Here is a 140,298-nt window from a genome sequence, read left to right as displayed (position 1 = left end):
ACTTCAAAAGAGCGGGGTCCTCCATGGCAGCAATCAGCCGAGAGGTTGAGACGTGCTGTCCACCCCCTGCGGGGCTCTATGATCACTCTGCACAGCAGCCCTTAAAGCACCATGGACCCGGATTTCCTGTAGCAGGAAGCTGAGAGCATACAGGCAGGAGCACACGCATGTGCTGGCCTGGAAGCCCTCTATGGACCTCAACCCGACCGCCCAGCACCAAGGCATCGAGCCAGCCCCCTGAGAGCCCCCAGGGCTCCCCCCCAAGGGGACCCAGGGACTCCCAGCAGCCAAATGGGGGCCCAAAAAGCAGCAGGGCCCTCCCAGTTGGAGGCCAAGCTCTGAGACCTGTTGGGGCTCTGGGGTGAGGAGGACGCACTCCATGTGATGGGGAGTAAGTAGCGGAATGCGGAAGCATTGACCTGACTGGCCAAGGGCCTGGCCACCCAGGGTCACCCTGCCTGTACTGTGGATCACGTCCACAGCAAGGTGAAGGAGTTGTGGCAGGGTTACACCCGGGACTGGGAGTTGGTCAGCTGGTCTGGGGCTGCCCCCACCACTTTGCCCTTATTACAGGGAGCTCAGGGATATCCTGGGCCCCCAGAACACCTCCTCCCCCCAGACCACATTGGACACAGCAGCTGAGGAGTCCCAGCAGGCCTTGGATCTGGAGTCCATCCCGGAGGCCAACCTTGCACCCCAGAGCCCACCCGAGCAGCCACCCCTTGGGATGGAAGAGGAGGGGTCCTGCAGCAAGGTGGGGGCTCCTCATAGACCTCCCCTCCCAAAGCACCAGCTGGGCATCCACCCACCAGGGTTCCCCCGACCATGCAGTGGAGGGTCAGGTACATACCCTACAGGGCAAAAACCTCCCTGACATGGGGTGGGGGCACCAGACATGACCGGGAGCCCCACACACCCCCAGGGGACCCCGAACCACAACTGCCCAGCCACAGCACGGTCCCAGGATGGCGGCATGGCCAACAGCACCCTGCTCAAATTTCCACACTTTATGGGTGCACATGGCCCAAGCTCAAAGACCCACCTGGCCCTGCGTGAGCCAGGGCTGCCCATTGCAACAGCCTGTCCCTGGAGCAAGGAGCTGGGACTTGGGGCATGTGCCTCAGTGCTGTGAGCTGCACCCCAGAAAGTCCCTTGCTGCATTGCAGAGCTTGTCTACATGAGCCGGTGGCATCAACTCAGTTCCATTCTTATTACAGCAGCCCAGAGGCTTTCCAATTCAGGCGGCCTGGATTCCCCCTCTGCCAGCTGCCAACTCCCCCAGGGAGCCACAGATCTGATCCCAGGGCAAGAGGCAAATCCCCTGGGACGATATCCCAGCCCCAGCTCCCTGCGTGGGGCAGACACAGCAGGGCTCACACTCAGCAGAAGAGCCGCCCTCGGCCCCAGCACACACTGTCTGTGCTGCCCAGGGAGTGAATTGCACTAAGGGAGCCTGTGAAGCGAGGGGGCCTCACCACAGACCTGCAGCCCTCGCCAGTGCAGACGTGTGGTGCCCCCCACTCCTGACCTACAGCCCCATCAGCCCTGGGAAGCCTCTTACTCATGACTTGCAGCACCCACTAGCCCAGCTCTGTGGTGCCCCTCACTTCCCACACGCTGTCCGGAGACGGGGCCTGAGGGCACCTCTGAGCTGGGCCCCCAGTGCCAGTCCTGTCTACACAGCTCCACACTCCCTGCAGGTGAGTGACTGTCGTGAAGAGGATCCAAAGGGCAGCTGGTCCCTGTGAGAGGAGTCTGGGCCAGGGCTGCCTGTGGGATCTCCTGGAAAAGCCAAGAGCCCCTGGGAGGCCATTGACTGGCTGCCAAGTCCCCGGCCCTGCTCAAAGGTTTCACACAGGGAAAGCTGTAAAGTCAGCCCCACCCCCAGGGCACAGGGATTTGCACTGGGCTGGTAATAGAGCAAAGGGGTTGTGTGGAGGGTCACAAGTGGGACTGAAGGGCAGAAGGAGACAGAAAGGCAAAATGTTCTTCTCGTTACGCTGCATCAAACACTCCCCCTGACGAGCTCCAGCTGGGGCAGCGCAGCCCATCCCCCCTCCGTGAGAGACAGGAGATAACTGTGCCCCACAGCTGGGCCCTCCTCGCCCCACCCCTGGGGTGTGAACAGGGAGAAAGGAGGGAGTGGGGAGCACAGAGTGAAAGTGAGGGGGGGACTCAGGCTGGGGGAGCAGAGGACGGGCAGGACTCCAGGCTCTGCTGGTGGGATCCTGGCACTGGGGCAGGTGGGGAGAGAGGAGGCTTCCCTCAGGCACAATGTCTGTGCTGGGGAATGGGAAGGGCTGGTTGTGGGCAGCTCATCACAGTGGTTCAGCCCCACAAAAGCACCTCACCTGATAAATTAGGTCAGTAACCTTTAAAGTGCTGCAGGGCTGGTTTCTGGTTGGACACAGACAAATACAGACACCTCTCTGTCAGGAGACACAACTTGCCAGAGGGGGGCACCAGGGCTTAGTTGGTTAAAGCACCTGCCTAATAAACAGGAGATCCTGGGTTCAATTCCCAGTGGTACCTTGTGGAAAGTCCTTAACAACATTTTCCTCCCTGTGTGTGGGGAACAGAAGAGCCCTCCCTTGGCAATCCCAGCCATTGCTGGGGAAGGTAAAGGCTGATGGGAGAGGGGCATTGGAAACTATCCAGTCACAGAGCAGAGCTCAGGCAAAGGGAGCTGGGACTGGTGTTGGGAAGGTGACTCCTCTGGCTGCAAGAGCAGAGTCTGATCCTCCCAGCGCTGGGGCTCTCTGGGGCTGTCTGTGCACACAGAAGGTGGCAGTGGGGCAGGGCAGGAGGGAGAGTTACTCTCCTCTCACATCCCTTTGTTTGTCACTGACAAAACCCAAACGAGTGAGGAGAAAAGTCCCAGAGAGGCTCTGTGGCTCCCCTGGCCATGGACCTCCCAGGTACATGGGGATGAGGAAAGCAGCACCCAGTGGTGCCTGGCCAAATATTTCTGGCTGCCTCTCACCTGCTTTGCAGCACCTCTGGGCTGTGCTGGAGAGTTCAGAGCTGAAGGAGGCATCTGCCGTCCTTCTGGAGGAAGAAGTAACAGACACTGACAGGTGGAGGGCTGAGGTGGCTGCAGAGGGGACCTGGGGAGCATGGGAGGAACCCCAAAGCCCTTTGTCTGTTACTAAGGCAGGGAGGTGACACCCTTGATTCTTGTTATTCACCACCAGGTCTGTGCAGCCCAGTGCTCAGCACTAAGTCCTGGGCCACTGAGCACGAGGGAATCCCGGTCACAGTGTGTGCTGCCTCCTGGCCCTCTCCAGACAGGTCAGTGCTAACCAGCTCCTGCAGCACATTTGTGACACAGACACAATTGCCTGAGCCGGCAGGAGCTACGTTCTGCCCTGTCTGCGGGAGCAGCTCCTGCCCCAGCCCTGCCACTGCAGAGACACCCCACGCTAGTGAGCGACAGGGAGAGTCTCACTCCCAGGTGCTCACACCCAGCTCTGCCCCCCCCCAGTGGTAATTCCCCCTCCCCCAGCTGCCCCCAGTGCTGAACTGATGCACCCGCACTGCCGGGGAGCAGCCTGGGACCCCTCCTGTGGCTTCCCTTTGCTTCCCCTCGAAATGTCCTTGTCCTGCTGGGAGCAAAACCCCTGCAGGGACATGAATGGTGCAGGTGGGAGCGGGGCAGGATCTCTCCAGGCAGGGGCTGCACCCACAGGCTGTCTCTGTTCTCACCCAGCCCCTGGGCAGGACCAAAGTTTTCAGCTGGTGACTGTGCAATGGAAAGGGAGGGGGAGGTCGGGTGCCAGTGGGGAGGGGTGGCAGGTGTGGGGGGAACCCAGCCAGGGGTTATGGCTGAGGGGACAAGGGGCTCAGGGCAGTGGGGAGGGGTGGGAGCAACAGGGTCTGAGGGACACACTGCAGGGCCCAGGACAGCTGGCAAGGGGCAGCCGGGGCTGAGGGGACCCCCCTAGCTGGGCTCAGAGCAGTGGGGGTGGGTGACAGAGGCTGAAAGGGGAGGCCAGGCTGGTGGGGGAGGGGAGAAAATCTCATTCAGGGGCCAGGGGCCCTGCAGCTGCCTGTTGCTCATTTCCAGAAGGCCCCTTGGGAGGCCCTTCTCTGCAGGCTGGAGAGCTCAGCTGGGCAGAGCCTGGTACTCAGAGCACCAAACTCGTGAGTCCCAGCCCCATGCCGGCCACTGAAGGGTGTTTCCTGTTGTCCTTCACCTGACCCCTCTGGGCAGGAGAGCAACAGAGCTGAGGGAAACAGGCTGAGTGGCTGGCAGGGAGCAGGCCAGAGTCACCACCCCCGGCTAAGGGAGGGGCTGCAGCTGGGGTGTGGGCCAGGAGAGGATTCCCCAGTTCTTCAACACGGCAACACCCACCTCACACAGGAAGAGACACCAGGAACCCAAGGCCAAGGGAACCAGCCGTCCCCAACAGCTGCTGCACAGGCTTTCTCTGCTCTCCATCACCTCCCCAGGCCTTCCAGCCTCACATCAGACTGTCAGGCAAAGCCTGAGAAAGGAAAGTGCTCCCTGCAGGCCTCCTGTAGCCGCCTGCGATCACACAGCAGTTTGCACTCTGCATTGTCAGTGCAGCAACCTTGGCCCAGTGTTTGGGTCGTGCTGCTTTTACGTCACCAGGAGGATGGTGAAATACTGCAGTGCTTCATCTAGACGGGTGGTGCAATCTTCATCCCTCGCATTTTTCAAGTCCTGGCTTGAGCAAACCCTGGCTGGGGTGATTTAGTTGGGGGTGGTCCTGCTTTAGGCAGGGGTCTGGACTGGATGACCTCCTGAGCTCCCGCCCAGCTCTAGGATTCTATGGTTCGAATCTCATCTCCACAGAAATGGGCCAGGACAGCTCAGTCTCTGACTGGAGGAAGTGCCGTGGGGCCACATGCTAAGGAAGCCCAGGGCGGAGAGAAGGGTCCTGGGAAAAAGAGCAGCTGCAGGGAAGCAATGAGGGCAGAGTGCTGCTGCCAGCTGAGGGTGAGAGGTGCCCAGCGTGCAATGCCAGCCTGTTCAAAAGTGTAAGGGGCATCTCCAGAGGGGTGAAGGTCACCATTCAGTGCTCTGCTTCCTGCAGTCATAGTTCAAGGTTAGAGGCTCCTACTAGCGTTGCCTTGGCAAGCTCTGTGTGCTGCTTCCCTCTCTCATCCCATGTGTGAGAGAGAGAGAGATTGGGGTCACTCATACCTGCTGGATCCAGGACTTTGGCTGAGCTGGCTGGGTGGGTTGGGGCAATTGGTTCTGGCTGTGAAACTTGGCAGTGTGTCCACAGACGACTGGAGTCCTGATTCTGGTGTAACCTGGTGAGCCTGGGGCCATCCTCCCTGGAAATGCTCGATGTTGTCCCTGCAAAAGGCACTGGCCACCTCTCAGGGCTTGATTTGATTCCAGTTCTCTGACTCCCAATCAGGAACTAGGTCTGGGACAGTGAGAATCAATTTAACCCCCCTGCTCACATACAAAAATGTTATTCTGACCCCACAGGCCACCCAACCCTTTCGTGTGTGAAACAAAAGGTTTATTCTGAAGAGAACACAACTGAACAGGATGGGAGCTGTAAAATGGCAGGTCACAGGCACACAAAGCCTCCCAAACCTTCCGATTCCAAGCAGTTCTGGGGAGTTTGCAGGACTGAAAGTCTCTCCGTGATCCAGCCACAGCTGGAGTGGGTCTTTCGGTGCTTTTCTCAGTGCTCCAGTTGGAGAACAATTACCCCAGAGAGAAGAAGGCGGAATGAAGACAAGCTGGGGAAGATGCAGCTCCTTCTTGTCTTCCTGTTGCCAGGTGGTTTGTAGTTCCTTTGTCCCAGGCGAAAGCTGTTCAGCATGTGGCCTGGAAGGCTCTGGGTTCTGTGCATGGGCATGGTCAGAGCTACTTGCGTAGCCTTCAGCTGTATTCCTGGCTTTCTCATTGGGCCAACTGGATAGGAGATGCTACAGGGTGGGCCATTGAGCAAGCTAGGCAGTGCGTTGCCCAACTGGCTTTGAGTGTGACCCAGAGACAGAGCAGAAGGTCTGAAACACAGACAGACCGACAGACAGACAGACCGACAGACAGACACAGCCATCCCCCAAAATACAAAGGCTGCACACATAGAAATGAGATTCTGATATGTGAATGATGCAAACATTTCCCCACCGTCCTTACCCCAGATATTTAGGGCACTTGCCTTCGAGCTGCCTCCTACACAAGCTGGTTGGGGCTTTCTGGAGTCCGGTAGCTCACATCCAGCCATGCCCGACGCTATGAACCACTCCCCTGGCTCAGCTGCAAAGGGTCAGTGCTTCTCAGTACCCTGAGGCTGACAGGGAGCCCCCTTGAACCCACTTCTGCCCACCCAGCTGTGCCGCAGTGGAGTGGTGGGTCTCGCCCTCTGGATGCAGCTTTGCCTCTTTTCCTTCCACTCCGACACCCACGTCTGCTCCTGGGCTGCCATGAGCCACCCCTCATATGCCATGAGACGGACACAGGAGTCTTCCTCCCCTCAGGCAGCCTCAGCTCCACAGGCTTTGGCAGAAGAAAGGCTGGTGCTCCATTTATGGGTCTAAAGCACTGAACTTCATTCCTGCCTTCCTCAGCTTGGCTTCCTTCTTCCCCTGCATTCCTGCCTCACTTCTTCCTTCAGCAACTCAAGCAACGGAGACCAGCAGGACGAGCCGGCCTCCACAGGAGAACCTCCAAGGGCAGGGAGGCCAAGCCAGAAGCCTCCTAAAAGTGACTGGTTTCACTCCTGCAGCTTCCCCACGCTGACAGCAAAGGGAATGCTCAGCTGAGGTCACCATCTTCTGTCACACAGGAGCTGGGCTTTCGACAGGGACAGGCTGGGGCAGAAGGAGATGAGCGAAAAGTGGAGGCAGAATAAGGAAAACTTTATTGCTTCTGAACCGGGGACCTTTCGCATGTTAGGCAAATGTGACAACCACCACACAACAGAAGCTCTCAGGGGAGTGTTTTTCCATCCCCGCAATTCCATTGACATTCCATCAGGCACCCAGGGCTGGAGAACCAGAGAGAAATTGTGGGGAGCCCTTCATAGGCTCAGCTGCATTCAGGAAGTATGACTTGGGCTTCGAGGGGAGTGTGATACACCACAGCTGGGAAGAGGAGCTGGTAACCCCCATCTCCCTCCTGTGTGTGTCAGTGTGATCTGAAATGGAAAGCGGCCCAGTGAGGAAGTGACTGTCTAGGAAGGAGAACTGCAGAAATGGATTAAGGGTTCATCGTTGGACCACAAGCTAAATATGAATCAACAGGGTGATGCTGTAGCACAAAAAGCAAATGTGATTCTGGGATTTATGAACAGGAGAGTTCTGAGCAAGACACGAGAAGGGGCACAGTACGTGGTGGACTGTGCAGGTACTTCTCTTCCCACAGCCCACACCTCCATGTGCTTCCCCACCATCCTGGCCATGTTCTGCCTCGGCTGGAGGTGTGAGTGGAGGGAGCAGGCAGGACCAGCAGGTACCAGTGCTCTGGGGCTGGGGCTGGGGCTGGGCTGGCTGCTGTTGGTGCCTGCAGGGTACCCCTGGTGCCAGTGCGTCAGACCCCTGGGCGCAGGGTGCAGTTCCTGGAGTCCTTTCCTGGCTGTGGCTGATCTGTGACGTGCTGGCTCCTGCCAGTGAGAGGGGCTGGGCTGTGGGGTGGAGGGAGGGTTCATGAGGCAGTTCACACTCTTGTGGGGTAGATCTGTGGTAGATACACAAGAGCAGAGCTCTTCTTGCATTTCAGGCACCACACTTGCTCTTAGGATACTTGTGTTGAATTCCCTGTCCTGACACAGATGGCCTGTGTGCCCTTGGGCAAGTCACTTAGACCTGTGTGCGGAACCTTCTTTGGACTGGGAGCCACTGGCCCACAGAAAAATCAGTCAGGAGCCAAATAAAAGTGAGAATAAAAAAGACCCCATGAAACCCTCGCTGCTGTGGCCCCTGACCGAGACACCTGACTGCACTCATGCCCCAGCACCCCGGCCTGGAGAGTAGAGAAGGGAACTGTGTGGCAGGAGGGGGCGCAGGAGCAGGGTGGGGGTGGGAGGGTCCGTGTGGAGGGAGGGGGATGGGAGTCAGGGGTCTGGGCACAAGGAGGGGATGGGAGCTCGCTGGGGGAGGAGACACGTCCACGCACACCCATGGCCACTGCCACCTCCTCTCCGGGCTGGGGAAATGGCCTCGACACAGAATAACCTCTCCAGGGAGATTTTTCTCCCCCACCGGCACCGCCTCCCCGGCTCTCCTGATTGGCCAGCCAAGGGCGGGAAGGAGGAGCAGTGCTCTTTCCTGCCCCCAGCAGAGCCGGTGACCAGAATTTGGACCGTGGCTTTCCAGATGGGGCCCATGAGGTCCAGGGCTTCCCACCTCACACCCACTGTGGGCCATATGCTGGGGAGTGGAGCCCCAAGCCCCAGGGTCTGGATCCAGCCAAGGGCCGTGGTCTGGGGCTTCTTCATCCCAGAGTTAGGCTGTTTGTGCCCCAGTCACACAGGACGGATCACTGGGCAGCCTGCCCCATGGTTAGGTGCAAGTGCAGGGCCCTGTTCCTGACACTGGGTTCGTCTCAGCAGAGCAGAGTGACACTCGCCTTCCCCCCACTGCTGTGCTGAGCAAAGCCCACTTCTCCCCATCTCTGCGCCTCTCCCTGGCCAGCCCTGCCGACCTCCCCACAGGGCTCCTCAGCACCAGCGCCTCTCCCCAGCCATTGTAGGGATTGTAGGGCCTCTTAGGCTCATTGCAGGGCATTTTTAGCTGCCACCTTCCAGACACTTCCCAAGCGGTGAAGAGGAGCTGCTGTGTGAAGGCGAGTCAGTGCTGCAAAATGCCATCCCCCCAGGAGCCGAGTTCTCAGACGAGGTTTGCAGAGTTCAGCCAGTGAAAGCCGACAGACACGGCCGTGACTCTGCGCTCGGCTCCAGCTCGAAAAGGAAAAGCCTCTTTCACCTGCAGAAGTGGGAACAACAACATCAGGCTCTTAATGTGAGACTGCTGAGCAGCTGGCTGTGAATTTCCCTTGTGCCCCAGGAGCTCGATGAGCCCTGGCACTGCCCTGAGCGACACAACAATTCCCAAGCCAGGAAACTCCCTTTCCTTGGTAAGACCTGAGGCAGACGGATGGAGGCTCCAGTCCCCAGGTACCCGACTGGTAAGTGCAGGCTCTGGCCTGGGGAAGCACTGCAGGGCCTGGTGCTGAGAAAGCCAAGGGAGACAGAGCAGCTGGAGAGCAGTGAAAAGGGCAGAGTGCAGCCCAACAGCTCAGGGTGAAAAGTGGCAGGCAAAGGCCAGCAGCTGGCCCCAGGGTGTAATGGTCAGAGCCCAGGACTCTGAGCCCTGCAAGCTGAGTGGGAATTGCAGTGGGACATACTGGTGCTGAATGGCCAGACCATGGGGTTCTATAGGGACTGTTCCCCCCTCTCCTTGCACGACTGACTTTCCCCCCTCCCTCTGCAGGGCAGACTCCCCCCACTGGCGCTGGGGCTGTGCTCTGGCTGGCTGGAGGGCAGGGCTGCAGTCGGTTGGGGCTCTGGAACTTGAGAGTCTGTCTAGAGGGCCCTGTAGTCCTCATGCCACCTTGCCTGGGCAGCCCTCCCTGACACTGCTGCTTCTCTCTGCCACTGCAGACGCTGGCGGTGGTGAGTGTGGGGTGTCCAGGTGCTCTCAGGGCACTCACACTGCAATGGAGACACATCTCTGCTGTTCCCCTGACTGGAACATGGCTGCCCTGGGGCATCTACCTGGGCTCATGGGGGCGAATGCCATGGAGCTAAACTCTGCAGTGGGACATTGGAGCTGTGGCTGGAGCCTGGGCTCACAGACCCTCCCCCCGCGGGGGTCTCAGAGGCTGGGCTCAAGCCAAATGTCTCCCCTGGCATTTTACAGCCCTGCAGCCCAGGCCAGAATCAGCTGCCCCAGCTCTGAGGCCGGTGCCTGGGTGTGCTAATGGCAGTGCAGCCCTAGTGTCACCACATGGCCACACTGCACCCAGACACCCTGACTGGGCTGTGCCGGCTGAATCAGGTGCCAGGGCTGGGGCTGGGACATGGCCGTGTGTCACTCAGGCCAGGCTCAGTACAGGGCACTAGAATCCAACATGGTGCAGGGGGAGTTTAGCTGCTGACAGTGCACCAGGCACCACTGGGAGCTGAGCCCAGGATCTCCTGTGTGCTAGGCAGGCGCTTTACCCAGCTGAGCCCTGGTGCCTGCCTCCCGGAGGCTTTTGCTGTCTGCCCCCACCTGACTCCTGCCAGCCCCGCCTGGGCCTGCCCAGCTCTGCTGGTGTTCGGACCCTGTCAGGCAGAGGAGCTGGAGACATTTACTCCCAAGCGGGGGTGACTCTTCGGCCAGGTCTGGCTAGAAAATGTGGTGGTGTCACTCCATGACTCGGGGTGTAAATATTATCCCCCCTCCTGAGCAGTGCAGTGATACTGACCCAGCCCCGTGCACAGGCAGCAAGAATCGGAGGCTGACAGCTGCTGGGCCCCAGCCCCCTGTCCCTGGCAGAGGCAGAAGTGCTGGAGACAAGAGCGCTGCGCAGAGCTCCCCTGGCGACAGCGCCTGCTGCGTGTGAGGCACGGTGGCCTTGTGCCCTGCGCTCTCCAGTCAGTGCTCTGGTGCAGGAAGGTTCGTTACTTTCCTCCTGACCCAACTCGAAAGCACCAGCCATTGGACCCCAACCCCGGCTCCTCCACACAGGCTGGCTGGCTGGCAGAGAGTGCCACGGCCGGGCACAAGGACTCGGCTCCCTGGGATGCACTGAGCAACGGAGCAGACTGGTGGGAGGGGCCCGATGCTGTCACAGCTGGAGGGCAGCTCACCCAGCCGTCCCCTGAGCTCAGCCCAGGCTGGAGGCAGCCAGACAGGCTGGCGTGAGCCGGAGCAGGGCAGGGGTCTGTGTGGCCGTGTGGGTGTGGGTGTCCAGCCATGTGTCAGTGGGTGTGACGAGCAGGTTCAGGGATCGGCGGGTGGGGAAGGAAGCTCAGGAGATCAATGCTACAGATTCCATCATGATCTCTTCTCATCCTCACCGGTGGCCATGTTACAAAGGCTGGGAGCAGCAAGCCCCTCCTGACCCAACCAGACACAGGCCTGCTCAGGCAGGGGAGGGGGCTGCTGCCCCACTTACATGCAAATGAGCCCAGCTTTGGATTTCTCAGGGCTTCATTGCCAGCGGCAGGGCTAAGGAATGACCACCTGGGGTTTGTCACGACACAGACAAGACACAAAGCTGTCACACCACCACCATCGCCTCACTTACACGTGAACCTTTCCTGCTCTGCTGTTTGAGCCAATTCCCCTGCCCATATATAGTTGTCCTGACCCGAATCTCATTGCAGGGGCCACAATGTCCCTGCAGCTGCCCAGGGCTCCTTTCCAAAGGGCCCCTTGGGAGTTTCACTCCAATTCAGTTGGGAAGGGTGGGGTGTTACTCATGCGAAGGTGGGTATTTCCCATCCCATGCTGGCCAACCGTCATCTGTGGCTTGTCGTCCCTCAGGTGACAACTGAGAGTCTGGAGGGGGAAAAAAAGGCTGAGTAGCTTGTAGGGAGCAGGTGAGAGGAGGACCCAGCATGTCCGGGCCCTGTGAACCTCTTCCTCCCATCTACGTCTCACATCCGGGTCTGAAAAGGACTTGGACCCAGCCTGGCAAGTCACCGTCCACAGTGCCTGGAGAAGAGGCTCAGGGCAGGGTTCTCTGCTTGACCCTTTTTCCCCAAGGGGTTGAGCTGATGCTTATCGTTCTCGCTGCCTCCACCGTCCACCCAAATGCTCCCTAAGAGGCCAGGCTCTCCAGCCCACGCTACAAAGGGAGACATAATTGTGTCCAGCTCAGGCTAAGGGAGAGGCAAAACAGGGGTCCTTCGCCATGTAATGTTGGGGCTTCCCTGGGCATTGGGCAGCCCCTGGAGTAGGGCAGGGAGAGCCATGAGCAGCAGGTGGGGAGGCCTGGGGGGATAGGGGAGAGAGCAGCAGATGGGTGGGCCGGTGGGAGGAGAGGTGGGAGCAGCAGGCAGACTGCAGTGGAAGAGGCAGAGCAGGGATGGGAGGAGGTGAACCGGGAGTGAGGGGAGAGCACAGGTGGGGCCTCAGAGGGAGGAGGCCGAGCGAGGAGTGTGGAGGGGACGGGGCCCAGTGGGCAAACCAGTGACCCCCCTGCACTCCTACAGAGCTCCAAGTGCTCAAATGAAGGTTCCACTTCTCGGGAGCTTCCAGCGCTGGCAGCAGCTGTTTGTGAAGAGGGGCTTTGGGAGCCGGGGGGCCCCAATCTGCGTGTGCAGCCTGCACGTCCAAAGCGGCACTTTCACAAACTGCATGTCCACCATTATGCTAATGAGGCTCTGCATATTCATGTCAGCACCTCATTAGCATCTGCCAAAATCCCTCATTGTCCCGCCCCTTCCAAAGGGAGGGAGTAGGGGAGATGTGCCCTGTTTGTGCCTCTGCTCAGGGCTGTGAAGGTGACCTCTGGCATGAAGGGTGTAGTCACTGGCAGAGCCTCATCTTGACAGAGCTGAGCCATCCAGTGGCAAGCAGCTGATCCATTGCACTGAGCAAAGGAAGAAGAAACAGGGGTGGGAAGATTTGGAGCACCAACTGGCTGGGTAAGTTGTCAGAAAAAGTCAGAAGAAGGGCTTGTTTGGGACTTGAACCCAGGCCCTCTCCCACCCAAAGGGAGAATCATACCCCTAGACCAACAAGCCAGCCTGCAGAGGTCTTCTCAAGAAACAGGTTTGAACACACAGCCAGTGCTCAGCTAAGTGCTGCTTCCAAATTCACCTTTCCAAGGTCTCTTCACAGTCCTGAAGCAAGAAACCAACTTCACACACTGGACGGTTCACAAACAAGACCGTGTGGGAGAAACACATGGGGACCTATCCAGGAATTATACAGGAAGATACCCCCAAGAGACCCTGCTCCAGGAGGTTACACAACGGAAGTTACAGCTGTTTGGGTGGATCTGCAGAATGAACGATGAACCAGCAATCACGCCCCTGGTATTTGCAGTATCGGACTGTTTCTGTAGGAGAGGCAGAGCCTACAGAGAGTGGGGAGATGACGCAGTAGATGAGTGCAGAGGTCGTTACACAAACTGAGCCACTCCACACTGAACAGGGAAAGATGGAAGGAAATCGTGAGGGAGGCGTCGGGCAGCAACGGGCGCTGAGCTCATGGCTGTTGTTGATGATGACGGGATCTGTGAATTAGCTGGTTAAAGCAGGTGGCTTGTAAAGAGGAGACCCTACGTTCCACTCCCAGTGCTGCCTGGGTGTTGGGTTTTGCTGCACTTGGCTTTGGCCACTATCAGGCCACTTGCCTTTCTGATCCTTTTCTGTGACCCCTAAGGGCTGTTCTGATGGTTTACATCAGGCAGGAGCAAACTTTCGACATCAGGACCCACTTTTTCTCCCTACAATCAGCTGGGACCCCCACCCTGGAAGGGATGAGCTGCGCTCCCTTGTTGAGCACATGGGGGCTGGCGGGGGAGGCGGAGGACACCTGCTGTGTGTGATTGCCTGGGTCAGTGTTTCCCAATTTTACTTGCCACAGAAACCTTTTAAACTTGAAAGAATTTCACAGAATCCCTAATAACCCCTTAACCCCTCTAAGCCGCAAATCTGCGCCCCATCCCCAGGCTTAGTCCCTGTCAGACCAAATCTGCCACCCTCATCCCCAGGCTTAACCCCTCTCAGACCAAATCTGCCCCCACATCTGCAGGCTTAGCCCCTCTCACCCCAAATCTGCCCCCCCATCCCCAGGCTTAACCCCTCTCAGACCAAATCTGCCACCCTCATCCCCAGGCTTCATCCCTCTCAGCCCCAAATCTGCCACCCTCATCCCCAGGCTTCATCCCTCTCAGCCAATATCTACCTCCTTATCCCCAGGCTTAACTCTCTCAGGTCCAAACCCCCCCCAAATACCTCACCCAATCTGAGGCTTGAATGTACCTCTGCTCCTCCAACTCTAGTCCGGAGGGCCCGATGTAGGACGATGCAGAACCCATCTGACTCCCCTTCCAGAAGTGGCAGAGGAGTCAGCAGTGGCAGCATCCAGACCTGCAAATGACTCCTTAAGCCCCGTGCAGCTCTGGAGCCACAGGTTGCTGACCCCGACCGGGGAACCCTGACTGTCACTTTGGGGAACACCGATTGGGGAACACTGGCCGTGTGAGAGGTGACAAATAAAGACACGTCAGTGACAAGACTGGAGCTGAACTGAGATCTTTGGGAAGTGGGTGGAAGACGTCTCTGGCGAACCCCAAGGTAGCCGTGCTGGGACTTGAAGCCTTTCATCGGAGCTGGTGTTTACTCCCTGGTGTGTGAGGGTTGCAACCTGGCACTTAGGGAACTGGCCTTGGGAGGGATAAAAGGGCTCAGTGTGCGGAAGCTGGTGTCACGCTGGAGAAGTGGTTCCATCTACGGGTGGGCAGTTTGGACTCCCCAGAGACGGAGGAGAGGGAAACTGGGACAATGTAGAAAGGGAACTCCAGAGAGTGACCACAGGGCCCTATGGCAAACACCAGACACCAGTCTCTGGGGATAGGGGAGCTGCTCTCCTGTGTCAGGGCTTTTCCGTGATGGGGGGCTGCTGCCACATGAAGATGCCCCAGAGATGGATGTGCCACAGCAAGATGAAGGGGAGCAGAGAATGGGGGATCCACAGCCTCTTTGTGGGGGGTGCGTGCTGAGAATAGGGGCCCTGAAACCTCCCAGGAGGGGGGCCAGGGAATGCAGCAACCACCCCATGGCAGGGGTCCCTGGAAGTGGACCTGTCATGTTGGGTAAAGGTGCAGCTGTCCCATGGAGGAGACTCCCCATAGCAGGAGCTGCCCCCTGAGTTGTGACATGCTGGTGAATGAGGCAGCTGCCCCATGGGGGGCGTTTCATGGCAGCAGAGTGACTGGCGGAAATGACAGCCTAAACAGGTGACAACTGTGGCAGCACCAGTGAGGGAGTGGACAGAGCTGAGGTCTCTGGGGAGTAGATCCCTGCTGTGTGAAGGACCTGCCCTTCCATCTTCCCCAGCACTCCCAACAGGCCATGCGCATTACAGTGACTCTGGTGGCATTTCAACCCACAGCCTTTGAATGACTGGCCTTAACTCCACACAACCATGGCAGCTTAGCAGTCCAACTTGTTTTCCATAGCACTACAGAGCCCTGTGTGCTGTACAGCACATCCTGTGCTCTGGCAGTCAGACTCCAGGGGCACCCAGCATATGGGGTCCCCTCCCTGACAGTCCTGGCTAAGACCCATCAAGGCACCTCTCCTCAAGGGACTTATCTCATTCTTTTATGCACCCAGCTGGGGTTGTGCCCTTCACAGCACAGTGACATACCTCTGAGACCCCAGAATTTCGGAAAACAATTCAAAAATTAGATTGATCCATGCAGGGCCTAAAATTTTCAACAGACAGACAGACAGATTATTTTTTATGGTCCTTTATTCTTCCAGAGTCTAAGGGTGTATGACTTCTTTGTTTCGGTCTTCACTGACAAGTCTGAGGAAGGATTGCCTAACACAGTGAATGCTAGAGGGAAAGGGGTAGGGTTAGAAGTTGAAATATAAAAAGAACAAGTTAAAAATCACTTCAAAAATGAGATGTCTGCAAGTCACCAGGGCCTGATGAAATGCATCCTAGAATACTCAAGGAGCTGATAGAGGAGGTATCTGAGCCTTTAGCTATCATCTTTGGAAAATCGTGGGAGACAGGAGAGATTCCAGAAGACTGGGAAAGGGCAAATATAGTGCCCATCTGAAAAAAGAGAATAAGAATAACCCAGGAAACTACAGGCCAGTCAGCTTAACTTCTGTACCAGGAAAGATAATAGAGCGGGTAATTAAATAAATCATCTGCAAGCACTTGGAAGGTGGTAATGTGATAGGAAACAGTCAGCATGGATTTGTAAACAACAAATCATGTCAAACCAATCTGATAGCTTTCTTTGATAGGATAATGAGCTTTGTGGGTAGGTGAGAAGTGGTAGATTTAGTGTACCTAGACTTTAGTAAAGCATTGATACGGTCTCACATGATATTCTTATAAAAAAACTAGGCAAATACGACTTCGATGAAGTTTCGATAAGGTGGGTGCATAACTGGCTGGATAACCATAGTCAGAGAGTAGTTCTTAATGGTTCTCAATCCTGCTGGAAAAATATAACAAGTGGGGTTCCGCAGGGGTCTGTTCTAAGACCGGTTCTGTTCAATATCTTCATCAATGATTTAGATATTGGCATAGAAAGTACGCTTATTATGTTTGCAGATGATACGGAGCTGGGAGGGGTTGCAGCTGCTTTGGAGGATAGGGTCATAATTCAAAATGATCTGGATAAACTGGAGAAATGGTCTGAGGTAAACAGGATGAAGTTTAATAAGGACAAATGCAAAGTGCTCCACTTGGGAAAGAACAATCAGTTTCACACACACAGAATGGGGGAGACTGTCTGGGAACGACTACAGCAGAAAGGGATCTCGGGTTCTAGTGGACCACAAGATAAATATGTGTCAACAGTGTGATGCTGTTGCAAAAAAAACCAGACATGATTCTGGGATGCGTTAACAGGTGTGTTGTGAACAAGACACGAGAAGTCATTCTTCTGCTCTGCTCTGCGCTGGTTAGGCCTCAGCTGGAGTATTGTGTCCAGTTCTGGGCACCGCAGTTCAAGAAATATGTGGAGAAATTGGAGAAGGACCAGAAAAGAGCAACAAGAATGAGCAAAGGTCTAGAGAACATGAGCTGTGAAGAAAGGCTGAAAGAATTGGGCTTGCTTAGTTTGGAAAAAAGAAGACTAAGGGGGGACATGATAGCGGTTTTCAGATATCGAAAAGGATGTTATAAGCAGGAGGGAGAAAACTTGTACTTGTTAACCTGTGAGGATAGAACAAGAGGCAGTGGGCTTAAACTGCAGCGAGGGAGGTTTTGGTTGGACATTAGGAAAAAGTTCCTAAGTGTCAGGGTGGTCAAACACTGGAAAAAATTGCCTTGGGAGGTTGCGTAATCCCCATCACTGGAGATATTTAAGAACAGGTTAGATGAGTGTCTGTCAGGGATGGTCTAGACTCTAGACAGTACTTGGTCCTGCCATGAGGGCAGGGGGCTGGACTCAATGACCTCTCAAGGTCCCTTCCTGTCCTAGCACTCTATGATTCCATGATCAGTAGATGCCAGTAAATATCCATTTCACTCCAGAAACTGATATTTCTTTTCCGATTTGGAATTACTGAAGGGCACAGACAGGGCCCAGAGGAATGAGGCAACGGGAGCCCTTGGCTGAGTTGGATTTCAGGCTGTGGAGTTCTGAGGGTTCCAGATGTGCTCTTGACAGTTTTGGTTTTAACGGTTACAAAGTTTGGAGTTTGGAATGGGTGTCTGCTGCCGTTCAGTAATTACTGTCTGAGCACCGTATTGTTTCACCTCCTACCATGCAGAGCTTCCCACGGCTCTGCCCATTGAAATGGATAAAACCTTTGCAGCTGGGAGCATGTCAGGAGATAAATGTAAAATACTATAAATATTAATTCTGTCTTAACTATGTATTAAATTCACTGAATTCTGCCTAGGGCTGAATATCACCCGTTAGACACACCCAGTTCTGGCAGCTTATCAGGAGTGGGGGATTCTGGTGTCCACATGCAGCCCCAGTGACCTGCCACAGCAGCACAAGTGGCAGATTGCAGGCTGGGTGCCCAAGTGTGGTCGGCTTTTCCCCAAAGCCCCCAGGGCTGCAATGACACCAGCTGGCTCTGCCCACTTCAGCCAAGAGCCGAGTCAGTTCCGGGAAGGGGAATGCCCAGTATTTGCTGCAGGCCGGGCCTAGTCTGAACTGAGGAAGCTGAAACTAGCCCTGTTCCCCAGCCCAGAGGGAGCCAGGGCTGCAGTGAGCCCTCTGAAAAGTCTCCGGGAGGAAGTGACGTGTCCCGTCTGTCTGGAGACCCACAAACCCTAATCTCCCTTCTCCCCCCACACTCAGAGCTTCTGTCTGATTCCCCCATTAACCCCTCCCTTGTGTTAACCCCTCCCTCTCTCCCTGCCTGCCTGCCCTGGGCTGAGGGACTCTTCTGCTGCCCCTGCTGCTGAGCAGGGCTATTTGGGGGGACGGGTTCACTCCTGCTCGTGTGTGGCCTGGTGCTGCCTGAGCTGGGACATTTCCAAGCAGCCAGGTGCAGGAGGGAGGCCCCAGAGCAAAGTGCAGCCCGGGGACAGCTGGGACACAGGGAGATTGAAGGTGTGTGGGGGGAGGGGAGCTCTGCCAATGGTCGCTGAGTTGGACCATCTGCCGGGGCTCCCAGAGTCCCTCGCCCCTCCCTTTGGGAGAGGTGGGGGCAGGGGGGCACGATCCTGAGCCCCGAGTCTGGCCCAGCCGATCCTTTCACCCTGTCCCTGACCCGTCCCTGCCTGTGAGTGACTCTCCCCAGCCCTGGGCTGAGATCCCAGAGCTGTCGGGCACAGCCTGGGGGAAGGAGATTCCCTGAGTCCCTCTCCAGCTGGGCCCGATTCTGCCACTGACCCGTCAAACCCTCCCGCAGGGCTGAGCTCTGCCCCTCACGCTCTGGTTCTCTCCCCTGCAGCGACTGTGACTCTGGATCCGCACACGGCTCATCCCCAACTCGTCCGGCCGGAGGGTGGGAAAAGTGTGAGATGGGCAGACGCACGGCAGCGACTGCCCGACAGCCCCGAGAGATGCGACACGTGGCCTGTGTGCTGGGCTGTGAGGGGTTCTCCTCGGGGAGACCCTGCTGGGAGGTGGAGGTGGGGGATGGACAGCTCTGGGCGGGGGGTGTGGACAGAGAGTCTGTGGGTAAGAAGGGACAGATCAGCCATAGCCCTGCGGTGGTGGGGGCGTGATCTGGGCTGTGCAGCGACGGGGGATCGGTTCCAGGCTCTCACCTCCCCTGACACCCCCCGCTCCTGAGCTGCCCCCCCATATGATCCAGGTGAGTCGACTGTGAGCAGGGGCAGGTGACATTTGTTGATGCTGAGGCCAAGATCTTCAATTTCGTGCTAGGCTCCATCCCTGGGGAGAGAATACGGCCCTGGTTCTGGGTGGGTGGGGATCCCGGCTCCAACTGTGTCCCTGAAACCAGCCTCTTGAGCCTCAGTCTCTATGACTTTGGAGGACTCCGATCTACCAACACCCTGGCTCAGATCTGAGCCCTGAAGCTCCTTCGGTGGAGAAAGAGGAGGTAAGGAGCTATTTAAAAAAGCTAAACATACATAAATCCATGGGCCTGGAACGAATTCATCCGAGGGCTCTGAAGGAGTTGTCATATCTCATTGACGAGCCCTTGGCCATTATCTTTGAAAAGTCGTGGAGATCAAGAGAGATCCCGGATGATTGGAAAAAGCCAAATGTAGCGCCCATCTTTAAAAAAGAAAGAAGGGTGATCCAGGGAACTATAGGACGGTCAGTCTTACATCAGTCCCTGGAAAAATCATGGAGGGGCTTCTCAAGGAAGTCACTTTGAGGCATTTTCAGGAGGGGAAAGTTATCAGGAATAGTCAGCATGGATTCATGAAGGGTAAGTCATGCCTGAACAATCTGATTAGCTTCTACGATGAGATAAATGGCTCTGTGCATAGGGGACAATCAATGGATGTGATTTAGCAAAGTTTTTGATTCGGTCTCCCACAATATTCTTGTCAGCAAGTTAAAGGAATGTGGATTGGATAAGTGGTAAGATGGATAGAAAGATGGCTACAAGGTCGGGCCCAATGGGTAGTGATCAACAGCTCGATGTCGGGTTGGATTGCACCGTCAGCAAGTTTGCGGATGCTACTGAGTTAGGGGGAGAGGTAGGTACGCTGGAGGGTAGGGTCAGAGTCCAGAGTGACTTAGACAAATTGGAAGACTGGGCTGCAAGAAATCTGATGAGGTTCAATAAGGACAAGTGCAGAGTCCTGCACTTGGGCCGGAAGAATCCCAAGCATTGTTACAGGCTGGGGTCTGACTGGCTCTGTTGTGGTTTCGCAGAAAAGGACCTGGGAGTTGTACTGGACGAGAAGCTGGACAAAATTCAACACTGTGCCGTTGTAGCCAAGAAAGCTAATGGCATATTAGGTTGCATCAAGAGGAGCGTTTCCAGTAGATCCAGAGAAGTGATTATTCCTCTTTATTCGGCTTTGGTGAGGCCGCATCTGGAGTACTGTGTCCAGTTCTGGGCCCCATTTATAGGAAGGATGTGGATACACTGGAGAGGGTCCAGTGGAGGGCAACCAAAATAGTTAGGAGGCTGGAGCATATGACGTATGAAGAAAGGTTGAGGGAATTGGGACTGTTTAGTCTGCAGAAGAGAAGACTGAAGCAGGACTTGATAAGAGCCTTCAACTTACTGAAGGGAGGCTGCACAGAGGCTGGAGAGAGGCTGTTCACAGTGGTCACGGATGGCAGAACACGGAACAATGGACTCAAGTTGTAGTTGGGAAGGTCCAGGTTGAACATGAGGAAAAACTTTTCCACTCGGAGGGTGGTGAAGCATTGGAACGGTCTCTCCAGGGAAGTCGTGGAGTCTCCATCCCTGGAGGTGTTTAAGTCTCACCTCGACAAAGCCCTGGCTGGGCTGATCTGATGGATTTGGTCCTGCTTAGAGCAGTGGGCTGGACTCAATGGCTTTTTTATGTCTCTTCCAGCTCTATTGTTCTATGATTCTGTGGCACCAGCCGGCTGTTCCTTTCTTCTCTTGCTCTTCCTCAGAAAGGGGAGGAAAAAGAAGACCCCCTTGTGCCACATATGAACCAGTCAACTGCAAAGAGCTTGCAGAGCACTCCCTAAAGTCCACTGCTCCAGCAGCGGAGCAATAGAAAGGCAGCAATTCGTCCCTCTCACCACCACTTTCTCCAGGGTGGCGCACACAGGTGGACGGCATTTCAGGAGAGGGGCAGAGGAACCCAGCAGAGTCTATGGCACCCTGGTTATCCCCAAAGTTTCCAAGCTGAAATCAGCAATAAACACGGCGTCTCATTTGTATCCTGGCCTGTGTTCCTGCTTTTATGGCTGGCCTGGGGCCTTGCAGTCCCTGCCCCTGTGAGTGCCAGCAAGCAGACAGCCTTTCAATGAGACCAGGGAACACTTTTGTAATAGGGAAACAAAAACATTCAACCAACAGCCTTGGCCAGGTAGCCTGTCCTCTCCTCACTGGCTGCTATGGGCAGAGGCCCAAAGAGGAAAAGGAAACAGGCTGAGTGACTGGCAGGGAGCAACCTAGAGCCCTGATGGGAGATGACTCCAGCATTCACAGGTGGTGGGGGTGGCCACCCTGTTTGGAAGGGGCTTTGGCCACCTCGTTCCCTCACCTCGCTTGGCTACTTCTTTCACCTTGGGACTGAGAAGGACTTGGACCTTGGAGAGAGCCTGGCCAGCCCTGCCCCATGGTAGGAGATGATGCTGATGGCAGTGTTCTCATCTTCTCCCCATTGCGGTCACCTGATGGCCCAAGTGCTTGCTGCCGAAACACACCCCATCAGAGGCAGGTTCTCCAGCCCATGCGGCAGAGGAGGGCTTAAGAATCACAACCTCAACTTGAGGTAGAGGCTTCGTAGTGGGCTGGGAAAGTGACCCTGTGTCTTCCTTGCACTCAGCCTCCCAAAGCACAGAGCCAGCCCTCTCCCCTAGCCCACGCTGAGCCATGCACCTCACACAGGGAGGAGCAGCAGGAGCGCTCTCTCACAGCAGCTCCTCTGGCTTTCTCTGCCTCCTGTTTCCTCTCGGGGTCTTCTGGCCTCACAGGCCCCCTCTAGCAATCAGGAAAGTCACAGAAGCAGGACTCTTGTACCCCCAGGCAAATGCTCACACCCACACTTGAGCAGAGGCTCTCGTGGCACCCTGGAAATCCCGTTCAGCCCCGTTCAAGTGCCGGTCGCTGTGTCTGTACTGCAAAATCTGGTCGACAACGCACAGGTCAGTTTTGTGGTGCCTGATTTAAAGGAGAGGGAGGCCCTCAGTGGAGGAAAGAGAGGCAGTTGCAGCCTCCCAATACTGACCTAGTGAGTCTGTCTGTCTGTCTGTCTGTCTGTCTGTCTGCGTTCCCTTCTCTTGAAAATTTTCTGCCCTGGAGAAATGTAGCTCATGATTTTTGAATTCTTTCCTTGAATTCTCCGGTCTCAGAGGTGTGTTCAGAGCGTCGTGAGGGGCACAATTCTCGCCAGGCACATAAAAGAATGAAAAGTTCCTGGAGGAGAGCTGTCTTGGTGGCTGTTAGCCTGAGCAGCCAGGGATGGAAACCTGCCCCCAACTATGGGTGTCTCTCGCCTCTGAGTGCCAGATGACACAACAACAGAGAACCCTCAGGGGCTGCAGTGACCCCATGGAAAATGTGTTGGATTTCTAAACTGTGTTGGTTACTGGGACCCAAGGCCAGTCAAATTCCCAAGGCCTTCAAGTTCCACCCCAGCCTTCTCAGCTGCAGCCAATGACCAGAGCACCTACTGCAGAAAAGCCAAACCACTAAATGTGGCCAAAAAGGCCCAGGACAGACACAGCTGGTCACCAGGAGCTGCAAGTCTCTGCACAACACAGAGGTCTGCTTGTACCTTCTGCCCCAGAGGAAGTGCAAATGGGGGAGGAGACAAGGAAAGTCAAGTTACCTTGTCCGTACAGAGCCCTGCTATAGCCCTCTTGTGGGGCTCCTTTCCAGAAGCCTTATGGTAAAATTCTTCTACCACTGTTCTTGGCTCTAAACCCCAGGTAACCCCCCGTAACTCCCAGGCAAAGGCTGGGTGGGGGCAGCTGCTGCTGGGCCCCCAAAACACAGGGCCTAGTGCAGCCACCCACATTTGTCCTATGGATGGAACAGGTCTGATAACAGACACACCCCAAGAGGAACCCCCCTCTTTTGCTTTCACTCACCCCAGCTCTGCCCTCCCCACATCCGCTGCTGCTGCTCCCTGGAGCCTCTTCCAGGAGCACACACCCAGCTGGCTGCAGCTCTGTCCCTGAGGCCAAGGGAGGAGGGTCGATCTCACATCACAGGAGCTCACAGGGGCTCCACTCCATGGAACGGGGCCCTTGGCTTTGCCTGCCCACCAGCCTTTCTCCTCCCTTGAAGCTCTGTGCATAGGCAGGGGGAGTAGGGGAGCCCCTGGGTATGTTACAGCTCATCTCTGACAACTCTGGGCCCCCTGTGCAGCTGGCTGGGTGGGAAAACCCAGGTAGGAGTTAGAGACGCTCACTGCCGGTGCATCCATGGCAGGACATTGGTGCTGTAGTTCTGGGGGGTGTTCAGAGAGATCCCTTGAGTTCTACAGGGCAGTGAGAGGAGACGGGCAGCTGGAGTCACCCAGCTCTGCCCTCCTGCCAGGCTGGTGTGTGTGGAAATGCCGCGTTTTCTTCTGCCCATGAGGGGAGGGTGGGAAAGAGCCTCTGAGAGATCCTGAACACGGACTTATCTCATGTGACAGGAGAGGCTGAAATGAGACTATTTCTTGTGGTGAAAGGTGGGTGTGTCAGGAGAGGGGTTTGAAGCTGTGTCTCCCCACCGAGACCAGAACACCCAATTGAGAGCAAGACAGAGCCTGCAGTCAGGCACTTGTGAACAATTTCACACACACATTTCACTTATGCACACTTGACTCCATCTGCTGGGTGCTGGGATAGGAGGTGCTTTGGTGCAGTGACTGCTCCCTCTGGGAAACAATGCAAAGGATTTTATCCCCAGTGTCAGGGGTTCACATCCCATGCAAAGCGGTTTCTTTCTTGCCTTGATATTGATTTTCTCAGCCAATACAGCAGGTCTCTCCCAGCTTGCACTGGTGTCTTGGCCTTTGGTAGCACACGGCTGTTCTTGTTCTCCGATTTGGTCGAAGCAAAGACAGTACAAATGGATAATTTCATCCTCTTTGGCGTGTGGCAGAGGATTTTCTTCTCTTCATTTCTATCCTCACCTGCCCAAGGAGGAGAGAAGAAAACTTTTCCCCAGCTGACTGTCCCCCTTCAGTGCTCTGCAGCTTCAGGGCTTTCTGCATTCGCTCCAGCTGTGCACTGGGCATGTACATGAGCTATGATTATCCAGGGGACGGTGAGAAATGTGGAGCTCGGTGCTCATCCGACTCACTTACACAAGGACAAGAGATGGAGAGTTCAAAAGTGTGATGGGAAAAGTGTCATTGAGAAGGGGAAGGTGATGGTTTGTGTTAAATAAACCTGGGGCTGCCGGAGGGGAGGTGGCAGCCTGGCTGGGGTGTCTGTGGCTGTCTGCAGGGCAGGCATGACGGTGACCCCCTGAACAGTATGGAACATACGTGCTATTGGGAGAAAGCTTTTGCACATGCTGGGGACAGGAGCGGAGCAGTCACTGAAGCAGGCAGCTTGTGCGCCATTACCTGTGCAGGGGCTCAGAGCTGGGTAGAGCAGTAAAGGTGGAACAAGCCTGCACTGCTGTGAGGAAGGGACACTGAGGCAGTCCTACTGAGGAGTTTAACTCAGATTGCAAGAGGCAGAGTCCCGAGCTCTGTGCTTTACACCAGAGGACCGGCTGCTTGTGTCTAACTGACTCTTCTCTCCCCCAGCTTACACGCTGCACTCTGCCTTTAGGGCTTGTTTGCATCTGCTCCCTCTCCTGGGCCTGGCAGGGCTGTGACTGTGCTGCTGGGCCTCCTGCACACTGGGGCTGGAGCCTGGGATCACCACGTCTGCCTCTCCTAAATGCTGTGCGTGCAACCAATGGGAAGACGAGAATCTATTGAGGGTCTTGCATTTTGCTATCCTGGTTTGTTGAAGGGGTCCCTGGGCGGTGGCAGGAAACATTGAGCAGATATGAACATCGTTGGTTGGAAGGTTTGTCTCTGTTTCTCCTCGTGAAAAAGGCAAATTGGAGAAGCTGTTGCACCACTGCTATTGATGAAGTTTTCAGAAGTTCTTCGTGCCCTTTGCTTGCCCGTTCTTCGAAGGGAAACTTGCTGATGCACTGGCTCCCGAGAACACTTCAGAAAAGCACCAAAATGTCAGTGTGTATTTTCTGCAGTGTCGTGGTTAGCACATGGGTCTAACTTGTAACTAGTCGCTTGTTCTAAGCCAGGTAGAAACAGTCCTGCTTCCTCTTTTGTGGGGCCAACTCATTTCTGGAAGAATCCTTAAGAGCTCTGCCTTCTTCCTCATTGGTTTTTTTTTCCTTTCATGAAACTTTAATATCTAAGGATGGGGGAGAAATGGAGCCAATAAGATCTCCCATCACTTGGGTGCTTGGTTACCACCTATTTAGCAAAGATGATGATAGAAGAATTCCAACCCTCAGGGTGGCAAACTGGCAGTTTCTCCTTCATCCATTTCTTTTCAGCTAATGTCAAAGCACATCCCAGCGTTAGGTCAGGGTGACTGTGTATAGAAACCTGCTGTGCTGGAGAACGGCTGTTTGGTGTTGAAAGAGTTGTGCTACCGTTGTGTACGGAAACTGTCTGCCTGACTCATAAAATATTAAAGAAAATTAGTGGCTCAGGAGCATTCTTTCCAGTAGTGTCGGGATGGCTGCGTGGTCTAAGGTGCCAGATGTAAGATACTGTCATTCCTTTTCCTGGATGTTCTGGCCTCCAGAAGGAAAGGTGGGTTCAAATCCCCTTCCTGAGGCGAGTGGCTTTTTCCACATGCTGAACTGGCCTTGATTCAATGCCTCACCGAACAGCGCACCAGCGGTTGCTTTGGATTTCTGTTACAGCAGGGGCAAGACTGAGGCAGAATTCAGATGTGAACCTCCCACTCTGGCAGTGTGACCACACAGTCAAGGGGCCAACACCCACCATCTGCACCAGGCTTCTCTTCTCTGCTCTGAGAACTGCATGAATACCAGCTCTGTAATGCAGCACAGGAGCTGTGTCACTAGCCCCACCAGGTAGCTGAGCCTTGGGTTAGTTGGCTTGTCTCAGCCTGTGGCCAGAATGATGCCACGGGAAGGGGAGGGAGACACACACCTGTCTGTGGTGCCTGCAACGCCCTGGGGGTGTGGAAGGGAAGGGAGAAAAGAAAACAGGCTGAGTCCCTCTCTGCTCACACAGGGGATGGGAACTGCTGTGGAGATTTCAATAGCATCAAGGGGCTCAGAAAGAGCCAAAGGCATTAACCTGATCCCATCAAACTCCCTTTTACACTTCCCTGTTTCCATCCCTCCCCTATTGCTCTGCCTGTGGCTTTTAAAGCTGCTCACCCAGCTCAGGCCTTCCCCCTCCTTAGCCACACAGGGGCAGGCTGAGCCTCAGGCTGATCAAAGGCAACCAAGGGAACAAGGGATCAAACCCTCCCAGACACACAATCCCACCTGACACCATCACAGAAATCAGCTGCAATCAGCATAAAACGGCAAACACCCAGCGAACTCACTTCACTGCCACCAAACCACAGTGCACTCACTGGCACCTCTCCAGCAGCGCCTTCTGCTGCTCCCCCTCTTACGCTCCCCTGTCTCAGGCCCCTGGCCAAGACTCCATGTTAAGTCACCTAAATTGTTCTGTCCCAAATCAGGCCTAGTTGGCAGACAAACGACTGGGGGGTCCCAGCCACCGTTCCCTTTTTGCTGCCTTACAAAAAGAGACTTGGGGAGAAAAATCACCTACTTGAGCAAGTTCCATCTTTGTGCTGCAGCCGCCGTCGGTGTTCCCTGTAACCGGTGGGCTCGTGCGAGTGCTCAGCAGAGTTTCTATATTACACCTCTAGGTTAACGTCAGCTGCCCTGCACTGACCTAGCTGTGGAAGTGACAACGATTCCTCAGCTCTCATCCCCTATTAGCCCTCCTCTACTTAAGATACCTTGATGACATCTTTATGATTTGGACTCATGGTATAGAGACTCTAGAAGAATTCCACAGAGACTTTTACCATCTACACCCCACCTTCAACTTATGCGTCGATTACTCCACGCAAGAGATACATTTCCTGGACACTACAGTACTAATCAAGGATGGTCTCATCAGTACCACACTGTACCGGAAACCCACTGATCGCTATACTTACCTACACGCTTCTAGCTTCCATCCTGCACACATAACGAGAGCCATTGTTTACAGTCAAGCCCTGAGATACAATTGCATTTGCTCTGATCCAACCGACAGAGACCAAAAACTACAAGATCTCTACAAAATATTCATAAACTTGAATTACCCACCAGGAGAAATAAAAAAAAAAAAAAAAAATTGACAGGACCAGACGAATACCCAGAGACCAGCAAGTCCAAGAGAGGCCCAAAAAAGCCAAGAATAGAACACCACTGGTCATCACCTACAGCCCCCAACTCAAACCACTGCAATGCATTATTAAAGACCTACAACCTCTCCTTAATTGGGATGCCACACTCCAGAAGGCCCTTGGTGACAGGCCTGTTCTCTTCTCCAGACAACTTCCCAAACTTACGAGGATTCTGACCAATATCCACAGTCTATCCCGCAGGAACACCAGTTCTGGGACTTTTCCCTGTAACAAAGCCCACTGCCAGCTTTATCCACATATCTATTCTGGAGATACCATCACTGGACCTAACCAGATTATTCACAGAATCACAGGCACATTCTCATGTTCCTCAGCTAACATAATTTATGCCACCATGTGCCAACAATGCCCGGGTGCTTTGTATATTGGACAGACTTCAAACTCTCCGCAACAAAGAGTTAATGGGCACAAAACAGACATCAAAACACTCCTGATGCACAAAACAGTTAGTCTACATGTTAATGGAGTGGGCCATTCCGTTAATGACTGAAGAGTTTGCGTCTTACTGAAGAAAAATTTTCAGTCTGCTTTGGAAAGAGAAACTGCTGAATTCTCTTTCATATTCAAATTTGACACAGTAACACTTGGTTTCAACCAGGATGCGAATTTTCTGGGACATTATCGGAGCTCTTTTGCATACTTGGTCTAATCTAATTCTTGACCCTCGCCCCGCCCTGCCCCTCTGCTCTCTTATTTGCTCACATTGATAGTTTTTTTCTGATTTGTCAACCTTGATTACTGTTTTTGGTTCTCTGTGTCTAAAATATTGAGTCTGTTCTGGGCTGGCTCTGGTCTGAAGAAGTGGGTCTGTCCCACCAAAGCTCACCTCATAAATTCTTTTGTTAGTCTTTAAAGTGCTACTTGACTGCTTTTTTGTTTTCATTTCTATTGGTGCCTGTTGATTTCAGTGCCTCTCTACTTTCCTTTTACATCACCTGCACAGCTGGCCAGAAGGAACTAACCTGTCAGAGTCCTCTGTGCCTGATACCTGTCACATGAGAGCCTGTAACAAAAGTGGCAGATTGGGGAAGTAAAAGTGAGAGGGTTTGATTGGCTCCAAAGGGCCCTGTATGCTAATCAGGAGGGGTGTGTCTGCAAACAGACACATGCAACCACCTCTGATACCCTGCGTCCCAAAGCGGGTGAATTGGGCTTCAGCAAAAGGGGTGGTTGGTTTTAGACTTTTGTCCCTTAGTTTGAGGAGGGTGGAAGCAGCTGTTTGAAAATGTTCCCCATGGGCACGAAGCTTGTGCCTGTTCTGCTGGGTGTGCAGCTGAGAAGTATGTGGTTAAAACTGTCCTTTTAGAAATTATTTTTCTTGTATTTAGTTGTTTAGGAAATGCCTCTGTCTGTTCCTGGTCTTATTGACCATGATGGTAATGAATTGAAAAGTTCTCTTGTGAGCATGTAATAAGTAGGCAGTGCTGCTGTTTGTTTTTAATGATTGTTTTTGTTTTGTCTTGTTTGAGTGGCTCTTAGTGTGAAGTTCAAAGTAAGTTTTTACAATGTGGAATTGTTTTAGCTGCTTTAAGTGAAATGTTCAGGAGCAGAGGGAGTGAAAATGGTGTTTAAAAGTTTCTGTTTCTTAGTTGTTAAAAGAATTTTATCCTGTTTTGATGTACACACACATTTCCTTTGTTACACTATGCTGCAATCTTCACGTGGGGACCTGGTTCTGCTTTTCTACCCTTTTCTCCGTGGCTGGTTGAGTCTACACCACAGTGTGATTTCAAAAGGCAAACTTTCCAAAGCCACCTTCTGACAGATCAATTTTTGAAAGCAAGCGTCCACACGCCCCAAGCAAAAGGAGACTGTGAGCTGCTCTTTGAAAAGACCAGGCCCTTGGTTTGCAAGGAAGCAGCCACATGTCACAGGCTGCTCTTTTGGGAGAAAAGGGCCAGCAAATGCCATGGCTGCGCCAGCAAGGCAGAGAAGCCCTTCTGGGGGATGCAGCCTGGTGCTCCTTTAAAGGACTCCTCCAAAACACACTCATTCTACACATGCCAAGGGCTGGCTTGTACCCAGAGCACCGAGAACTCGACCACATGGAGAAGCCACATGGTGGCACACAATGGCCCCCTAGAAGCCCCCTGATGCCTGACCCATCCAGGCCATGGTCAGCCTGTAGGCACTGCTCCGAGCTGCCACCCTCCAGCAGCTCCAGGGGTCTAGCCTAATGGCTGCCCTGGTACAGACCACTGCCCTGGGGTGACGCTTGTTCTCCCTCCCCTGGGTGTCCGGCCCTGTGGGACGAGCCCTCCAGCAGCGAGTGATGGGACAGGCTGGTTCTGGGGGACTGGAACGACACCCGCTGGCTCCACAACTTCAGTACGACAAAGTGGCTATTTCTGGAGCTAAGTCATTGGCCCTCCCCGGCCCCCCAGCACCATGACACACAGGTGCAGCCCACACTCCCCTTGCACAAGGGGGTAGCCATTGCTATGTGGAGGCTCAATGCCCTGGACAGCCACCAGTCATTTGGCCACCAATTGGGGGTGGGCTGCTGCCTGTGGGGCTCTGCTAATTAGCTAGGCAGCACCTGCATCTCTCCTGAGCAGCGGCCCAAGCACACAGCTTCCAGGGACACTGCCAGGGCCGGGGCTGAGGAAAGGGGGGCGCAGGAAACCCCACCAGCTGTCTGGCAGTGTTCCTTACCAACCTCGGCCCACTGAGCTTTCACCAGGGTCTCTGGCCAGGGGGCAGAGTTGATCTTGCAGCTGTGATGGCTGAGTGGTTAAGGCGTTGGATTAAAAATCCAATAGGGTTTCCCTCTGTAGGTTCAAATCTTGCTCACAGCGGGGGCTGTGTTTTAGCCACATCCTGGAACCAGGACACTACAGCAGCACACACCCTGAGACACTGCCCAGGGGCTGTCTGTGACCAGTGTGTGGAAGAGGCCAGGGGAGTCTGTGCCTGGGGGAAATGCTGACCCTGGGGTGTGGTCACTGCTCTGGCTGCTGCTGGGCCCAGCCTGTCTCCTATGTCAGCCCAACAGTGCTACACTCACCTGTGTAATGCCCTGGCAAGGACTGGGCAGCCCTGGTTCAGCTGCAGCCAGTGATAGGGCAGCTGCCTCTAAGGGAAGGGCCTGTTCCCAAGGCTGGCTCAGGGGCTCTGGTCTCTACCAGCTCCTGAGCTGTGCAGTACACAGCTGGGAAAGGGACAGACACTTGCCCAAGGGGGAATGAATGTCACTATCTCCTGTCTGCCCCAACAGCAATAGACTGATCTACACAACCAGACACAGGCCAGCATCCCTTCCTATGGTTCTCCCACAGGTTGGGGGGAGCAGCTCAGTGCAAGGCCAAAAAGGGGGCACAGCATAAAAACTGTCATCACCCCTGTTCTCGGGGCAGTCGCCACAGCTGGGAGACCGCAGCTCCTCTGCTCTCTGGGACAGAGTCAGTGATGCTCCTTTGCATACCCAAAATGCATTGCGTGGTGTGTCCAGAGTCCCTCATCCACACGCTGCCTTTGCTCCTGGAGCCTCTGGTTCTGGTGGTGAAATTCGGCTGGAAGCACCTCTGGTCAATGGGCTGCACAAAGGGGAGGCTTTGTGGATTGTCTGTGTCATCACTGTGATGTGAGAAGAACTTGCTTTCCCCCCGCTCCAGGTCCTTCACCCAGTTTGGTTCATAATCCATTCTTTGCTTGTCTTTTTTTTTGTGTTTTTTTCTTAAAATGTCTGTGTAGAGAGACTTGTCAGAGTTTTTATCCAGTTTGTGGTTGATGTGTATTAACAGTTTTAGTTTTATGTATATGTTTTTTAATGTTTTTTGCTGTGTAATACTTTTTTTTTCTAAATGTACTTGTTGTGCTGTGTGGATGGTTCTGTGATTTTATTAAACTTTTTGTCTGCTGTATAATTTTTGCCCTTTTCAGTTGTGGGTCACTGTATTCTGGAGGAGCAGGGTGGATAGGTAGTAGGCTGAGGGCTCTGTAGTTGTGTTTACACGTGCACATTACTTCAAAGTAGCGGCACTAACTCCGAAATAGCGCCTGTCACGGCTACACCTGTTGGGTGCTATTTTGATGTTAATGTCGACGTTAGGCGGCGAGACATCGAAGCCGCTAACCCCATGAGGGGATGGGAATAGCGCCCTACTTCGACGTTGAACGTTGAAGTAGGGACCGTGTAGTCGTTGCGCGTCCTGCAACTTTGAAATAGTGGGGTCCGCCATGGCGGCCATCAGCTGAGGGGTTGAGAGACGCTCTCTCTCCAGCCCCTGAGGGGCTCTATGGTCACTGTGTGCAGCAGCCCTTAGCCCAGGGCTTCTGGCTGCTGCTGCTGCAGATGGGGATCCATGCTGCATGCACAGGGTCTGCAACCAGTTGTTGGCTCTGTGTATCTTGTGTTGTTTAGTGCAACTGTGTCTGGGAGGGGCCCTTTAAGGGAGAGGCTTGCTGTTGAGTCCACCCTGTGACCCTGTCTGCAGCTGTGCCTGGCACCCTGATTTCGATGTGTGCTACTTTGGCGTGTAGACGTTCCCTCGCTGCGCCTATTTCGATGTGGTGCTGCGCAACGTCGAGGTTGAACATCGACTTTGCCAGCCCTGGAGGACGCGTAGACGTTATTCATCGAAATAGCCTATTTCGATGTCGCCACATCGAAATAGGCTACTTCAATGTAGGCTTCACGTGTAGACGTAGCCTATCTGTGTCAAAGGAGACACATTGTAAAAGAAGCCAGAGGGTTCTCTCTTTCCAGGAGAATGAGGCACTTTCTAGCACAGAGAACAGCTGTTATGTAAAAGTGCAGCAAAAGACAGAACCATCTGCTTCCCACCTGAAGCAACTCCCCCAGCCTTTTCCAATGTGGGCGTCTTTAACATTGTACATTCCTCTAATGCTGCCCTGACGGCACTTGTATCGAGGGCCAAAAGGAAAAGCCCCTTTTACCAGCACGAGCTGGATGAGCATCAGGCTCTTTATCTGGCAGTGCCGGGCTCAAGCCCTTCTCTGGGCAGCTGGCTGTTGATTTGCCTTGTGCCCCACGAGCCCAAAGAGTCCTGCCTGCAGCTGGAGCAGTGGTCCAGGCTCCAGACTGTGGGGTGATGCCCTAGAAAGGAAAGCTCACCAGAAAGTTTCCCCAACTGGCCATGATCGTACAGTGGTTAGTACTCTGCACTGTGGCTGCAGAAACCTTGGTTCAAATCCAAGTCATGGCAGTGATAGCCCAGCACAGGGCTGCTGCTGCTTTTATTCTTCCCAGAAGGGCGGTGAAGCGCTGCAATGCGTTACCTGAAGAGATGGTGAAATCTCCATCCCTGGAGGTTTTTAAGCCCTGGCTTGACAAAGCCCTGGCTGGGATGATTTAGTTGGGGTTGCTCCTGCTTTGGGGAGGAGGCTGCACTCAATGGCTACGTCTACACGTGCCCCAAACTTCGAAATGGCCATGCAAATGGCCATTTCGAAGTTTACTAATGAAGCGCTGACATGCATATTCAGCGCTTCATTAGCATGCGGGCGGCAGCGGCGCTTCGAAATTGACGAGCCTTGCCGCCGCGCGGCGCGTCCAGACGGGGCTCCTTTTCGAAAGCACGCCACCTACTTCGAAGTCCCCTTATTCCCGTGAGCTCGTGGGAATAAGGGGACTTCGAAGAAGGTGGCGTCCTTTCGAAAAGGAGCCCCGTCTGGACGCGCCGCGCGGCGGCAAGGCTCGTCAATTTCGAAGCGCCGCTGCCGCCCGCATGCTAATGAAGCGCTGAATATGCATGTCAGCGCTTCATTAGTAAACTTCGAAATGGCCATTTGCATGGCCATTTCGAAGTTTGGGGCACGTGTAGACACAGCCAATGATCTCCTGAGGTCCCTTCCAGCCCCAGGATTCTGTGGTTCTAAGCCCATATTCACAGGAATGGGCCAGGAAAACACAGTGTGTGGCTGGTGGAAGCTTTGTGGGGCCAGGTGCTGAGAAGGCCCTGGGCAGAGAGAGGGAGTCCTGGGAGACACAGGATCTGCAGAGGAGCAATAAGGACACAGTCCATGCTGCCAGCTGAGGGTGAGAGGTGTCCAGAGGGCAATGCCAGCCAGCCCCAAAGGGTGAGGGGCAGGTGGGGAGGGCTGGAGCCATTGTTCAGGGCTCTGCTTCCCGCAGCCTGAATTCAATGTCAGAGGCACCTCCTGGGGCTGCCTTACTAAGGCACAGCCCTAAAGCTCACTGAGCTGCTTCCCTCTCCTGTCCTGCACGAGAGCGAGTGGGGTGACTGGCGCCTGTTGGAGCCAGGTCTTTGGCCCAGCCGGATGGACGGGTTCAGGCGATCGGTTGGTGCGCTGGAACTTGGCAGTGTGCCCAGAGATCCCTGGAGTCCTGATGCTGGTGTGATCTTGTGAGCCTGGGGCAGCCCTCCCTGGAAATGCCGTATCTCTCCTGCTGAAGGCTCTGGTGCAGTGAGGAGTGATTTAAAGTCCCCACAGCGCTCTTCTGACCCCAATAGGCCCCCTGCTGCCCATCCCTGCAGTGTGGGAAACAAAAAGTTTATGACCAAGAGAAAACAAAGGAACAGGACGGGAGGTGTTACAAGGCAGGTCACAGGAATACAAAGCCTTCAGAAGCCTTCATCCACGCAGTGCTGGGGAGTTTGCAGGCCTGAAAGTCCCTCTGCAACACACCCCCAGCTGGGGCGGGTCATGCAGTACTTTTCTCAGAGCTCTGCTTGTAGAAAGGTGACCCCAGAGGGGAGGAGCAGGAGCCTGGGACAGATGCAGCCTCCCTCTGACCTTCCTGGTGCCACGTGGCTTGTGTTTCCTCTGTCCCAGCCACAAGCTGCCCAGCGTGTAGCCTGGAAGCCTCAGGGTTATGTGCATGGACATGGCCAAACCGACCTGCTGAGCCTTCAGCTGTACCCTTGTTTTCCCAATCGGCCAACAAGATAGCAGGCGGTACAGGATGAGCCATCAAGCAGGCCAGGCAGCCTTCCAGGCCAAGCCACCCGAGCCATTGGCTGCCCAAGCCCCACCCTGCTGGGGCCAGCCAGCCACCCTCTAGCCTGAGCTGCCCGAGCCCCACACTGCCAGTAAGTTTCCCACCCTGTCAGAATGGTCCTTCCTTTGTTCCTATATGTGTGACCTTAAATTGGGCTGTACAGAAACACTTATTTCATTGCACTTTGTTCATCAAGGTGTCCAGATTGGTTTGGGTTAGTGACCTGTCTGTCCCCTTCATTGTTTACTGCTCCCACAGTCTTTCCCTGTGTCTACACTGCAAAAATAACGGTGAAGTTGAGTATGGACACACACCAGACTGCGAAGCTGGGCACTTCTCCATCCCCAGGAATTGAGTAAAGACTTTGAAGTTAGCTCCCAAAGGGCAAATGTGTGTAGACTCTCTGCTGCCTACTTCGAAGTCGTGCCTAACTTGGAAGTTAACTCTGAAGTTAGTTTCTAGTGCGGATTCACCCTTTGTGTCCTCTCTTAACTTGGTCCATAATAATGTGATGTTTCCTTCCAGGTCACTCCTAAAAATGTTAAATAGCGGTGAGTCAAGAGTCCCTGTAAGGCCTCATGAGAAACACCCTCAGCTTGAGTAGGACTCCCTGTTCACACTTACATTTTGAAACCAATTGGCGAGACAGTTCTTTTAATCCATGTCGTGTGTGTTATGTTCACATTGGATCATTCTCGGTTCTTAATCAAAATGTTGTGTGGTACCAAGGCAAGTGCTTTACACCAGAATAAGTCAATTGTATCAACTCTATGATATTATTCGACCAGCTTTGTAATCTGCTGAAAATCTCAGGTTAGCTTCACAGGAGCTGTTTTCCACAAACCCATGTGATTAGCATTATCTTCCTTTCATTTTTTATCAAGTCCCATACCAGAAGCTCCATTATTTTTCCTGAAATCAGGGTCTGGCAAACAGGCCTATAACTACCCAGTTCATTCTGTTTTCCCTGTTTAAACATTGGCACATTCACTTTCTTCCAGTTCCTCACAATCAACATTCATAGTTCAGCAGGCTTCTTGGCTAGCTCTTTCAAAACTCTTGGATCCTTTCAGATTTGCTGCATTTAAAATGTCTAAACTTAGTAGCAACAAGGTGGGCAAAGTAAGAGCTTTTATTGAATGAATGGATGCTCCTGTCATGAGTGCAGGGGACTGGACTAGCTGTCCTCTCGAGGTTCCCTTCAGTTCTGTGATTCTGTGTTGGTGAAAGAGACAAGCTTACGCACAAAACTTCATGTTTTTCTCCATTTCAATCTAGCAATAGACCAATACTGATTCTTTTTTAGCCTAAAGTGCTTAAATAACTCCCTCTTATTGTCCTTAAATTTGCTGCACATAGAGTTTTCTTTATCATTCTGCCATCTGATTTCTATTTATTGCTATCAGTTCTTCTCCAGGCGGTTGCTCGTGTCCATTCAGTGGAGGTGTGTGCGCTTGCTGCATGCGCAGGTGCAGCTGGTGCACCGAAGGTAGCTGGCCCGTGCAGGAGGTGCCCCTCCACAGAAATGTCAAAGCGTTACAGGTGGTTCACAGGGCGTGCGAGATCTTCCACCCTCACCTTGCAGGTAATGTGGTTTGGGTCTTCATGGACAATACAGCCATGATGTTTTATGTCAAGCACCAAGGGGGAGCTCAGTCCAGAGGGCTCCGTCAGGAGGCCGTCCGTCTCTGAGCCTGCTGCACCCAGCACGGCGGTCACTGGGAAGCCTGCCATCGCCGGGTGCGAGGAGTTCCTTGGCTGACCAGCTGGCAGACAGTTCTCTCCTGGGCTCTGAGATGGCCCTATTGTTCTGGACTGTCTGAGGTCACCGCCTCCCCACCGCCTTTAACCAATCAGCTAAGATTCTTCAAGAAGCCCTTGTGATGTCACTGCCACACCCACCCCTGCCCTGCAGGGCTCATGTCCTGCCCCTGGCAGCCCCTTGTGTAAACACCCCCTAAGGATCTGGAGCAAAAAAGGCACATAAGAAACCCAACAACTGGTCCAATCCTCAGTGCCCTCTGGGCTGCAACTCCCACTGCCCTTATGTCTGTGCTGGGGAGGTGGAAGGTGTTGCTATGGGCAGCCCATGTCGGTCAGCCCCACCAAAGCTCATCACTTCATCAATTTCACTAGTCTTTAAAGTGCCATAGGGCTGTTGTTTGGTTTAAGATACAGACTAACACAGAGACTTCCAGTCACCAAAGAGCACTGAGAGAGGGGCGCCCTGGCTTAACTGATTACCATATCTACCGCATAAGGAGGAGATCTGGGGTTTAATCCCTAGTGGTGTCTTGTTCTATGTGTAACCCTTCTATTAATGCCAGATGCCTGCCAGAAGGGCCGGGTTCAAGTCTTGTGGGGTTTTCCTGTCAAGGTTACAACCAACCGGCTCGAGCCCCCACCCAGTGGCCTGGGACAATTTCACCCCCATGTTGGGTGCCTGTAAGGTGGTTCTCCCCGCCCTTGCAAGCACAGAGTCTGAGATAGAAATGGCTTGTTTAATGACCATAACCTACCCCAAGGTGACAGCGACAGATGTAGTGTATCTAAGCAAAGAAGAGACAAACCCCCTTCACCCAGATCCCATCCCCATATGCAGTAGAACCCAGTCTCTTGCTGGGGCTCTTGGCCCTTTACCCCACACACAGTTACAGGGTTTACCTTCTGCAGTGCAGTCCCAAACCCAGAGCCCGCAGATACATCACCAGGGCAGTACTAGCTGTCCACTTGTCTGCAGCCTCCCCTTGCTGCCACCAGCCACAGCCCACACTCATCCACCGCCGCTTCTCCTACCAGCTGCCCACCCCTTGCTGTCACTCCTGCGTGCCAGTCACCATCATCACTCCTAACTGCACTGCTTGGGACCACCCTAAGGCAGAACCCTGTGATTTCAGCACTACATGGCCTCAGCTACCCCTGTGTCTACACGTGCCCCAAACTTCGAAATGGCCATGCAAATGGTCATTTCGAAGTTTACTAATAAAGCGCTGAAATGCATATTCAGCGCTTCATTAGCATGCGGGCGGCAGCGGCGCTTCGAAATTGACGAGCCTTGCAGCCCCGCGGCGCGTCCCGACGGGGCTCCTTTTCGAAAGGACGCCACCTTCTTCGAAGTCCCCTTATTCCCATGAGCTCATGGGAATAAGGGGACTTCGAAGTAGGCGGGGCCCTTTCGAAAAGGAGCCCCGTCTGGACGCGCAGCGCGGCTGCAAGGCTCGTCAATTTCGAAGCGCCGCTGCCGCCCGCATGCTAATGAAGCGCTGAATATGCATTTCAGCGCTTCATTAGTAAACTTCGAAATGACCATTTGCATGGCCATTTCGAAGTTTGGGGCACGTGTAGACATAGCCGAAATGTTCAGGAGAAGACAGAGTGAAAATGGTGTTTAAAAGTTTCTGTTTCTTAGTTGTTAAAAGAATTTTATCCTTTTTTGATGTACACACACATTTCCTTTGTTACATTATGCTGCAATCTTCACGTGGGGACCTGGTTCTGCTTTTCTACCCTTTTCTCCGTGGCTGGCTGAGTCTACACCACAGTGTGATGTCAAAAGGCAAACTTTCCAAAGCCACCTTCTGACAGATCAGCTTTCGAAAGCGAGGGTCCACACGCCCCAAGCGAAAGGAGATTGTGAGCCGCTCTTTGAAAAGACCAGGCCCTTGGTTTGCAAGGAAGCAGCCACATGTCACAGGGTGCTCTTTTGGCAGTCTGCCCCAACAGCAATAGACTGATCGACACAGCCAGACACAGGCCAGCATCCCTTCCTATGGTTCTCCCACAGGTTGTGGGGACCAGCTTAGTGCAGGGCCAAAAAGGGGGCACAGCATAAAAACTGTCATCACCCCTGTTCTAGGGGCAGCCGCCACAGCTGGGAGACCCCGGCTCCTCTGCTCTCTGGGGCAGAGTCAGTGATGCTCCTTTGCATACCCAAAATGCATTGCGTGGTGTGTCCAGAGTCCCTCATCCACGAGCTGCCTTTGCTCCTGGAGCCTCTGGTTCTGGTGCTGAAATTCGGCTGGAAGCACCTCTGGGCAATGGGCTGCACAAAGGGGAGGCTTTGTGGGTTGTCTGTGTCATCACTGTGATGTGAGAAGAACTTGCTTTCCCTCCGCTCCAGGTCCTTCAGCCGGTTTGGTGTGTAACCTCTTCCCTGTTTGTATATTTTTTGTTTCTTTGTTTTTTAAGCTGTCTATGCAGAAAAACATGTGAGAATTTTTATCCAGTTTGTGGTTGATGTGTGTTAATAGTTTGAGTTTTATGTGTATTTTTTTGAATGTTTCTTGTTATTTAACACCCTTTTCTTTCAAATGTACTTGCTGTGCTGTGTGGATGATGCTGTGATTTTGTTAAACTTTTTGTGTGTTGTATAATTTTTGCCCTTTTCAGCTGTGGGTTACTGTATTCTGGAGGAGCAGGGAGAATAGGTAGTCAGCTGAGGGCTGTATTTGCATCACAGGAGACACATTGTAAAAAGCCTGAGGGTTCTTTCTTTCCAGAAGAATGAGGCACTTTCTAGCACAGAGAACGTGTGTTATGTAGAAGTGCAGCAAAAGACAGAACCATCTGCTTCCCACCTGAGGCAACTCCCCCAGCCTTTTCTAATGTGGGCTTCTTTAATATTGTACATTCCTCTAATGCTGCCCTGACGGCACTTGTGTCAAGGGCCAAAAGGAAAAGCCCCTTTTACCAGCACGAGTTGGATGACCATCAGGCTCTTTATCTGGCAGTGCCGGGCTCAAGCCCGTCTGTGGGCAGCTGGCTGTTAATTTGCTTTGTGCCCCTGGAGCCCAAAGAGTCCTGCCTGCAGCTGGAGCAGTGGCCCAGGTCTCAGATTGTGGGGTGATGCCCTAGAAAGAAAAGCTCACTAGAAAGTTTCCGCAGCTGGCCATGATCGTGCAGTGGTTAGTACTCTGCACTGTGGCTGCAGAAACCTTGGTTCAAATCCAAGTCGTGGCAGTGGTAATAGATGGCTGGTACTGCTTTTGCTTTCCCCAAAAGGACGGTGAAGCCCTGCAATGTGTTACCTGAAGAGGTGGTGAAATCTCCATCCCTGGAGGTTTTTAAGCCCTGGCTTGACAAAGCCCTGGCTGGGATGATTTAGTTGGGGTTGCTCCTGCTTTGAGGAGGAGGCTGGACTCAGTGGTCTCCTGAGGTCCCTTCCAGCCCCAGGATTCTGTGGGTCTAAGCCCATAGCCACAGGAATGGGCCTGGAAAACACAGTGTCTGTCTGGTGGAAGCTTTGTGGGGCCAGGTGCTGAGAAAGCCCCGGGCAGAGAGAGGGAGTCCTGGGAGACACAGGATCTGCAGAGAAGCAATAAGGACACAGTCCATGCTGCCAGCTGAGGGTGAGAGGTGCCCAGAGGGCAATGCCAGCCAGCCCCAAAGGGTGAGGGGCAGGTGGGGAGGGCTGGAGCCATTGTTCAGGGCTTTGCTTCCCTCAGTCTGAGTTCAATGTCAGAGGCACCTCCTGGGGCTGCCTTACTGAGGCACAGCCCTAAAGCTCTCTGAGCTGCTTCCCTCTCCTGTCCTGCACGAGAGTGAGTGGGGTGACTGGCGCCTGGTGGAGCCAGGTCTTTGGCCCAGCCAGATGGAAGGGTTCAGGCAATCGTTTGGTGCACTGGAACTTGGCAGTGTGCCCAGAGATCCCTGGAGTCCTGATGCTGGTGTGATCTTGTGAGCCTGGGGCAGCCCTCCCTGTAAATGCCGTATCTCTCCTGCTGAAGGCTCTGGTGCAGTGAGAATGATTTAAAGTCCCCACTCGCATGTACACAGTGCTCTTCTGACCCCAATAGGCCCCCTGCCGCCCACCCCTGCAGTGTGGGAAACAAAAGTTTGTGACCAAGAGAAAACAAAGGAACAGGACGGGAGGTGTTACAAGGCAGGTCACAGGTATACAAAGCCTTCAGAAGCCTTCATCCATGCCGTGCTGGGGAGTTTGCAGTCCTGAAAGTCCCTCTGCAGCACACCCCCAGCTGGGGCGGGTCATTCAGTGCTTTTCTCAGAGCTCTGCTTGTAGAAAGGTGACCCCAGAGGGGAGGAGCAGTAACCTGGGAAAGGTGCTGCCTCCCTCTGACCTTCATGGTGCCATGTGGCTTGTGTTTCCTCTGTCCCAGCCACAAGCTGCCCAGCGTGTGGAAACCTCAGGGTTATGTGCATGGACATGGCCAAACCGACCTGCTGAGCCTTCAGCTGTTCCCCTTGTTTTCCCAATGGGCGAACAAGATAGCAGGCGGTAAAGGATGAGCCATCAAGCAGGGTAGGCAGCCTTCCAGGCCAAGCCACCCGAGCCATTGGCTGCCCAAGCCCCACCCTGCTGGGGCCAGCCACCCACCCTCTAGCCTGAGCTGCCCGAGCCCCACACTGCCAGTAAGTTTCCCACCCTGTCAGAATGGTCCTTCCTTTGTTCCTATATGTGTGACCTTAAATTGGGCTGTACAGAAACACATATTTGATTGCACTTTGTTCATCAAGGTGTCCAGATTGGTTTGGGTTAGTGACCTGTCTGTCCCCTTCATTGTTTACTGCTCCCGCAGTCTTTGCCTGTGTCTACACTACAAAAATAACCATGAAGTTGAGTATGGACACACACCAGACTGCGAAGCTGGGCACTTCTCCATCCCCAGGAATGGAGTAAAGACTTCGACGTTAGCTCCCAAAGGGCAAATGTGTGTAGACTCTCTGCTGCCTACTTCGAAGTCGTGCCTAACTTGGAAGTTAACGCTGAAGTTAGTTTCTAGTGCGGATTCACCCTTTGTGTCTTCTCTTAACTTGGTCCGTGATAATTTGATGTTTCCTTCCAGGTCACTTCTAAAAATGTTACATAGCGGTGAGTCAAGAGTCCCTGTAAGGCCTCATGAGAAACACCCTCAGCTTGAGTAGGACTCCCTGTTTACACTTACATTTTGAAACCAATTGGTGAGACAGTTCTTTTAATCCATGTCGTGTGTGTTATGTTTATATTGGATCATTCTCGGTTCTTAATCAAAATGTTGTGTGGTGCCAAGGCAAGTGCTTTACACCAGAATAAGTCAATTGTATCAACTCTATGATGTTATTCGACCAGCTTTGTAATCTGGTGAAAATCTCAGGTTAGCTTCACCGGAGCTGTTCTCCACAAACCCATATGATTAGCATTATCTTCCTGTCATTTTTTATCAAGTCCCATACCAGAAGCTCCATTATTTTTCCTGAAATAAGTTTCTGGCAAACAGGCCTAGAACTACCCAGTTCATTCTGTTTTCCCTGTTTAAACATTAGCACATTCACTTTCTTCCAGTTACTCACAATCAACATTCATAGTTTAGCAGGCTCCTTGGTAGCTCCTTTAAAACTCTTGGATCTTTTCAGATTTGCTGCATTTAAAATGTCTAAACTTAGTAGCAACAAGGTGGGCAAAGTAAGAGCTTTTATTGAATGAATGGATGCTCCTGTCATGAGTGCAGGGGACTGGACTAGATGTCCTCTCGAGGTTCCCTTCAGTTCTGTGATTCTGTGTTGGTGAAAGGGACAAGCTTACGCACAAAACTTCATGTTTTTCTCAATTTCAATCTAGCAATAGACCAATACTGATTCTTTTTTAGCCTAAAGTGCTTAAATAACTCCCTCTTATTGTCCTTAAATTTGCTGCCCATAGAGTTTTCTTTATCATTCTGCCATCTGATTTCTATTTATTGCTATCAGTTCTTCTCCAGGCGGTTGCTCGTGTCCATTCAGTGGAGATGTGTGTGCGCTTGCTGCATGCGCAGGTGCAGCTGGTGCACCGAAGGTAGCTGGCCCGTGCAGGAGGTGCCCCTCCACAGAAATGTCAAAGCGTTACAGGTGGTTCACAGGGCGTGCGAGATCTTCCACCCTCACCTTGCAGGTAAAGTGGTTTGGGTCTTCATGGACAATACAGCCATGATGTTTTACGTCAAGCACCAAGGGGGAGCTCAGTCCAGAGGGCTCCGTCAGGAGGCCGTCCGTCTCTGAGCCTGCTGCGCCCAGCACGGCGGTCACTGGGAAGCCGGCCATCTCCGGGTGCGAGGAGTTCCTTGGCTGACCAGCTGGCAGACAGTTCTCCTCTCCTGGGCTCTGAGATGGCCCTATTGTTCTGGACTGTCTGAGGTCACCGCCTCCCCACCTCCTTTAAACAATCAGCTAAGGTCCTTCAACAGGCCCTTGTGATGTCACTGCCACACCCACCCCTGCCCTGCAGGGCTCATGTCCTGCCCCTGGCAGCCCCTTGTGTAAACACCCCCTAAGGATCTGGAGCAAAAAAGGCACATAAGAAACCCAACAACTCCTCCCATCCTCAGTGCCCTCTGGGCTGCAACTCCCGCTCCCCTTACGTCTGTGCTGGGGAGCTGGAAGGTGTTGCTATGGGCAGCCCATGTCGGTCAGCCCCACTAAAGCTCATCACTTCATCAATTATTTCACTCGTCTTTAAAGTGCCATAGGGCTGTTGTTTGGTTTAAGATACAGGCTAACACAGCGACTTCCAGTCACCAAAGAGCACTCCTGAGAGAGGGGCGCCCTGGCTTAACTGATCACCATATCTACCGCATAAGGAGGAGATCTGGGGTTTAATCCCTAGTGGTGTCTTGTTCTACGTATTCCCTAAAGTTCTCCTATGCTTGGCAGGGGAGCAGAGGAGACCCCCCTGGGCAGGCCCAGCCCATGATGGGGTCGGAAAAGGCTGATGAGAGAGGAGCGGTGGAAAGAATCCAGTTGCAGCCTGGAGCTTGGGAAAAGGCGTCTGTGACAGCTGCTTGGAAGATGGCAACCTCTGCAGGTGGGGCAGGGCAGGACAAGAAGGGTCACTCTCCTCCCGTGTCCCTTTGTCACTGACAAAACCCAAATGAGTTGGGAGAAAAGTCCCAGCAAGGCACTGTGGCTCCCCTGGCCGTGCACCTGCCAGGCAAATGGAGGGGAGGGAACCAGCACTCACTGGTGCCTGGCCAAATATTTCTGGCAGCCTCTCAGCTGTTTTGCAGAACCACTGGGCTGTGCTGGCGAGCTCAGAGCAGGGGAGCTGTTCCAGTGGTTCCCAGGGGTGGGGCACCCAGGGCCAGGGCTGTCCCTGAAACCCCTTCACTCATTGCCTCTGCAGAGCGGAAAGGGAAACCCTGAGACACGGCCCTGGGGCAAGGCCTGGAGCAAAGCTCCCTCCTCCCCTCCCTCTGCTTCGATCGTAACCCTGGAAGAGAGAGATACGAGCGGCACATCTCGCCCAGCACTGCTCAGAATGAAGGGAACTGCCTCTTCTCTCACCCACCCCAGGCAAAACCCTCCCTGCCAGCCTCTTGCTCCTGGCCACAGCCTTCTATCTGGTCCGGCCAAGTGCCACCTCCCCCAGCCCCACCCATTCAGGAGGTGACTGTGCTGGGCCTTCTCCTGGGCTGCTGCTCACACAGCAGGGAGCCATGGAAGGAAACAGTGAGGGAGGCATCGGACACCAACGGGCGCTGAGCCCATGGTTGATTATGATGGTGATGATGATGCCAAGAGCCTCCCTCGTGTGTTCCCTCAGCAGCCGCACACCCACCTTTCTGAGCAGGAAAAGAGCACCAGGAATTGGTGATACCCCAACAATGAACATCTACCCCACAAAATTGGCTACCCCTGGCCTCTTCCAGGCCGGTACTTACCTGGATGGAGCTGGAGTTCCCCATGGCTGTCTGCACCCAGCCAGGAGGGACAACACCACTCAGGATCCCGTCTTCACTTTACCCCAAGACCTGGCACTTGGTGAGCATGTTCAGAGCAGCCTGCAGGCGAGAGGCCATGAGCAGAGACAGCAGAGTGTGGTGGCGGGAATGAGCCCTGTCGAAATGACCTGCCCTTCCCAGGGGAGGGATGGGACAGACAGACACCGAGGCACCGAGGCATGTGCGGATCAGCACCGCCAATGAACACACACACTGCCAGCTGGGCGCGCTCTGCTAATCAGCTGGGCGGCATTTGAATTGCTCCTGGGTGGTGACCCAAGTGCTCAGTCTGTAGGAAACACTCGTGTGAAGAAAACGCTCGTGTGAGCTGCATTCTCTGATGCGCTGTGCGAGGACAGCAAGCCACAGAGATGCGGGTGTAGCCGCACTTTGATGAGTCGCTGACGGTGAGGCCTCGAGTGATCAGAGACCGGTAAGCGCACCTGAGAGCATTGCTGGTGCTGCTCTCAGTTCTGCAGGATCGGGGTGTGGAAGTGTGATGGGGTTCTGGGGTCCCCCAAGCTCTGCACCCTGTCCGCAGGCAGGAGAATCTCTCACTCAGCAGGAAAACAGCAGGTTTATTAGCCGACAGGACACAGCATCATACAGAGGAGTCAGTACAGCAGGCAGAGACAGCCAGTCCAATCCATGTTGGGGAGAGGAGGCCCCGAGGGGCCCCCAGAGCTGGGGCCTGGCCCCCTCCTTTGTCTCTCTCTCTCTCCCAGCCCAGACTCACTGCTTCCAACTCCCAGTTCCAATTCAAACCCCTGAGGCTCCACCTCCTCCTTTGTCTGCAGTACAAAGGTGTTACCTGGTCATGAGGGTTACCCTCAGCAGGAGCCCCACACCCTCTGTGAGCCACACACACACACAGGTATCCCCCACTCCATCACAGGAGGGGAAAGTGGAAATGTGACATCGATGCTCCTTTGGGTTCCCCCAGAGCTGCACCAGGTGCAGCAAGGATCTGGCCCCTTGCATTGAGTGGGGGATGGTCTCTAAATGGGGAAAGTCCACCTGTCGGAGGAGGCAGAGTTCATAGTTCTGCAGTGGTGTTTCCCTGAGCTGAGACTGGCTACAGACAGAATTTCAGGCTCTTGCTTATTTAACTCTATGACTTTTCCCCGAGGCATTTTCAGAGCTGGAGCTCAGGAGGGTGTTTGTGCCCTGCCTTGCACAGAGAACCAGCCCTGACGGGAGAGCGGCTGCACATGAGGTTGCTGTGGTGTCTCTGGCACATGTACATTGTCGCTGCACAGCCCAGGCTGACCATTTAATCCTTGTTTTGTTTGGATCCACGTGTGGGATCTCTAGAAATGCTGCCGTTGACATTCAAAGGAGGCCATTGGGAGAAGTTCCATCTGGGGAGAGATGTGAGGGAAGGATAACAAAGGAAGTGATTCCACTGTGAGAAGTGTGCCTAGGTGCCGGCTTTTGGAAACCTGCTGAGCGTAAATGAAAATGTTCTTCTATTTGCACCTTGTTGCAACAATATTTTCTGAATTAGAAAACTGTGATTTTTCCGATTTTACATTGAACTTTCACCAGGGCAGCATGATCCCCCTCCCCCACCATCTGCTGCCCCAGGGCCACAGTTCCCTCAAATGCTCCCTGGGGACGTAGAATACATTTTGCTCTGTGCACCAAGGCCTGGGCAGATGTGCACCTCCAGGAGAAACACCGGCTGCTGCCTGTGGGGCTCTGCTAATTAGCCAGGCAGCACCTGCATGTCTCCTGAGCAGCCGCCCAAGCACATAGCTTCCAGGGACACTGCCGGGGCCGGGGCTGAGGAAAGGGGAGGGCAGCAAACCCCCTCAGCTGTCTGGCAGTGTTCCTGACCAGCCTCGGCCCACCGAGCATTCACCAGGGCCTCTGGCCTGGGGGGTGGAGATAGTCTCACAGCTGTGATGGCCGAGCGGTTAAGGCGTTGGACTAGAAATCCAATAGGGTTTCCCTGCGCACGTTCAAATCCTGCTCACAGCGAGGGCTGTGTTTTAGCCACATCTTGGAACCAGGACACTACAGCAGCACAGGCCCTGAGACACTGCTCAGGGGCTGTCTGTGACCAGTGTGTGTAAGAGGTCAGGGGAGTCTGTGCCTGGGGGAAATGCTGACCTGGGGGGTGGTCACTGCTCTGGCTGCTGCTGGGCCCAGCTGAAGGCTCAGCAGGTCGGTTTGGCCATGCCCATGCACATAACCCTGAGGCTTCCAGGCTCCATGCTGGGCAGCTTGTGGCTGGGACAGAGGAAACACAAGCCACATATCACCCGGAAGGTCATAGGGAGGCTGCATCTATCCCAGGTTCCTGCTCCCCCCCTCTGGGGTCACCTTTCTACAAGCAGAGCTCTGAGAAAAGCACTGAATGACCTGCCCCAGCTGGGGGTGTGTTGTAGAGGGAATATCAGGCCTGCAAACTCCCCAGCACGGCGTGGAAGAAGGCTTCTGAAGGCTTTGTATGCCTGTGACCTGCCTTGTTACACCTCCCGTCCTGTTCCTTTGTTTTCTCTTGGTCACAAACTTTTGTTTCCCACACTGCAGGGGTGGGCGGAGGGGGCCTATTGGGGTCAGAAGAGCCCTGTGGACATGCGAGTGGGGAGTTTAAATCACTTCTCTCTGCACCAGAGCCTTCAGCAGGAGAGACACGGCATTTCCAGGGAGGGCCGCCCCAGGCTCACAAGATCACACCAGCATCAGGACTCCAGGGATCTCTGGGCACACAGCCAAGTTCCAGGACACCAAACGATTGCCTGAACCCTTCCATCTGGCTGGGCCAAAGACCTGGCTCCACCAGGCGCCAGTCACCCCACTCACTCTCGTGCAGGACAGGAGAGGGAAGCAGCTCAGAGAGCTTTAGGGCTGTGCCTCAGTAAGGCAGCCCCAGGAGGTGTCTCTGACATTGAACTCAGGCTGCGGGAAGCAGAGCCCTGAACAATGGCTCCAGCCCTCTCCACCTGCCCCTCACCCTTTGGGGCTGGCTGGCATTGCCCTCTGGACACCTCTCACCCTCAGCTGGCAGCATGGACTGTGTCCTTATTGCTCCTCTGCAGATCCTGTGTCTCCCAGGACTCCCTCGTTCTGCCCGGGGCTTTCTCAGCACCTGGCCCCACAAAGCTTCCACCAGACAGACACTGTGTTTTCCAGGCCCATTCCTGTGGCTATGGGCTTAGAACCACAGAATCCTGGGGCTGGAAGGGACCTCAGGAGAACATTGAGTCCAGCCTCCTCCCCAAAGCAGGAGCAACCCCAACTAAATCATCCCAGCCAGGGCTTTGTCAAGCCAGGGCTTAAAAACCTCCAGGGATGGAGATTTCACCACCTCTTCAGGTAACGCATTGCAGCGCTTCACCGCCCTTTAGGGGAAAATAAAAGCAGTACCAGCCAAGCATACAGCTATTACTGCCATGACTTGGATTTGAACCAAGGTTTCTGCAGCCACAGTGCAGAGTACTAACCACTGTACGATCATGGCCAACTGGGGGAACTTTTTAGTGAGTTTTCTTTTCTAGGGCATCACCCCACAATCTGGGACCTGGGCCACTGCTCCAGCTGCAGGCAGGACTCTTTGGGCTCCAGGAGCACAAGGCAGATCAACAGCCAGCTGCCCAGAGAAGGGCTTGAGCCCGGCACTGCCAGATTAAGAGCCTGCTGCTCATCCAACCTGTGCTGGTAAAAGGGGCTTTTCCTTTTGGCCCTTGACACAAGTGCAGTCAGGGCAGCCTTGTAAGAATGTAAAATGTTAAAGACGCCCACGTTGGAAAAGGCTGGGGGAGTTGCCTAAGGTGGGAAGCAGATGGTTCTGTCTTTGCTGCGCTTTTACATAACAGATGTTCTCTGTGCAAGAAAGTGCCTCATTCTCCTGAAAAGAGAGAACCTTCGCGTTTCTTTTACAATTTGTCTCCTCTAAGGCTGATAGAGCCATCAGCCAACTGCCAAACCACCCTGTTCTTCCAGAACACACAGCTCACAGATTAGCAAGGCAAAAATTATACAACAGATAAAATGTTTAAAAAAATCACTGAATCATCTACACAGCATAACAAGCATATTTTGCAAAAACTAGAATCAATGCAAAAACCAGAAAAAATATGTACATGAAACACAAACTGCTAACGTGCATGAACTATACAGAGAATTTTTTCTGTTACTCACAAGCAGCTGGAAAAGCTCACAAACAAAAGACACCAAAAACCAGGAAAAAATCTTATGTGTTTCACTACACCAAAATTTTTAACAAAACAGAAAAGATGTACACAAATTGAAAAAAAACCAAATCACACAGCACCTCCTGTAAAAGAGCTGACAGGGAAAAGAAAGCAGCAAAGAACCCCCAAAAAATGGGCACTAAAGAATTAGGTAAACATTGTACAAGTTTCCCAGCACAAAAAACTTTACAAAAAAAAACAAAAGAGACACAAGGGCTACGTCTACACGTGCAGCCAACATCGAAATAGCTTATTTCGATGTTGCGACATCGAAATAGTCTATTTCGATGAATAACGTCTACACGTCCTCCAGGGCTGGCAACGTCGACGTTCAACTTCGACGTTGCTCAGCCCAACTTCGAAATAGGCGCTGCGAGGGAACGTCTACACGTCAAAGTAGCACACATCGAAATAGGGATGCCAGGCACAGCTGCAGACAGGGTCACAGGGCGGACTCAACAGCAAGCCGCTCCCTTAAAGGGCCCCTCCCAGACACAGTTGCACTAAACAACACAAGATACACAGAGCTGACAACTGGTTGCAGACCCTGTGCCTGCAGCATAGATCCCCAGCTGCCGCAGAAGCAGCCAGAAGCCCTGGGCTAAGGGCTGCTGCCCACGGTGACCATAGAGCCCCACAGGGGCTGGAGAGAGAGCATCTCTCAACCCCCCAGCTGATGGCCGCCATGGAGGACCCAGCAATTTCGACGTTGCGGGACGCGGATCGTCTACACAGTCCCTACTTCGACGTTGAACGTCGAAGTAGGGCGCTATTCCTATCTCCTCATGAGGTTAGCGACTTCGACATCTCGCCGCCTAACGTCAAAGTTAACTTCGAAATAGCACCCGACGCGTGTAGACGCGACAGGAACTATTTCGAAGTTGGTGCTGCTACTTCGAAGTAGCGTGCACGTGTAGACGCAGCCAAGAAGTGAAAAGAAAGGAGATTATACGGCACCCCCTGTGAAGGAGCTGACGGGGAAAAAGCAAGTTCTTCTCACATCACAGTGTCCACAGGGACAACCCGCAAAGCCTCCCCTTTGTGCAGCCCATTGCCCAGAGGTGCTTTCAGCTGAATTTCAGAACCAGAACCAACACCAGAGGCTCCAGGAGCAAAGGCAGCTGGTGGATGAGGGACTCTGGACACACCACGCAATGCATTGTGGGTATGCAAAGGAGCATCACTGACTCTGCCCCAGAGAGCAGAGGAGCCGGGGTCTCCCAGCTGTGGCGGCTGCCCCAGAACAGGGGTGATGACAGTTTTTGTGCTGTGCCCCCTTTTTGGCCCTGCACTGAGCTGCTCCCCACAACCTGTGGGAGAACCATAGGAAGGGATGCTGGGGGGGCGCGTGCTGGTGGGGCTCAGGTGCTGGGCCAGCAGTGGCTCCTCTCTGGGGGAGGGGGAAGTGCTATGAAGCCAGGCCGCCTGCAGTGCCCCTGGGGGATCCTGTGCACCACACTGGGGCACCTGCCAGCCAGGAACCAGCCGCCTCAGCCCAGCAGCAGGGAAGTTGTCACAGGTGCACCTGCCTCCTCCCCCTGCTTGGCCCATCACAAACAGCTCCCATCCCCCAGCTTCTGCTCTGTCCCCTGCGCTCTGGTGCAGAGGCTGAGATTTGGCGACACAGCAGTAGCTGCGGGGGGAGGGGGCAGGGGATCGTGCTGAGCCCTGGGCTGGTCGGGTCACAGTTATGCCAATGCACATCAGCCCAGCAAACCTGTCCCTCGGCTGAGATCTGGGTACAGAGGGGAAGTGACAGTTGCTGCTCATATTGAATAGGAACAGAGAGAAAGCCGGGCTAGTCTGTGTACTATCAAAGCCGAAAAGCAGTCCAGGAGCACGTCAAAGACTGACACAATAATTGATTAGGTGCTGAGCTTTCATGGGACACAAAAACTCATCACCTCGTAAATTATTTTGTGCATCTTTAAAGTGCGACTGAACTGCTTTTTTCTCAAAATCATAGAATGATAGAACACTAGGATTGGAAGGGATCTCTAGAGGCCATCGAGTTCAGCCCCCTGCCCTCATGGCAGGGCCAAGAACTGTCTAGACCATCCCTGACAGACATCAGTAACCTGATCTTAAATATCTCCAGAGAAGGAGATTCCACAACCTCCCCAGGCAATTTATTCCAGTGTCTGACCACCCTGACACTTAGGAACTTTTTCCTAATGTCCAACCTAAACCTCCCTTGCTGCAGTTTAAGCCCGTTGCTTCTGGTTCTGTCCTCAGAGGCCAAGAAGAATAAGTTTTCTCCCTCCTCTTTATGACACCCTTTTGCATAACTTAAAACCGCTCTCATGTCCCTCTCAATCTTCTCTTTTCTAAACTAAACAAGCCCAATTCTTTCAGCCGTCCTTCATAGTTCATATTCTCTAGATCCTTGATCATTCTTGTTACTCTTTTCTGGTCCCTCTCCAATTTCTCCACATCTTTATTGAAATGTGGCTCTCAGAACCGGACACAATACTTGAGCTGAGGCCAAAGCAGCACAGAGTAAAGCGGAAGAATGACTTCTGTCTTGTTCACAACACACCTGTTAATGCATCCAAGAATCATGTTTGCTTTTTTTGCAAAAGCATCACACTGTTGACTCATATTTAGCTTGTAGTCCACTGTAACCTCTACATCCCTTTCTGCTGTAGTCATTCCGAGACAGTCGCTCCCTATTCTGTAAGTGTGAAACTGATTGTTCCTTCTCAAACGGAGCACTTTGCATTTGTCTTCATTAAACTTCATCCTGTTTACCTCACACCATTTCTCCAATTTGTCCAGCTCATTTAGAATTTTGACCCTATCCTCCAAAGCAGTTTGAACCCCCACTCCCCAGCTTGGTATCATCTGCAGACTTAATAAGCGTACTTTCAATGACAATATCTAAATCCTTGATGAATATATTGAACAGAACAGGTTTTAGTTTTGGTCCTCATATGAGAAATTTGAGTATCTTTTTTAGATGTAAGGAGTGTGCCAGCAGGAGCTCGGTATTGCTGAAGGGTTTGTGGAATGTGTCCTTGAGAGAGCATCTGCATGAAAATGCAAAGTTGTGCTTATGTAATGCCTTGGAAACAAAGCCTGATGGGAACAGGCAAAGCAATGAGCCTTTGTCTATTGTAAACAACATGGTGTTGGAAAGTCACAATTTAGGCTATCACCCAGTGTAAGAACTGAGGAGTCTCATCAATGCTTGAAGTTGTTGTGAGGGTACAGGGCAGTCATCACTGCTGTGTAAGGTATGGATTGCGCAGGGCTCCCTCCATGGCAGCATTGTGAGGTAAGAACCGTGGAGGGAAAGGGGATCTTGGGAAAGGCAGTAGGGCAGGTTCTTGAAGCAGTCGGCAAACACACTTGAGGGACCTCAGTTCTGTCCACTCTGTCAGTGTTGCTCCTGCAGTTGTTTCTTCTCTTGGGTTTGGGCTGTTATTTCTGTCAGTCACTCTGCTCCCAGGGAGATCTTCTGTGGGGCAGCTGCCTCAGCCCCTGGCATGCTGCTACTCAGGGAGGCAGCTCCTGCTATGGGGAGTCTTCTCCATGGGGCAGCTGCCTGTAGGCCAGGACCCCTGCGGTGAGGTGGCTACTGGGAGGCTTCACAACCCTTATTTTCAGCACATTCTGCACCTAGAGGGTACAACCCATCCTCCACTCCCCTTTGTCTCTGCTGCGTCACCTCCATCTCTGGTACCTCACTGTGAGTCACCAACACGCCATCGACGAGGAGCCCTGAGACAGGACAGCAGCTCCCCCGTCCTAGAGATTGGTGTCTGGTATTTGCCATAGTTCAAATCTCAGTGGGACCTGGTGGTGCTCTACTGTAAATCTCATCTTCTCCAAGGGCTGGGCTATTTTGTCCCCAGGGGTACCTGAGTGAGGTCTTTTTCCTCCTGCTGCATGAATGAGGCCCACTGGAGCCAGGTCTTGGGTTGGGCTGGCTCGTCAACCTGGGTGCAAAAGGTTGGGGCCCCAGAACTCAGGAGCGTGTGTAGAGATAGATGTGGGCTGAGGTTGTGTTTCTCATGGCTTCTCCTGATGCCCTCACAACTGGTCCTGGAGCTGCCAAGCTATTCCCATTGCACACATGGCACTTAAATGAAGGAGCATCAAGACCAGGCTAAAACTTCAGGGGACAGAAGGGGAGAGGAGGAGTCCCAGGCTGGAGCCCAGCTCACCTGTCCTCCTCTGGGCACCTGGAGGTGGGCCAGCTGGTACTGACACCTCGATGGGAAGGCTCAAAAGCCACAGAGGGCAGTGCAAGAGGAGGGGAGGACCATGACTGCATGTGGCCTGAGAATCTTCATAACGTCTCTGAGCCAGGCTGCTCCCCACCACCAACCCCTCACAAAGGACACCCCAAAGCAGCACGTGGTCTGCAGCCATCGTCACAGTGTGGGAGAAAATCAGCCAGTCCCTCAGTGGGGCCTCATATCTGTGGGGCTCATTTCAGCTGTGGGGCAGGAGATGTGTCCTGAAGAGACTTTTCCCCCGCTGGAGACAAGCACAAAACAAGCCAGAGCTTGCACAGGGTTTGGCACAGTCACATGGAGACCTGCCCCAGCCCCTGTGTCTGGTTCTGCAGATCAGTCTATTGCTGTTGGGGCAGAGAGGAGATTGTGACATTCATTCCCCCTTGGGCAAGTGTCTGTCCTTTTCCCAGATGTGTACTGCACAGCTCAGGAGCTCGGAGAGACCAGAGCCCCTGAGCCAGCCTTGTGTTTGGGGTCCTGTTCAGCCCAGGCAGAAGCACTGCAGGGGACACAGGTGAGTGTAGCACTCTTGGGCTGATAAAGGAGACAGGCTGGGCCCAGCAGCAGCCAGAGAAGTGACCACCCCCCAAGGTCAGCATTTCCTTCAGGCACAGACTCCCCTGACCTCTTACACACACTGGTCACAGACAGCCCCTGGGCAGTGTCTCAGGGCCTGTGCTGCTGTAGTGTCCTGGTTCCAAGATGTGGCTAAAACACAGCCCTCGCTGTGAGCAGGATTTGAACCTGCGCAGGGAAACCCTATTGGATTTCTAGTCCAACGCCTTAACCACTCGGCCATCACAGCTGTGAGACTGTCTCTGCTCCCCAGGCAGAGGCCCTGGTGAATGCTCGGTGGGCCGAGGCTGGTCAGGAACACTGCCAGACAGCTGGGGGGGTTTTCTGCCCTCCCCTTTCCTCAGCCCCGGCCCCGGCAGTGTCCCTGGAAGCTGTGTGCTTGGGCGGCTGCTCAGGAGAGATGCAGGTGCTGCCCGGCTAATTAGCAGAGCCCCACAGGCAGCAGCCGGTGTTTCTCTTGGAGGTGCACATCTGCCCAGGCCTTGGTGCACAGAGCAAAATGTATTCTATGTCCCTAGGGAACATTCGAGGGACCTGTGGCCCTCGGGCAGCAGATGGTGGGGGAGGGGGATCATTCTGCCCCAGTGAAAGTTCCATGGGGCAATCCATGGCCATTGACCACAGCCCTGTATCCCCCAGAGCCCCCTTCAACCCATCTGAGGTGTGTCAGGAGCCCAGCCAGGGGACGCAGACGAGGGCCCCTCCTGGAGTGAGACTGAGTTTAAGGACTTCTGACACTCTGGGGAATGAGGAGCTCCTGCTCTACATGACTGGCTGGTGCCAGGATGCTGCAGCCTTCAGCCACCTGTTCTCTGGCCTGAGCTCCGAGGGTCACCCCACCTGAGCAGCTGAACTACTGGGGAGAAAAGTGAAGGAACTGTGGCAGGCCAACTACCAGGCCCAGGATGACGTCAGCCACTCGAGGGGCAGTGGCCACAACCTGCCCCACTTCCAGGAGCTCAACGGCCTCCTGGGACCCAAGGAGGCAGCACTGACCACCCATGTCCTACAAACCACCAGGTCAGATGGCGCTTGCCAGGGGGCTGCAGGAGGTGTCAGGACCAGTAGCAGGCAGCAGCTCCCACCCAACAGGCACAGGAACAGAAGCCCAGAGCCATGACAGGGGTTCCAGCAATGGGGCCCTCATCATCTCTGTGTCCTCAGAGGTCTCCATCTGGGCCCCCTCCACCTGGGCCTCCCTTGAGTTCCTCTAGGGACACCAAGGTCGGTTTCGTGCATGTTGGACGCCTGGCACAAGGGGAGGGGAGGCCAGCAGTGGCCCACTCACACAGCCACCAGCTCCAGTCTGGATGCACCCCACATGGCTGTGCTCCCTGAGCCTCAATGGGGGCCTCATGCAACACTCTGCACCTGCCCCTGAGGACAGCACCACAGGCTGCATGCCCAGGGATGGAGGCTGACCTCCGCTGCATATGTCCGACCCATGCAGGGACCCCCCAGCCACACAGATCCCTCAGGGACCACGGGCCAGATGGGGGGACAAGGTGGAGTGGGGCACACAGCCCCCAGGGCCAGGTCATGGTACTGATGGCCTTTCCCTGGGTCCCCTTCTGTCTCCAGAGCTGCACCATCCAGGGGCCAGACAAGGCCTGTACACAAGCCAGAAAGGCCCAAACCAGAGGGCGAGGGGGCTGGAACTGCACCCCTAAGAGCGCCCACATGGAGCCAGTGCTGGGGCATGTGCTGGTGCCACTGTGGGGAGGAGGAAGCTGCTGCTGTCACTGCTCACACCACCCTGCAGGACGTGACTGCTGTCACGCAGGAGAGGCTGGTGATGGAGCAGGAGGCCTGGGGTTGGGTGGCAGGCAGCCTGGACACCCTCACACAGGCTGTGACCACGTGCCTGGCTCAGCCTCCCACCCGATCACCAGTCCCTCCCACAGCCCCTGCAGCTCCTCCCTCCACACGTCCCTCACAGTGTCCCACAGTTCCCCCGACCCATCCACCCACAGTCACTGACATTGGTGCCCTGCTCCCCCCAACCTTCCCCCTTCCCCTCCCTCCCTTCCTGTAGCCCCCAGTGAGCCCAAGCCTGCGCCCACTGGACCCCTTCCTTGTCCCCACCTCCTGATGGTCCGAGCTCCATCCCAGCCCTTGTGAGAATATGGACTGTGGCCTCCCACCCGCTCCTCAGAGCCCTTTCTGAGTTCTGTTACCCCACCCCCTCTCCAAGACCACCTCTAAGTTCCATTGCCCCCACTGCCCACCCCAGGACCCCAATTGTCTATAGTCCCCCATCCCTCTTGTCAATCATTTACACTTCTGTTTATGCAGTTTGGAATCCATTGCCAGAGTTTCATGAAATACTTTCTTTAGCAACACTCCCTGTCCCTGGTGTCTATTCGGAGGCCGGGAGGGTATGGGAGTGTCGGGGGGGCGGGTTGATATTGAGAGGTGGGTGCATGGGAAGGGAGTTGTGGTGGTGGCTGTATGTTGGGGGTGTCACATGGGCCCCCGCACAGAGGCCTCCCAGAGGAACTTACTGACCTGCACCCTGACCCTCTGTGCCTGACAGCATGGGAAAGCAGCCAGCTGCTTGGAGCCGTGGCCAGACCCAAAACCCACCCCTGCATGAACGGCTCTTGCTTTACCTCCACAGTGTTGTGGAGGCAGCAGCATGTACCCACCACATCTGGTGCATTGCGCGGGATGACCTCCAGTATCCTGAGGGGGCCCTGAAAGTGCCCTTCAGCCACCAAATATTGCAAGCCCAGTTTAGGAACTAAATAAAAACATCCTGGCTGGGCTCAGTGTGTCCCATGTAGAGCCACATCAGCCACTCATGCAAGGGGTAAATGGCATTGGGCATTATATAGGGGGGCTAGTGGTGTCCCCATTTAGTAGCTCCCAGGTTAGGATGGATGTCTTCTCCCACATACTGCAGCAGAGCCATGAGTTGGAAGATACCTGCATTGTGGGCTCACCCAGACAAACCCACACAGAATGCCATAAATTGCCCCTTGGTGTCCACGTGGGTCTGGAGCACCCCAAAATGGTACCCCTTGCAATTGATGAAGATGCCTGTGCTGCATTCTGGGGCCTGGAGAGCAATGTGGGTCCCACCCAGAGCTCTGAAGCACTTGGGGAAGTCCAGCTTCTCAGCCCCATTAGGGTGACTTGCAGATCCCAGACATGGACAACCCAGTAAAGTGGGTTGTTTTTGATTGCCCAGAAGACCTGAATGGTGTGTGGGGAGAACATGTCCATGTGTGCGTGGTGGGGTGCTCCATGCATCCCATTCCCCTCCCGCCACCAGGTCCCAGCCACCCCACCCTGTCCCTCTCCCCTGTCTCCAAGGGTCCCCCTTCCCTGGTAGCCCTCCTCCCCATAGTGGGGAGGTGCCCCAAGCATGCCCTACCTCCAGCAGAACAGCCGCAATTGTCGGCCTGCCCACCCCCAATTGGTGGCCAAATGATTGGTGGCTGTCCAGGGCAGTGAGCCTCCACATAGCAATGGCTACCCCCTTGTGCAAGGGGAGTGTGGGCTGCACCTGTGTGTCATGGTGCTGGGGGGCAGGGGAGGGCCAATGACTTAGCTCCAGAAATAGCCTCTTTGTCATACTGAAGTTGTGGGGCCAGCGGGTGTCGCTCCAGTCCCCCAGAACCAGCCTGTCCCATCACTCGCTGCTGGAGGGCTCGTCCCACAGGGCCGGACAACCCAGGGGAGGGAGAACAAGCGTCTCCCCAGGGCAGTGGCCTGTGCCAGGGCAGCCATTAGGCTAGACCCCTGGAGCTGCTGGAGGGCGGCAGCTCGGAGCAGTGCCTACAGGCTGACCATGGCCTGGATGGGTCGGGCATCAGGGAGTCTCTGGGGGCCATTCTGTGCCCCCAAGTGGCTTCTCCATGTGGTTGAGTTCTCCGTGCTCTGGGTGCAAACCAGCCCTTGGCATGTGCAGAATGAGTGTGTTTTGCAGGAGCCCTTTAAAGGAGCACCAGGCTGCAGCCCCCAGAAGGGCTTATCTGCCTTGCTAGCGCAGCCACGGCATTTTCTGGCCCTTTTCTCCCAAAAGAGCAGCCTGTGACATGCGGCTGCTTCCTGGCAAACCAAGGGCCTGGTCTTTTCAAAGAGCGGCTCACAATCTCCTTTCGCTTGGGGCGTGTGGACGCTCACTTTCGAACGCTGATCTGTCAGAAGGGGGCTTTGGAAAGTTTGCCTTTTGACATCACACTGTGGTGTAGACTCAGCCAGCCACGGAGAAAAGGGTAGAAAATCAGAACCAGGTCCTCAAGTGAAGATTGCAGCACATTGTAACAAAGGAAATGTGTGTGCACATCAAATAAGGACAAAATTCTTTTAACAAGCAAGAAACAGAAACTTTTAAACACCTTTTTCACTCTCTCTGCTCCTGAACATTTCATGTAAAAGCAGTTAAAGCCATTCTCCACACTCTAAAAACTCCATTTAATCTTCATAATAAGAGCCAAGCACCCAGACTAAAATTTCTATTTCTTGCTTTCAACAGAAAACAAGAACGATTATCAGAAATAAACAGCAGTACTACCTGCTTACTCTACGCTCAAAAGAAAACCCTGTAATTCATCATCATGGTTGATAAATCCAAAAACAGACACAATTATTTCTCTAACTACACACTCAAGAAAAAATTCTTAAAAGTCCAGTTTTAACCACATACTCCTCAGCTGCACACCCAGCAGAACAGGCACAAGCTTCGTGCCCATGGGGAACGTTTTCAAACAGCCGCTTCCACCCTCCTCGAACTAAGGGACAAAAGTCTAAAACCAGTCACCCCTTTCGCTGAAGCCCAATTCACCCGCTTTGGGACGCAGTGTATCAGAGGTGGTTGCATGTGGCTGTTTGCAGACACACCCCTCCTGATTTGCATACAGTGCCCTTTGGAGCCAATCAGACCCTCTTGCTTTTACTTACCCAATCTGCCACTTTTCTTACAGGCTCTCATGTGACAGGTATCAGGCACAGAGGACTCTGACAGGTTCGTTCCTTCTGGCCAGCTGTGCAGGTGATGCAAAATGAAAGTAGAGAGGCACTGAAATCAACAGCCACCAATTGAAATGAAAAGAAAAAAGCAGTCAAGTAGCACTTTAAAGACTAACAAAATAGTTCATGAGGTGAGCTTTGGTGGGACAGACCCACTTCCTCAGACCAGAGCCAGCCCAGAACAGACACAATATTTTAGACACAGAGAACCAAAAACAGTAATCAAGGTTGACAAATCAGAAAAAAATTATCAAGGTGAGTAAATCAGAGAGCAGAGGGGCAGGGAGGAGTCAAGAATTAGATCAATCCAAGTATGCAAAAGAGCCCCTATAATGTCCCAGAACATTCGCATCCTGGTTGAAACCAATGAGGAAGAACGCAGAGTTCTTAAGGATTCTTCCAGAAATGAGTTGGCCCCACAGAAGAGGAAGCAGGACTGTTTCTACCTGGCTTAGAACAAGCGACTAGTTACAAGTTAGACCCATGTGCTGACCACGACACTGCAGAAAATACACACTGACATTTTGGTGCTTTTCTGAAGTGTTCTCGGGAGCCAGTGCATCAGCAAGTTTCCCTTCGAAGAACGGGCAAGCAAAGGGCACGAAGAACTTCTAAAAACTTCATCAATAGCAGTGGTGCAATAGCTTCTCCAATTCGCCTTTCTCACAAGGAGGAGAAAAAGAGACAAACCTTCCAACCAACAATGTTCATATCTGATCAATGTTTCCTGCCACCGCCCAGGGACCCCTTCAACAAACCAGGAAAGCAAAATGCAAGACCCTCTGTGGATTCTCTTCTTGCCATTGGTTGCACCCACAGCACTTAGGAGAGGCAGACATGGTGATCCCAGGCTCCAGCCTGAGTGCAGAGGAGGTCCAGCAGCACAGTCACAGCCCTGCCAGGCCCAGGAGAGGGAGCAGATGCAAACAAGCCCTAAAGGCAGAGTGCAGCTTGTAAGCTGGGGGAGAGAAGAGTCAGTTATACACAAGCAGCCGGTCCTCTGGTGTAAAGCACAGAGCTCGGGACTCTGCCTCTTGCAATCTGAGTTAAACTCCTCAGTAGGACTGCCTCAGTGTCCCTTTCCTCACAGCAGTGCAGTCTTGTTCCACCTTTACTGCTCTACCCAGCTCTGAGCCCCTGCACAGGTAATGGCGTACAAGCTGCCTGCTTCAGTGACTGCTCCCCTCCTGTCCCCAGCATGTGCAAAAGCTTTCTCCCAATAGCACGTATGTTCCATACAGTTCAGGGGGTTACCATCATGCCTGCCCTGCAGACAGCCACAGACACCCCAGCCAGACTGCCACCTCCCCTCTGGCAGCCCCAGGTTTATTGAACACAAACCATCACCCTCCCCTTCTCAATGACACTTTTCCCATCACACTTTTGAACTCTCCATCTCTTGTCCTTGTGTAAGTGAGTCAGATGAGCACCGAGCTCCACATTTCTCACCGTCCCCTGGATAATCACAGCTCATGTACATGCCCAGTGCACAGCTGGAGCGAATGCAGAAAGCCCTGAAGCTGCAGAGCACTGAAGGGGGACAGTCAGCTGGGGAAAAGTTTTCTTCTCTCCTCCTTGGGCAGGTGAGGATAGAAATGAAGAGAAGAAAATCCTTTGCCACACTCCAAAGAGGATGGAATTATCCATTTGTACTGTCTTTGCTTCCACCAAATCGGAGAACAAGAACAGCCGTGTGCTACCAAAGGCCAAGACACCAGTGCAAGCTGGGAGAGACCTGCTGTATTGGCTGAGAAAATCAATATCAATGCAAGAAAGAAACCGTCTAGGATGGGATGTGAACCCCTGACACTGGGGATAAAACCCTTTGCATTTTCTACCAGAGGTAGTAATCACTACAAAAACGCAGCTCCTATTCTAGTGCATAGCAGATGCAGTCAAGTGTGTATGGCTACATCTACACGTGCCCCAAACTTCCAAATGGCCACACAAATGTTTACTAATGAAGCGCTGAAATGCATATTCAGCGCTTCATTAGCATGCGGGGGGCAGCTGCACTTCGAAATTGACGCGGCTCATCCAGGCACCCAGGCACAACCATGTTTGCTCTGCTCCATCAGAGACAAACATCTACAAGACCTTTACCAAGCTTTCCTCAAACTACAACACCCACTTAAGGAAGTGAGGAAGCAGATTGACAGAGCCAGACGGGCCCCCAGACGCCGCCTGCCTCAAGACAGGCCTCGCAAAGAAAACAAGAGAACACCACTGGCCGTCACACAGAGCTACTACCTAAGACCTCTCCAATGAATAAATTGTGATCTGCAAACCATCCTGGACAATGATCCCTCACGCCCACAGCCCTTGAGAGGCAGGCCTGTCCTTGCCTGCAGACAGCCTGCCGACCTTAAACAAATCCTCACCGGCAACTATAGGTCACACCACAGTAACTCTAAACCGGGAACCAAGCCCTGCAACAAACCTTGCTGCCAATTGTGCTCACATATCTACACCATAAATATCATCACAGGACCGAACAGCAAGCACACTTTCAGGGGTTCCTTCATCTGCACATCTACTAATATAATATATGCCATCATGCACCAGCAAGGCCTCACTGCGATTTACATTGACCAAACTGGAGCGTCTCTATGGCCGTGTCTACACTAGCCAAAAACTTCGAAATGGCCATTTTGAAGTTTAGTAATGAAGCGCTGAAATACATATTCAACACCTCATTAGCATACGGGTGGCCGCGGCACTTTGAAATTGACGCGTCTCACCGCCACATGTCTCGTCCCGACGGGGCTCCTTTTCGACAGGACCCCGCCTACTTCGAAGGCCCCTTATTCCCATCTGCTCATAGGAATGAGCAACTGAGCGAGCCGGCCTGCCCAGTGACAGCTCACAAGGGCCCTTTCAGAAAGGAGCAACAGGGAGCTGCAGGGTCACGGGGGCTCTGGAATTAGCTTGCTACCCCTCCCCCACTGCTCAGAATCCCAACTGGGCATCCCCTCTGCCCCTCCCCCACCACCCTGAATCCCAACCCGGCATCCCCCCCTCACACTCTGTCTTCCATTCCCCACTACCCTGAGCCCTGGCTGGGAATTCCCTCTGACCCTGCTGCCCCTCACCCGCTGTCCTACGCCCCTGCCGGATGTCCCCACAGACCCTGCCTATCCCCTCCCTCCGCTGCCTTGATCACGAGATTAACACGGCCCATGTTCCCTGGCAGAGGGTAACACCATCACCCCCTGCTGCACGGTGCTTCCCATGGAGGGACCCCAGCCTGCTGCCTGCTCCTGAGTTCAGCTGCTCCAGCTCACCCAGAGCACATGGCCTTGCACCAGCAGCTGCCCTGTCTGCTCTCCTACCCACAGGCACAGAGCCCAGAGGAGCAGAGCCCACAGCTGTCACCCCAACTCCAGAACCTTCTGCGTGTGCAGTGCTGAGCCTGCCCACCACAATGACTGACCTACAACTCACTGCTACCCGCTCTGGGGCATCACCATATTAGGTCCATGGCTCACATGTGCATCACCACTTTCTCTCACCTGAGGCAGCCCATGGCCATGGCTTCCTCCTTCAAATTCAGCCTCCAGGTCAGAGCTGTTCTTCTCAGCAGGTGGGAGAGGAGATGTTCAAATGCTCTTTTGTGCCATTGCACACAGCCAAGCAGAGACAGCTCCAAATGCCCCCTCTACATTGAGAGCTTCCTGGGGAGCAGCCAAGCAGAAGGAAGGGGGCCTGGTCGCACATTGCCTTGGAAGAAAAGGCTGCAGAAAATGACTTTCAGTGGAGAATGGGGGTATCGATCCCACTTCCTCTTACATGCTAAGGAAGCGCTCTGCCATCTGAGCTAATTCCCCTCTGGATAAGTAGAAGTTCTGCCCCCATCACCTCATTGTTGAGTCCATATGTCCCTGCCGCTCCCCTGGCTCCTTTCCTAAGATGACACTTGTAAAACCAGTTCCTATCAGCTGGCTGAGCTGTTTAGACACAGCTGCTAATAAGGCCACGGTGGCGGTTTCAAGCTCTAGGTGAGCCCTTGGGGCATCTTGACTAAGTGGCCTGGCTGCTGTGGATGGGGAGGTTCCAGCAGGCACAGGGAGCTGTGCAGCTCCAGTCTTGTGGGAGGGCTCTAAGGGAGTCCCTGCCTGCATCAAAATGCCACTGCCTGGGGGTGCTGGTGCCTGGCAGCCTGGCTTTACAGTACCTGGTGTCCTCTGACCAGGTTCCACTGGCTGTATCACCTCCCTGGGCTCAGACTTTCATTGAGCTACCTGGGCAGGTGATCTACATGCAACAGGGGTGGCTCTGTGAACTGCAGAGGTCTGTAGCACGCGCTGCTTTGGCAGACGCTTCATTTCTGAGAGCAGCTGCAGAGGAGATGGTGGACAGTCAGTGTCTGTGGGAGGAGGGGTTCACATTGGGGCTCTGGGGCAGATTTTTACGCTTTTAATTACAGGCCATGTCTGTGATTTATTTCTAGAGCTGTTCTGGGAGTGCCCCATCCGGGTGTGTTCACGAGCCAGAGCTGTTTGATCGCACCCACCCGGGCTGAGGGGTACGACCTGTGAACGAGCGGCACCCACCCCTCTCCAAAGGGAGAGGCTAAACAGGGGTCCTTCCCCATGTAATGTTGGGGCTTCCCTGGGCAGTGGGCAGCCCCTGGCGTAGGGCAGGGAGAGCCATGAGCAGCCGGTGGGGAGGCCTGGGGGGAATAGGGGAGAGAGCAGCAGATGGGTGGGCCGGTGGGAGGAGAGGTGAGAGCAGCAGGCAGACTGCAGTGGAAGAGGCAGAGCAGGGATGGGAGGAGGTGAACCGGGAGTGAGGCGACAGCACAGGTGGGGCCTGAGAGGGAGGAGGCCGAGCGAGGAGTGTGGAGGGGACGGGGCCCAGTGAGCAAACCAGTGACCCCCCCCCCCACTTCTACAGAGCTCCAAGTGCTCACATGAAGGTTCCACTTCTCGGGAGCTTCCAGCGCTGGCAGCAGCTGTTTGTGAAGAAGGGCTTTGGGAGCCTGGGGGGCCCCAGTCTGCGTGTGCAGCCTGCACGTCCAAAGCGGCACTTTCACAAACTGCACGTCCTTCATTATGCTAATGAGGCTCTGCATATTCATGTCAGCGCCTCATTAACATGTTCCAAAATCCCTCATTGTCCTGCCCCTTCCAAAGGGAGGGAGTAGTGGAGATGTGCCCTGTTTGTGCCTCTGCTCAGGGCTGTGAAAGTGACCTCTGGCACGAAGGGTGTAGTCACTGGCAGAGCCTCATCTTCACAGAGCTGAGCCATCCAGTGGCAAGTCCCTGATCAATTGCACTGAGCAAAGGAAGAAGAAGGACATAGCTGAGGATTTGGGACCCCAACTGCACAGGTAAGTTATTAGAGAAAGGCAGAAGAAGGGCTTGTCTGGGACTTGAACCCAGGACCTCTCCCACCCGAAGGGAGAATCATACCCCTAGACCAACAAGCCACCCTTGAAAAGGCTTTCTCCAGAAACAGGTTTGAACAAACAGCCAGTGCTCAGCTAAGTGCTGCTTCCAAATTCACCTTTCCAAGGTCTCTTCACAGTCCTGAAGCAAGAAACCAACTTCACACTCTGGACAGTTCACAAACAAGAATGTGTGGGAGAAACACATGGGGACCTATCCAGGAATTATACAGGAAGATACCCCCAAGAGACCCTGCTCCAGAAGGTTACACAACGGAAGTTACAGCTGTTTGGGTGGATCTGCAGAATGAACGATGAACCAGCAATCACACTGCTGGTATTTGCAGTAACAGACTGTTTCTGTAGGAGAGGCAGAGCCCACAGAGATTGGGGGGATGACACAGTAGATGGGTGCAGAGGTCGTTACGCAAACTGAGCCACTCCGCACTGGACAGGGAAAGACGGAAGGAAATCGTGAGGGAGGCGTTGGGCGGCAATGGGCGCTGAGCTCATGGCTGTTGATGATGACGGGCTCTATGAATTAGCTGGTTAAAGCAGGTGCCTTGTAAAGAGGAGACCCTACGTTCCACTCCCAGTGCTGCCTGGGTGTTGGGTTTTGCTGCACTTGGCTTTGGCCACTATCAGGCCACTTGCCTTTCTGATCCTTTTCTGTGACCCATAAGGGCTGTTCTGATGGTTTACATCAGGCAGGAGCAAACTTTCGACATCAGGACCCACTTTTTCTCTCTGCAGTCAGCTGATACCCCCACTCTGGAAGGGATGAGCTGCGCTCCCTTGTTGAGCACAGGGGGGCTGGCGGGGGAGGCGGAGGACGCCGGCTGTGTGTGATTGCCTGGGTCAGTGTTTCCCAATTTTACTTGGCCACAGAACCCTTTTAAACTTGAAAGAATTTTACAGAATCCCAAATAACCCCTTAACCCCTCTCAGCCCCAAATCTGCTCCCCCATCCCCAGGCTTAGCCCGTCTCAGACCAAATCTGCCCTCCCCATCCCCAGGCTTAATCCCTCTCAGACCAAATCTGCCCCCTTCTTCCCCAGGCTTAATCCCTCTCAGCCAATATCTACCCGCTCATCCCCGGCTTTAACCCCTCTCAGACCAAATCTGCCCCGCTCATCCCCAGGCTTAATCCCTCTCAGTCCAAATCTGACACCCTCACCCCCAGGTTTAACCCCTCTAAGCCCCAAACCCTCCAAAATACCTCACCCAATCTGAGGCTTGAATATACCCCTGCTCCTCCAACTCTAGTCCGGAGGGCCCGACATAGGACAACGCAGAACCTGCCTGACTCCCCTTCCAGCAGTGGCAGAGGAGTCAGCAGTGGCAGCATCCAGACCAGCAAATGATGCGTTAAGCCCCGTGCAGCTCTGGAGCCACAGGTTGCTGACCCCGAACGGGGAACCCTGACTGTCACTTTGGGGAACACCGATTGGGGAACACTGGCCGTGTGAGAGGTGACAAATAAAGACACGTCAGTGACAAGACTGGAGCTGAACTGAGATCTTTGGGAAGTGGGTGGAGACGTCTCTGGTGAGCCCCAAAGTAGCCGTGCTGGGACTTGAAGCCTTTCATCGGAGCGGGTGTTTACTCCCTGGTGTGTGAGGGTTGCAACCTGGCACTTAGGGAACTGGCCTTGGGAGGGATAAAAGGGCTCAGTGTGCGGAAGCTGGTGTCACGCTGGAGAAGTGGTTCCATCTAAGGGTGGGCAGTTTGGACTCCCCGGAGACGGAGGAGAGGGAAACTGGGACAATGTAGAAAGGGAACTCCAGAGAGTGACCACATGGCCCTATGGCAAACACCAGACACCAGTCTCTGGGGATGGGGGAGCTGCTCTCCTGTGTCAGGGCTTTTCCGTGATGGGGGGCTGCTGCCTCATGATGATGCCCCAGAGATAGAGGTGCCACAGCAAGATGAAGGGGAGCAGAGAATGGGGGATCCACAGCCTCCTCGTGGGGGGTGTGTGCTGAGAATCGGGTCCCTGAAACCTCCCAGGAGGGGGGCCAGGGAATGCAGCAGCCACCCCATGGCAGGGGTCCCTGGAAGTGGGGCTGTCACGTTGGGTAAAGGTGCAGCTGTCCCATGGAGGAGTTTCCCCATAGCAGGAGCTGCCCCCTGAGTTGTGACATGCTAGTGAATGAGGCAGCTGCCCCATGGAGGAGTTTCCTGGCAGCAGAGTGACTGGCGGAAATAACAGCCTAAACATGTGGCAACTGTGGCAGTACCAGTGAGGGAGTGGACAGAGCTGAGGTCTCTGGAGAGTAGATCCCTGCTGTGTGGAGGACCTGCCCTTCCATCTTCCCCAGCCCTCCCAACAGGCAATGTGCATTACAGTGACTCTGGTGGCATTTCAACCCACAGCCTTTGAATGACTGTCCTTAACTCCACACAGCCATGGCAGCTTAGGAGTCTAACTTGTTTTCCATTGCACCCCAGAGCCCTGTGTGCTATACAGCACATCCTCTCCTCTGGCACTCAGACGCCAGGGGCACCCAGCATATGGGGTCTCCTCCCTGACAGTCCTGGCTAAAGAGCCATCAACGCACCTCTCCTCCAGGGACTTAGCTCATTCTTTCATGCACGCAGCTGGGGTTGTGCCCTTCACAGCACAGTGACACACCTCTGAGACCCCAGCATTTAGAAAAACTATTCAAAAATGAGATTGATCCATGCAGGGCATAAGATTTTGAAGAGACAGACAGACAGACAGATTATTTTTTATGTTCCTTTCTTGTTCCAGAGTCTTAGGGTGGATGACTTCTTTGTTTCGGTCTTCACTGACAAGTCTGAGGAAGTATTGCCTCACACAGTGAATGCTAGAGGGAAAGGAGTAGGGTTAGAAGTTGAAATATAAAAAGAACAAATTAAAAATCACTTCAAAAAGGAGATGTCTGCAAGTCACCAGGGCTTGATGAAATGCATCCCAGAATACTCAAGGAGCTGATAGAGGAGGTATCTGACCTTTAGCTATCATCTTTGGAAAATCGTGGGAGACAGGAGAGATTCCAGAAGACTGGGAAAGGGCAAATATAGTGCCCATCTATAAAAAGGGGAATAAGAATAACCCAGGAAACTACAGGCCAGTCAGCTTAAATTCTGTTCCAGGACATATAATGGAGCAGGAAATTAAAGAAATAATCTGCAAGCACTTGGAAGGTGGTAATGTGGTAGGAAACAGTCAGCATGGATTTGTAGAGAACAAATCACATCAAAGTGAAGTGGGGTTCCGCAGGGGTCTGTTCTAAGACCGGTTCTGTTCAATATCTTCATCAATGATTTAGATATTGGCATAGAAAGTACGCTTATTATGTTTGCAGATGATACCGAGCTGGGAGGGGTTGCAGCTGCTTTGGAGGTTAGGGTCATAATTCAAAATTATCTGGACAAACTGGAGAAATGGTCTGAGGTAAACAGGATGAAGTTTAATAAGGACAAATGCAAAGTGCTCCGCTTGGGAAGGAACAATCAGTGTCACACACACAGAATGGGGAGAGACTGTCTGGGAACGACTACAGCAGACAGGGATCTAGGGGTTCTAGTGGACCACAAGCTAAATATGAGTCACCAGTGTGATGCTGTTGCAAAAAAAAAACACACACACACATGATTCTGGGATGTGTGAGCAGGTGTGTTGTGAACAAGGCAGGAGGAGTCATTCTGTTCCTCTGCTCTGCGCTGGTTAGGCCTCAGCTGGAGTATTGTGTCCAGTTCTGGGCACCGCAGTTCAAGAAAGGTGTGGAGAAACAGGAAAGGGTCAAGAAAAGAGCAACAAGAATGACCAAAGGTCTCGAGAACATGAGCTATGAAGAAAGGCTGAAAGAATTGGGCTTGTTTCGTTTGGAAAAAAAGAAGATTAAGGGGAGACATGATAGCGGTTTTCAGGTATCTAAAAGGATGTTATAAGGAGGAGGGAGAAAACTTGTACTTGTTAACCTCTGAGGATAGAACAAGAGGCAATGGGCTTAAACTGCAGTGAGGGAGGTCGAGGTTGGACATTCAGAAAAAGTTCCTAACTGTCAGGGTGGTCAGACACTGGAATAAATTGCCAAGGGAGGTTGTGTAATCCCCATCTCTGGAGATATTTAAGAACAGGTTAGGTAGATGTGTATCAGGGATGGTCTAGGACAGTGCTTGGTCCTGCCATGAGGGCAGGGGGCTGGACTCAATGACCTCTCAAGGTCCCTTCCTGTCCTAGCACTCGATGATTCTATGATCAGTAGATGCCACTAAATATCCATTTCACTCCAGAAACTGATGTTTCTTTTCCGATTTGGAATTACTGAAGGGCACAGACAGGGCCCAGAGTAATGAGGCGACGGGAGCCCTTGGCAGAGTTGGATTTCAGGCTGTGGAGTTCTGAGGGTTCCAGATGTGCTCTAGACAGTTTTGGTTTTAACGGTTACAAAGTTTGGAGTTTGGAGTGGGTGTCTGCTGCCGTTCAGTAATTACTGTCTGAGCACCGGATTGTTTCACCTCCTACCATGCAGAGCTTCCCACGGCTCTGCCCATTGAAATGGATAAAACCTTTGCAGCTGGGAGTGTGTCAGGAGATAAATGTAAAATACTGTAAATATTAATTCTGTCAGAACTATATATTAAATTCACTGAATTCTGCCTATGGCTGAATATCACCCCTTAGACACACCCAGTTCTGGCAGCTTATCAGGAGTGGGGGATTCTGGTGTCCACGTGCAGCCCCAGTGACCTGCCACAGCAGCACAAGTGGCAGATTGCAGGCTGGGCGCCCAAGTGTGGTCGGCTTTTCCCCAAAGCCCCCAGGGCTGCAATGACACCAGCTGGCTCTGCCCACTTCAGCCAAGAGCCGAGTCAGTTCCGGGAAGGGGAATGCCCAGTATTTGCTGCAGGCCGGGCCTAGTCTGAACTGAGGAAGCTGAAACTAGCCCTGTTCCCCAGCCCAGAGGGAGCCAGGGCTGCAGTGAGCCCTGTGAAAAGTCTCCAGGAGGAAGCAACGTGTCCCGTCTGTCTGGAGAATTTCAAGGACCCCGTGATTACAGAGTGTGGGTACAACTTCTGCCCACCCTGCCTCAGCCAGTGCTGGGGGGGGACGATCCAGCCCCCTCCTGCCCTCAGTGCAGAGAGACTGTGTGGCAGAGACACCTCCGGCCCAACAGGAAGCTGCAAACGTAGTGGAACTGCTCAGAGGGCTGAGTTTGCTGGCAGTGAAGGGAGCCGGAGGGGACGGGGTGTGTGGGGAGCACCAGGAGGCTCTGAAACTGTTCTGTGAAGAGGATCAAAGCCCCATCTGTGTGGTCTGTGACGGACCCTGGGCTCACCGCACTCACACGGTGCTGCCCACAGAGGAGGCTGCCCAGGAGCACAAGGGCGGGAAATTCAGTCTTACATTTAAATCGAATCACTGGCTAATTTGATTGGCACTTTCCTGACACAATCGACATTCAGCCCGTGAAGCCTTCCTGGCACAGGAGAGGCTGGAAGGAAATAACGGATCTCTCAGTGCGGGAACAGAGGCAAACTCTGCAGTGTCAAAGGAGAGCTGGTGTGGGGCACTTCCTGTGAGGTACTAAACCCTTCTGCAGGGCAGCCCCCGCTGGGGAGCTGGGGCCACTGGGGACCGAGGGGAAGGGGTTAACGGACAGTGAGGCTAAATCCTAAGGGCTGGGGTGTGGTTTACGCCAGAGAGCTGCCTTTGGGCTGGAGGAGAGGAAATTGGGAACTGGAGTTGCTATCAGTGATTTATATCATAGAATTGCCTGATATTACCTGTGTTTCCATCTCAGTAGTAGTGAGAGACCCTGAGGAGATCTGAACTTTGTGCAACACACTTATACACACTTATACACATCTACACCTATACACCCTTGACTCCACCTGCTGGGGAGCAGAATGTGAGGTGTATTGGTGTCGTGATTGTGATCTGTGGTAGATGGTGGAAAGGCTTCTACCCCCCAGTGTCAGGGGTTCACATCACATCCCAGGCAGTTTCTTTCCCGCCTGGATATTGATTTTCTCAGCCAATACAGCAGGTCTCTCCCAGCTTGCACTGATGTCTTGGCCTTTGGTAGCACACGGCTGTTCTTGTTCTCCGATTTGGTGGAAGCAAAGACAGTACAAATGGATAATTCCATCCTCTTTGGAGTGTGGCAGAGGATTTTCTTCTCTTCATTTCTATCCTCACCTGCCCAAGGAGGAGAGAAGAAAACTTTTCCCCAGCTGACTGTCCCCCTTCAGTGCTCTGCAGCTTCAGGGCTTTCTGCATTCGCTCCAGCTGTGCACTGGGTATGTACATGAGCTATGATTGTCCAGGGGACGGTGAAAAATGTGGAGCTCGGTGCTCATCCGACTCACTTACACAAGGACAAGAGATGGAGAGTTCAAAAGTGTGATGGGAAAAGTGTCATTGAGAAGGGGAAGGTGATGGTTTGTGTTAAATAAACCTGGGGCTGCCGGAGGGGAGGTGGCAGCCTGGCTGGGGTGTCTGTGGCTGTCTGCAGGGCAGGCATGACGGTGACCCCCTGAACAGTATGGAACATACATGCTATTGGGAGAAAGCTTTTGCACATGCTGGGGACAGGAGTGGAGCAGTCACTGAAGCAGGCAGCTTGTGCGCCATTACCTGTGCAGGGGCTCAGAGCTGGGTAGAGCAGTAAAGGTGGAACAAGCCTGCACTGCTGTGAGGAAAGGGACACTGAGGCAGTCCTACTGAGGAGTTTAACTCAGATTGCAAGAGGCAGAGTCCTGAGCTCTGTGCTTTACACCAGAGGACCGGCTGCTTGTGTATCACTGACTCTTCTCTCCCCCAGCTTACACGCTGCACTCTGCCTTTAGGGCTTGTTTCCATCTGCTCCCTCTCCTGGGCCTGGCAGGGCTGTGACTCTGCTGCTGGGCCTCCTGCGCACTGGGGATGGAGCCTGGGAACACCACGTCTGCCTCTCCTAAGTGCTCTGGGTGCAACCAATGGCAAGAAGAGAATCCATTGAGGGTCTTGCATTTTGCTTTCCTGGTTTGTTGAAGGGGTCCCTGGGCGGTGGCAGGAAACATTGAGCAGATATGAACATTGTTGGTTGGAAGGTTTGTCTCTGTTTCTCCTCCTTGTGAGAAAGGCGAATTGGAGAAGCTGTTGCACCACTGCTACTGATGAAGTTTTTAGAAGTTCTTCGTGCCCTTTGCTTGCCCGTTCTTCGAAGGGAAACTTGCTGATGCACTGGCTCCCGAGAACACTTCATAAAAGCACCAAAACACCAGTGTGTATTTTCTGCAGTGTCGTGGTTAGCACATGGGTCTAACTTGTAACTAGTCGCTTGTTCTAAGCCAGGTAGAAACAGTCCTGCTTCCTCTTCTGTGGGGCCAGCTCATTTCTGGAAGAATCCTTAAGAGCTCTGCCTTCTTCCTCATTGGTTTTTTTTTTCCTTTCATGAAACTTTAATATCTAAGGATGGGGGAGAATATGATCCAATAAGAGCTCCCATCACTTGGGTGCTTGTTTGCCACCTCCTAGCAAAGATGATGATAGAAGAATTCCAACCCTCAGGGTGGCAAACTGGCAGTTTCTCCTTCATCCATTTCTTTTCATCTAATGTCAAAGCACGTCCCAGCATTAGGTCAGGGTGACTCTGTATAAAAACCTGCTGTACTGAAGAACGGCTGTTTGGTGTTGAAAGAGTTGTGCTACAGTTGTGTATGGAAACTGTCTGCCTGACTCATAAAATATTAAAGAAAATTAGTGGCTCAGGAGCATTCTTTCCAGCAGTGTCGAGATGGCTGCGTGGTCTAAGGTGCCAGATGTAAAATACTGTCTTTCCTTTCCCTGGATGTTCTGGCCTCCAGAATGAAAGGTGGGTTCAAATCCATTTCCTGAGGCGAGTGGCTTTCTCCACATGCTGAACTGGCCTTGATTCAATGCCTCACCGAACAGCGCACCAGTGGTTGCTTTGGATTTCTGTTAGATCAGGGGCAAGAGTGAGGCAGAATTCAGATATGAACCTCTCGGGAGAGTGAAGGTGAACCTTCCACTCTGGCAGTGTGACCACACAGTCAAGGGGCCAACACCCACCATCTGCACCAGGCTTCTCTTCTCTGCTCTGAGAACTGCATGAATACCAGCTCTGTAATGCAGCACAGGAGACCAGAGTATTCACAGAATCACAGGCACATTCTCATGTTCCTCTGCTAACATCATTTATGCCATCATGTGCCAACAATGCCCGGGTGCTTTGTATATTGGACAGACTTCAAACTCTCTGCGACAAAGAGTTAATGGGAACAAAACAGACATCAAAACACTCCTGATCCACAAAACAGTTAGTCTACATTTTAATGGAGTGGGCCATTCTGTTAATGACTGAAGAGTTTGCGTCTTATTGAAAAAGAATTTTCAGTCTGCTTTTGAAAGAGAAACTGCTGAACTCTCTTTCATATTCTAATTCCACACAGTAACACTTGGTTTCAACCAGGATGCGAATTTTCTGGGACATTATAGGGGCTCTTTTGCATACTTGGTTTAATCTAATTCTTGACCCTCACCCCGCCCTGCCACTCTGCTCTCTTATTTGCTCACATTGATAGTTTTTTTCTGATTTGTCAACCTTGATTACTGTTTTTGGTTCTCTGTGTCTAAAATATTGAGTCTGTTCTGGGCTGGCTCTGGTCTGAAGAAGTGGGTCTGTCCCACCAAAGCTCACCTCATAAATTCTTTTGTTAGTCTTTAAAATGCTACTTGACTGCTTTTTTGTTTTCATTTCAATTGGTGCCTGTTGATTTCAGTGCCTCTCTACTTTCATTTTGCATCACCTGCACAGCTGGCCAGAAGGAACTAACCTGTCAGAGTCCTCTGTGCCTGATACCTGTCACATGAGAGCCTGTAAGAAAAGTGGCAGATTGGGGAAGTAAAAGTGAGAGGGTTTGATTGACTCCAAAGGGCGCTGTATGCTAATCAGGAGGGGTGTGTCTGCAAACAGCCACATGCAACCACCTCTGATACACTGCGTCCCAAAGCGGGTGAATTGGGCTTCAGCGAAAGTGGTGGTTGATTTTAGACTTTTGTCCCTTAGTTGGAGGAGGGTGGAAGCAGCTGTTTGAAAACGTTCCCCATGGGCGGGAAACTTGTGCCTGTTCTGCTGGGTGTGCAGCTGAGGAGTATGTGTTTAAGACTGTACTTTTAGGGATCATTTCTGTAGTGTGTAGCTAGAGAAGTGCATGTGGGTGTTCTTGGTCTTACCAACCATGATGATGAATTGAAGTGTTCTCTTTTGAGTCTCAGATAAACAGGCAGTGCTGCTGTTTGTTCTTGATGATTGTTTTTGTTTTCTTTTGGAAGCAAGAAGAAGAGAACCTAGTCTGAGTGGTTGGTTTTTATTGTAAAGTTTAAAAGAAGTTTTTAGAGTGGGGAGAATTGTGTTAGCTGGTTTTGCATGAAATGTTCAGGAGCAGAGAGAGTGAAAATGGTGTTTAAAAGTTTCTGTTTCTTAGTTATTAAAAGAATTTTATCCTTTTTTGATATACACACACATTTCCTTTGTTACACTATGCTGCAATTTTCACTTGGGGACCTGGTTCTGCTTTTCTACCCTTTTCTCCGTGGCTGGCTGAATCTGAACCACAGAGTGATGTCAAAAGGCAAACTTTCCAAAGCCACCTTCTGACAGATCAGCTTTTGAAAGCGAGCGTCCGCACGCCCCAAGCGAAAGGAGATTGTGAGCCGCTCTTTGAAAAGACAAGGCCTTTGGTTTGCAAGGAAGCAGCCACATGTCACCGGGTGCTCTTTTGGGAGAAAAGGGGCAGAAAATGCCGTGGCTGCGCTAGCAAGGCAGATAAGCCCTTCTGGGGGCTGCAGCCTGGTGCTCCTTTAAAGGGCTCCTCCAAAACACACTCATTCTGCATATGCCAAGGGATGGCTTGTACCCAGAGCACCGAGAATTCAACTACATGGAGAAGCCACTTGGTGGCACACAATGGCCCCCAGAGACTCCCTGATGCCCGACCCATCCAGACCATGGTCAGCCTGTAGGCACTGCTCCGAGCTGCCGCCCTCCAGCAGCGAGTGATGGGACAGGCTGGTTCTGGGGGATTGGAATGACACCCGCTGGCCCCACAACTTCAGTATGACAAAGAGGCTATTTCTGGAGTTAAGTCATTGGCCGTCCCCGGCCCCCCAGCACCATGACACACAGGTGCAGCCCACGCTCCCCTTGCACAAGGGGGTAGCCATTGCTATGTGGAGGCTCACTACCCTGGACAGCCACCAGTCATTTGGCCATCAATTGGGGGTGGGCAGGGCCACCATTGCGGCTGTTCTGCTGGAGGTAGGGCATGCTTGGGGCACCTCCCCACCACGGGGAGGAGGGCTACCAGGCAAGGGGGACCCTCAGAGACAGGGGAGAGGGACAGCGTGGCGTGGCTGGGGCCAGGTGGGGGGAGGGGAAGGGGATGCATGGAGCACCCCACCACGCACACATGGACATGTTCTCCCCACACACCATTCAGGTCTTCTGGGCAATCAAAAACAACCTACTTTACTGGGTTGTCCATGTCTGGGATCTGCAAGTCACCCTAATTGGGGCTGAGAAGCTGGACTTCCCCAAGTGCTTCAGAGCTCTGGATGGGACCCACATTGCTATCCAGGCCCCAGAATGCAGCACAGGCATCTTCATCAATTGCAAGGGGTACCATGTTGGGGTGCTCCAGACCTGCGTGGACACCAAGGGACGATTTGTGGCATTCTGGGTGGGTTTGTCTGGGTGAGCCCACAATGCCCGTATCTTCCAACTCATGGCTCTGCTGCAGCATGCAGGAGAAGACATCCATCCCAACCTGGGAACTACCAAATGGGGACACCACTAGCCCTCCGATATAATGCCCAATGCCATTTACCCCTTGCATGAGTGGCTGAGTTGGCCCTACAGGGGACACACTGAGCCAGCCAGGACATTTTTATTTAGTTCCTAAACTGGGCTTGCAATATTAGGTGGCTGAAGGGCACTTTCAGGGCCCCCTCAGGATACTGGAGGTCATCCCGTGCAATGTACCAGATGTGGTGGGTACATGCTGCTCCCTCCACAACACCGTGGAGGTAAAGCAAGAGCCGTTCATGCAGGGGTGGGTTTTGGGTCTGGCCACGGCTCCAAGCAGCTGGCTGCTTTGCCATGCTGTCAGGCACAGAGGGTCAGGGTGCAGGTCAGGAAGTTCCTCTGGGAGGCCTTTGTGCGGGGGCCCATGTGACCCCCCAACATCCAGCCACCACCACAACTCCCTTCCCACGCACCCAACTCTCGCTATCAACCCCACCCCCCAACACTCCCATACCCTCCCGGCCTCCCAATAGACACCAGGGACAGGGAGTGTTGCTAAGGAAAGTATTTCATGAAACTCTGGCAATGGATTCCAAACTGCATAAACAGAAGTGTAAATGATTGACAAGAGGGATGGGGGACTATAGACAATGGGGTCCTGGGGTGGGCAGTGGGGGCAATGGAACTTAGAGGAGGTCTTGGAGAGGGGGTGGGGGAACAGAACTCAGAAAGGGCTCTGGGGAGCGGGTGGGAGGCCACAGTTCATATTCTCACAAGGGCTGGGATGGAGCTTGGACCATCAGGAGGTGGGGACAAGGAAGGGGTCCAGTGGGCTCAGGCTTGGGCTCACTGGGGGCTACAGGAAGGGAGGGAGGGGATGGGGGAAGGCTGGGTGGGAGCAGGGCACCAATGTCAGGGACTGTGGGTGGATGGGTGGGGGGAACTGTGGGACACTGTGAGGGACATGTGCAGGTAGGAGCTACAGGGGCTGTGGGAGGGACTGGTGATGGGGTGGGAGGCTGAGCCAGGCACGTGGGCACAGCCTGTGTGAGGGTGTCCAGGCTGCCTGCCACCCAACCCCAGGCCTCCTGCTCCATCACCAGCCTCTCCTGCATGACAGCAGTCACGTCCTGCAGGGTGGTTGTGTGAGCAGTGACAGCAGCAGATTCCTCCTCCCCACAGTGGCACCAGCACATGCCCCAGCACTGGCCCTATGTGGGCGTTCTTAGGGGTGCAGTTCCAGCCCTCTCGCCCTCTGGTGTGGGCCTTTCTGGCTTGTGTACAGGCCTTGTCTGGCCCCTGGATGGTGCAGCTCTGGAGACAGAAGGGGACCCAGGGAAAGGCCATCAGTACCATGACCCGGCCCTGGGGGCTGTGTGCCCCCCTCCACCTTGTCCCCCCATCTGGCCCGGGGTCCCTGAGGGATCTGTGTGGCTGGGGGGTCCCTGCGAGGGTGGGACATATGCAGTCTAGCTCAGCCTCCCTCCCTGGGCATGCAGCCTGTGGTGCTGTCCTCAGGGGCAGGTGCAGAGTGTTGCATGAGGCCCCCATTGAGGCTCAGGGAGCACAGCCATGTGGGGTGCATCCAGACTGGAGCTGGTGGCTGTGTGAGTGGCCCACTGCTGGCCTCCCCTCCCCTTGTGCCAGGCGTCCAACATGCATGAAACCGACCTTGGTGTCCCTAGAGGAACTGAAGGGAGGCCCAGGTGGAGGGGGCCCAGATGGAGACCTCTCAGGACACAGAGATGATGAGGACCCCATTGCTGGAACCCCTGTCATGGCTCTGGGCTTCTGTTCCTGTGCCTGTTGGGTGGGAGCTGCTGCCTGATACTGGTCCTGACACCTCCTGCAGCCCCCTGGCAAGCGCCATCTGACCTGGTGGTTTGTAGGACGTGGGTGGTCAGTGCTGCCTCCTTGGGTCCCAGGCGGCCGTTGAGCTCCTGGAAGTGGGGCAGGTAGCGGCCACTGCCCCTCGGGTGGCTGACGTCATCCTGGGCCTGGCAGTCGGCCTGCCACAGTTCCTTCACTTTTCTCCCCAGTAGTTCAGCTGTTCAGGTGGGGTGACCCTCGGAGCTCAGGCCAGAGAACAGGTGGCTGAAGGCTGCAGCATCCTGGCACCAGCCAGTCATGTGGAGCAGCAGCTCCTCATTCCCCAGTGTCAGAAGTCCTTAAACTCAGTCTCACTCCAGGAGGGGCCCTCGTCTGCGTCCCCTGGCTGGGCTCCTGACACACCTCAGATGGGTTGAAGGGGGGTCTGGGGGATACAGGGCTGTGGTCAATGGCCATGGATTGCCCCATGTAACTTTCACTGGGGCAGAATGATCCCCCTCCCCCACCATCTGCTGCCCGAGGGCCACAGTTCCCTCGAATGTTCCCTAGGGACATAGAATACATTTTACTCTGTGCCCCAAGGCCTGGGCAGATGTGCACCTCCAAGAGAAACACCGGCTGCTACCTGTGGGGCTCTGCTAATTAGCCGGGCAGCACCTGCATCTCTCCTGAGCAGCCGCCCAAGCACACAGCTTCCAGGGACACTGCCGGGGTCGGGGCTGAGGAAAGGGGAGGGCAGCAAACCCCGCCAGCTGTCTGGCAGTGTTCCTGACCAGCCTCGGCCCACCGAGCATTCACCAGGGCCTCTGGCCTGGGGAGCAGATACAATCTCACAGCTGTGATGGCCGAGTGGTTAAGGCGTTGGACTAGAAATCCAATCGGGTTTCCCTGCGCAGGTTCAAATCCTGCTCACAGCGAGGGCTGTGTTTTAGCCACATCCTGGAACCAGGACAATACAGCAGCACAGGCCCTGAGACACTGCCCAGGGGCTGTCTGTGACCAGTGTGTGCAAGAGGTGAGGGGAGTCTGTGCCTGGGGGAAATGCTGACCCTGGGGCATGGTCACTGCTCTGGCTGCTGCTGGGCCCAGCCTGTCTCCAACGTCAGCCTGACAGTGTGACACTCACCTGTTTAATGCCCTGGCAAGGACTGGGCAGCCCTGGTTCATCTGCAGCCAGAGATAGGGCAGCTGCCTCTAAGGGAAGGGCCTGTTCCCAAGGCTGGCTCAGGGGCTCTGGTCTCTCCCAGCTCCTGAGCTGTGCAGTACACAGCTGGGAAAGGGACAGACACTTGCCCAAGGGGGAATGAAAGTCACAATCTTCTCTCTGCCCCAACAGCAATAGACTGATCTACACAACCAGACACAGGCCAGTCTCCCTTCCTATGGTTCTCCCACAGGTTGTGGGGACCAGCTTAGTGCAGGGCCAAAAAGGGGGCACAGCGTAAAAACTGTCATCACCCCTTTTCTGGGGCAGCCACCACAGCTGGGAGACCCCGGCTCCTCTGCTCTCTGGGGCAGAGTCAGTGATGCTCCTTTGCATACCCACAATGCATTGCGTGGTGTGTCCAGAGTCCCTCATCCACGCGCTGCCTTTGCTCCTGGAGCCCCTGGTTCTGGTGCTGAAATTTGGCTGGAAGCACCTCTGGGCAATGGGCTGCACAAAGGGGAGGCTTTGCGAGTTGTCTGTGGGGGCACTGTGATGTGAGAAGAACTTGCTTTCCCCCCGCTCCAGCTCCTTCAGTGGGTTTGGTGTGTAATTTCTTCCTTGTTTTTTTTTTCTTTTCTTCTCCTTCTCTTGTCTGTTTGAAAAAATATCTCTGCGAAGAGACGTGTGAGAATTTTTACCTGGTTTGTGTTTCATGTGTATTAACAATTTGCGTTTTATGTGTATGCTCTTGAATGTTTCATGCCGTTTTTTCCAAATGTATTTGATGTGCTGTGTGGATGAATCTGTGATTTTATTGAATTTTTTGTGTGCTGCATAATTTTTGCCCTTTTAAGGTGTGGGTCGCTGTCTTCTGGAGCAGCAGGGTGGATAGGTTGTAGGCTGAGGGCTCTATAGCCGTGTCTACACATGCATGCTACTTCGAAGTAGCGGCACCAACTTTGAAATAGCGCCTGTCACAGCTACACGCGTCGGGCGCTATTTCGAAGTTATCTTGGATGTTAGGCGGCGAGACGTCGAAGTCGCTAACCTCATGAGGGGATCGGAATAGCGCCCTACTTCGACGTTCAACGTTGAAGTAGGGACCGTGTAGTCATTGCGCGTCCCGCAACTTCAAAATAGCGGGGTCCGCCGTGGCGGCCATCAGCTGAGGGGTTGAGAGACGCTCTCTCCAGCCCCTGCGGGGCTCTATGGTCACCGTGTGCAGCAGCCCTTAGACCAGGGCTTCTGGCTGCTGCTGCTGCAGCTGGGGATCCATGCTGCAGGCACAGGGTCTGCAACCAGTTGTCGGCTCTGTGGATCTTGTGTTGTTTAGTGCAACTGTGTCTGGGAGGGGCCCTTTAAGGGAGCAGCTTGCTGTTGAGTCAGCCCTGTGACCCTGTCTGCAGCTGTGCCTGGCACCCTTATTTCAATGTGTGGTACTTTGGCGTGTAGATGTTCCCTCGCAACGCGTATTTCAATGTGGTGCTGCGCAACGTCGATGTTGAACATGGACGTTGCCAGCCCTGGAGGACGTGTAGACGTTATTCATCGAAATAGCCTATTTCGATGTTGCTACATCAAAATAAGCTACTTCGATGTAGGCTTCACGTGTAGACGTAGCCTATCTGTGTCAAAAGAGACACATTGTAAAAGAAGCCAGAGGGTTCTTTCTTTTCAGGAGAATGAGGCACTTTCTTGCACAGAGAACAGCTGTTATGTAAAAGTACAACAAAAGAAAGAACCATCTGATTCCCACCTGAGGCAACTCCCCCAGCCTTTTCCAATGTGGTCTTCTTGAACATTTTAAATTCCTCTAATGCTGCCCTGACTGCACTTGTATCGAGGGCCAAAAGGAAAAGACCATTTTACCAGCAGAAGTTGGATGAGCATCAGGCTCTTAATCTGGCAGTGCCGGGCTCAAGTCCTTCTCTGGGCAGCTGGCTGTTAATTTGCTTTGTGCCCCTGGAGCCCAAAGAGTCCTGCCTACAGCTGGAGCAGTGGTCCAGGCTCCAGACTGTGGGGTGATGCCCTAGAAAGGAAAACTCACTGGAAATCTTCCATGGTCGTACCGTGCTTAGTAGTCTGCACTGTAGCTGCAGAAACCTTGGTTCAAATCCAAGTAATGACAGTAATAGCACAGGGCTGGTACCGCTTTTATTTTCCCCAAAAGGGCGGTGAAGAACTGCAATGCGTTACCTGAAGAGGTGGTGAAATCTCCATCCCTGGAGGTTTTTAAGCCCTGGCTTGACAAAGCCCTGGCTGGGATGATTTAGTTGGGGTTGCTCCTGCTTTGGGGAGGAGGCTGCACTCAATGGTCTCCTCAGGTCCCTTCCAGCCCCAGGCTTCTGTGGTGCTAAGCCCATATCCACAGGAATGGGCCTGGAAAGCAGAGTGTGTGGCTGGTGGAAGTTTTGTGGGGGTCAGGTGCTGAGAAAGCCCCGGGCAGAGAGTGAGAGTCCTGGGAGACACAGGATCTGCAGAGAAGCAATAAGGACACAGTCCATGCTGCCAGCTGAGGGTGAGAGGTGTCCAGAGGGCAATGCCAGCCAGCCCCAAAGGGTAAGGGGCCAGTGGGGAGGGCTGGAGCCATTGTTCAGGGCTCTGCTTCCTGCAGTCTGAGTTCAATGTCAGAAGCACCTCCTGGGGCTGCCTTACTGAGGCACAGCCCTAAAGCTCTCTGAGCTGCTTCCCTCTCCTGTCCTGCACGAGAGTGAGTGGGGTGACTGGCGCCTGGTGGAGCCAGGTCTTTGGGCCAGACAGATGGAAGGGTTCAGGCAATCGTTTGGTGCGCTGGAACTTGGCAGTGTGCCCAGAGCTCCCTGGAGTCCTGATGCTGGTGTGATCTTGTGAGCCTGGGGCAGCGCTCCCTGGAAATGCCGTGTCTCTCCTGCTGAAGGCTCTGGTGCAGTGAGAAGTGATTTAAACTCCCCACTCGCATGTCCACCGTGCTCTTCTGACCCCAATAGGCCCCCTGCCGCCCACCCCTGCAGTGTGGGAAACAAAAGTTTATGACCAAGAGAAAACAAAGGAACAGGACGGGAGGTGTTACAAGGCAGGTCACAGGCATACAAAGCCTGCAGAAGCCTTCTTCCACGCCGTGCTGGGGAGTTTGCAGGCCTGAAAGTCCCTCTGCAGCACACCCCCAGCTGGGGCGGGTCATTCAGTGCTTTTCTCAGAGCTCTGATTGTACAAAGGTGACCCCAGAGGGAAGAAGCAGAAACCTGGGACAGATGCAGCCTCCCTCTGACCTTCCTGGTGATATGTGGCTTGTGTTTCCTCTGTCCCAGCCACAAGCTGCCCAGCGTGTAGCCTGGAAGCCTCAGGGTTATGTGCATGGACATGGCCAAACCGACCTGCTGAGCCTTCAGCTGTTCCCCTTGTTTTCCCTATGGGCCAACAAGATAGCAGGCGGTACAGGATGAGCCATCAAGCAGGCCAGGCAGCCTTCCAGGCCAAGCCACCCGAGCCATTGGCTGCCCAAGCCCCACCCTGCTGGGGCCAGCCACCCACCCTCTAGCCTGAGCCCCCACACTGCCAGTAAATTTCCTACTCTGTCATAATGGTCCTTCCTTTGTTCCTATATGTATGACCTTAAATTGGGCTGTACAGAAACACATATTTGATTGCACTTTGTTCATCAAGGTGTCCAGATTGGTTTGGGTTAGTGATCTGTCTGTCCCCTTCATTGTTTACTGCTCCCGCAGTCTTTGCCTGTGTCTACACTACAAAAATAACCATGAAGTTGAGTATGGACACACACCAGACTTCGAAGCTGGGCACTTCTCCATCCCCAGGAATGGAGTAAAGACTTCGACGTTAGCTCCCAAAGGGCAAATGTGTGTAGACTCTCTGCTGCCTACTTCGAAGTCGTGCCTAACTTGGAAGTTAACTCTGAAGTTAGTTTCTAGTGCGGATTCACCCTTTGTGTCCTCTCTTAACTTGGTCCATAATAACTTGATGTTGCCTTCCAGGTCACGCCTAAAAATGTTACATAGCGGTGAGTCAAGAGTCCCTGTAACGCCTCATGAGAAACACCCTCAGCTTGAGTAGGACTCCCTGTTTACACTTACATTTTGAAACCAATTGGTGAGACAGTTCTTTTAATCCATGTCGTGTGTGTTGTGTTTATATTGGATCATTCTCGGTTCTTAATCAAAAAGTTGTGTGGTGCCAAGGCAAGTGCTTTACACCAGAATAAGTCAATTGTATCAACTCTATGATGTTATTCGACCAGCTTTGTAATCTGCTGAAAATCTCAGGTTAGCTTCACAGGAGCTGTTCTCCACAAACCCATGTGATTAGCATTATCTTCCTGTCATTTTTTTATCAAGTCCCATACCAGAAGCTCCATTATTTTTCCTGAAATCAGGTTCTGGCAAACAGGCCTAGAACTACCCACTTCATTCTGTTTTCCCTGTTTAAACATTGGCACATTCACTTTCTTCCAGTTCCTCACAATCAACATTCATAGTTTAGCAGGCTCCTTGGTAGCTCCTTTAAAACTCTTGGATCTTTTCAGATTTGCTGCATTTAAAATGTCTAAACTTAGTAGCAACAAGGTGGGCAAAGTAAGAGCTTTTATTGAATGAATGGATGCTCCTGTCATGAGTGCAGGGGACTGGACTAGCTGTCCTCTCGAGGTTCCCTTCAGTTCTGTGATTCTGTGTTGGTGAAAGAGACAAGCTTACGCACAAAACTTCATGTTTTTCTCCATTTCAATCTAGCAATAGACCAATACTGATTCTTTTTTAGCCTAAAGTGCTTAAATAACTCCCTCTTATTGTCCTTAAATTTGCTGCCCATAGAGTTTTCTCCTGTGTCCTTTTGCTTCTATTATCAATTTTCTATCATTCTGCCATCTGATTTCTATTTATTGCTATCAGTTCTTCTCCAGGCGGTTGCTCGTGTCCATTCAGTGGAGATGTGTGTGCGCTTGCTGCATGCGCAGGTGCAGCTGGTGTACTGAAGGTAGCTGGCCCGTGCAGGAGGTGCCCCTCCACAGAAATGTCAAAGCGTTACAGGTGGTTCACAGGGCGTGCGAGATCTTCCGCCCTCACCTTGCAGGTAAAGTGGTTTGGGTCTTCATGGACAATACAGCCATGATGTTTTATGTCAAGCACCAAGGGGGAGCTCAGTCCAGAGGGCTCCGTCAGGAGGCCGTCCGTCTCTGAGCCTGCTGCTCCCAGCACGGCGGTCACTGGGAAGCCGGCCATCTCCGGGTGCGAGGAGTTCCTTGGCTGACCCGCTGGCAGACAGTTCTCCTCTCCTGGGCTCTGAGATGGCCCTATTGTTCTGGACTGTCTGAGGTCACCGCCTCCCCACCGCCTTTAACCAATCAGCTAAGGTCCTTCAACAGGCCCTTGTGATGTCACTGCCACACCCACCCCTGCCCTGCAGGGCTCATGTCCTGCCCCTGGCAGCCCCTTGTGTAAACACCCCCTAAGGATCTGGAGCAAAAAAGGCACATAAGAAACCCAACAACTCCTCCCATCCTCAGTGCCCTCTGGGCTGCAACTCCGGCTCCCCTTACGTCTGTGCTGGGGAGCTGGAAGGTGTTGCTATGGGCAGTCCACGTCGGTCAGCCCCACTAAAGCTCATCACTTCATCAATTATTTCACTCGTCTTTAAAGTGCCATAGGGCTGTTGTTTGGTTTAAGATACAGGCTAACACAGCACCTTACAGTCACCAAAGAGCACTCCTGAGAGAGGGGCACCCTGGCTTAGCTGATCACCATATCTACCGCATAAGTAGGAGATCTGGGGTTTAATCCCTAGTGGTGTCTTGTTCTACGTATTCCCTAAAGTTCTCCTATGCTTGGCAGGGGAGCAGAGGAGACCCCCCTTGGCAGGCCCAGCCCATGATGGGGCAGGAAAAGGCTGATGAGAGAGGAGCAGTGGAGAGAATCCAGTTGCAGCCTGGAGCTTGGGAAAAGGCGTCTGTGACAGCTGCTTGGAAGATGGCAACCTCTGCAGGTGGGGCAGGGCAGGACAAGAAGGGTCACTCTCCTCCCGTGTCCCTTTGTCACTGACAAAACCCAAATGAGTTGGGGGAAAAGTCCCAGCAAGGCACTGTGGCTCCCCTGGCCGTGCACCTGCCAGGCAAATGGAGGGGAGGGAACCAGCACTCACTGGTGCCTGGCCAAATATTTCTGGCAGCCTCTCAGCTGTTTTGCAGAACCACTGGGCTGTGCTGGAGAGTTCAGAGCAGGGGAGCTGTTCCAGTGGTTCCCAGGGGTGGGGCACCCAGGGCCAGGGCTGTCCCTGAAACCCCTTCACTCATTGCCTCTGCAGAGCGGAAAGGGAAACCCTGAGACACGGCCCTGGGGCAAGGCCTGGAGCAAAGCTCCCTCCTCCCCTCCCTCTGCTTCGATCGTAACCCTGGAAGAGAGAGATACGAGCGGCACATCTCGCCCAGCACTGCTCAGAATGAAGGGAACTGCCTCTTCTCTCACCCACCCCAGGCAAAACCCTCCCTGCCAGCCTCTTGCTCCTGGCCACAGCCTTCTATCTGGTCCGGCCAAGTGCCACCTCCCCAGCCCCACCCATTCAGGAGGTGACTGTGCTGGGCCTTCTCCTGGGCTGCTGCTCACACAGCAGGGAGCCATGGAAGGAAACAGTGAGGGAGGCATCGGACACCAACGGGCGCTGAGCCCATGGTTGATTATGATGGTGATGATGATGCCAAGAGCCTCCCTCGTGTGTTCCCTCAGCAGCCGCACGCCCACCTTTCTGGGCAGGAAAAGAGCACCAGGAATTGGTGATACCCCAACAATGAACATCTACCCCACATAATTGGCTACCCTGGCCTCTTCCAGGCTGGTACTTACCTGGATGGAGCTGGAGTTCCCCATGGCTGTCTGCACCCAGCCAGGAGGGACAACACCACTCAGGATCCCGTCTCCACTTTCCCCCCAGGCCTGGCATTTGGTGAGCATGTTCAGAGCAGCCTGCAGACGAAAGGCCATGAGCAGAGACAGCAGAGTGTGGGGGCGGGAATGAGCCCTGTCGAAATGACCTGCCCTTCCCAGGGGAGGGATGGGACAGACAGACACCGAGGCACCGAGGCATGTGCGGATCAGCACCGCCAATGAACACACACACTGCCAGCTGGGCGCGCTCTGCTAATCAGCTGGGCGGCATTTGAATTGCTCCTGGGTGGTGACCCAAGCGCTCAGCCTGTAGGAAACACTTGTGTGAAGAAAACGCTCGTGTGAGCTGCATTCTCTGATGCGCTGTGCGAGGACAGCAAGCCACAGAGATGCGGGTGTAGCCGCATTTGATGAGCCGCTGACGGTGAGGCCTCGAGTGATCAGAGACCGGTAAGCGCACCTGAGAGCATTGCTGGTGCTGCTCTCAGTTCTGCAGGAGCTGGGTGTGGAGGGGAAAGTGGAAATGTGACATCAATGCTCCTTTGGGTTCCCCCAGAGCTGCACCAAGTGCAGCAAGGATCTGGCCCCTTGCATTGAGTGGGGGATGGTCTCTAAATGGGGAAAGTCCACCTGTCGGAGGAGGCAGAGTTCGTAGTTCTGCAGTGGTGTTTCCCTGAGCTGAGACTGGCTACAGACAGAATTTCAGTCTCTTGCTTATTTAATTCTATGACTTTTCTCCGAGGCATTTTCAGAGCTGGACCTCAGGAGGGTGTTTGTGCCCTGCCTTGCATAGAGAACCAACCCTGACGGGAGAGCGGCTGCACATGAGGTCGCTGTGGTGTCTCTGGCACATGTACATTGTCGCTGCACAGCCCAGGCTGACCATTTAATCCTTGTTTTGTTTGGCTCCATGTGTGGGATCTCTAGAAATGCTGCCGTTGAAATTCAAAGGAGGCCATTGGGAGAAGTTCCACCTGGGGAGAGATGTGAGGGAAGGATAACAAAGGAAGTGATTCCACTGTGAGAAGTGTGTCTAGGTGCCGGCTTTTGGAAAGCTGCTGAGCGTAAATGAAAATGTTCTTCTATTTGCACCTTGTGGCAACAATATTTTCTGAATTAGAAAGCTGTGATTTTTCCGATTTTACATTGAACTTTAGCCGGGGCAGCATGATCCCGCTCCCCCACCATCTGCTGCCCCAGGGCCACAGTTCCCTCGAATGCTCCCTGGGGATGTAGAATACATTTTCCTCTGTGCACCAAGGCCTGGGCAGATGTGCACCTCCAAGAGAAACACCGGCTGCTGCCTGTGGGGTTCTGCTAATTAGCCAGGCAGCACCTGCATCTCTCCTGAGCAGCCGCCCAAGCACACAGCTTCCAGGGACACTGCCGGGGCCGGGGCTGAGGAAAGGGGAGGGCAGCAAACCCCCCCAGCTGTCTGGCAGTGTTCCTGACCAGCCTCGGCCCACTGAGCATTCACCAGGGTCTCTGGCCTGGGGGCAGAGAAAAGTTGCACAGCTGTGATGGCCGAGCGGTTAAGGTGTTGGACTTGAAATCCAATGGGGTTTCCCTGCGCAGGTTCAAATGCTGCTCACAGTAGCTGTGTCTACACGTGCATGCTACTTCGAAGTAGCAGCACTAACTTCGAAATAGTGCCCGTCATGGCTACACGCGTCGGGCGCTATTTCGAAGTTAACTTTGACGTTAGGCGGCGAGACGTCGAAGTCGCTAACCTCATGAGGGGATCGGAATAGCGCCCTACTTCGACGTTCAACGTCGAAGTAGGGACCGTGTAGACGATCCGCATCCCGCAACGTCGAAATTGTGGGGTCCTCCATGGCAGCCATCAGCTGGGGGGTTGAGAGACGCTCTCTCTCCAGGCCCTGCGGGGCTCTATGGTCACCGTGTGCAGCATCCCTTAGCCCAGGGCTTCTGGCTGCTGCTGCTGCAGCGGGGATTCATGCTGCAGGCACAGGGTCTGCAACGCGTTGTCGGCTCTGTGGATCTTGTGCTGTTTAGTGCAAGTGTGTCTGGGAGGGGCCCTTTAAGGGAGCAGCTGGCTGTTGAGTCTGCCATGTGACCCTGTCTGCAGCTGTGCCTGGCACCCTTATTTCGATGTGTGTTACTGTGGCGTGTAGACGTTCCCTCGCAGCGCCTATTTCGATGTGGTGCTGCGCAACGTCGATGTTGAACATCGACGTTGCCAGCCCTGGAGGACGTGTAGACGTTATTCATCGAAATAGCCTATTTCGATGTCACCACATCGAAATAGGCTACTTCGATGTAGGCTTCACGTGTAGACGTAGCCAGTGAGGGCTGTGTTTTAGCCACATCCTGTAACCAGGAAAACACAGCAGCACACACCCTGAGACACGGCCCAGGGGCTGTCTGTGACCAGTGTGTGTAAGAGGGCTGGGGAGTCTGTGGTGGGGTCACTGCTCTGGCTGCTGCTGGGCCCAGCTGAAGGCTCAGCAGGTCTCTTTGGCCATGCCCATGCACATAACCCTGAGGCTTCCAGGCTACATGCTGGGCAGCTTGTGGCTGGGACAGAGGAAACACAAGCCACGTGGCACCAGGAAGGTCAGAGGGAGGCTGCATCTATCCCAGGTTCCTGCTCCTCCCCTCTGGGGTAAACTTTCTACACCTTTCTACAATCAGAGCTCTGAGAAAAGCACTGAATGACCTGCCCCAGCTGGGGGTGTGTTGTAGAGGGAATATCAGGCCTGCAAACTCCCCAGCACGGCGTGGATGAAGGCTTCTGAAGGCTTTGTATGCCTTTGAGCTGCCTTGTAACACCTCCCGTCCTGTTCCTTTGTTTTCTCTTGGTCACAAACTTTTGTTTCCCACACTGCAGGGGTGGGCGGCAGGGCGCCTATTGGGGTCAGAAGAGCACTGTGGACATGCGAGTGGGGAGTTTAAATCACTTCTCACTGCACCAGAGCCTTCAGCAGGAGAGACACGGCAGTTCCAGGGAGGGCTGCCCCAGGCTCACAAGATCACACCAGCATCAGGACTCCAGGGATCTCTGGGCACACTGCTGAGTTTCAGCGCACCAACCGATCGCCTGAACCCTTCCATCTGGCTGGGCCAAAGACCTGGCTCCAACAGGCGCCAGTCACCCCACTCACTCTCGTGCAGGACAGGAGAGGGAAGCAGCTCAGAGAGCTTTAGGGCTGTGCCTCAGTAAGGCAGCCCCAGGAGGTGCCACTGACATTGAACTCAGACTGCAGGAAGCAAAGCCCTGAAGAATGGCTCCAGACCTCCCCACCTGCCCCTTACCCTTTGGGGCTGGCTGAAATTGCCCCTTGGACACCTCTCACCCTCAGCTGGCAGCATGGACTGTGTCCTTATTGCTTCTCTGGAGATCCTGTGTCTCCCAGGACTCCCTCTCTCTGCCCGGGGCTTTCTCAGCACCTGGCCCCACAAAGCTTCCACCAGACAGACCCTGTGTTTTCCAGGCCCATTCCTGTGGCTATGGGCTTAGAACCACAGAAACCCGGGGCTGGAAGGGACCTCAGGAGATCATTGAGTTCTGCCTCCTCCCCAATGCAGGAGCAACCCCAACTAAATCATCCCAGCCAGGGCTTTGTCAAGCCAGGGCTTAAAAACCTCCAGGGATGGAGATTTCACCACCTCTTCAGGTGACGCATTGCAGTGCTTCACTGCCCTTTTGGGGAAAATAAAAGCAGGACCAGCCCTGAGCTGGGCTATCACTGCCATGACCTGGATTCGAACCAAGGTTTCTGCAGCCACAGTGCAGAGTACTAACCACTGTATGATCATGGCCAGCCAGGGAAGCTTTTTAGTGAGCTTTTCTTTCTAGGGCATGTAGCTTTTGTCTGGCCATGTCGACTTTTTTTTTACTTCTCCTGGTGGGTAATTCAGGTTTATGTACATTTGGTAAAGTTCTTGTAGTTTTTGGTCTCTGTCAGTTGGACCAGAGCAAATGCGATTGTACCTAAGAGCTTGACTGTAAACAATGGATCTAGCCACGTGTGCAGGATGGAAGCTAGAAGGGTGTAGATAAGTATAGCGATCAGTAGGTTTTCGGTACAGTGTGGTACTGATCAGGCCATCCTTGATTAGTACTGTAGTGTGCAGGAAATGTATCTCTTGCATGTTGTAATCGAGGCATAAGTTGATGGTGGGGTGCAGATTATTAAAGTCTCTGTGGAATTCCTCTCCATGGTACAGAGACTCTAGAAGAATTCCACAGAGACTTTAACAATCTGCACCCCACCATCAACTTATGCCTCGATTACAACATGCAAGAGATATATTTCCTGCACACTACAGTACTAATCAAGGATGGTGTGATCAGTACCACACTGCACCGAAAACCTACTGATCGCTATACTTACCTACATGCTTCTAGTTTCCATCCTGCTGTGATGGAGTGGGGGATACCTGTGTGTGTGAGCGGCTCACATAGGGTGTGAGGCTCCTGCTGAGGGTAACCTTGATGACCAGGTAACACCTTTGTACTGCAGACAAAGAAGGAGGTGGAGCCTGAGGGGTTTGAATTGGAACTGGGAGTTGGAAGCAGTTAGTCTGGGCTGAGGGAGAGAGAGACAAAGGAGGGGGCCAGGCCCCAGCTCTGGGGGCCCCTCGGGGCCTCCTCTCCCCAACATGGATTGGACTGGCTGTCTCTGCCTGCTGTACTGACTCCTCTGTATGATGCTGTGTCCTGTCGGCTAATAAACCTGCTGTTTTCCTACTGAGTGAGAGACTCTCCTGCCTGCGGACAGGGTGCAGAGCTTGGGGGACCCCAGAACCCCATCACACTGGTGTCAGGAGTGGGATGTTCTGCACCCCGACGATGGAGCATCTAGTAGTAAGTGACGGGTGCCACGGAAGAAGAAGAGGGGCCTGCGAGACCCAGGTGTGCTGAAGGGCAGTGAGGTGCAGTTCCCCAAGGCGGAGGGGCCTGCGGCCGAACCCAGGCAACTGCGGTTGTGGTCCTCGAGAGGGGGTGTCACACCTGAGGAGGGGTTACTCCTGGGAATCTGTTGGAGTCAGTCCCAGAAGGTGGAGGGGCCGAGAGCCCAACCCCCAGGAACAAGTGACCCCTGAGGAGGCTGACGCTGAATGAGTCCTTCCCAAGACAGGGTGCTCATGGCCCTTGAGAGCGGGTGTCACACTGAAGAAGGGGTTCCACTGGGAGTCTGTTGGAGTCGGTCCCAGAGGGCAGAGGGGCCTACGGCCTAACCCCGGGGAGCTTGTGACCCGCAAGAAGCCTGGCACACTGAAGGGATTCTTCCAGGAATCGTGGGGTGCAGAGGGCATCAGCCTAAGAGCCTGCAACCACGCTGAGCAACTCCACTGTGAAGTGGCAGCACCTGGAAACTGAATCGAGATTAAAGAAGCTGGACAAGGCAGCGTGGATGTGCAGTGGCAGAGCTGAGGGTTAAGGAGAATCCTGCAGAGGTGAGCCCGGATCAGGGCAGGGAACCCTGGACTGCATGGAGTTCTGAATCGAGTGGCCTGCCGCAGCTCAAGGAGGGAAGGAGCGATTCCAACCCATCATCTACTAGTGGCCAAGACAGACCTGCAAAGAGTTTTCCAGGCCTGGGCCAAGGAAGGTGCCTGTGTGTCTGGGCAGGAAAGCAGCTTGTCCACTGGGAATGGCAAGTTGTCTCTGAGAGAAGCTGCTCCACCTTCTGTGTGTGTGTGGAGACCAGCTGGGGGGCTGGGACAAAGGAGAGAGTGTCTCCCATTGTCTGTCTGTGTTGAACAGCAGCAGCAGCAGCCTGGGGAGAGAGCAGAGCCTGCGTTTGGAAAAGGTGCCAATGAGGAAACTATCCCATTGTCTGAGGAGGATTCCTCAGCTAGGGTGGCTGGAGAAGGATCCACCAGAAAAGAGCATTCCAGGTGTGTCTCTGAATCCAGCCATGGGGGCTGGAACAGAGGGAATGGCTCTGGGATGGGCAGTGGTGTCCCTGCTAAGGACACTGGTCCTTGGTGCAAGAAAAGTGCTTCTGCTTCTGGGGAAATGAATCCTTTGCCTGAGCCTGTGGGGGCTCGAGATGGAGCCAAGATCCCAGAGCTGGATCTGAGGGCAGCTGAAGCCCAGATGGGAAGTGGGCCTACCTCTGTGTCTCTCAGGGGAAATAATTCTTTAACTTGGTCTAATCCAGTTAGTATCATCAGGGAATCCCAGAGACCAGACGATTCTGGTACTTGTTCTTTGCCTGATGCTGAGGTGTTATTGGGAGGGGGTGAGAGGACTCTGTCCTACCAGAGTCATCCTCTCGCCAGGACACAAGAACAGACGGGCAATGGAGTTACGCTGACTGATGAAGATAAAGGAGCTGGTAGCAGAAGGGAGGAAAGGGATCCTAACCTTCTGTCCGGTGGTACTGGCTGTCTGCTTGGAGGGGGATTACGTGGGAATCTGCCTAATGGGCCAGAAGTGATCCTGGGTGTAGGTGAACCCCAGGAGCTGGTTGTGGCTCAAGGGAGCAGTGCCCCCGTGGAGGCAGACAGGGGTGAGTTATTGTTTGGGGAAGCTCTTAAGGAAGAGAATTTCCTGACCCGTCTGTGGGGACTGCAGAAAATGGGAGTGAGGTGAAGGAGAGTGAACAGGAAAGGTGCATGTCTGTAAGAGCCAGAGCAGCCCTTTGCCTGGGGAGAAGTTTGTTTCAGCCCCTGATGGCCAGGACCTGCCTGAGTGTGAAACCACTGGCTGTGCTCTGGAAGGGTCCAAAGCAGGCAGGGTAAAAGTTTCTCAGGAATTGGAAGCTGGTGCAAGTAAAGTAAAAACTATCAGGGAATGTGAGCAGCCCTGTGAGAACCAAGTAAAACAGCTGCACAGCCAATCTCTGTAGGATGCAGGAGAGGTTCAGCAATTCCCCATCTCCAGATGCTAGAAACACTTATATTCTCACACTGGACTCCAATTCTGATTCCACAGGGAGGCAGAAGTTGGAGGTAAAAGGACAAAGATGCTGTGGGCCTGGTGGGCCAGTAAGGGATAAACAGGGATTCCTTCATGTGGATTCTGCGTCTGGGACTCACAAAACAACTCTCAAAAAGCAGTTTGGTTTGCAAATTTCCAGACTGGCTGGAAGGGGGCCATCTCCCTGAGATCATCAATGGCCCAGCTCTTGTTAGAAGGGAGGGCACAGCCAGAGAGATCAGATTTCCACCCCAGGGGGCAAGGGAGAAGATTAGAACTTGATGGTGCTAAAAAAGGCCTCAGCCATTTATCCCCAAAATACCAGATTCTCAAGGAGGTTACACAAAAGTTGTGGTCTACCAAAGAGCAACGTAAATGTACAGTTGCAATGGGTTTGTTCTGTTACTCACGCTAACTGCTGTAACCAAGGGGTGCTGCTACCAAAAGCTGTAGAATTGTACCATGCACTAAATGTTTAAAAAGAGCCATGTGACATGATGGCATTGATGTAGAAGCATGAATTGTATGTTGAAGGAGTCTGTAACTCTAAAATGTCACCATGGTTCCCTGTAACTAGTCTTGCAACCTCTAACATGAGAAGGAACATTCCAAACCTATTGTGTGGCATGGAAGGGGAAACTGAGGCACACAGCCATTGTGGTGGTCTGGCTAAATGCCAAGGGTGGAAGCATTTGTACCTTCTTTTACTGGACTGTAACTGAATTCCAGACATTGGCCGGAGTAGCTGTATGGGCTGGTGGTCAGACAGGGCAGGGCCCAGACCAGAAAAGAACTATTTGATTTGTTGGTGCTGCAGCATCTGTATGGGCTCTGCCTGCCCAACTTGAGAACGTGGCTGACGGACCGGGGCCGAAGCAGCGAGACCAACCAACCCAAGGGAACTAAAGGGACTTGGCCGGCTGCATCACATGAAAAGGGCCAATACCAAGCTCCTGACTTGGAGCCTCCCCCAGCAGGACTATGACGAGGAGGTGGTGCACATCGAGGGTAGCACTGAGGGTACAGCCGATGCCCTGTCACAAGGGGAGAGACCCGAACTTCCCCAGGTCACCAGTTGAGTGACCCCGCTCAGTTCGGTCTGGAAGGGGGGAGAGATGTGATGGAGTGGGGGATACCTGTGTGTGTGAGCGGCTCACATAGGGTGTGAGGCTCCTGCTGAGGGTAACCTTGATGACCAGGTAACACCTTTGTACTGCAGACAAAGGAGGAGGTGGAGCCTGAGGGGTTTGAATTGGAACTGGGAGTTGGAAGCAGTTAGTCTGGGCTGAGGGAGAGAGAGACAAAGGAGGGGGCCAGGCCCCAGCTCTGGGGGCCCCTCGGGGCCTCCTCTCCCCAACATGGATGGGATTGGTTGTCTCTGCCTGCTGTACTGACTCCTCTGTATGATGCTGTGTCCTGTCGGCTAATAAACCTGCTGTTTTCCTACTGAGTGAGAGACTCTCCTGCCTGCGGACAGGGTGCAGAGCTTGGGGGACCCCAGAACCCCATCACACCTGCACACGTGACTAGATCCATTGTTTGCAGTCAGGGACAATCGCATTTGCTCTGATCCAACTGACAGAGACCAAAAACTACAAGAACTTTACCAAATGTTCATAAACCTGAATTACCCACCAGGAGAAGTAAAAAAACAAGTTGACAGGGCCAGACAAATACCCAGAGACCAGCTACTCCAAGATCGGCCCAAAAAAGCCAAGAACAGAACACCACTGGTCATCACCTACAGCCCCCATCTCAGACCACTGCAACGAATTATTAAAGACCTACAACCAATCCTTAATCAGGATGCCACACTCCAGAAGGCCCTGGGTGACAGGCCTGTTCTCTCCTACAGACAACCTCCCAACCTCATGAGGATCCTCACTAACAGCCACAGTCTATACCCCAGGAACACCAGTCCTGGAACCTTTCCCTGCAACAAAGCCCACTGCCAGCTTTCTCCACATATCTTCTCTGGAAATACCATCACTGGACGTAACCAGGTTACTCACAGAATCACAGGCACTTTCTCATGCTCCTCTACTAACATCATCTACGCCATCATGTGCCAACAATGCCATCATCTACGCCATCATGTGCCAACAGACTTCTAACTCCCTTAGACAAAGGGTCAGCGGGCACAAAACAGACATCAAAGCACTCCAGACCCACAAACCAGTTAGTCAACATTTGAATGGAATGAGGTATTCTGTCAATGACCTCAAGGTATGTGTGTTACTGAAGAGACATTATCGCTCCGTTTTGGAAAGAGAAACATCTGAGCTGGCTTTTATATTCAAATTCGGCACATTAACACATGGTTTAAATCGTGATGGGAACTTTCTGAGTCACTATAGGGGCTCGTCTGCATACTTGGCTCAATCTAATTCTTGACCTTCCCCCTCACCCCTCTACTCTCTGATTTGGTCACCTTGATTATCTTTTTCCGATTGGTCCTCCTTGCTTACTGTTTTTGGTTCTCTGTGCCTTAAATATTGAGTCTGTTCTGGTCTGAAGAAGTGGGTCTGTCCCACGAAAGCTCACCTAATAAACCATTTTGCTAGTCTTTAAAGTGCTACTTGACTGCTTTTGGTTTTGATAGTGTGTAGCGTAGCATGGCTTCCTCTTTGTTACTATTTGAGTGTACAAAAATCTTCAAAACAAATTATACAAACTGAAGAAAAAAACAAAGAATACCTCCTTTTCTCACCCACCCCCCATCCCCATGAGGGAGCTGGCAGGGAAAGAGCAAGTTCTTCTCACATCACAGGGCCCCCACAGACAACCTGCAAAGCCTCCCCTTTGTGCAGCCCATTGCCCAGAGGTGCTTCCAGCCGAATTTCAGCACCAGAACCAGAGGCTCCAGGAGCAAAGGCAGCTCGTGGATGAGGGACTCTGGACACACAACGCAATGCATTGTGGGTATGCAAAGGAGCATCACTGACTCTGCCCCAGAGAGCAGAGGAGCCGGGGTCTCCCAGCTGTGGTGGCTGCCCCAGAACAGGGGTGATGACAGTTTTTATGCTGTGCCCCCTTTTTGGCCCTGCACTGAGCTGCTCCCCACAACCTGTGGGAGAACCATAGGAAGGGATGCTGGGGGGGGCGCGTGCTGGCGGGGGCTCAGGTGCTGGGCCAGCAGTGGCTCCTCTCTAGGGGAGGGGGAAGTGCTATGAAGTCAGGCCGCCTGCAGTGCCCCTGGGGGATCCTGTGCCCCACACTGGGGCACCTGCCAGCCAGGAACCAGCCATCTCAGCCCAGCAGCAGGGAAGTTGTCACAGGTGCACCTGCCGCCTCCCCCTGCTTGGCCCATCACAAACAGCTCCCATCCCCCAGCTTCTGCTCTGTCCCCTGCGCTCTGGTGCAGAGGCTGAGATTTGGCGACACAGCAGTAGCTGAGTGGGGGAGGGGGAGGGGATCGTGCTGAGCCCTGGGCTGGTCGGGGTCACAGTTATGCCAATACACATCAACCCAGCAAACCTGTCCCTCGGCTGAGATCTGGGTACAGAGGGGAAGTGACAATTGCTGCTCATATTGAACAGGAACAGAGAGAAAGCCGGGCTAGTCTGTGTACTATCAAAGCCATAAAGCAGTCCAGGAGCACTTTAAAGACTGGCACAATAATTTATTAGGTGCTGAGCTTTCATGGGACACAAAAGCTCATAACCAAATCAGTTATTTTGTTAGTCTTTAAAGTGCTACTGGACTGCTTTTTTCACAGAATGATAGAATACTAGGACTGGAAGGCACCTCAAGAGGTCATTGAGTGCAGCCCCCTGCCGTCATGGCAGGACCAAGTACTGTCTAGACCATCCCTGACAGATATTTATCTAACCTGATCTTAAATGTCTCCAGCAATGGAGATTCCACAACATGGAGTTTGGGGCGCAGCTGGTATTCTCCTCAATCCTGTCTGTCAGTGGTAGGGGCCCAGGCAGAGACAGGTCCATCCTAGAGGTGAATGCCTGGCTTCAAAGATGGTGTCGCCGGGAAGGCTTTGGCTTCCTTGACCATGGGATGCTATTCCAGGAAGGACTGCGAGGCACAGATGGTGTTCACCTTTCGAGGAGGGGAAAGACCATATTTGGACACAGACTGGCTAACCTAGTGAGGAGAGGCTTCAAACTAAGTTCGATGGGGGCAGGGGGGCAAAGCCCACAGATAAGTGGAGAACATGGCAATCTGGGAGGTGGGTCAGAAATGGGAGGCAGCATGGGCAACAATGTCAGAGTAAAAAGAGGGTGAGGGCAAAACAGGGAGGCAAGATCAAATCAATATCTTAGATGCCTATATACGAATGCAAGAAGTATGGGAAATAAGGAGGAAGAACTGGAAGTGCTAATAAATACATACAACTATGACATCATTGGCGTCACGGAAACGTGGTGGGATAATACACCTGATGGGAATGTTGGTATGGAAGGGTACAGCCTGCTTCGGCAGGACAGACAGGTAAGAAAGGGCGCAGGTGTTGCCTTCTATATTAAAAATGGACACACTTGTACTGAGGTGGAGATGGATGTAGGACATGGACATGTTGAGAGTCTCTGGGTTAAACTAAGAGGGGTAAAAAACAGGGTGATGTCCTGCTAGGAGTCTACTACAGGAGCCTAATGGGGTTACCCTGTCCAAGTGCAGCACAGGCGTCCAGCAACACAGCCCTCTCCAAGGATGGGTGTGGGGGGAGTCCAGAGAAACTGTCAGCTTCACTCACACTTCTTACGCGCCGGGGAGAAACCGCCCCTGCTTTGGGCAGTGGTTCAGTAGCACTGACAGCGCCAGTGCGGCTGTGGTTCCGTTCCAGACTTCGCTCACTCAAAATCATGCGCTTGGACTCGCCACCAGTCAGCCAGCAACAACCCATTTGGCTACACCCAACATTTTAAATCCCTCTCAAGCCTCCTGGAGAAAATTTAGGAACAAAAGTTGACTCGAACCGCCAGGCAGTTCAGCCGGCGATGAGAACAGGGAGGCAGACCGGGGGAATTTAGATGGATCCCTTACTGTTCACATGCGCGCTGTGGCCCCATCCTGTTCTCCGTCATCACCCTTTCCAGCTGGAGTTCCAAGCCATCCTGTTTGTGATGCCAGTTGTTGAGGAACCCCATTCCCCTGGGGTACAGTGTCCCCCAAAGCCCGAGGCTAGAGGTCAAAGCATGAGGCAAGAGTGAGATCTAAAAGGAAACTTTATTCTGCATGTATGCAGGCTGCCAGCTTGCAAAGAAGTGGGAGCCCTGAGAACCAGTTGTAAGGACTCTTTATACAGTTTGTTTAGACAGTTTAGTCAGTAATTTTCTTCTTTGCCCTGATACATGTCTGTAAGCAACAGATGTGTCTGAGGCCAGTTTACACGACAAAGGAACCCGATAAAACAGACAGAGGAGCCGACAGGATGAATCATCTCTAGGCGACAAGGTAGGGACTTCAAAGAAGTGCAGATGACCATCTAGTTTCCCTTGCAGAGTGAGGCCAGGTTAGAATGAAAAACCATTTTAACACTGAAAACAGTTTCCCCCCCCGAGTTTAGGGCATAACGGTGGGTTCGAATACGAGAGGCAGAGCCCAGAGAGAACAGGGAGACGATCTGGTAGCTCGGCGCAGAGCTCGTCTACAGAAAGGAAGGCGCTCTGCACTAGAGAGGGAAAGATGGAAGGAAATAGAGAGACGGGCATTGGACACCAATGGACGCTGAGCCCATGGTCGATGAGGATGGTGCCAAGAGCCTCCCTGGTGTGTTCCCTCAGCAGCCACATGCCCACCTTTCTGGGCAGGAAAAGAGGCCCGGCAATCAGTGATGCTTCCGGCCGGCAAAGGAGACTGGAGGCTCTGACGTCTCGCACATCAGCCCTTGACTTTCCAGCAGGCCATCACGGGTGCGTGTCAGGACCAATGGTAAGCAAATGAATGGCATTTGAGAGGCGGGGCGAAAGAGCCCACCAATCGAGCCGCTTGTGGCGTGTCCTTGGCATGCAAAAGGAGCCCTGATGGAAAATGGGCAGAAAGACAGCCTGTGCTTCCCCTTTCTGGCCTTCCTGCCAGCTGCTCCTTCTTGGCCCACTGGCTCAAGTGGGGAAGTGAGGTAGGAAAGGGGCAAAAAATGGGTCAGGCTGAGGGAAGCAGGTAGCTCTCACCTTGCCTGGTGGGGCCACAGGCAAGAGCTTCTTTCTTGTGCACTACTGCCGAGCTCGAGAAGCGGCAGGGGCAAGGGCTGCAGAGCCGTTGTCGAAGGAGCTCACTTGGGAGAGGGCTGTGCTGAAGCTTGAAAGGTGTGGGGCCCATTGCCGGGCTTGGGGAGGACCCTTTCCTCCTGGGCGGAAGCAGGGCTTTGGCTGCTTTTGGGAGAGTACAGCTGCCTCTTCCTGGATTGGCGTTCTCTGCTCTGTCAGGGGGTGTTTCCTTTCTTCTCTTGTTTGGCAAAGGGGACGACAAAAAGAGCCTCTCCTTCGAGTTGGAATTCAACCAGCCACCTCAGGAGAAGATGCTTCACCTTCCCCACAGTCCTGCGCTCTACCAGCTGAGCTATCGAAAGTGGGGGAGAGGGGAGCCACCGCTCTGCCCAGCTAGGCCCGGCTGCATGAGTCGGGGCGAGCGCCTCCCGAGCGGATGGCATTTCAGGGAACAGGCAAAAGAAGAAAGTGGAGATTCTGTAGCCCACTGGGCTCTCGTGTTAGCCAGGCCTGCAAAATGGCTCCCGCTTGAAAGCAGACAGAAACACGGCATCTCATCCTTGCTCATCCCCTTTCTCTTCTGGCAGGCGATTCTGTTTCTCCCGCTGGCCTGTGCTCTACCATCACCTCCCGGCCCAAGAGAACGCCCCTTGGTGCCATCAGGGCAAACTAGAGGCAAAAGGCCAATCAGCTCTTCCCAACAGCTTTCAGCCTTGGCCTCCTCTGCCCTTGGAGGTCAGCTTTTCCCCCGGCCTGTTTTCCTATACTTGCCAAAGAGGAACTAGAGGAAAGAAGCAAGTGCCACTAAGAAAGATGGCGTGGCTTTCGGCTCAAGACCCAGCGCCAAAGCTGCAGCTGAGCCTCTGTTGCTCTCCTGTCGCCTCCGCTAAAGCTCCAGGGGAGAATCCAGGTCTCGATGGAAAAGGCTGGACGGGACATTGTCTGTGGGTGTCCAGCAAGGTGAAGGGAGGGCTGGTCATAGTGTGATGGACCTCAGTGGGAATTTTGGGAAAGCCAGCTGGGGCTTCCGAGCTCGGTGTGTGGCTGGGTTTGTTGGGTTACATCACAGTGGTTTTCTCTTCTGAGGTGTGGTGCTTTTTGTGGGGGGAACTTTTATCCCCATGACACACCTCATGCAGGAGCCGTTGCTCTTTGTGCCAAGGCATGTGGCTGGGATCCAGGACTCAGGACCCTTTCCCAAATGTACATATTCCCCTTCCACCACACACATCTGACACTGTTCCACTTCAGACTCTGCAGCCTTCACTTTCCCTGGCTGGTGCCTCAAACGGCTTGCACATGTGGGGGGTTAGCTCAAGTGGTACCTCCTCCCCTTTCAGGTGCGGCGAGAGTCGGTTCCATGTCCATATCCTCCCACTGCTGGTTTTCCTTTCCCAGGAGCCCAGAATTGTCAGCCTGCAAATGTCTCTCTCTTCTGCAACATTGGCCTCCCTCTTACTAAAACCAGCCACAACAAACTTCTTCAACCTAATTTTGTCGTACAGACATAGCCAGAGGCATTTGAACCAGGCTGAATGGGATTTCTCGGGTGCCACGCAAGTCTCTGCTAAAGTGTGTCTGTGTTTGTTTGGCTTTGGTAGTGGATTCCTGTTTCTATAACTTACTCGCTTCCTAGAGAGGGAGTTCTTGAGGTCAGAAGACCTGGCAAGGAAATGAGAAGCCTAGAAAGCCAATGGAGCTGCTGTGGAGTGCTGGTGCCCTTGGGAGAGTGATCCTGCTGCTCCTACCTGAGTAAGGAGTGCTGTGCAGTGAGGGCTGGTAGCTCTGGGAGGCTGGGTCCAGGGATGTCCAACCCTCACCTGCTCTGCTTTCTTCTTCATAGGTTTTTTTTTTTCCCTTTCATGAAACTTTAACACTTGAGGGACAGTGGGGAATAACAGCCGTAAAGGATCTGGGAGTTGGAGTGGACGAGGTGCTGGACAAGAGTCAACAGTGTGCCCTTGTAGCCAAGAAAGCTAATGGCATATTAGGTTGCGTCAAGAGGAGCGTTGCCAGTAGATCCAGAGAACTGATTATTCCTCTTTATTCGGCTTTGTTGAGGCCGCATCTGGAATACTGTGTCCTGTTCTTGGCCCCCTTTTACAGGAAGGATGTGGATACACTGGAGAGGGTCCAGTGGAGGGTGACCAAAATAATTCGGGGGCTGGAGCAAATGACTTTTGAAGAAAGGTTGAAGGAATTGGGACTGTTTAGTCTGCAGAAGAAAAGACTGAGGGGGGACTTGATAAGAGCCTTCAACTTACTGATGGGAGGTTGCAAAGAGGCTGGAGAGAGGCCGTTCACAGTGGTCACGGATGGCAGAACACAGAACAATGGACTCAAGTTGCCGTTGGAAAGGTCCAGGTGGAACATTAGGAAAAACTTTTTCCACTCGGAGGGTGGTGAAGCATTGGAATGGTCTCCCCAGGGAAGTCGTTGAGTCTCCATCCCTGCAGGTGTTTAAGTCTCGCCTTGACAAAGCCCTGGCGGGGCTGATCTGATGGGTTTGGTCCTGCCTCGGGCAGGGGGCTGGACTCGATGATATTTTTAGGTCTCTTCCAGCTCTTTTGTTCTACGATTCTGTGATTCTACGACCACACACACTCAGAGCCTCCTACACTCACACATTTACCCAGATGAACCCCCACTGCTCTTAGTGACAGCTCTGTGGGAAGCTTTACGATATATTTCAACAGCAGAGAACAATTTTTCTCTTCTGAGCTGTGAAAACTACGTCTTTCTAAGGCTACGTCTGCACAAGCCAAACACTTCGAAATGGCCATGCAAATGGTCATTAACAAAATGGGCCAATCCATTAAAGTGCCGGCTGACAGCTCAGCAGCTCCAGCTCTAGCAAGACTTTATCAGATTCACACTGGTGTGCCAGTTTGAGGGGACTGTAACTGCGCCTGCTGAGTCGCATGGGAGGGAAAGAGGCATCCATTGCGTCTGTGAGCTCCAGCTCAGACAGAGAACTTCTGCCTGGTTCTTCTCTCTGCTACAGGTTGTTCAGGGACAGAGCTCATCAGCGCCCTTGCTAAGAAGCTGTAACATTTGCAAGTTCACCCTGGTTGTTAACACAACTTTTTGTTTCTGCCGCTGCCTAAAGCAGGGTCAGCCAGTCAATCAACTGCTCTGGGACGCTGCCAATAGGGCTGCAGAAAGGAGTCTCAGCTCGGGGTTGGACTTCATGGCGAAGCGGACAGGGAGCTGCAGACAGGGGAGTTTCGGAGGCAGAGCAAGTGATCCTGCCGCGGCAGAAGCTACCAGGTGAGAGCGCTGGCTTTTGGGGCGGGTGAGTGAGTGAGTGCATGAGTGAGTGCGTGTGCTTAACTGTTTGAATGTGAACTGCCATTTTGATTTCAGGTGGGTGAGTTTCAGTTTCAGTTTCTGAGGCGGGTGGGATGCCTGTCTCACCTTTGTTCCCTTGATTGCCTTCATCAGCCTTTCCCTGTGTGACCCCCAGGGGGGAGGGCCTGACGCAGGCCAGTCGGCTTTGAAAGTCAGAGGCAAGGGCGACCAGGGGAGAGACACGGACAGGGAGCTGCAGACGGGGCCTTTAAGAGGGAGTGTGACAGAGGCCTACGATGGTTAGGAAGACCCCCAACACCTGTGCGAACACGACTCCTGTCTCCTCCGCCTGCGCCTGTAGCCAGACAGACGGCCTGGCCATGGATGCCTCTGCCCAGATGCTGGTGCGGCTTTGCAGGCACTGTGGCTTGCAATTCCCACTCACTGACACCCAGGCTGGGGGCACCGTCCAGCGTGAAAGGTGCCTGCTGGTGGAATCTCTCAGGCAGCAGGTGGGAGAGCTACAGGAGGAGGTAGCCAGGTTGAGGAGTACCCGACTCCACGAGCAGTTTCTGGATAGTATTTGTGTGGAGACAGCTGAGGTCACTGTCCCAGGACACAGGACAGCTGATAAACCACTGGTGGCGGAGGAGACAGATCGGGGGGACACTGGCAGCTGGTTACTGCTGGCAGCAGGCAGTGTTCCACCCCTGCTCCGAACCCTCCCGCCGTGGTACTAGGAAACCGTTACGCGCTGTACTTGATACAGGAGACAAAGAATCGCCCCACACAGCAGAGGAGAAGCCTTGTGCCCCCACGGCTGGGAAGTCTGCTGCCACCCCTGAGAGGAGGAAGTGCAGATTAGTGGTGCTCAGGGACTCTCTTCTAAGGGGGAAGGAGGTGCCCATCTCTCGCCCTGACAGTTCATCTCGGGAGGTGAGCTGCCTGCCGGGGGCCCGTAGCCAAGACATTACAGAGGTGCTGTCGAGGATTATCCGTCCCTCTAACTACTATCCTATGCTTCTTATCCACGTGGGCACTAATGATACGGCAAAGTGTGATGCTGAGCAGGTCAAGAGCGACTTCAGGGCTCTGGGGGCACGGGTGAGCGTGTTTGGGGCACAGGTGGGTTTCCTTCCAGAAGATCCCCGCAGGCCACACGTCTGCACATGTACTTCGGAGTCAGGAAGAGCTTCTTCTGGACTCCGAACCATGTGCTGATATGCTAATGAGGTGTGGAAAATTTGCATCCATGCCGCATTAGCATTTTCCAGATAACTCATTAGCCTGAGGCTTCCAGAAGAAGCGGCACGTGTCGACACAGCCAAAGGCTATGTCTGCACAGCAGCATTGTTCCTGAGTGAGGTATTCCAAAAGAGGTATTCCAGAATAGCCAATTCCAACATAGCACAGCTACACACAATATCAGAACAAAAAGCAGTCAAGTAGCACTTTAAAGACTAGCAAAATAGTTTAAAGTGCTACTTGACTGCTTTTTGTTTTGATAGTGTATAGACTAGCTTGGCTTACTCCCTTTTACTACACATAATATGGATTTCAAAATATGGCTCAGCTATTTGGACATACAGCAGCTGCAGACACCGAAGCCTATTCTGAATACAGTCATTGGAAGGATTGTGGCTTATTTTGAACGAGGCGCTATTCCCTCTCTACACAGTCCCTTTGTCAAAAGAGCTTTTTGAAATATTCAAAATAGCTGTAGTCATGACCCGAAGACACACTCAGCCAGGGCTCTGCTCTCTCTCTCGCTCTCTGTTTCCTCTGACATCCTGACCTTTGGCAGGAAAAGTCTCTTCTTGTCCTCAGCTCTCGTAGAAGTGAAGAGAGGAGAAATTGGTATTTCCATCATCCTCAGAGAGTGGAAGTGGATTTTCTTCTCTTCAGTTCTATCCACACCTGCCCAGAGAGGAGAGAAAATAACCCTTCCCCAGCTGACTGTCCCCCTCAGCACCTCTGGGGCACCTGGCATTGGCTACTGTCAGCAGACAGGACACTGGGTTAGAGGGACCTTTGGTCTGACCCAGTATGGCCGTTCTTATGTCTTATGTCTTTCCACATCAGCTCCATCTGTGCACTGGGCCTAGACATGAATTACGTATATCCAGGGGACGGTAAGGAAATGGGGAGCTCAGCATTCCTGTTCCTCACTTACACAAGGACAAGAGATGGAGGGTCAAAAAGGTGATGGGAAAAGTGTTACTGAGAAGGGGGAGGGGATGGTGCGTGTTGAAGGGCTGGATGGAGATTTCTGCTTGGAGAGTTCTGATTCTTCACACCTGACACTTGTCTAGCCAGGGCAGTCGGGGCAGGTGAGCATCAGTCACGAGATTGTTCTCACATGAAAGGGCACCAGAGGCTCTCTGTAGGTATTTGGAAAGAACAGAAAGAGGGGAACTGCTGGCTGGGTATTAAATATTCAGGAGTTTTCTGCTGCCAGTTTTCTTGACAAGCCGGCAAACACCCACAGCCTGGTGGTGACGGCATTTCTACCACTACTCCACTGGAGCAGAGCAGCCCCAGGAGGCCTTGAGTTGCCTCAGCCCCCAGGAGGCAGCTTGACTTCACTCTTCTCCTCCCACTTCTCATTTCCATGTGGGTAGGTCTGTTTGGAGACGCCTGAAGCTCCTGGTGACCCCAGCTGCTTTTCTCTCCCCTTGTCCTGGGCTCCTTTGACCACATTACAGGGGTTGCACAAAAGCTGCCTGAAAGCTTTGGCCAACAGTTCTTAGCTCACACCAAGCACCACAGGTTAAAACTCCAACACCCCCCATCTCACCAAGGAGCAAATCATCCCTGCTCTCCAATTCCAACAGAGCACTTGCTGGGGGAAGAGGAAGTAAGAAGCAAAGCTGTGTTAACTGAACCCAAGCCAATTCCATGGGAAGCAGCCAGGCTAACCACTACACCACCAGCACCTCTTTGTGGGGAGGGAGTGGTTGGGGGGGGGGCTAAAAGGGCAACATGCAGAAATATGAATTACTGAGCATGTGGTTTCCACCCCACCCCGGCTCTTTTTTCATTAGTTGTAGGCATCCTTCAATCCCAAGGGATCCTGGGTGTGCGCCCCAGCTGGACTGATTCGCGCAGTGTCTCCTGTGGCTGTGCACTCCAAGGCGGGAGTGGCAGTCCTTTCCGCACAGTGAGCAGCAGGAGGCAGACGTCGCTCTGGGGTCACGGGCACGGACCTCTCTGAGGGCTCTCCTGCCTTCCGCTTCCTTCACCAAGGTAGTTTCATACATAACAAGCGCTTCCTTCACTCCCTGTTTCCAGACATGCCTGTCTGAGGCGAGCGAATGCCAGGTGTTCGCACTGATAGAGAGAGCGCTGAGGTCACACTTGCACGTGTCCTTGTAGCGCAATTTAGGTGGCCCTTTCGGCCTCTTTCCAGACGCCAGTTGGCCGAAGAGGAGGCGCTTCGGTATTCGGCCATCCGTCATGCGTGAGACGTGGCCCAGCCAGCGCATACGCCTCTGTTTGAGAAGGGTGAACGTGGAGGCGGTGCCCTCTCAAGCACTGCGCTCCTGGGGACCTTGTCCTGCCATGAGATACCGAGTGTGCGCCTAAGGCAGCGCATGTGGAATGTGTTGAGCCGCTGCTCTGGTTTTGAGTGCAAAGTCCATGTTTCACCGGCGTACAGCAGTGTGCTCAAAACACAGCTATCAAGTGACAAGTTGCCCCAGGGCCAGTGAACCTCCTTCTCCCCCACCGAGCATTCACCAGGGTCTCTGGCCTTCAAGAAAAAATAGCCTTGGAGCTGTGATGGCCGAGTGGTTAAGGTGTTGGACTTGAAATCCAATAGGGTTTCCCTGTGCAGGTTCAAATCCTGCTCACAGCGAGGGCTGTGTTTTAGCCACATCCTGGAACCAGGACAATACAGCAGCACACACCCTGAGACACGGCCCAGGGGCTGTCTGTGACCAGTGTGTATAATAGGGATGGGGAGACTGTGGTTGGGTCACTGCTCTGGCTGCTGCTGGGCCCAGCTGAAGGCTCAGCAGGTCGGTTTGGCCATGCCCATGCACATAACCCTGAGGCTTCCAGGTTACATGTTGGGCAGCTTGTGGCTGGGACAGAGGAAACACAAGCCACATATCACCAGGAAGGTCAGAGGGAGGCTGCACCTCTCCCAGGTTCCTGCTCCTCCCCTCTGGGGTCACCTTTTGAGAAGCAGAGCTCTGAGAAAAGCACTGAATGACCCGCCCCAGCTGGGGATGTGTTGTAGAGGGAATATCAGGCCTGCAAACTCCCCAGCACGGCGTGGAAGAAGGCTTCTGAAGGCTTTGTATGTCTGTGACCTGCCTTGTAACACCTCCCGTCCTGTTCCTTTGTTTTCTCTTGGTCACAAACTTTTCTTTCCCACACTGCAGGGGTGGGCGGCAGGGGGCCTATTGGGGTCAGAAGAGCCCTGTGTACATGCGAGTGGGGAGTTTAAATCACTTCTCTCTGCACCAGAGCCTTCAGCAGGAGAGACACGGCATTTCCAGGGAGGGCTGGCCCAGGCTCACAAGATCACACCAGCATCAGGACTCCAGGGATCTCTGGGCACACTGCCAAGTTCCAGTGCACCAACCGATTGCCTGAACCTTTCCATCCGGCTGGGCCAAAGACCTGGCTCCAACAGGCGCCAGTCACCCCACTCACTCTCGTGCAGGACAGGAGAAGGAAGCAGCTCAGAGAGCTTTAGGGCTGTGCCTCAGTAAGGCAGCCCCAGCAGGTGCCTCTGACATTGAACTCAGACTGGAGGAAGCAGAGCCGTGAACAATGGCTCCAGCCCTCCCCACCTGCCCCTCACCCTTTGGGGCTGGCTGGCATTGCCCTCTGGACACCTCTCACCCTCATCTGTCAGCATAGACTGTGTCCTTATTGCTTCTCTGGAGATCCTGTGTCTCCCAGGACTCCCTCTCTCTGCCCGGGGCTTTCTCAGCACCTGGCCCCACAAAGCTTCCACCAGACAGATAATCTGCTTTCCAGGCCCATTCCTGTGGCTATGGGCTTAGAACCACAGAATCCTGGGGCCGGAAGGGACCTCAGGAGATCATTGAGTGCAGCCTCCTCCCCAAAGCAGGAGCAACCCCAACTAAATCATCCCAGCCAGGGCTTTGTCAAGCCAGGGCTTAAAAACCTCCAGGGATGGAGATTTCACCACCTCTTCAGGTAACGCATTGCAGTTCTTCACCGCCCTTTTGGGGAAAATAAAAGCAGTAGCAGCCCTGTGCTGGGCTATCACTGCCATGACTTGGATTTGAACCAAGCTTTCTGCAGCCACAGTGTAGAGTACTAACCACTGTACGATCATGGCCAGCTAGGGAAGCCCTTAGCCCAGGGCTTCTGTCTGCTGCTGCTGCAGCGGGGGATTCATGCTGCATGCACAGGGTCTGCAACTCGTTGTTGGCTCTGTGTATCTTGTGCTGTTTAGTGCAAGTGTGTCTGGGAGGGGCCCTTTAAGGGAGCGGCTGGCTGTTGAGTCCGCCCTGTGACCCTGTGTGCAGCTGTGCCTGGCACCCTTATTTCAATGTGTGCTACTGTGGCGTGTAGACGTTCCCTCGCTGCGCCTATTTCGATGTGGTGCTGCGCAACGTCGATGTTGAACATCGACGTTGCCAGCCCTGGAGGACGTGTAGATGTTATTCATCGAAATAACCTATTTTGATGTCGCAGCATCGAAATAGGCTACTTCAAAGTAGGCTTCACGTGTAGACGTAGCCAAAAATTATACAACACACAAAAAGTTTAACAAAATCACAGCATCATCCACACAGCACAGCAAGTACATTTGAAAAAAATGGTGTTAAACAGCAAGCAACATTCAAGAAAATACACAAAAAACTGAAACTATTAACACACATCAACTACAAACTGGAAAAAAATTCTCACATGTCCCTCTGCATAGACAGCTTAAAAAACAAACAAACAAACAAACAAACAAACAAACAAACAAACAAACAAACAAAAATTATACAAGCAGGGAAGAGAAAATTACAGGGAAAATTACACACCAAACCGGCTGAAGGAGCTGGAGCGGGGGGAAAGCAAGTTCTTCTCACATCACAGTGATGACACAGACAACCCACAAAGCCTCCCCTTTGTGCAGCCCATTGCCCAGAGGTGCTTCCAGCCGAATTTCAGCACCAGAACCAGAGGCTCCAGGAGCAAAGGCAGCTTGTGGATGAGGGACTCTGGACACACCACGCAATGCATTGTGGGTATGCAAAGGAGCATCACTGACTCTGCCCCAGAGAGCAGAGGAGCCGGGGTCTCCCAGCTGTGGCAGCTGCCCCTAGAACAGGGGTGATGACAGTTTTTATGCTGTGCCCCCTTTTTGGCCCTGCACTAAGCTGGTCCCCACAACCTGTGGGAGAACCATAGGAAGGGATGCTGGCCTGTGTCCGGTTGTGTAGATCAGTCTATTGCTGTTGGAGCAGACAGGAGATTGTGACTTTCATTCCCCCTTGGGCAAGTGTCTGTCCCTTTCCCAGCTGTGTACTGCACAGCTCAGGAGCTGGGAGAGACCAGAGCCCCTGAGCCAGCCTTGGGAACAGGCCATTCCCTCAGAGGCAGCTGCCCTATCACTGGCTGCAGCTGAACCAGGGCTGCCGCACTGCTTCCCAGGGCATTACACAGGTGAGTGTAGCACAGTTGGGCTGACATAGGAGACAGGCTGGGCCAGGCAGCAGCCAGAGCAGTGACCACACCCCAGGGTCAGCATTTCCCCCAGGCACAGACTCCCCTGACCTCTTCCACACACTGGTCACAGACAGCCCCTGGGCAGTGTCTCAGGGTGTGTGCTGCTGTAGTGTCCTGGTTCCAGGATGTGGCTAAAACACAGCCCTCGCTGTGAGCAGGATTTGAACCTGCACAGGGAAATCCTATGGGATTTCTAGTCCAACACCTTAACCACTCAGCCATCACAGCTATGAAACCAGCTCTGCCCCTTCAGGCCAGAGACCCTGGTGAATGCTCGGTGGGCCGAGGCTGGTGAGGAACACGGCCGGACAGCTGGGGGGGTTTGCTGCCCTCCCCTTTCTTCAGCCCCGGCCACCTTCAAGCCGTCTGAGGTGCGTCAGGAGCCCAGCCAGGGGACGCAGACGAGGGCCCCTCCTGGAGTGAGACTGAGTTTAAGGACTTCTGACACGCTGGGGAATGAGGAGCTGCTGCTCCACATGACTGGCTGGTGCCAGGATGCTGCAGCCTTCAGCCACCTGTTCTCTGGCCTGAGCTCCGAGGGTCACCCCACCTGAACAGCTGAACTACTGGGGAGAAAAGTGAAGGAACTGTGGCAGGCCAACTGCCAGGCCCAGGATGAGGCCAGCCACTTGAGGGGCAGTGGCCGCTACCTGCCCCACTTCCAGGAGCTCAACGGCCGCCTGGGACCCAAGGAGGCAGCACTGACCCTCCATGTCCTACAAACCACCAGGTCAGATGGCGCTTGCCAGGGGGCGGCAGGAGGTGTCAGGACCTGTATCAGGCGGCAGCTCCCACCCAACAGGCACAGGAACAGAAGCCCAGAGCCATGACAGGGGTTCCAGCAATGGGGCCCTCATCATCTCTGTGTCCTCAGAGGTCTCCATCTGGGCCCCCTCCACCAGGGCCTCCCCTGAGTTCCTCTAGGGACACCAAGGTCGGTTTCGTGCATGATGGACGCCTGGCACAAGGGGAGGGGAGGCCAGCAGTGGCCCACTCACACAGCCACCAGCTCCAGTCTGGATGCACCCCACATGGCCGTGCTCCCTGAGCCTCAATGGGGGCCTCATGCAACACTCAGCACCTGGCCCTGTGGACAGCACCACAGGCTGCATGCCCAGGGAGGGAGGCTGACCTACACTGCGTATGTCCCAGCCACGCAGGGACCCCCCAGCCACACAGATCCCTCAGGGACAAGGTGGAGTGGGGCACACAGCCCCCAGGGCCAGGTCATGGTACTGACAGCCTTTCCCTGGGTCCCCTTCTGTCTCCAGAGCTGCACCATCCAGGGGCCAGACAAGGCCTGTACACAAGCCAGAAAGGCCCAAACCAGAGGGCGAGGGGGCTGGAACTGCACCCCTAAGAGCGCCCACATAGGGCCAGTGCTGGGGCATGTGCTGGTGCCACTGTGGGGAGGAGGAAGCTGCTGCTGTCACTGCTCACACCACCACCCTGCAGGACGTGACTGCTGTGACGCAGGAGAGGCTGGTGATGGAGCAGGAGGCCTGGGGGTGGGTGGCAGGCAGCCTGGACACCCTCACACAGGCTGTGACCACGTGCCTGGCTCAGCCTCCCACCCCATCACAAGTCCCTCCCACAGCCCCTGCAGCTCCTCCCTACACATGTCCCTCACAGGGTCCCACAGTTCCCCCCACCCCTCCACCCACAGTCACTGACATTGCTGCCCTGCTCCCACCCAGCCTTCCCCCATCCCCTCCCTCCCTTCCTGTAGCCCCCAGTGAGCCCAAGCCTGAGCCCACTGGACCCCTTCCTTGTCCCCACCTCCTGATGGTCCCAGCCCCATCCCAGCCCTTGTGAGAATATGGACTGTGGGCTCCCACCCGCTCCCCAGAGCCCTTTCTGAGTTCTGTAACCCCACCCCCTCTCCAAGACCTCCTCTAAGTTCCATTGCCCCCACTGCCCACCCCAGGACCCCGTTGTCTATAGTCCCCCATCCCTCTTGTTAATCGTTTACACTTCTGTTTATGCAGTTTGGAATCCATTGCCAGAGTTTCATGAAATACTTTCCTTAGCAACACTCCCTGTCCCTGGTGTATATTCGGAGGCCGGGAGGGTATGGGAGTGTCGGGGGGGGGCGTTGATAGTGAGAGGTGGGTGCGTGGGAAGGGAGTTGTGGTGCTGGCTGTATGTTGGGGGGTCACATGGGCCCCCGCACAAAGGCCTCCCAGAGGAACTTACTGACCTGCACCCTGACCCTCTGTGCCTGACAGCATGGGAAAGCAGCCAGCTGCTTGGAGCCGTGGCCAGACCCAAAACCCACCCCTGCATGAACGGCTCTTGCTTTACCTCCACGGTGTTGTGGAGGGAGCAGCATGTACCCACCACATCTGGTACATTGCGTGGGATGACCTCCAGTATCCTGAGGGGGCCCTGAAAGTGCCCTTCAGCCACCTAATATTGCAAGCCCAGTTTAGGAACTAAATAAAAACGTCCTGGCTGGGCTCAGTGTGGCCCATGTAGGGCCCACTCAGCCACTCATGCAAGGGGTAAATGGCATTGGGCATTATATCGGGGGGCTAGTGGTGTCCCCATTTGGTAGTTCCCAGGTTGGGATGGATGTCTTCTCCTGCATGCTGCAGCAGAGCCATGAGTTGGAAGATACCTGCATTGTGGGCTAACCCAGACAAACCCTCACAGAATGCCATAAATTGCCCCTTGGTGTCCACGCAGGTCTGGAGCACCCCAAAATGGTACCCCTTGCAATTGATGAAGATGCCTGTGCTGCATTCTGGGGCCTGGATAGCAATGTGGGTCCCATCCAGAGCTCTGAAGCACTTGGGGAAGTCCAGCTTCTCAGCCCCCATGAGGGTGACTTGCAGATCGCAGACACGGACAACCCAGTAAAGTAGGTTGTTTTTGATTGCCCAGAAGACCTGAATGGTGTGTGGGGAGAACATGTCCATGTGTGCGTGGTGGGGTGCTCCATGCATCCCCTTCCCCTCCTGCCACCAGGTCCCAGCCACCCCACCCTGTCCCTCTCCCCTGTCTCTGAGGGTCCCCCTTGCCTGGTAGCCCTCCTCCCCATGGTGGGGAGGTGCCCCAAGCATGCCCTACCTCCAGCAGAACAGCCGCAATGGTGGCCCTGCCCACCCCCAATTGATGGCCAAATGACTTGTGGCTGTCCAGGGTAGTGAGCCTCCACGTAGCAATGGCTACCCCCTTGTGCAAGGGGAGTGTGGGCTGCACCTGTGTGTCATGGTGCTGGGGGGCCTGGGAGGGCCAATGACTTAACTCCAGAAATAGCCTCTTTGTCATACTGAAGTTGTGGGGCCAGCGGGTGTCATTCCAGTCCCCCAGAACCAGCCTGTCCCATCACTCGCTGCTGGAGGGCGGCAGCTCGGAGCAGTGCCTACAGGCTCACCATGGCCTGGATGGGTCCGGCACCAGGGAGTCTCTGGGGGCCATTGTGTGCCACCAAGTGGCTTCTCCATGTAGTTGAGTTCTCGGTGCTCTGGGTACAAGCCAGCCCTTGGCATGTGCAGAATGAGTGTGTTTTGGAGGAGCCCTTTAAAGGAGCACCAGGCTGCAGCCCCCAGAAGGGCTTATCTGCCTTGCTAGCGCAGCCACGGCATTTTCTGGCCCTTTTCTCCCAAAAGAGCACCCGGTGACATGTGGCTGCTTCCTTGCAAACCAAGGGCCTCGTCTTTTCAAAGAGCGGCTCACAATCTCCTTTCGCTTTCGGCGTGTGGACGCTCACTTTCGAACGCTGATCTCTCAGAAGGGGGCTTTGGAAAGTTTGCCTTTTGACATCACACTGTGGTGTAGACTCAGCCAGCCACGGGGAAAAGGGTAGAAAAGCAGAACCAGGTCCCCACGTGAAGATTGCAGCATAGTGTAACAAAGAAAATGTGTGTGTACATCAAAAAAGGATAAAATTCTTTTAACAACTAAGAAACAGAAACTTTTAAACACCATTTTCACTCTGTCTGCTTCTGAACATTTCATGGAAAAGCAGCTAACGCAATTCTCCTCACTCTCAAAACTTCTTTTAAACTTTACAATAAGAACCAACCACTCAGACTAGGTTCTCTTTTTCTTGTTTCCAAGAGAAAACAAGAACAGTCATCAAAAGCAAACAGCAGCACTGCCTGCTTACCTCATGCTCAGAAGAGAACACTTCAATTCATCATCATGGTTGGCAAGACCAAGAACACCCACATGCTCTTCTCTAGCTACACACTACAGAAATGATCCATAAAAGTACAGTCTTAAGCACATACTCCTCAGCTGCACACCCAGCAGAACACGCACAAGCTTCCTGCCCATGGGGAACATTTTCAAACAGCTGCTTCCACCCTCCTCGAACTAAGGGACAAAAGTCTATAACCAACCACACCTTTCACTGAAGCCCAATTCACCTGCTTTGGGACGCAGTGTATCAGAGGCGGTCGCATGTGGCTGTTTGCAGACACACCCCTCCTGATTAGCATACAGCACCCTTTGTAGTCAATCAAACCCTCTCACTTTTACTTGCCCAATCTGCCACTTTTCTTACAGGCTCTCATGTGACAGGTATCAGGCACAGAGGACTCTGACAGGTTAGTTCCTTCTGGCCAGCTGTGCAGGTGATGTAAAAGGAAAGTAGAGAGGCACTGAAATCAACAGGCACCAATTGAAATGAAAACAAAAAAGCAGTCCAGTAGCAGTTTAAAGACTAACAAAAGAATTTATGAGGTGAGCTTTGGTGGGACAGACCCACTTCTTCAGACCAGAGCCAGCCCAGAACAGACTCAATATTTTAGACACAGAGAACCAAAAACAGAAATCAAGGTTGACAAATCAGAAAAAAACTATCAATGTGAGCAAATAAGAGAGCAGAGTGGCAGGGCGGGGCGAGGGTCAAGAATTAGATTAAACCAAGTATGCAAAAGAGCCCCTATAATGTCCCAGAAAATTCGCATCCTGGTTGAAACCAAGTGTTACTGTGTGGAATTAGAATATGAAAGAGAGTTCAGCAGTTTCTCTTTCAAAAGCAGACTGAAAATTCTTCTTCAATAAGACGCAAACTCTTCACTCATTAACAGAATGGCCCACTCCATTAAAATGTAGACTAACTGTTTTGTGGATCAGGAGTGTTTTGATGTCTGTTTTGTGCCCAAAAACTCTTTGTCGCAGAGAGTTTGAAGTCTGTCCAATATACAAAGCACCCGGGCATTGTTGGCACAGCATGGCATAAATGATGTTAGCAGAGAAACATGAGAATGTGCCTGTGATTCTGTGAATAATCTGGTTAGGTCCAGTGATGGTATCTCCAGAATAGATATGTGGATAAAGCTGGTAGTGGGGTTTGTTGCAAGGAAAAGTCCCAGAACTGGTGTTCCTGCGGGATAGACTCTAGATATTGGTCAGAATCCTCGTAAGGTTGGGAAGTTGTCTGGAGAAGAGAACAGGCCTGTCACCAAGGGCCTTCTGGAGTGTGGCATCCCGATTAAGGATAGGTTGTAAGTCTTTGATAATGCATTGCAGTGGTTTGAGTTGGGGGCTGTAGGTGATGACCAGTGGTGTTCTGTTCTTGGCTTTTTTGGGCCTGTCTTGGAGTTGCTGGTCTCTGGGTATTCGTCTGGTCCTGTCAATTTGTTTTTTTTTTTTCTCCTGGTGGGTAATTCAAGTTTATGAATATTTTGTAGAGATCTTGTAGTTTTTGGTCTCTGTCAGTTGGATCAGAGCAAATGCGATTGTATCTGAGGGCTTGACTGAAAACAATGGATCTCGTTATATGTTCAGGATGGAAGCTAGAAGGGTGTAGGTAAGTATAGCGATCAGTGGGTTTCTGGTACAGTGTGGTACTGATCAGACCATCCTTGATTAGTACTGCAGTGTCCAGGAAATGTATCTCTTGCGTGGAGTAATCGAGGCATAAGTTGATGGTGGGGTGGAGATTGTAAAAGTCTCTGTGGAATTCTTCTAGAGTCTCCATAGCATGAGTCCAAATCATAAAAATGTCATCAAGGTATCTTAAGTAGAGGAGGGTTAATAGGGGATGAGAGCTGAGGAATCGTTGTCACTTCCACAGCTAGGTCAGTGCAGGGCAGCCGACGTTAACCTAATGATGTAATATAGACAAGGTCTTAGTCTCACTTCCCAGGTGGTGTTTCCAATTCAGCCGAAGCTGCTGGTGGTGGTGGTATTTGGCTAAAATCAAGGCACCTCATCTTTTAGGCTCTTGTGGACCCAGCTCAGGCATCCTGATGCTCATGGTCTTCCGGCCCCAAATGGTGAAAGCCTGGTCTGTGCCCTTTGCCTTGGGCTGGAAATATTATTTACTAAACGATGATCCGGCTCTTTCTGGTCCAACCCAATCTGATGAGGCCATTTTTCAGGGTGGGGATGAAAATGGTGTCGGGTCCCAGGAGTTGGGGGTCAATGTTCCCTCTGACCTTTTCCATGCAGGTGTGGAATGCATTTTATGCACACTCGTGACTGAGCAAATGTGCACCATCAGTAGAAACAAGAAACCGAGCTGGGGATGCTCTGCTAACGGGCTGGGGAGCATTGGAAACTCTGCTGAGCACTCGCACGAGCCCACCGGTTACAGGGAACACCGACGGCGGCTGCAGCACAAAGATGGAACTTGCTCAAGTAGGTGATTTTTCTCCCCAAGTCTCTTTTTGTAAGGCAGCAAAAAGGGAACGGTGGCTGGGACCCCCCAGTCGTTTGTCTGCCAACTAGGCCTGATTTGGGACAGAACAATTTAGGTGACTTAACATGGAGTCTTGGCCAGGGGCCTGAGACAGGGGAGCGTAAGATGGGGAGCAGCAGAAGGCGCTGCTGGAGAGGTGCCAGTGAGTGCACTGTGGTTTGGTGGGAGTGAAGTGAGTTCGCTGGGTGTTTGCCGTTTGATGCTGATTGCACCTGATTTCTGTGATGGTGTCAGGTGGGATTGTGTGTCTGGGAGGGTTTGATCCCTTGTTCCCTTGGTTGCCTTTGATCAGCCTGAGGCTCAGCCTGCCCCTGTGTGGCTAAGGAGGGGGAAGGCCTGAGCTGGGTGAGCAGCTTTAAAAGCCAGAGGCAGAGCAATAGGGGAGGGAAGGAAACAGGGAAGTGTAAAAGGGAGTTTGATGGGATCAAGTTAATGCCTTTGGCTCTTTCTGAGCCCCTTGATGCTATTGAAATCTCCACAGCAGTTCCCATCCCCTGTGTGAGCAGAGAGGGACTCAGCTTGTTTTCTTTTCTCCCTTCCCTTCCACACCCCCAGGGCGTTGCAGGCACCACAGACAGGTGTGTGTCTCCCTCCCCTTCCCGTGGCATCCTTCTGGCCACAGGCTGAGACCAGCCAACTAACCCAAGGCTCAGCTACCCGGTGGGGCTGGTGACACAGCTCCTGTGCTGCATTACAGAGCTGGTATTCATGCAGTTCTCAGAGCAGAGAAGAGAAGCCTGGTGCAGATGGTGGGTGTTGGCCCCTTGACGTAAAAAGCCCCTCCCCCCACTTACTAGGAGGCTGATCAAGTTTTACTATAGATGCTTGTAGCGCATAAAGTGGTTGTAGTTCCTTCTCTGTATCTGAGTCTAGGTACTTGAGTAAGATCGGCACTCTCTGCTTGATAACAGCAGTGTCCACACGGAAACTAGAAGAATCCACTGGAGGGAAAAAGAATCAGGGTTACTTTTGGTGGATCTGAGCCAGGGGCAGGTATTTCATCTTATTGATTTAATAAAAAAGAAGAAAAGTCAAGGTCAGGTTAGTTAGAAATGGAAAGAGGACTAAAACAGAAGGTACACAAAAAGCCGTCACTCCCCTCAGTGCAATAACTATCATGCTTCAAGATGTGTGTCCCCGTGAGCTCCACTGTAGGTGCTGGGCTTGTCCTGGCGCTGCAGACTGTAGACTCTTCCAGCTGCATCTAGCCAGTCTGCATGGGCACTGCCGCTGCACCTCTGTTTGCACTCTTCAGATCACGTGTGCAGATTGGCTCAAGCCCGTTCCTTACAACCGCCCCAGAATCTGAAAACCAGGCAGACAAGGCAGACTCTGAAGCAGGGAGGTGGGTGGGTAGTGGAGCACCTGGGGGACATACATCGCAAAGAACGGTAGTTACTCCACAGAGGTGAGTCACTCAGCTTTCTTCTTTGAGTGATGTCCCCAGGGTTGCTCAACTGTAGGTGACTGAGAAGCAGTTCCCAGCCGATGAGGAGGAGGGTGAAGGAGTCACCATGTAATTGACGTGGAGAGGACTGCTGAGGCCAGTGAAGTGTCTGCTGCCCATCGGTTCTGGATCACGTAATGCCTCATTAAAGTGTCGTGGGATGATCATGCAGCCGCTCTGCAGATGTCTCCGAGGGGAACTCCCTGCAGGAAGGTCTTAGAAGCTGTCACTGCTCTCGTGGAATGAGCTCATGGCTGAGTCGGAAGAGGCGCTCCAATGGAAGTGTAATACTGGACGACGCACACTGTGATGATACATATTAGGTGTTGGGATGAGAGGGATTCACCCTTGGAGCATTCTGCTAGGGAAATTAGCAGTGGGTCTATTTTCTGTAAAGATTTGTTTCGGTCTACGTGAAAGGCAAGTGCTCTGCGCACGTCCAAAGAATGCAGCGCCGTTGCCTGCGGCAATGCATGTGGCTTGGGGTAAAACACAGGTAGGACTATTTGTGTGTTAACATAGAAGGCTGAACAAACTTTTGGAATGAAACCTGGATGATGTCTGAGGGTTACTATGTCCTTAGTAAAAATAGTGTATGGAGGTCCTGCCATCTCGCTAACTCTACGTGTGGATGTAATAGCAAAGAGGAATGCCATCTTCATGGTAAGAAACCTGAGGGAAATAGTAGCCAGTGGTTCAAAAGGCAGCTTCATTAATGCCCAGAGCACTAAATCCAGACTCCAAGGAGGAGTTGGTTTACATAGGGGATACATATTTGTGAGCCCCTTAAGAAATCTTTTGGTGATCAGGTAGGTGAATACCTAGAACCCTTTGATGTGTCCTCTAAATGCCATAATGGCTGCCAGACGCACTCGCAGGGAGGTTAACGCCAGTCACGAATCTTTTAGATGCACTATGTAGTCTAGAGAACACCAAGAAGTCTTGTGGCACCTTATAGACACACAGATATTTTGGAGCATAAGCTTTCGTGGGCAAAGACCCACTTCATCAGATGCATGAGTGGGGGTGGTGGTTTCAGAGGGGTATTTAAAGAGTGGGGTCCCAGTAAGAGGGAGGGCCAGAACGGACAAGGTGTATTCAGCAAGATGGAAATGGCCCAGTATCAACAGTCCTTATCAAAGGAGGAAAAAACAAGTTAGATCAGATGGGGATGTGAGCCATTGTCAACGTCTAATGGGGAGATATTAACACCCAGAGCAGAGAAACTGTCTTTGTAAGATGCGAGCCACTCCCAGTCTCTGTTTAATCCATGGTTAATGGAGTCAAATTTGCAAATAAATTGCAGCTCAGAGATTTCTCTCTCCATTTGATTTTTGAAATTTTTTTGTTTCAGAACTGTCACCCTTAAATCTGCCACTGAGTGTCCAGGGAGATTGAAATGTTCTCCCACAGGCTTCTGTACATTACCGTTCCTGATGTCTGCTTTGTGTCCATTTATTCTTTTATGGAGAGACTGTCCAGTTTGGCCAATGTAAACTGCAGTGGGGCATTGCTGGCATACGATGGCATATATTATATTAGTAGATGTGCAGGTAAAGCAGCCCCCGATGGCATAGTTGATGTTAGGTCCTGTGATGATGTTACTGGTGTAGATACGAGAGCAGAGTTGGCAGCGAGGACTGTTGCAGGGGCTGGTTCCAGGTACCTTTTACTGAGACCCCACTCTTTAAATACCCCTCTGAAACCACCACCCCCACTCATGCATCTGATGGAGCAGGTCTTTGCCCATGAAAGCTCATGCTCCAAAATATCTGTTAGTCTATAAGGTGCCACAAGACTTTTTGTTGTTCTCAAAGCTACAGACTAACACGGCTCCCCCTCTGATACTTGTCACCATGCAAAGCACTACATCTAGCCGCAATGAGTGGAAATCCATCAACCTCATGAAAAAACTTGTGCAGATACAGACAGACATCATCTTCCTCTCCAAATGCAAACAGAATGACATAGTATCAAAAGGACTGAAGGTGAAAAACCCACTGAAATCAACATAGTACACAGATTACAGTGAGAGATTGTGCCACACACTCCCTAAGAAACTGAGGAACCACCTGATCAGCATCTTGTACAACAAACAGGGCAACATCAAGAGAGAGCTCTCAAATCTGGAGACCCTCATAAATGAACAACCTTCCATGCACGTGCAACCTCCACATGGCTGGACTTTACTAGAACCAGACAGAAAATTTACAACACACATTTCTCTCTTCTACAGAAGAAAAAGGACTGTAAACTATCTAAACTACTTTCCACATGGGGCTACAATAGTGGTACCCCTAACTCACCCAGCAATACTGTCAATCTATTCAACTACACACTCAGCCTGGCAGAAGAATCTGCCCTCTCTCGAGGGCTCTCTCTAGCTACGTCTACATGTGAAGCCTACATCGAAGTAGCTCATTTCGATGTAGCGACATCGAAATAGGCTATTTCGATGAATAACGTCTACACGTCCTCCAGGGCTGGCAACGTCGACGTTCAACTTCGACATTGGGCAGCACCACATCGAAATAGGCGCTGCGAGGGAACGTCTACACGCCAAAGTAGCACACATCGAAATAAGGGTGCCGGGAACAGCTGCAGACAGGGTGACAGGGCGGACTCAACAGCAAGCCGCTCCCTTAAAGGGCCCCTCCCAGACACACTTGCACTAAACAACACAAGATCCACAGAGCCGACAATTGGTTGCAGACCCTGTGCATGCAGCATGGATCCCCAGCTGCAGCAGCAGCAGCCAGAAGCCCTGGGCTAAGGGCTGCTGCACACGGTGACCATAGAGCCCCGCAGGGGCTGGAGAGAGAGTGTCTCTCAACCCCTCAGCTGATGGCCGCCATGGCGGACCCCGCTATTTCGATGTTGCGGGATGTGGATCGTCTACATGTGCCCTACTTCGACGTTCAACTTCGAAGTAGGGCGCTATTCCCATCCCCTCATGGGGTTAGCGACTTCGACGTCTCGCCGCCTAACGTCGATTTCAACTTTGAAATAGCGCCCAACACGTGTAGCCGTGACGGGCGCTATCTCGAAGTTGGCGCCGCTACTTCAAAGTAGCGTGCATGTGTAGACGCGGCCTTTCTGCCCCACCACCCCTACAAACTTGATACAGTTCTGTGGTGATCTAGAAGCCTTCTTTCGCCGTCTACGACTCAAGGAATACTTCCAAGATGACACAGAACAGTGCACTGACCCACAGGTACCCTCTCACCTACAGCACAAGAAAAAGAATTCCTCATGAACTCCCCGATGGTCCAAGTGACAAACTGGACCTATACATAGAATGCTTTCGCCAGCATGCACAGACAGAAATTGTGGAAAAGTGGCATCGCTGACCCCATAACCTCAGCTGTGTAGAACGCAACGCCAGCTACAGCCTCAGAAACAACTCTGACATTGCCATCCAAGAGGCTGACAAGGAGGCGCTGTTGTCACCATGAATAGGACAGACTACCAAAAGGAGGCTGCCAGGCAACTCTCCAATACCACATTCTACAGGCTTCTGTCCGAGGATCCCACTGAGGAATGCACAAAAGAACTACAGCATCTGCTCAAGACTGCTCCCTCTCCTGCCCTGCCCTGCCCAGGCACAGAGCCAGGAGGATCAGCCTCTCTTCTTGCAGCCAGAGGAGTCACCTTCCAAACATCAGTTCCAGCTGACTTTGCCTGAGCTCTAGTCTGTGAGTGGAGGCTTTCCAATGCCCCTCTCCCATCAGCCTTTACCTTCCCCAGCAATGACTGGGATTGCTAAGGGGGGGCTCTTCTGTTCCCCAGACAGATGGAGGAAAACATTGCCACAGACGGGCAGCAAGGCACCACTGGGAGTTGAACCCAGGATCTCCTGTTTACTAGACAGGTGCTTTAGCCAGCTGAGCCATGGTGGCCCCCCCCACCTTGTTTGAGCTGTCGGTCCTGACAAAGAGGTACCTGCATAAGTCTGTGTCTTCAACCAGAAACCCGTCCTGGAGCACTTTAAAGGTTACTGACGTAATTTATCCAGTGCTGAGCTTTTGTGGGGCTGAACCACTGTGATGAACTGCCCACAGCCAGCCCTTCCCATTCCCCAGCACAGACATTGTGCCTGAGGGAAGCCTCCTCTCTCCCCACCTGCCCCAGTGCCAGGATCCCACCAGCAGAGCCTGGAGTCCTGCCCGTCCTCTGCTCCCCCAGCCTGAGTCCCCCCCTCACTTTCACTCTGTGCTCCCCACTCCCTCCTTTCTCCCTGTTCACACCCCAGGGGTGGGGCGAGGAGGGCCCAGCTGTGGGGCACAGTTATCTCCTGTCTCTCACAGAGGGGGGATGGGCTGCGCTGCCCCAGCTGGAGCTCGTCAGGGGGAGTGTTTGATGCAGCGTAAGGAGAAGAACATTTTGCCTTTCTGTCTCCTTCTGCCCTTCAGTCCCACTTGTGACCCTCCACACAACCCCTTTGCTCTATTACCAGCCCAGTGCAAATCCCTGTGCCCTGGGGGTGGGGCTGACTTTACAGCTTTCCCTGTGTGAAACCTTTGAGCAGGGCCGGGGGCTTGGCAGCCAGTCAATGGCCTCCCAGGGGCTCTTGGCTTTTCCAGGGGATCCCACAGGCAGCCCTGGCCCAGACTCCTCTCACAGGGACCAGCTGCCCTTTGGATCCTCTTCATGACAGTCACTCACCTGCAGGGAGTGTGGAGCTGTGTAGACAGGACTGGCACTGGGGGCCCAGCTCAGAGGTGCCCTCAGGCCCCGTATCCGGACAGCGTGTGGGAAGTGAGGGGCACCACAGAGCTGGGCTGGTAGGGGCTGCAAGTCATGAGTAAGAGGCTTCCCAGGGCTGATAGGGGCTGTAGGTCAGGAGTGAGGGGCACCACATGTCTGCACTAAATACGAATCAACAGGGTGATGCTGTAGCACAAAAAGCAAACGTGATTCTGGGATGTATGAACAGGAGAGTTGTGATCGAGACGCGAGAAGGGGCACAGTACGTGGTGGACTGTGCAGGTACTTCTCTTCCCACAGCCCACACCTCCATGTGCTTCCCCACCATCTTGGCCATGTTCTGCCTCGGCTGGAGGTGTGAGAGGAGGGCGCAGGCAGGACTGGCAGGTACCAGCGCTCTGGGGCTGGGGCTGGGGCTGGGGCTGGCTGCTGTTGGTGCCTGCAGGGTACCTCTGGTGCCAGTGTGTCAGACCCCTGGGCACAGGTTGTAGTTCCCGGAGTCCTCTTCTGGCTGTGGCTGATCTGTGACGTGCTGGCTTCTGCCAGCGAGAGGGGCTGGGCTGTAGGGTGGAGGGAGGGTTCATGAGGCAGTTCACACTCTGTGGGGGTAGATCTGTGGTAGATACACAAGAGCAGAGCTCTTCTTGCATTTCAGGCACCACACTTGCTCTCGGGATATTTGTGTTCAATTCCCTGTCCTGACACAGATGGCCTGTGTGCCCTTGGGCAAGTCACTTAGACCTGAAAAAGGTGAAGGAGGGGCACTGTCAGAGTTACTCACACCACACACACACCCAGTGATGGGGAATATGCCCCTCAGACTGTTGGCAGCATCTCTGCCTCCCCACATGGTGCTTTGCCTCATGGGTGGTGTTACACTTCCCCCCACGGCCGCGCCCTCCTGACAATCTAACCTAATGGGAGTGTCCATCACACACTGAGAGGAGCAAACCTCCTCCGGCCCCGTGTCAGCCCCTAGACCTGGACAGGTTTAAAAGTGCCATAGGATCAGAGACTCCCAGGGTTGGGAGGAACCTCTTGAGGTCATGGAGTCCAGCCCCCTGCCTGAAGCAGGGTCACCCCTAACTCAATCGACTCAGGCAGGACTTTGTCGAGCTGGGACTTAAAAACCCCTAGGGATGGAGAATCCACCACCTCTCCAGGCAACGTATTCAAGTGATTCACCACCCTCCTGGGGACATGATATCCAACCTTCTGCTCTCCTGCTGTAACTTCAGACCATTGCTCCTTGTTCTGCCATCTGACACTGCTGAGAACAGCCTCTCTCCAGCCTCTTTCGAGCCCCCGCTCCGGAAGCTGAAAGCTCTCCTGAAAACGAAATAAGCCCAAGTCCCTCAGCCTCTCCTCACAGGTCGCCTGCTCCAGCCCATGAACCATTTTCATTGCCCTTCACCAGACTGGCTGCAAGGTATTCACATCCCTTGTGCACTGGGGTCCAGACCTGGACACAGTACTCCAGATGTGGCCTGCCCAGGGCCGAGTAGAGGGGAATAATCACTTCCCCAGAGCAGCTGGAAATGCTGAAATACAGCCTGTTCCCCTCCGCAGCTCACAGCTGGCTTCAGCCGCTGGATCCCTGTGTGGCCTTCAGTGCAAGTCAGTGTCACACCCTGCCTGGGGGCAGGGCCCTCCAGCCACTCAGCACGAGCCCATGCTGAGTACCCACTGCTATGGCTGCTGCCCTCACCCCGCCCTCTCGTGGGCCCAGTCACAGCTCCCAGCTTGTGCCAGGCAGTGAAAGCGGCCAACCCTAGTGGGGTGGGTTCTGAGCAGGAGGCAGACACTGACTGGCTGGTGCAGAGGAGTGACTGGAGGGGACAAATCAAGTGGTTACCCTGGGCTGGGATCAGGGGCCGGGGCAGACAGGCTGGGCTGGGGGCTCTCGCCAGCATATACCTTCCCCTTTCTGCCCAGGAGGCAGCAGTTCTCCGGCAGAGCAGCTGCTTTTAATTGCACGGCACATTGCTGCTGGCAGCTCAGACATTTCCTTCAGCACTATCAGCTGTGTGGCTCTGGCAGGCTCCTTCCACATCCCTGGACTCCTCCTTGCAGGTGGAGGAAGGGAAGCCTGGATATAACACAGGAGTTCAACAGTTGCTGCTCTTTAGACCGTCCCACATGCTGAAATAGCCTATTTTAAAGTATGCCTAGTGTGAGCTGAGGCTGCTGTGTGGCCATAGCTTTGTTTTTACACGAGATAGACGCGTCTTACGAAACTTTTGGCTTTTATTGCACAGCAGCCACCTCTGAGCTGAGGATTGAAGGGCATCTTAGGCTCATTGCAGGGCATTTTTAGCTGCCACCTTCCAGACACTTCCCAAGCGGTGCAGAGGAGCTGCTGTGTGAAGGCGAGTCAGTGCTGCAAAATGCCATCCCCCCAGGAGCCGTGTTCTCAGATGAGGTTTGCAGAGTTCAGCCAGTGAAAGCCGACAGACACGGCCCTGACTCTGCGCTCGGCTCCAGCTCGAAAAGGAAAAGCCTCTTTCACCAGCAGAAGTGGGAACAACAACATCAGGCTCTTAATGTGAGACTGCTGAGCAGCCAGCTGTGAATTTCCCTTGTGCCCCAGGAGCTCGATGAGCCCTGGCACTGCCCAGAGCGACACAACAATTCCCAAGCCAGGAAACTCCCTTTCCTTGGTAAGACCTGAGGCAGACGGATGGAGGCTCCAGTCCCCAGGTACCCGACTGGTAAGTGCAGGCTCTGGCCTGGGGAAGCACTGCAGGGCCTGATGCTGAGAAAGCCAAGGGAGACAGAGCAGCTGGAGAGCAGTGAAAAGGGCAGAGTGGAGCCCGACAGCTCAGGGTGAAAAGTGGCAGGCAAAGGCCAGCAGCTGGCCCCAGGGTGTAATGGTCAGAGCCCAAGACTCTGAGCCCTGCAAGCTGAGTGGGAATTGCAGTGGGACCTACTGGTGCTGAATGGCCAGACCATGGGGTTCTACAGGGACTCTTCCCCCTCTCCTGGCGTGACTGACTTCCCCCCCTCCCTCTGCAGGGCAGACTCCCCCCACTGGCGCTGGGGCTGTGCTCTGGCTGGCTGGAGGGCAGGGCTGCAGTCGGCTGGGGCTCTGGAACTTGAGAGTCTTTCTAGAGAGCCCTGTAGTCCTCATGCCACCTTGCCTGGGCAGCCCTCCCTGACACTGCTGTTTCTCTCTGCCACTGCAGACGCTGGCGGTGGTGAGTGTGGGGTGTCCAGGTGCTCTCAGGGCGCTCACACTGCAATGGAGACACATCTCTGCTGTTCCCCTGACTGGAACATGGCTGCCGGGGGCATCTGCCTGGGCTCATGGGGGCGAATGCCATGGAGCTAAACACTGCAGTGGGACATTGGAGCCGTGGCTGGAGCCTGGGCTCACAGACCCTCCCCCTGCGTGTTACCCTGGACCCCCCGGCATTTCTCCCTTGGGCTGGCTGCTGTGGAGCCAAGACACTGGCCCATTCTGCGGGGGGGTCATTTTCTGACACACACAAAGCAGGGCCTTGGCCTCACTGGAGGAGCCGCCCACAGTCAGGCAGCCCCCATGTGCCGTTTGCTGCGAGAGCTCAGACCTACCCCTTTCCCACAGGGACAGGATTGTCCGTGGGGTGCTGGAGCCCTGACCCCTCAGCAGGTGTTGTCACTGCACGTAACCTCCATTGGGGTCAGACCAAAGGTCCAGGCCTGTCTTTGGGCAGTGGGCAACACCAGCTGCCCCAGACGGCCAGTCCCCAGGCACCACTGGGAGCTGAGCCCAGGATCTCCTGTGCGCTAGGCAGGCGCTTTACCCAGCTGAGCCCTGGTGCCTGCCTCCCGGAGGCTTTTGCTGTCTGCCCCCACCTGACTCCTGCCAGCCCCGCCTGGGCCTGCCCAGCTCTGCTGGTGTTCGGACCCTGTCAGGCAGAGGAGCTGGAGACATTTACTCCCAAGTGGGGGTGACTCTTCGGCCAGGTCTGGCTAGAAAATGTGGTGGTGTCACTCCATGACTCGGGGTGTAAATATTATCCCCCCTCCTGAGCAGTGCAGTGATACTGACCCAGCCCCGTGCACAGGCAGCAAGAATCGGAGGCTGACAGCTGCTGGGCCCCAGCCCCCTGTCCCTGGCAGAGGCAGAAGTGCTGGAGACAAGAGCGCGGTGGCAGAGCTCCCCTGGCGACAGCGCCTGCTGCGTGTGAGGCACGGTGGCCTTGTGCCCTGCGCTCTCCAGTCAGTGCTCTGGTGCGGGAAGGTTCATTACTTTCCTCCTGACCCAACTCGAAAGCACCAGCCATTGGACCCCCCCCGGCTCCGGCTCCTCCACACAGGCTGGCTGGCTGGCAGAGTGTGCCACAGCCGGGCACAAGGACTCGGCTCCCTGGGATGCACTGAGCGACGGAGCAGGTGGGGAGGCCTGGGGGGATAGCGGAGAGAGCAGCAGATGGGTGGGCCGGTGGGAGCAGAGGTGAGAGCAGCAGGCAGACTGCAGTGGAAGAGGCAGAGCAGGGATGGGAAGAGGTGAACCGGGAGTAGGGGGAGAGCACAGGTGGGGCCTCAGAGGGAGGAGGCTGAGGAAGGAGTGTGGAGGGGATGGGGCCCAGTGAGCAAACGAGTGCCCCCCCCCGCACTTCTACAGAGCTCCAAGTGCTCAAATGAAGGTTCCACTTCTCGGGAGCTTCCAGCGCTGGCAGCAGCTGTTTGTGAAGAAGGGCTTTGGGAGCCTGGGGGGCCCCAATCTGCGTGTGCAGCCTGCACGTCCAAAGCGGCACTTTCACAAACTGCACGTCCACCATTATGCTAATGAGGCTCTGCATATTCATGTCAGCACCTCATTAGCATCTGCCAAAATCCCTCATTGTCCTGTCTGTTCCCAAGGGAGGGAGTAGTGGAGATGTGCCCTGTTTGTGCCTCTGCTCAGGGCTGTGAAAGTGACCTCTGGCATGGAGGGTGTCGTCACTGGCAGAGCCTCATCTCAACAGAGCTGAGCCATCCAGTGGCAAGTCCCTGATCCACTGCACTGAGCAAAGGAAGAAGAAAGACACAGCTGAAGATTTGGGACCCCAACTGCACATGTGAGTTATCAGAGAAAGGCAGAAGAAGGGCTTGTCTGGGACTTTAACCCAGGACCTCTCCCCGCCCCCGAAAAAGAGAATCATACCCATAGTCCAACAAGCCACCCTTAAAGAGCTTCTTCCAGCAACAGGTTTGAACAAACAGCCAGTGCTCAGCTAAGTGCTGCTCCCAAATTCACCTTTCCAAGGTCTCTTCACAGTCCTGAAGCAAGAAACCAACTTCACACTCTGGACGGTTCACAAAGAACACAGTGTGGGAGAAACACATGGGGACCTATCCAGGAATTATACAGGAAGATACCCGCAAGAGACCCTGCTCCAGAAGGTTACACAACGGAAGTTACAGCTGTTTGGGTGGATCTGCAGAATGAACGATGAACCAGCAATCACGCCCCTGGTATTTGCAGTATCAGACTGTTTCTGTAGGAGAAGCAGAGCCCACAGAGATTGGGTAGATGACACAGTGGATGGGTGCAGAGGTCGTCTACACAAACTGAGCCACTCCGCACTGGACAGGGAAAGATGGAAGGAAATCGTGAGGGAGGCGTCGGGCAGCAACGGGCGCTGAGCTCATGGCTGTTGTTGATGATGACGGGCTCTGTGAATTAGCTGGTTAAAGCAGGTGCCTTGTAAAGAGGAGACCCTACGTTCCACTCCCAGTGCTGCCTGGGTGTTGGGTTTTGCTGCACTTGGCTTTGGCCACTATAAGGCCACTTGCCTTTCTGATCCTTTTCTGTGACCCATAAGGGCTGTTCTGATGGTTTACATCAGGCAGGAACAAACGTTCAACATCAGCACCCACTTTTTCTCCCTGCAGTCAGCTGAGACCCCCACCCTGGAAGGGATGAGCTGCGCTCCCTTGTTGAGCACAGGGGGGCTGGCAGGGGAGGCAGAGGACACCGGCTGTGTGTGATTGCCTGGGTCAGTGTTTCCCAATTTTACTTGGCCACAGAACCCTTTCAAACTTCAAAGAATTTCACAGAATCCCTAATAACCCCTTAACCCCTCTAAGCCCCAAATCTGCGCCCCCATCCCCAGGCTTAACCACTCTCAGCCCCAAATCTGCCCCCCCATCCCCAGGCTTAACCCCTCTCAGACCAAATCTGCCCCCCTCATCCCCAGGCTTAACTCCTCTCACCCCAAATCTCCCCCCCCATTCCCAGGCTAAGCCCCTCTCAGACCAAATCTGCCCCCCCATCCCCAGGCTTAGCTCCTCTCAGACCAAATCTGCCCCCTTCTTCCCCAGGCTTAACCTCTCTCAGCCCAAATCTGACACCCTCATCCCCAGGCTTAATCCCTCTCAGCCAATATCTACCCCCTCATCCCCAGGTTTAACCCCTCTCAGACCAAATCTGCCCCGCTCATCCCCAGGCTTAATCCCTCTCAGCCCAAATCTGACACCCTCACCCCCAGGCTTAACCCCTCTAAGCCCCAAACCTTCCCAAATACCTCACCCAATCTGAGGCTTGAATGTACCTCTGCTCCTCCAACTCAAGTCCGGGGGGCCCGACTTAGGACAACGCAGAACCTGCCTGACTCCCCTTCCAGCAGTGGCAGCAGCCAGACCTGCAAATATTGCGTTAAGCCCCGTGCAGCTCTGGAGCCACAGGTTGCTGACCCCCAACGGGGAACCCTGACTGTCACTTTGGGAACACCGATTGGGGAACACTGGCCGTGTGAGAGGTGACAAATAAAGACACATCAGTGACAAGACTGGAGCTGAACTGAGATCTTTGGGAAGTGGGTGGAAGACGTCTCTGGCGAGCCCCAAAGTTGCAGTGCTGGGACTTGAAGCCTTTTATCGGAGCAGGTGTTTACTCCCTGGTGTGTGAGGGTTGCAACCTGGCACTTAGGGAACTGGCCTTGGGAGGGATAAAAGGTCTCAGTGTGTGGAAGTTGGTGTCACGCTGGAGAAGTGGTTCCGTCTAAGGGTGGGCAGTTTGGACTCCCCGGAGACGGAGGAGAGGGAAACTGGGACAATGTAGAAAGGGAACTCCAGAGAGTGACCACATGGCCCTCTGGCAAACACCAGACACCAGTCTCTGGGGATAGGGGAGCTGCTCTCATGTGTCAGGCCTTTTCCGTGATGGGGGGCTGCTGCCTCATGATGAGGCCCCAGAGATAGAGGTGCCACAGCGAGATGAAGGGGTGCAGAGAATGGGGGATCCACAGCCCCCTCGTGGGGGTGTGTGCTGAGAATAGGGGCCCTGAAACCTCCCAGGAGAGGGGCCAGGGAATGCAGCAGCCACCCCATGGCAGGGGTCCCTGGAAGTGGGGCTGTCATGTTGGGTAAATGTGCGGCTGTCCCATGGAGGAGATTCCCCATAGCAGGAGCTGCCCCCTGAGTTGTGCCATGCCGGTGAATGAGGCAGCTGGCCCATGGAGGAGTTTCCTGGCAGCAGAGTGACTTGCGGAAATAACAGCCTAAACATGTGACAACTATGGCAGCACCAGTAAGGGAGTGGACAGAGCTGAGGTCTCTGGGGAGTAGCTCTCTGCTGTGTGAAGGACCTGCCCTTCCATCTTCCCCAGCCCTCCCAACAGTCAATGCGTATTACAGTGACTCTGGTGGCATTTCAACCCACAGCCTTTGAATGACTGACCTTAACTCCACACAGCCATGGCAGCTTAGCAGTCCAACATGTTTTCCATTGCACCCCAGAGCCCTGTGTGCTATACAGCACATCCTCTCCTCCAGCACTCAGACGCCAGGGGCACCCAGCACATGGGGTCTCCTCACTGACAGTCCTGGCTAAGAGCCATCAACGCACCTCTCCTCCGGGGACTTAGCTCATTCTTTTAGGTACCCAGCTGGGGTTGTGCCCTTCACAGCACAGTGACACACCTCTGAGACCCCAGAATTTCGGAAAACAATTCAAAAATGAGATTGATCCATGCATGGCCTAAAATTTTCAAGAGACAGACAGACAGACAGACAGACAGACAGACAGATTATTTTTTATGTTCCTTTATTGTTCCAGAGTCTTAGGGTGGATGACTTTGTTTCGGTCTTCACTGACAAGTCAGATGAAGGATTGCCTAACATAGTGAATGCTAGTGGGAAAGGAGTAGGGTTAGAAGTTGAAATATGAAAAGAACAAATTAAAAATCACTTCAAAATGAGATGTCTGCAAGTCACCAGGGCCTGATGAAATGCATCCGAGAATACTCAAGGAGCTGATAGAGGAGGTATCTGACCTTTAGCTATCATCTTTGGAAAAATCATGGGAGACAGGAAAGATTCCAGAAGACTGGGAAAGGGCAAATACAGTGCCCATCTATAAAAAGGGGAATAAGAATAACCCAGGAAACTACAGGCCAGTCGGCTTAAATTCTGTTCCAGGAAAGATAATGGAGCAGGAAATTAAAGAAATCATCTGCAAGCACTTGGAAGGTGGTAATGTGATAGGAAACAGTCAGCGTGGATTTATAGACAACAAATCACGTCAAACCAATCTGATAGCTTTCTTTGATAGGATAATGAGCTTTGTGGGTAAGGGAGAAGGGGTAGATGTGGTATACCTAGACTTTAGTAAAGCATTGATACAGTGTCACATGATATTCTTATAAAAAAACTGGGCAAATACAACTTCGATGAGGCTTCTATAAGGTGGGTGTATAACTGGCTGGATAATCGTACTCAGAGAGTAGTTCTTAATGGTTCTCAGTCCTGCTGGAAAAGTATAACAAGTGGGGTTCCGCAGGGGTCTGTTCTAGGACTGGTTCTGTTCAATATCTTCATCAATGATTTAGATATTGGCATAGAAAGTACACTTATTAAGTTTGCAGATGATACCGAGCTGGGAGGGGTTGCAGCTGCTTTGTGGGACAGGGTCCTAATTCAAAATGAACTGGATAAATTGAAGAAATGGTCTGAGGTAAACAGGAGGAAGTTAAATAAGGACAAATGCAAAGTGCTCCACTTGGGAAGGAACAATCAGTTTCACACACACAGAATGGGGGAGACTGTCTGGGAACGACTGCAGCAGAAAGGGATCTAGGGGTTCTAGTGCACCACAAGCTAAATAGGAGTCAACAGTGTGATGCTGTTGCAAAAAAACACCACACATGATTCTGGGATGTGTTAACAGGTATGTTGTGAACAAGGCACGAGAAGTCATTCTTTTCCTCTGCTCTGCGGCGGTTAGGCCTCAGCTGGAGTATTGTGTCCAATTCTGGGCACCGCAGTTCAGGAAAGGTGTGGAGAAATAGGAAAGGGTCAAGAAAAGAGCAACAAGAATGACCAAAGGTCTCGAGAACATGAGCCATGAAGAAAGGCTGAAAGAATTGGGCTTGTTTAGTTTGGAAAAAAGAAGATTAAGGGGGGACATGATAGAGGTTTTCAGGTATCTAAAAGGATGTTATAAGGAGGAGGGAGAAAACTTGTACTTGTTAACCTCTGAGGATAGAACAAGAAGCAATGGGCTAAAACTGCAGCGAGGGAGGTCTAGGTTGGACATTTGGAAAAAGTTCCTCACTGTCAGGGTGGTCAAACACTGAAATAAATTGCCACGGGAGGTTGCATAATCCCCATCTCTGGAGATATTTAAGAACAGGTTAGATAAGTGTCATCAGGGATGGTCTAGACAGTACTTGGTCCTGCCATGAGGGCAGGGGGCTGGACTCAATGACCTCTCAAGGTTCCTTCCTGTCCTAGCACTCTATGATTCTATGATCAGTAGATGCCAGTAAATATCCATTTCACTCCAGAAACTGATGTTTCTTTTCCGATTTGGAATTACTGAAGGGCACAGACAGGGCCCAGAGGGATGAGGCGATGGGAGCCCTTGGCAGAGTTGGATTTCAGGCTGTGGAGTTCTGAGGGTTCCAGATCTGCTCTTGACAGTTTTGGTTTTAACGGTTACAAAGTTTGGAGTTTGGAGTGGGTGTCTGCTGCCATTCAGTAAATACTGTCTGAGCACCGTATTGTCTCACCTCCTGCAATGCAGAGCTTCCCACGGCTCTGCCCATTGACATGGATAAAACCTTTGCACCTGGGAGCGTGTCAGGAGATAAATGTAAAATACTGTAAATATTAATTCTGTCAGAACTATGGATTAAATTCACTGAATGCTGCCTAGGGCTGAATATCACCCCTTAGACACACCCAGTTCTGGCAGCTTATCAGGAGTGGGGGATTCTCGTGTCCAGGTGCAGCCCCAGTGACCTGCCACAGCAGCACAAGTGGCAGATTGCAGGCTGGGCGCCCAAGTGTGGTCGGCTTTTCCCCAAAGCCCCCAGGGCTGCAATGACACCAGCTGACTCTGCCCACTCCAGCCAAGAGCCGAGTCAGTTCCGTGAAGGGGAATGCCCAGTATTTGCTGCAGGCTGGGCCTAGTCTGAACTGAGGAAGCTGAAACTAGCCCTGTTCCCCAGCCCCGAGGGCGCCAGGGATGCAGTGAGCCCTGTGAAAAGTCTCCAGGAGGGAGCGACGTGTCCCGTCTGTCTGGAGCAGTTCAAGGACCCCATGATTACAGAGTGTGGGTACAACTTCTGCCCAGCCTGCCTCAGCCAGTGCTGGGGGGGGCCCGATCCATCCCCCTCCTGCCCTCAGTGCAGAGAGACTGTGTGGCAGAGACACCTCCGGCCCAACAGGCAGCTGCAAACGAAGTGGAACTGCTCAGAGGGCTGAGTTTGCTGGCAGTGAAGGGAGCCGGAGGGGACGGGGTGTATGGGGAGCATCAGGAGGCTCTGAAACTGTTCTGTGAAGAGGATCAAAGCCCCATCTGTGTGGTCTGTGACGGACCCTGGGCTCACCGCGCTCACACGGTGCTGCCCACAGAGGAGGCTGCCCAGGAGCACAAGGGCGGGAAATTCAGTCTTACATTTAAATCGAATCACTGGCTAATTTGATTGGCACTTTCCTGACGCACTCGTCATTCAGCCCGTGAAGCCTTCCTGGCACAGGAGAGGCTGTAAGGAAATAACGGATCTCTCAGTGCGGGAACAGAGGCAAACGCTCCAGTGTCAAAGGAGAGCTGGTGTGGGGCACTTCCTGTGAGGTACTAAACCCTTCTGCAGGGCAGCCCCCGCTGGGGAACTGGGCCACTTGGGACCGAGGGGAAGGGGTTAAGGGACAGTGAGGCTAAATGCTAAGGGCTGGGGGGTGGTTTACGCCAGAGTGCTGCCTTTGGGCTGGAGGAGAGGGAATTGGGAACTGGAGTTGCTATCAGTGACTTATATCATAGAATTTCCTGATATTACCTGTGTTTCCATCTCAGTACTTGTGAGAGACCCTGAGGAGACCTGGACTTTGTGCAACACACTTATACACACCTACACTCATCCACCCTTGACTCCATCTGCTGGGCAGCAGACTGTGAGGTAAATTGGGGTAGTGACTGCAAATTCTGGTACATGGTGAGAAGGCTTCCACCCTCCCCCAGTGTCATGGGTTCACATCACATCCCCTCCTAGGCAGTTTCTTTCTTGCATTGATATTGATTTTCTCAGCCAATACAGCAGGTCTCTCCCAGCTTGCACTGGCGTCTTGGCCTTTGGTAGCACACGGCTGTTCTTGTTCTCCGATTTGGTGGAAGCAAAGACAGTACAAATGGATAATTCCATCCTCTTTGGAGTGCGGCAGAGGATTTTCTTCTCTTCATTTCTATCCTCACCTGCCCAAGGAGGAGAGAAGAAAACTTTTCCCCAGCTGACTGTCCCCCTTCAGTGCTCTGCAGCTTCAGGGCTTTCTGCATTCGCTCCAGCTGTGCACTGGGCATGTACATGAGCTATGATTACCCAGGGGACGGTGAGAAATGTGGAGCTCGGTGCTCATCCGACTCACTTACACAAGGACAAGAGATGGAGAGTTCAAAAGTGTGATGGGAAAAGTGTCATTGAGAAGGGGAAGGTGATGGTTTGTGTTAAATAAACCTGGGGCTGCCGGAGGGGAGGTGGCAGCCTGGCTGGGGTGTCTGTGGCTGTCTGCAGGGCAGGCATGATGGTGACCCCCTGAACAGTATGGAACATACGTGCTATTGGGAGAAAGCTTTTGCACACACTGGGGACAGGAGTGGAGCAGTCACTGAAGCAGGCAGCTTGTGCGCCATTACCTGTGCAGGGGCTTAGAGCTGGGTAGAGCAGTAAAGGTGGAACAAGCCTGCACTGCTGTGAGGAAAGGGACACTGAGGCAGTCCTACTGAGGAGTTTAACTCAGATTGCAAGAGGCAGAGTCCTGAGCTCTGTGCTTTACACCAGAGGACCGGCTGCTTGTGTATCACTGACTCTTCTCTCCCCCAGCTTACACGCTGCACTCTGCCTTTAGGGCTTGTTTCCATCTGCTCCCTCTCCTGGGCCTGGCAGGGCTGTGACTCTGCTGCTGGGCCTCCTGCGCACTGGGGATGGAGCCTGGGAACACCACGTCTGCCTCTCCTAAGTGCTCTGGGTGCAACCAATGGCAAGAAGAGAATCCATTGAGGGTCTTGCATTTTGCTTTCCTGGTTTGTTGAAGGGGTCCCTGGGCGGTGGCAGGAAACATTGAGCAGATATGAACATTGTTGGTTGGAAGGTTTGTCTCTGTTTCTCCTCCTTGTGAAAAAGGCAAATTGGAGAAGCTGTTGCACCACTGCTACTGATGAAGTTTTTAGAAGTTCTTCGTGCCCTTTGCTTGCCCGTTCTTCGAAGGGAAACTTGCTGATGCACTAGCTCCTGTGAACACTTCATAAAAGCACCAAAACACCAGTGTGTATTTTCTGCAGTGTCGTGGTTAGCACATTGGTTGAACTTGTAAATAATTGCTTGTTCTAAGCCAGGTAGAAACAGTCCTGCTACCTCTTCTGTGGGGCCAACTCATTTGTGGAAGAATCCTTAAGAGCTCTGCCTTCTTCCTCATTGGTTATTTTTTTCCTTTCATGAAACTTTAATATCTAAGGATGGGGGAGAATATGAGCCAATGGCTACGTATACACGTGCAGCCAACATCGAAATAGTCTATTTCGATGAATAACGTCTACACGTCCTCCAGGGCCGGCAACGTCGATGTTCAACTTCGATGTTGCTCAGCCCAACATCGAAATAGGCGCAGCGAGGGAACGTCTACACGTCAAAGTAGCACACATCGAAATAGGGATGCCAGGCACAGCTGCAGACAGGGTCACAGGGCGGACTCAACTTCAAGCCGCTCCCTTAAAGGGCCCCTCCCAGACACAGTTGCACTAAACAACACAAGATCCACAGAGCTGACAACTGGTTGCAGACCCTGTGCCTGCAGCATAGATCCCCAGCTGCCGCAGAAGCAGCCAGAAGCCCTGGGCTAAGGGCTGCTGCCCACGGTGACCATAGAGCCCCGCAGGGGCTGGAGAGAGAGCATCTCTCAACCCCCCAGCTGATGGCCGCCATGGAGGACCCAGCAATTTCGACGTTGCGGGACGCGGATTGTCTACACGGTCCCTACTTCGACGTTGAACGTCGAAGTACGGCGCTATTCCTATCTCCTCATGAGGTTAGCGACTTCGACGTCTCGCCGCCTAACGTCGAAGTTAACTTCGAAATAGCGCCCGACGCGTGTAGACGCGACGGGCGCTATTTCGAAGTTGGTGCCGCTACTTCGAAGTAGCGTGCACGTGTAGACGCAGCTAATAAGAGCTCCCATCACTTGGGTGCTTGGTTGCCCCCTATTTAGCAAAGATGATGATAGAAGAATTCCAACCCTCAGGGTGGCAATCTGGCAGTTTCTCCTTCATCCATTTCTTTTCAGCTAATGTCAAAGCACGTCCCAGCATTAGGTCAGGGTGACTGTGTCTAAAAACCTGCTGTGCTGGAGAATGGCTGTTTGGTGTTGAAAGAGTTGTGCTACAGTTGTGTATGGAAACTGTCTGCCTGACTCATAAAATATTAAAGAAAATTAGTGGCTCAAGAGCATTATTTCCAGCAGTGTCGAGACAGCTGCGTGGTCTAAGGTGCCAGATGTAAGATACTGTCTTTCCTTTCCCTGGATGTTCTGGCCTCCAGAAGGAAAGGTGGGTTCAAATCCATTTCCTGAGGCGAGTGGCTTTCTCCACATGCTGAACTGGCCTTGATTCAATGCCTCACCGAACAGCGCACCAGTGGTTGCTTTGGATTTCTGTTAGAGCAGGGGCAAGACTGAGGCAGAATTCAGATATGAACCTCTCAGGAGAGTGAAGGTGAACCTCCCACTCTGGCAGTGTGACCACACAGTCAAGGGGCCAACACCCACCATCTGCACCAGGCTTCTCTTCTCTGCTCTGAGAACTGCATGAATGCCAGCTCTGTAATGCAGCACAGGAGCTGTGTCACCAGCCCCACCGGGTAGCTGAGCCTTGGGTTAGTTGGCTGATCTCAGCCTGTGGCCAGAAGGATGCCACGGGAAGGGGAGGGAGACACACACCTGTCTGTGGTGCCTGCAACGCCCTGGGGGTGTGGAAGGGAAGGGAGAAAAGAAAACAGGCTGAGTCCCTCTCTGCTCACACAGGGGATGGGAACTGCTGTGGAGATTTCAATAGCATCAAGGGGCTCAAAAAGAGCCAAAGGCATTAACTTGATCCCATCAAACTCCCTTTTACACTTCCCTGTTTCCTTCCCTCCCCTATTGCTCTGCCTCTGGCTTTTAAAGCTGCTCACCCAGCTCAGGCCTTCCCCCTCCTTAGCCACACAGGGGCAGGCTGAGCCTCAGGCTGATCAAAGGCAACCAAGGGAACAAGGGATCAAACCCTCCCAGACACACAATCCCACCTGACACCATCACAGAAATCAGCTGCAATCAGCATCAAACGGCAAACACCCAGCGAACTCACTTCACTCCCACCAAACCACAGTGCACTCACTGGCACCTCTCCAGCAGCGCCTTCTGCTGCTCCCCATCTTACGCTCCCCTGTCTCAGGCCCCTGGCCAAGACTCCATGTTAAGTCACCTAAATTGTTCTGTCCCAAATCAGGCCTAGTTGGCAGACAAACGACTGGGGGGTCCCAGCCACCGTTCCCTTTTTGCTGCCTTACAAAAAGAGACTTGGGGAGAAAAATCACCTACTTGAGCAAGTTCCATCTTTGTGCTGCAGCCGCCGTCGGTGTTCCCTGTAACCGGTGGGCTCGTGCGAGTGCTCAGCAGAGTTTCCAATGCTCCCCAGCCCTTTAGCAGAGCATCCCCAGCTCGGTTTCTTGTTTCTACTGATGGTGCACATTTGCTCAGTCACGAGTGTGCATAAAATGCATTCCACACCTGCATGGAAAAGGTCAGAGGGAACATTGACCCCCAACTCCTGGGACCTGACACCATTTTCATCCCCACCCTGAAAAATGGCCTCATCAGATTGGGTTGGACCAGAAAGAGACGGATCATCGCTTAATAAATAATATTTACAGCCCAAGGCAAAGGGCACAGACCAGGCTTTCACCATTTGGGGCCGGAAGACCATGAGCATCAGGATGCCTGAGCTGGGTCCACAAGAGCCTAAAAGATGAGGTGCCTTGATTTTAGCCAAATACCACCACCACCAGCAGCTTCGGCTGAATTGGAAACACCACCTGGGAAGTGAGACTAAGACCTTGTCTATATTACATCATTAGGTTAACGTCGGCTGCCCTGCACTGACCTAGCTGTGGAAGTGACAACGATTCCTCAGCTCTCATCCCCTATTAACCCTCCTCTACTTAAGATACCTTGATGACATTTTTATGATTTGGACTCATGGTATAGAGACTCTAGAAGAATTCCACAGAGACTTTTACAATCTCCACCCCACCATCAACTTATGCCTCCATTACTCCACGCAAGAGATACATTTCCTGGACACTGCAGTACTAATCAAGGATGGTCTGATCAGTACCACACTGTACCAGAAACCCACTGATCGCTATACTTACCTACACCCTTCTAGCTTCCATCCTGAACATATAACGAGATCCATTGTTTTCAGTCAAGCCCTCAGATACAATCGCATTTGCTCTGATCCAACTGACAGAGACCAAAAACTACAAGATCTCTACAAAATATTCATAAACTTGAATTACCCACCAGGAGAAAAAAAAAAACAAATTGACAGGACCAGACAAATACCCAGAGACCAGCAACTCCAAGACAGGCCCAAAAAAGCCAAGAACAGAACACCACTGGTCATCACCTACAGCCCCCAACTCAAACCACTGCAATGCATTATCAAAGACTTACAACCTATCCTTAATCGGGATGCCACACTCCAGAAGGCCCTTGGTGACAGGCCTGTTCTCTTCTCCAGACAACTTCCCAACCTTACGAGGATTCTGACCAATATCTAGAGTCTATCCCGCAGGAACACCAGTTCTGGGACTTTTCCTTGCAACAAACCCCACTACCAGCTTTATCCACATATCTTTTCTGGAGATACCATCACTGGACCTAACCAGATTATTCACAGAATCACAGGCACATTCTCATGTTTCTCTGCTAACATCATTTATGCCATGCTGTGCCAACAATGCCCGGGTGCTTTGTATATTGGACAGACTTCAAACTCTCTGCGACAAAGAGTTTTTGGGCACAAAACAGACATCAAAACACTCCTGATCCACAAAACAGTTAGTCTACATTTTAATGGAGTGGGCCATTCTGCTAATGAGTGAAGAGTTTGCGTCTTATTGAAGAAGAATTTTCAGTCTGCTTTTGAAAGAGAAACTGCTGAACTCTCTTTCATATTCTAATTCCACACAGTAACACTTGGTTTCAACCAGGATGCGAATTTTCTGGGACATTTTAGGGGCTCTTTTGCATACTTGGTTTAATCTAATTCTTGACCCTCACCCCGCCTTGCCACTCTGCTCTCTTATTTGCTCACATTGATAGTTTTTTTCTGATTTGTCAACCTTGATTTCTGTTTTTGGTTCTCTGTGTCTAAAATATTGAGTCTGTTCTGGGCTGGCTCTGGTCTGAAGAAGTGGGTCTGTCCCACCAAAGCTCACCTCATAAATTCTTTTGTTAGTCTTTAAACTGCTACTGGACTGCTTTTTTGTTTTCATTTCAATTGGTGCCTGTTGATTTCAGTGCCTCTCTACTTTCCTTTTACATCACCTGCACAGCTGGCCAGAAGGAACTAACCTGTCAGAGTCCTCTGTGCCTTATACCTGTCACATGAGAGCCTGTAAGAAAAGTGGCAGATTGGGGAAGTAAAAGTGAGAGGGTTTGATTGACTCCAAAGGGCGCTGTATGCTAATCAGGAAGGGTGTGTCTGCAAACAGCCACATGCGACAGCCTCTGATACACTGCGTCCCAAAGCAGCTGAATTGGGCTTCAGTGAAAGATGTGGTTGGTTTTAGACTTTTGTCCCTTAGTTCGAGGAGGGTGGAAGCAGCTGTTTGAAAATGTTCCCCATGGGCAGGAAGCTTGTGCGTGTTCTGCTGGGTGTACAGCTGAGGAGTATGTGGTTAAGACTGTACTTTTAGGGATCATTTTTGTAGTGTGTAGCTAGAGAAGGGCATGTGGGTGTTCTTGGTCTTGCCAACCATGATGATGAATTGAAGTGTTCTCTTCTGAGCATGAGGTAAGCAGGCAATGCTGCTGTTTGCTTTTGATGATTGTTCTTGTTTTCTCTTGGAAACAAGAAGAAGAGAACTTAGTCTGAGTGGTTGGTCCTTATTGTAAAGTTTAAAACAAGTTTTTAGAGTGAAGAGAATTGCGTTAGCTGCTTTTCCATGAAATGTTCAGAAGCAGACAGAGTGAAAATGGTGTTTAAAAGTTTCTGTTTCTTAGTTGTTAAAAGAATTTTATCCTTTTTTGATGTACACACACATTTCCTTTGTTACACTATGCTGCAATCTTCACGTGGGGACCTGGTTCTGCTTTTCTACCCTTTTCCCCGTGGCTGGCTGAGTCTACACCACAGTGTGATGTCAAAAGGCAAACTTTCCAAAGCCCCCTTCTGAGAGATCAGCGTTCGAAAGTGAGCGTCCACACGCCCCAAGCGAAAGGAGATTGTGAGCCGCTCTTTGAAAAGACCAGGCCCTTGGTTTGCAAGGAAGCAGCCACATGTCACCGGGTGCTCTTTTGGGAGAAAAGGGCCAGAAAATGCCATGGCTGCGCTAGCAAGGCAGATAAGCCCTTCTGGGGGCTGCAGCCTGGTGCTCCTTTAAAGGGCTCCTCCAAAACACACTCATTCTGCACATGCCAAGGGCTGGCTTGTACCCAGAGCACCGAGAACTCAACTACATGGAGAAGCCACTTGGTGGCACACAATGGCCCCCAGAGACTCCCTGGTGCCCGACCCATCCAGGCCATGGTCAGCCTGTAGGCACTGCTCCGAGCTGCCACCCTCCAGCAGCGAGTGATGGGACAGGCTGGTTCTGGGGGACTGGAACGACACCCGCTGCCCCACAACTTCAGTATGACAAAGAGGCGATTTCTGGAGTTAAGTCATTGGCCCTCCCCGGCCCCCCAGCACCATGACACACATGTGCCGCCCACACTCCCCTTGCACAAGGGGGTAGCCATTGCTACTTGAAGGCTCACTACCCTGGACAGCCACAAGTCATTTGGCCATCAATTGGGGGTGGGCAGGGCCACCATTGTGGCTGTTCTGCTGGAGGTAGGGCATGCTTGGGGCACCTCCCCACCACGGGGAGGAGGGCTACCAGGCAAGGGGGACCCTCAGAGACAGGGGAGAGGGACAGGGTGGGGTGGCTGGGACCTGGTGGCAGGAGGGGAAGGGGATGCATGGAGCACCCCACCACGCACACATGGACATTTTCTCCCCACACACCATTCAGGTCTTCTGGGCAATCAAAAACAACCTACTTTACTGGGTTGTCCGTGTCTGCGATCTGCAAGTCACCCTCATGGGTGCTGAGAAGCTGGACTTCCCCAAGTGCTTCAGAGCTCTCGATGGGACCCACATTGCTATCCAGGCCCCAGAATGCAGCACAGGCATCTTCATCAATTGCAAGGGGTACCATTTTGGGGTGCTCCAGACCTGCGTGGACACCAAGGGGCAATTTATGGCATTCTGTGTGGGTTTGTCTGGGTGAGCCCACAATGCCCGTATCTTCCAACTCATGGCTCTGCTGCAGCATGCAGGAGAAGACATCCATCCCAACCTGGGAACTACCAAATGGGGACACCACTAGCCCCCCGATATAATGCCCAATGCCATTTACCCCTTGCATGAGTGGCTGAGTGGGCCCTACATGGGCCACACTGAGCCCAGCCATGACGTTTTTATTTAGTTCCTAAACTGGGCTTGCAATATTAGGTGGCTGAAGGGCACTTTCAGGGCCCCCTCAGGATACTGGAGGCCATCCCACGCAATGTACCAGATGTGGTGGGTACATGCTGCTCCCTCCACAACACTGTGGAGGTAAAGCAAGAGCCGTTCATGCAGGGGTGGGTTTTGGGTCTGGCCACGGCTCCAAGCAGCTGGCTGCTTTCCCATGCTGTCAGGCACAGAGGGTCAGGGTGCAGGTCAGTAAGTTCCTCTGGGAGGCCTTTGTGCGGGGGCCCATGTGACCCCCCAACATACAGCCAGCACCACAACTCCCTTCCCACGCACCCACCTCTCACTATTAACGCCCCCCCCGACACTCCCATACCCTCCTGGCCTCCGAATAGACACCAGGGACAGGGAGTGTTGAGAAAGAAAGTATTTCATGAAACTCTTGCAATGGATTCCAAACTGCATAAACAGAAGTGTAAACGATTAACAAGAGGGATGGGGGACTATAGACAACGGGGTCCTGGGGTGGGCAGTGGGGGCAATGGAACTTAGAGGAGGTCTTGGAGAGGGGGTGGGGTAACAGAACTCAGAAAGGGCTCTGGGGAGCGGGTGGGAGGCCACAGTCCATATTCTCACAAGGCTGGGATGGAGCTGGGACCATCAGGAGGTGGGGACAAGGAAGGGGTCCAGTGGGCTCAGGCTTGGGCTCACTGGGGGCTACAGGAAGGGAGGGAGGGGATGGGGGAAGGCTGGGTGGGAGCAGGGCACCAATGTCAGGGACTGTGGGTGGAGGGGTGGGGGAACTGTGGGACACTGTGAGGGACATGTGGAGGGAGGAGCTGCAGGACCTGTGGGAGGGACTGCTGATGGGGTGGGAGGCTGAGCCAGGCACGTGGTCACAGCCTGTGTGAGGGTGTCCAGGCTGCCTGCCACCCACCCCCAGGCCTCCTGCTCCATCACCAGCCTCTCCTGCGTGACAGCAGTCATGTCCTGCAGGGGGGTGGTGTGAGCAGTGACAGCAGCAGCTTCCTCCTCCCCACAGTGGTACCAGCACATGCCCCAGCACTGGCCCCATGTGGGCTCTCTTAGGGGTGCAGTTCCAGCCCCCTCGCCCTCTGGTGTGGGCCTTTCTGGCTTGTGTACAGGCCTTGTCTGGCCACTGGATGGTGCAGCTCTGGAGACAGAAGGGGACCCAGGGAAAGGCTGTCAGTACCATGACCTGGCCCTGGGGGCTGTGTGCCCCCCTCCACCTTGTCCCCCCATCTGTCCGGGGTCCCTGAGGGATCTGTGTGGCTGGGGGGTCCCTGCGTGGGTGGGACATATGCGGTGTAGGTCAGCCTCCCTCCCTGGGCATGCAGCCTGTGGTGCTGTCCACAGGGCCAGGTGCTGAGTGTTGCATGAGGCCCCCATTGAGGCTCAGGGAGCACGGCCATGTGGGGTGCATCCAGACTGGAGCTGGTGGCTGTGT

The 140,298-nt window shown here is 53.4% G+C and overlaps 14 non-coding genes and 4 pseudogenes across 14 annotated transcripts; 10 read left to right on the top strand and 8 right to left on the bottom strand.

Annotated features, from left to right (window-relative positions):
- Positions 1–2,458: 2,458 nt before the first annotated feature.
- Positions 2,459–2,532, top strand: TRNAI-AAU (transfer RNA isoleucine (anticodon AAU)). Its single transcript has one exon. It is a non-coding gene; the product is annotated as a tRNA-Ile (tRNA).
- A 10,067-nt stretch (positions 2,533–12,599) lies between these two features.
- On the bottom strand, positions 12,600–12,671 carry TRNAP-UGG (transfer RNA proline (anticodon UGG)). Its single transcript has one exon. It is a non-coding gene; the product is annotated as a tRNA-Pro (tRNA).
- Positions 12,672–29,870: 17,199 nt separating this feature from the next.
- TRNAF-AAA (transfer RNA phenylalanine (anticodon AAA)) lies at positions 29,871–29,952 on the top strand. The gene has a single exon. It is a non-coding gene; the product is annotated as a tRNA-Phe (tRNA).
- A 2,298-nt stretch (positions 29,953–32,250) lies between these two features.
- TRNAH-GUG (transfer RNA histidin (anticodon GUG)) lies at positions 32,251–32,322 on the top strand. The gene has a single exon. It is a non-coding gene; the product is annotated as a tRNA-His (tRNA).
- Positions 32,323–38,966: 6,644 nt separating this feature from the next.
- On the top strand, positions 38,967–39,038 carry TRNAH-GUG (transfer RNA histidin (anticodon GUG)). The gene has a single exon. It is a non-coding gene; the product is annotated as a tRNA-His (tRNA).
- A 6,631-nt stretch (positions 39,039–45,669) lies between these two features.
- On the top strand, positions 45,670–45,751 carry TRNAS-AGA (transfer RNA serine (anticodon AGA)). The gene has a single exon. It is a non-coding gene; the product is annotated as a tRNA-Ser (tRNA).
- A 1,414-nt stretch (positions 45,752–47,165) lies between these two features.
- On the bottom strand, positions 47,166–47,237 carry TRNAH-GUG (transfer RNA histidin (anticodon GUG)). Its single transcript has one exon. It is a non-coding gene; the product is annotated as a tRNA-His (tRNA).
- A 5,700-nt stretch (positions 47,238–52,937) lies between these two features.
- Positions 52,938–53,019, bottom strand: TRNAS-AGA (transfer RNA serine (anticodon AGA)). Its single transcript has one exon. It is a non-coding gene; the product is annotated as a tRNA-Ser (tRNA).
- A 4,215-nt stretch (positions 53,020–57,234) lies between these two features.
- On the bottom strand, positions 57,235–57,434 carry LOC142016262 (small nucleolar RNA U3; annotated as a pseudogene).
- Positions 57,435–63,126: 5,692 nt separating this feature from the next.
- TRNAP-CGG (transfer RNA proline (anticodon CGG)) lies at positions 63,127–63,198 on the bottom strand. The gene has a single exon. It is a non-coding gene; the product is annotated as a tRNA-Pro (tRNA).
- Positions 63,199–72,295: 9,097 nt separating this feature from the next.
- Positions 72,296–72,495, top strand: LOC142016252 (small nucleolar RNA U3; annotated as a pseudogene).
- Positions 72,496–76,602: 4,107 nt separating this feature from the next.
- Positions 76,603–76,684, top strand: TRNAS-AGA (transfer RNA serine (anticodon AGA)). Its single transcript has one exon. It is a non-coding gene; the product is annotated as a tRNA-Ser (tRNA).
- An 8,613-nt stretch (positions 76,685–85,297) lies between these two features.
- On the top strand, positions 85,298–85,379 carry TRNAS-UGA (transfer RNA serine (anticodon UGA)). Its single transcript has one exon. It is a non-coding gene; the product is annotated as a tRNA-Ser (tRNA).
- An 18,528-nt stretch (positions 85,380–103,907) lies between these two features.
- Positions 103,908–103,989, top strand: TRNAS-UGA (transfer RNA serine (anticodon UGA)). Its single transcript has one exon. It is a non-coding gene; the product is annotated as a tRNA-Ser (tRNA).
- A 2,995-nt stretch (positions 103,990–106,984) lies between these two features.
- On the bottom strand, positions 106,985–107,066 carry TRNAS-AGA (transfer RNA serine (anticodon AGA)). The gene has a single exon. It is a non-coding gene; the product is annotated as a tRNA-Ser (tRNA).
- A 3,800-nt stretch (positions 107,067–110,866) lies between these two features.
- LOC142016231 (small nucleolar RNA U3) lies at positions 110,867–111,066 on the bottom strand (annotated as a pseudogene).
- Positions 111,067–118,768: 7,702 nt separating this feature from the next.
- Positions 118,769–118,843, bottom strand: TRNAT-AGU (transfer RNA threonine (anticodon AGU)). Its single transcript has one exon. It is a non-coding gene; the product is annotated as a tRNA-Thr (tRNA).
- Positions 118,844–137,051: 18,208 nt separating this feature from the next.
- On the top strand, positions 137,052–137,251 carry LOC142016222 (small nucleolar RNA U3; annotated as a pseudogene).
- The last annotated feature ends 3,047 nt before the right edge of the window (positions 137,252–140,298 follow it).

This window comes from Carettochelys insculpta, chromosome 7 (genome assembly GCF_033958435.1).
Source record: "Carettochelys insculpta isolate YL-2023 chromosome 7, ASM3395843v1, whole genome shotgun sequence".
Classification (NCBI taxonomy): domain Eukaryota; kingdom Metazoa; phylum Chordata; order Testudines; family Carettochelyidae; genus Carettochelys; species Carettochelys insculpta.
The sequence above is the reverse complement of the archived record's forward strand: the minus strand, read 5'-3'. Positions and strand labels throughout refer to the sequence as shown.